The sequence below is a fragment of the Pelobates fuscus genome, unplaced genomic scaffold (assembly GCF_036172605.1).
Source record: "Pelobates fuscus isolate aPelFus1 unplaced genomic scaffold, aPelFus1.pri scaffold_31, whole genome shotgun sequence".
NCBI classification, from domain to species: Eukaryota; Metazoa; Chordata; class Amphibia; order Anura; family Pelobatidae; genus Pelobates; species Pelobates fuscus.
In genome coordinates, this window is record NW_026961930.1 from 307,441 (window position 1) to 451,619 (window position 144,179).

General features: G+C 47.5%; 1 protein-coding gene across 1 annotated transcript; it reads left to right on the top strand.

Annotated features, from left to right (window-relative positions):
* The first annotated feature begins 12,383 nt into the window (after positions 1-12,383).
* Positions 12,384-74,116, top strand: ELP5 (elongator acetyltransferase complex subunit 5). The gene is made up of 8 exons (XM_063440682.1): positions 12,384-12,437; positions 24,872-24,932; positions 25,238-25,318; positions 58,860-59,083; positions 61,198-61,367; positions 64,602-64,685; positions 73,455-73,555; positions 73,880-74,116. The coding sequence occupies exons 1-8, from the start codon at positions 12,398-12,400 to the stop codon at positions 73,986-73,988; spliced, it is 870 nt and encodes a 289-aa protein (XP_063296752.1). The 5' UTR covers positions 12,384-12,397; the 3' UTR covers positions 73,989-74,116.
* The last annotated feature ends 70,063 nt before the right edge of the window (positions 74,117-144,179 follow it).

Below are 144,179 nucleotides of genomic sequence, written 5' to 3' on the forward strand. Positions count from 1 at the left end.
ACCACGCCGGCAAGGACAGGACGCTTTAAAGACGTGTTGTTGATGGAGGACATGCGGACCTTTTTAAATCCTACGCATCGCCACAGCCCTTCGGGATCCACCCTCAGAGAACGACTCGACTGACAGGTAGCAGACTACCTCGCCTTAACTGCAGATATCGACACTCTGAGGAGCGATGAACCCCTTGACTACTGGGTGTGCAGGCTTGACCTGTGGCCTGAGCTATCCCAATTTGCGATAGAACTTCTGGCCTGCCCCGCTTCAAGTGTCCTGTCAGAAAGGACCTTCAGTGCAGGAGGAGGTATTGTCACTGAGAAGAGAAGTCGCCTAGGTCAAAAAAGTCTAGATTACCTCACCTTTATTAAGATGAATGAGGGATGGATCCCGAAGGGACTGACACTGGGCGATACATTCGATTAAAAAAGGCCTGATGAGATGAGCTGCCTTGGGCTAAAAATGGTCCACACGCTGCTGTATTTTAGCTCTGAATGCCGGTTGACTTGCGTGACTTATCCGCCACCAACTAGGGTTCAAGCCGCCATGTTTTAGGGCACTTTCTGCCTGTGAAACAAACATCAATTTTTCTGGCCGCTGCTACATGTGTACATGCCTAATTTTTAGGCCCTCTGGTGCTGCACTGTGGCTTTAAAAACCAAACCAAAAAAAAGGCACATAGTGACCCTATGTAGGGGGAACAGTCCCTATTCTGCTCTGTGTCAGTGTGTATCAGGGATTTGACTATCTTTATTCAGATTCAAAAATTACAATTCCTGGAAAATTTAGCAAACATTTACAAGAACATGTTATGCACATCATAGAAACAACGTGAACCTCTTTTGATACCGGAGAAACTGACGGAAGCCAAGCACAAAGAAGTGGACACAGGTTTCTTCAGGAAGGAAGAGATTCTTTATTCGATTCACCGACCGGGGCTCAGAGGGACTAATGTCACCAAAATACAACAAGATCTGAGCCCAGAACTGACTGTGTAAATGCATGATATAGACATATAGCTCCTCCTATAGTTAACTCTACCCACATATACTCTTTACCCAATCAGCTGAACAAAGCCTAACTTCCCTTACCTGTTAGACCACATGGCTCACCCAGAACAATGGAGGAGGGGAAGTGTTTTCAGTTTCTGCATTCCTGCACTTGCTCAGTACACTGTTGATTGTATCTTAGCTACGTGTAACTGACTAACTGATACACCAACATTTACACATATGCCACGTGGAAATCTCGGCCTACTAAATTTAATTTCTACCGAGCTTCCACCACACTTTAAAGCCACAAACGTAAGACAAAAAATACGTACACACAATGTGTAAGGGTTTGAAAGAAAATTCTGAATCCTTACATGTTTACTTTATCGTTTGTTTGATTTTTGTGAACCATATATAAACTACAAGCAGCGTGAAAACTATAAAAACTCAAGTGGCCATGCTGATCAAATTAAATAGTATGCTTTACTGCGTATAAGGGTGATGTCACAGCACAACGGGAATCTAACAGGGGAAGAGGTGAAAGTCATCCTCCTCCTCCCACGACCACGCCATATCTGCCAAGTGACCCTATGTAGGGGGAACAGTCTCTATTCTGCTCTGTGTCAGTGTGTATCATGGTCTCTGAGGACGGGGAACAGTCTCTATTCTGCTCTGTGTCAGTGTGTATCAGGGGCTTTGAGGACAGGTGTAAATCCATACCTGCCAAGTGACCCTATGTAGGGGGAACAGTCTCTATTCTGCTCTGTGTCAGTGTGTATCATGGTCTCTGAGGATGGGGAACAGTCTCTATTCTGCTCTTTGTCAGTGTGTATCAGGGGCTTTGAGGACAGGTGTCAATCCATATCTGCCAAGTGACCCTATGTAGGGGGAACAGTCCCGATTCTGCTCTGTGTGAGGAGGAGGAACGGGAAATGAGTAGCTCGGCATCCAACCTTGTGCAAATGGGGTCTTTCATGCTGTCGTGCCTGTTGAGGGACCCTCGTATAAAAAGGCTGAAGGAGAACGACCTGTGCTGGGTGTCCACGCTACTAGACCCCCGGTCTCTATTCTGCTCTGTGTCAGTGTGTATCATGGTCTCTGAGGACGGGGAACAGTCTCTATTCTGCTCTGTGTCAGTGTGTATCATGGGCTTTGAGGACAGGTGTCAATCCATACGTGCCAAGTGACCCTATGTAGGGGGAACAGTCTCTATTCTGCTCTGTGTCAGTGTGTATTATGGTCTCTGAGGACGGGGAACAGTCTCTATTCTGCTCTTTGTCAGTGTGTATCAGGGGCTTTGAGGACGGGGAACAGTCTCTATTCTGCTCTGTGTCAGTGTGTATCAGGGGCTTTGAGGACAGGTGTCAATCCATATCTGCCAAGTGACCCTATGTAGGGGGAACAGTCCCTATTCTGCTCTGTGTCAGTGTGTATCATGGTCTCTGAGGACGGGGAACAGTCTCTATTCTGCTCTGTGTCAGTGTCACTTTTGAAAAAGCTTCGGCGAAACGCGTCAAGTGAGGAAGAACTTTGGACTTTTTTGTAGGACTGGTTTTATAGTCTGTTATTCACTTTTTACTAATTGTATTAAAGTAGATATATTTTTAACATATCCAGTCATTTCTCTTGTCCTCCTTCCTATTTAATACTGCTTTTGCTGCTATACCTGGGTCCATTATATCCCAAGGTGGGGATTGTTCCACCTGAAACTCTTCAAACTAGAGCAGGTCGTTGCTCTAGTATATGTAAGTAGGATTATCCACTCTTTTATACTATTTTACAGCTACATACTATAACATGTGGTGCATTCTACTTCTGTTTTTCATATAACGAAAATTCACACCTACACATTCACCAACGGTTCTGAACCTCAAGAAATCCACAGACGGGGATTATTCCGTCCAGGCTCTTAACACCGAGCTGATATAGCTCTTTAAAGTGTGAGTGTGAATATAACACCTCTGGTTTACTGAATTATATTGTTCATACATACTGTACCATTATTGTATTCATGTTCTCTTTTTTTTCAAGCTACCCCATTGGCCAGTATCTCTACTAAACGTATGTACATTTTATAAGTTTTAGCGCTGTTCACCTTTCTATTCTATCTGTCCATTTATCACAAGGTTGAGGGAACACCTTGTTGGTGAACTGCTGCTCACCCCCAAGAAGAGAGCGCTTATTTCTTGTTCTTTTTCTATTCTGCTCTTTGTCCGTGTGTATCAGGGGCTTTGAGGACGGGCTAACAGTCTCTATTCTGCTCTGAGTCAGTGTGTATCATGGTCTCTGAGGACGGGGAACAGTCTCTATTCTGCTCTTTGTCAGTGTGTATCAGGGGCTTTGAGGACGGGGAACAGTCTCTATTCTGCTCTGTGTCAGTGTGTATCAGGGGCTTTGAGGACAGGTGTCAATCCATACCTGCCAAGTGACCCTATGTAAGGGGAACAGTCCCTATTCTGCTCTGTGTCAGTGTGTATCAGGGTCTCTGAGGACAGGTGTCAATCCATATGTCAAGGTGTCAATCCATATGTCAAGGTGTCAATATGTCAGATGTCAGGTGTCAATCCATATCCATTGCGATTTAGGTATGTTAGGTGATTTCTGCCCTTTATGGATTAAAACCAGACTCTCCATCAACTGTGTAATTTTCCATGGGAGTTTTGCCATGGATCCCCCTCCGGCATGCCTCAGTCAAGGTGTTAGTCCCCTTCAAACAACTTTTCCATCACTTTTGTGGCCAGAAACAGTCCCTGTGGGTTTTAAAATTCGCCTGCCCATTGAAGTCAATGGCGGTTCGCCCGGTTCGCGAACGTTTGCGGAAGTTTCCGTTCGCCGTTCACGAACCGAAAATTTCGTGTTAACGACATCACTAGTTGTCAGAAACAAAGCCAAGGTCAATACGAAGGAACACAACTGAACACAACAAGCGCTAAAGGGAACTGCAATTGAAATCACGATAGAGCAAGGACTAAGGGAAAAAGGTGAGTATAAGTACCTTCTATATTAATTTGATTGGCTCCTGTCATATCCACACACACAAAAGGTAAGTGTATGGGGAGTGTGGCATGACAGGGGCCAATGGGAGCCTTTTCCCAATTTAGGCTCCCACTGTTTCTTTAAGAGCGCGCCCGAGACTCGCACATAACACCCTGCCTGGTAAACCCCCAGATAACACCTGCCTGGTAATCCCCCCCCCCCCCCCCAGATAACACCCTGCCTGGTAATCCCCCCCAGATAACACCCTGTCTGGTATTCCCCCCCAGATAACACCCTGCCTGGTAATCCCCCCCAGATAACACCCTGCCTGGTAATCCCCCCCCCCTCCCAGATAACACCATGCCTGGTAATCCCCCCAGATAACACCCTGCCTGGTAATCCCCCCCAGATAACACCCTGCCTGGTAATCCCCCCCCAGATAACACCCTGCCTGGTAATCCCCCCCCCCCCCCCCCAGATAACACCCTGCCTGGTAATCCCCCCAGATAACACCCTGCCTGGTAATCCCCCCCTCCCAGATAACACCCTGCCTGGTAATCCCCCCCAGATAACACCCTGCCTGGTAATCCCCTCCCCCAGATAACACCCTGCCTGGTAATCCCCCCCCCCCCCCCGATAACACCCTGCCTGGTAATCCCCCCAGATAACACCCTGCCTGGTATTTCCCCCCAGATAACACCCTGCCTGGTAATCGCCCCCCCCCCCCCCAGATAGCACCCTGCCTGGTAATCCCCCCAGATAACACCCTGCCTGGTAATCCCCCCAGATAACACCCTGCCAGGAATTCCCCCCCAGATAACACCCTGCCTGGTAATCCCCCCCAGATAACACCCTGCCTGGTAATCCCCCCAGATAACACCCAGCCTGGTAACCCCCCCCCAGATAACACCCTGCCTGGTAATCCCCCCCAGATAACACCCTGCCTGGTAATCCCCCCAGATAACACCCTGCCTGGGAATCCCCCCAGATAACACCCTGCCTGGTAATCCCCCCCCCAGATAACACCCTGCCTGGTAATCCCCCCCCAGATAACACCCTGCCTGGTAATCCACTACCCAGATAACACCCTGCCTGGTACCCCCCCCCCCGCCCCTCAGATAACACCCTGCCTGGTAGTACCCCCAGATAACACCCTGCCTGGTAATACCCCCCCCAAAAAACACCCTGCCTGGTAATACCCCCCCAAAAAACACCCTGCCTGGTAATCCCCCCAGATAACACCCTGCCTGGTAATCCCCCCCCAGATAACACCCTGCCTGGTAATCCCCCCCAGATAACACCCTGCCTGGTAATACCCCCCCAGATAACACCCTGCCTGGTAACCCCCCCCAGATAACACCCTACCTGGTAATTCCCCCAGATAACACCCTGCCTGGTAATCCCCCCCCCAGATAACACCCCCAGATGACACCCTGCCTGGTAATACCCCCCCCCCCAGATAACAACCTGCCTGGTAATCCCCCCAGATAACACCCTGCCTGGTAATCCCCCCCCAGATAACACCCTGCCTGGTAGTACCCCATAGATAACATCCTGCCTGGTAATACCCCCCCCCCCCCAGATAACAACCTGCCTGGTAATCCCCCCAGATAACACCCTGCCTGGTAATCCCCCCCCCCAGATAACACCCTGCCTGGTAACCCCCCCCCCCCCCCCCAGATAACACCCTGCCTGGTAGTACCCCCTAGATAACATCCTGCCTGGTAATACCCCCCCAGATAACACCCTGCCTGGTAATCCCCCCAGATAACACCCTGCCTGGTAATCCCCCCCAGATATAACCCTGCCTGGTAATCCCCCCAGATAACACCCTGCCTGGTAATTCCCTCCCCCCCCCCCCCGATAACACCCTGCCTGGTAATCCCCCCCCACCGATAACACCCTGCCTGGTATTCCCCCCCAGATAACACCCTGCTTGGTAATCCCCCCCAGAAAACACCCTGCCTGGTAATCCCCCCCAGATAACACTCTGCCTGGTAATCCCCCCCCAGATAACACCCTGCCTGGTAATGCCCCCAGATAACACTCTGCCTGGTAATCCCCCCCAGATAACACCCTGCCTGGTAATCCACTACCCAGATAACACCCTGCCTGGTACCCCCCCCCCCCCCCGCCCCTCAGATAACACCCTGCCTGGTAGTACCCCCAGATAACACCCTGCCTGGTAATACCCCCCCCAAAAAACACCCTGCCTGGTAATACCCCCCCAAAAAACACCCTGCCTGGTAATCCCCCCAGATAACACCCTGCCTGGTAATCCCCCCCAGATAACACCCTGCCTGGTAATCCCCCCCAGATAACACCCTGCCTGGTAATACCCCCCCAGATAACACCCTGCCTGGTAACCCCCCCCCAGATAACACCCTACCTGGTAATTCCCCCAGATAACACCCTGCCTGGTAATCCCCCCCCCAGATAACACCCCCAGATGACACCCTGCCTGGTAATACCCCCCCCCCCCCAGATAACAACCTGCCTGGTAATCCCCCCAGATAACACCCTGCCTGGTAATCCCCCCCCAGATAACACCCTGCCTGGTAACCCCCCCCCCCCCCAGATAACACTCTGCCTGGTAGTACCCCCTAGATAACATCCTGCCTGGTAATACCCCCCCAGATAACACCCTGCCTGTTAATCCCCCCAGATAACACCCTGCCTGGTAATCCCCCCAGATAACACCCTGCCTGGTAATCCCCCCCCAGATATAACCCTGCCTGGTAATTCCCTCCCCCCCCCCCGATAACACCCTGCCTGGTAATCCCCCCCCCACCGATAACACCCTGCCTGGTATTCCCCCCCCAGATAACACCCTGCTTGGTAATCCCCCCCAGAAAACACCCTGCCTGCTAATCCCCCCCAGATAACACTCTGCCTGGTAATCCCCCCCCAGATAACACCCTGCCTGGTAATGCCCCCAGATAACACTCTGCCTGGTAATCCCCCCCAGATAACACCCTGCCTGGTAATGCCCCCAGATAACACCCTGTCTGGTAATGCCCCGAGATAACACCCTGCCTGGTAATGCCCCCAGATAACACCCTGCCTGGTAATCCCCCCCGATAACACCCTGCCTGGTAATGCCCCCAGATAACACCCTGCCTGGTAATCCCCCCCGATAACACCCTGCCTGGTAATCCCCCCCGATAACACCCTGCCTGGTAATGCCCCCAGATAACACCCTGCCTGGTAATCCCCCAGATAACACCCTGCCTGGTAATCCCCCAGATAACACCCTGCCTGGTAATCCCCCCAGATAACACCCTGCCTGGTAATGGGGGTAATTAGTAATTAGTGCCTGGCTCCCAGTAATGGGGGTAATTAGTGCCTGGCTCCCAGGAATGGGGGTAATTGGTGACTGGCTCCCAGTAATGGGGGTAATTAGTGCCTGGCTCCCAGTAATGGGGGTAATTGGTGCCTGGCTCCCAGTAATGGGGGTAATTGGTGCCTGGCTCCCAGTAATGGGGGTAATTAGTGCCTGGCTCCCAGTAATGGGGGTAATTAGTGACTGGCTCCCAGTAATGGGGGTAATTAGTGACTGGTTTCCAGTAATGGGGGTAATTAGTGCCTGGCTCCCAGTGATGGGGGTAATTAGTGCTTGGCTCCCAGTAATGGGGGTAATTAGTGCCTGGCTCCCAGTAATGGGGGTAATTGGTGCCTGGCTCCCAGTAATGGGGGTAATTGGTGCCTGGCTCCAAGTAATGGGAGTAATTAGTGCCTGGCTCCCAGTAATGGGGGTAATTAGTGACTGGCTCCCAGTAATGGGTGTAATTAGTGACTGGTTCCCAGTAATGGGGGTAATTAGTGACTGGCTCCCAGTAATGGGGGTAATTAGTGCCTGGCTCCCAGTAATGGGGGTAATTAGTGCCTGGCTCCCAGTGCCTGGTAATCCCCCCCCCCCCCCCCCCCCCCCAGATAACACCCTGCCTGGTAATCCACCCCCCAGATAACACCCTGCCTGGTAATGCCCCCAGATAACACTCTGCCTGGTAATCCCCCCCAGATAACACCCTGCCTGGTAATGCCCCCAGATAACACCCTGCCTGGTAATGCCCCCAGATAACACCCTGCCTGGTAATTCCCCCAGATAACACCCTGCCTGGTAATCCCCCCCGATAACACCCTGCCTGGTAATCCCCCCCGATAACACCCTGCCTGGTAATCCCCCCCGATAACACCCTGCCTGGTAATCCCCCAGATAACACCCTGCCTGGTAATCCCCCAGATAACACCCTGCCTGGTAATCCCCCCCAGATAACACCCTGCCTGGTAATGGGGGTAATTAGTAATTAGTGCCTGGCTCCCAGTAATGGGGGTAATTAGTGCCTGGCTCCCAGTAATGGGGGTAATTAGTTACTGGCTCCCAGTAATGGGGGTAATTAGTGCCTGGCTCCCAGGAATGGGGGTAATTGGTGACTGGCTCCCAGTAATGGGGGTAATTAGTTACTGGCTCCCAGTAATGGGGGTAATTAGTTACTGGCTCCCAGTAATGGGGGTAATTAGTGCCTGGCTCCCAATAATGGGGGTAATTAGTTACTGGCTCCCAGTAATGGGGGTAATTAGTTACTGGCTCCCAGTAATGGGGGTAATTGGTGCCTGGCTCCCAGTAATGGGGGTAATTGGTGCCTGGCTCCAAGTAATGGGAGTAATTAGTGCCTGGCTCCCAGTAATGGGGGTAATTAGTGACTGGCTCCCAGTAATGGGGGTAATTAGTTACTGGCTCCCAGTAATGGGGGTAATTAGTGCCTGGCTCCCAGTAATGGGGGTAATTAGTTACTGGCTCCCAGTAATGGGGGTAATTAGTGCCTGGCTCCCAGTAATGGGGGTAATTAGTGCCTGGCTCCCAGTAATGGGGGTAATTAGTGCCTGGCTCCCAGTAATGGGGGTAATTAGTGCCTGGCTCCCAGTAATGGGGGTAATTAGTGCCTGGCTCCCAGTAATGGGGGTAATTAGTGCCTGGCTCCCAGTAATGGGGGTAATTAGTGCCTGGCTCCCAGTAATGGGGGTAATTGGTGCCTGGCTCCCAGTAATGGGGGTAATTAGTGACTGGCTCCCAGTAATGGGGGTAATTAGTGACTGGCTCCCAGTAATGGGGGTAATTAGTTACTGGCTCCCAGTAATGGGGGTAATTAGTGCCTGGCTCCCAGTAATGGGGGTAATTAGTGCCTGGCTCCCAGTAATGGGGGTAATTAGTGCCTGGCTCCCAGTAATGGGGGTAATTGGTGCCTGGCTCCCAGTAATGGGGGTAATTAGTTACTGGCTCCCAGTAATGGGGGTAATTAGTGACTGGCTCACAGTAATGGGGGTAATTAGTGCCTGGCTCCCAGTAATGGGGGTAATTAGTTACTGGCTCCCAGTAATGGGGGTAATTAGTGCCTGGCTCCCAGTAATGGGGGTAATTAGTGCCTGGCTCCCAATAATGGGGGTAATTAGTGCCTGGCTCCCAGTAATGGGGGTAATTAGTGCCTGGCTCCCAGTAATGGGGGTAATTAGTGCCTGGCTCCCAGTAATGGGGGTAATTAGTGCCTGGCTCCCAGTAATGGGGGTAATTAGTGCCTGGCTCACAGTAATGGGGGTAATTAGTGCCTGGCTCACAGTAATGGGGGTAATTAGTGCCTGGCTCCCAGTAATGGGGGTAATTAGTGCCTGGCTCCCAGTAATGGGGGTAATTAGTGCCTGGCTCCCAGTAATGGGGGTAATTAGTGCCTGGCTTCCAGTAATGGGGGTAATTAGTGCCTGGCTCCCAGTAATGGGGGTAATTAGTGCCTGGCTCCCAGTAATGGGGGTAATTAGTGACTGGCTCCCAGTAATGGGGGTAATTAGTTACTGGCTCCCAGTAATGGGGGTAATTAGTGACTGGCTCCCAGTAATGGGGGTAATTAGTGCCTGGCTCCCAGTAATGGGGGTAATTAGTGCCTGGCTCCCAGTAATGGGGGTAATTAGTTACTGGCTCCCAGTAATGGGGGTAATTAGTGCCTGGCTCCCAGTAATGGGGGTAATTAGTGCCTGGCTCCCAGTAATGGGGGTAATTAGTGACTGGCTCCCAGTAATGGGGGTAATTAGTGCCTGGCTCCCAGTAATGGGGGTAATTAGTGACTGGCTCCCAGTAATGGGGGTAATTAGTGCCTGGCTCCCAGTAATGGGGGTAATTAGTGACTGGCTCCCAGTAATGGGGGTAATTAGTGCCTGGCTCCCAGTAATGGGGGTAATTAGTGCCTGGCTCCCAGTAATGGGGGTAATTAGTGCCTGGCTCACAGTAATGGGGGTAATTAGTGACTGGCTCCCAGTAATGGGGGTAATTAGTGCCTGGCTCCCAGTAATGGGGGTAATTAGTGCCTGGCTCCCAGTAATGGGGGTAATTAGTGCCTGGCTCCCAGTAATGGGGGTATAATGTGATTAGAATGTTTATTAATTAATAATGTTAATGATTTATTGTTTAATAGTTTGATGAGATTTCCTGATCTCCAATCATGGCCCTTCCCTGCCTGCCACACCCCCTCATAGAGCTCTGTCGTCACTTCCGGTACGGCCGCGTCTCCGGAAATGAAATGGCTGTAAACACTAGAAACAGCCGGTCGCTCACTGATGACGTGAGACGTTCGCGCTGTCACCATGGAGGTCCTTAGCAACCCCGGAACTGTCATTATCTGCGGTAACTGTACCCCCCCCCCCGGAATAATACCCAGTAACCCCCCCCCCCGGAATAATACCCAGTAACCCCCCCCCCCGGAATAATACCCAGTAACCCCCCCCCCCCCCGGAATAATACCCAGTAACCCCCCCCCCGGGAATAATACCCAGTAACCCCCCCCCGGAATAATACCCAGTAACCCCCCCCCCGGAATAATACCCAGTAACCCCCCCCCCCCCCCCCCGGAATAATACCCAGTAACCCCCCCCCCCGGAATAATACCCAGTAACCCCCCCCCGGAATAATACCCAGTAACCCCCCCCCCGGAATAATACCCAGTAACCCCCCCCCCGGGAATAATACCCAGTAACCCCCCCCCCCGGGAATAATACCCAGTAACCCCCCCCCTCCGGGAATAATACCCAGTAACCCCCCCCCCCCGGAATAATACCCAGTAACCCCCCCCCCCGGGAATAATACCCAGTAACCCCCCCCCGGGAATAATACCCAGTAACCCCCCCCCCCGGGAATAATACCCAGTAACCCCCCCCCCGGAATAATACCCAGTAACCCCCCCCCCCCCGGAATAATACCCAGTAACCCCCCCCCCCCGGAATAATACCCAGTAACCCCCCCCCCCCGGAATAATACCCAGTAACCCCCCCCCCAGGAATAATACCCAGTAACCCCCCCCCGGAATAATACCCAGTAACCCCCCCCCCCCCGGAATAATACCCAGTAACCCCCCCCCCCGGAATAATACCCAGTAACCCCCCCCCCCGGAATAATACCCAGTAACCCCCCCCCCCCCGGAATAATACCCAGTAACCCCCCCCCCCCCCGGAATAATACCCAGTAACCCCCCCCCCCCGGAATAATACCCAGTAACCCCCCCCCCCCGGAATAATACCCAGTAACCCCCCCCCGGAATAATACCCAGTAACCCCCCCCCCCCCCCGGAATAATACCCAGTAACCCCCCCCCCCCGGAATAATACCCAGTAACCCCCCCCCCCGGAATAATACCCAGTAACCCCCCCCCCCGGAATAATACCAAGTAACCCCCCCCCCCCGGAATAATACCCAGTAACCCCCCCCCCCGGAATAATACCCAGTAACCCCCCCCCCCGGGAATAATACCCAGTAACCCCCCCCCGGGAATAATACCCAGTAACCCCCCCCGGGAATAATACCCAGTAACCCCCCCCCCGGGAATGATACCCGGTAACCCCCCCCCGGAATAATACCCAGTAACACCCCCCCCCCCCGGAATAATACCCAGTAACCCCCCCCCCGGAATAATACCCAGTAACCCCCCCCCCGGAATAATACCCAGTAACCCCCCCCCCCGGAATAATACCCAGTAACCCCCCCCCCCGGGAATAATACCCAGTAACCCCCCCCGGAATAATACCCAGTAACCCCCCCCCCCCGGAATAATACCCAGTAACCCCACCCCCGGAATAATACCCAGTAACCCCCCCCCGGAATAATACCCAGTAACCCCACCCCGGAATAATACCCAGTAACCCCCCCCCCCCGGAATAATACCCAGTAACCCCCCCCCCCGGAATAATACCCAGTAACCCCCCCCCGGAATAATACCCAGTAACCCCCCCCCCCGGAATAATACCCAGTAACCCCCCCCGGAATAATACCCAGTAACCCCCCCCCCCCCGGAATAATACCCAGTAACCCCCCCCCCGGAATAATACCCAGTAACCCCCCCCCCCCCGGGAATAATACCCAGTAACCCCCCCCCCCCCGGAGACGTTCGCGCTGTCACCATGGAGGTCCTTAGCAACCCCGGAACTGTCATTATCTGCGGTAACTGTACCCCCCCCCCCCCCCCCGGGAATAATACCCAGTAACCCCCCCCCCCCCCGGAATAATACCAAGTAACCCCCCCCCCCGGGAATAATACCCAGTAACCCCCCCCCGGGAATAATACCCAGTAACCCCCCCCCGGGAATAATACCCAGTAACCCCCCCCCCCCCCGGAATAATACCCAGTAACCCCCCCCCGGAATAATACCCAGTAACCCCCCCCCCGGAATAATACCCAGTAACCCCCCCCCCGGAATAATACCCAGTAACCCCCCCCCCCCCCGGAATAATACCCAGTAACCCCCCCCCCGGAATAATACCCAGTAACCCCCCCCCGGAATAATACCCAGTAACCCCCCCCCCGGAATAATACCCAGTAACCCCCCCCCGGAATAATACCCAGTAACCCCCCCCCCCCCCCGGAATAATACCCAGTAACCCCCCCCCCCCGGGAATAATACCCAGTAACCCCCCCCCCCCGGAATAATACCAAGTAACCCCCCCCCCGGAATAATACCCAGTAACCCCCCCCCCGGGAATAATACCCAGTAACCCCCCCCCGGGAATAATACCCAGTAACCCCCCCCCCCCCCGGAATAATACCCAGTAACCCCCCCCCCGGAATAATACCCAGTAACCCCCCCCCGGAATAATACCCAGTAACCCCCCCCCCGGAATAATACCCAGTAACACCCCCCCCCCGGGAATTATACCCAGTAACCCCCCCCCCCCCGGAATAATACCCAGTAACCCCCCCCCCCGGAATAATACCCAGTAACCCCCCCCCCGGAATAATACCCAGTAACCCCCCCCCCCGGAATAATACCCAGTAACCCCCCCCCCGGAATAATACCCAGTAACCCCCCCCCCCCCCGGAATAATACCCAGTAACCCCCCCCCCCCCCGGAATAATACCCAGTAACCCCCCCGGAATAATACCCAGTAACCCCCCACCCCCCCCGGAATAATACCCAGTAATCCCACCCCCTCCGGAATAATACCCAGTAACCCCACCCCCCCCCCGGAATAATACCCAGTAACCCCACCCCCCCCCCCCCCGGAATAATACCCAGTAACCCCACCCCCTCCGGAATAATATCCAGTAACCCCCCCCCCCGGAATAATACCCAGTAACCCCCCCCCCCGGAATAATACCCAGTAACCCCACCCCCTCCGGAATAATACCCAGTAACCCCACCCCCCCGGAATAATACCCAGTAACCCCACCCCCTCCGGAATAATACCCAGTAACCCCCCCTCCCGGAATAATACCCAGTAACCCCCTCCCGGAATAATACCCAGTAACCCCACCCCCTCCGGAATAATACCCAGTAACCCCCCCCCCCGGAATAATACCCAGTAACCCCACCCCCTCCGGAATAATACCCAGTACCCCCCCCCCCCCCGGAATAATACCCAGTACCCCCCCCCCCCCGGAATAATACCCAGTAACACCCCCCCCCGGAATAATACCCAGTAACACCCCCCCCCGGAATAATACCCAGTAACACCCCCCCACCCCCGGGATTAATACCCAGTAACCCCCCCCCCCCGGAATAATACCCAGTAACCCCACCCCCTCCGGAATAATACCCAGTAGCCTCCCCCCCCGGAATAATACCCAGTACCCCCCCCCCCCGGAATAATACCCAGTACCCCCCCCCGGAATAATACCCAGTAACACCCCCCCCCCCCCGGAATAATACCCAGTAACACCCCCCCCCCCCCCCCCGGAATAATACCCAGTAACCCCACCCCCCCCGGAATAATACCCAGTGACCCCACCCCCCCCCGGAATACTACCCAGTAACCCCACCCCCCCCGGAATACTACCCAGTAACCCCACCCCCCCCGGAATAATACCCAGTAACCCCCCCCCCCGGAATAATACCCAGTAAACCCCCCCCGGAATAATACCCAGTAACCCCCCCCGGAATAATACCCAGTAACCCCCCCCGGAATAATACCCAGTAACCCCCCCGGAATAATACCCAGTAACCCCCCCCCGGAATAATACCCAGTAACCCCCCCCGAATAATACCCAGTAACCCCCCCCCCGAATAATACCCAGTAACCCCCCCCCGGAATAATACCCAGTAAACCCCCCCCCGAATAATACCCAGTAACCCCCCCCCCCGAATAATACCCAGTAACCCCCCCCCCGGAATAATACCCAGTAACCCCCCCCCCCCCGGAATAATACCCAGTAACCCCCCCCGGAATAATACCCAGTAACCCCCCCCCCCCCCCGGAATAATACCCAGTAACCCCACCCCCGGAATAATACCCAGTAACCCCCCCCGGAATAATACCCAGTAACCCCACCCCACCCCGGAATAATACCCAGTAACCCCACCCCGGAATAATGCCCAGTAACCCCCCCCCCCCCGGAATAATACCCAGTAACCCCACCCCCGGAATAATACCCAGTAACCCCACCCCCCCCCCCGGAATAATACCCAGTAACCCCCCCCCGGAATAATACCCAGTAACCCCCCCCCGGTATAATACCCAGTAACCCCCCCCCCCCCGGAATAATACCCAGTAACCCCCCCCCCCCCGGAATAATACCCAGTAACCCCCCCCCCCCGGAATAATACCCAGTAACCCCACCCCCGGAATAATACCCAGTAACCCCACCCCCGGAATAATACCCAGTAACCCCACCCCCCCCGGAATAATACCCAGTAACCCCACCCCCCCCGGAATAATACCCAGTAACCCCCCCCCGGAATAATACCCAGTAACCCCCCCCCGGAATAATACCCAGTAACCCCCCCCGGAATAATACCCAGTAAACCCACCCCCCCTGGAATAATACCCAGTAACCCCACCCACCCCCCCGGAATAATACCCAGTAACCCCACCCCCTCCGGAATAATACCCAGTAGCCTCCCCCCCCGGAATAATACCCAGTAACCCCCCCCCCGGAATAATACCCAGTACCCCCCCCCCCCCCGGAATAATACCCAGTAACACCCCCCCCCCCGGAATAATACCCAGTAACCCCCCCCCCCGGAATAATACCCAGTAACCCCCCCCCCCGGAATAATACCCAGTAACCCCACCCCCCCGGAATAATACCCAGTAACCCCACCCCCCCCGGAATAATACCCAGTAACCCCACCCCCCCGGAATAATACCCAGTAACCCCACCCCCCCCGGAATAATACCCAGTAACCCCACCCCCCCCGGAATAATACCCAGTAACCCCCCCCACCCGGAATAATACCCAGTAATCCCCCCCCCGGAATAATACCCAGTATCCCCCCCCCGGAATAATACCCAGTATCCCCCCCCCTGGAATAATACCCAGTAACCCCCCCCGGAATAATACCCAGTAACCCCCCCCCGGAATAATACCCAGTAACCCCCCCCCCCGAATAATACCCAGTAACCCCCCCCCCGAATAATACCCAGTAACCCCCCCCCCGGAATAATACCCAGTAAACCCCCCCCCCGAATAATACCCAGTAAACCCCCCCCCCGAATAATACCCAGTAACCCCCCCCCCCGAATAATACCCAGTAACCCCCCCCGGAATAATACCCAGTAACCCCCCCCCCCCAGGGAATAATACCCAGTAACCCCCCCCCACGGAATAATACCCATTAACCCCTCCCCCCCCCCCCCCGGAATAATACCCAGAAACCCCACCCCCCCAGAATAATACCCAGTAACCCCACCCCCTCCGGAATAATACCCAGTAACCCCACCCCCCCGGAATAATACCCAGTAACCCCACCCCCTCCGGAATAATATCCAGTAACCCCCCCCCCGGAATAATACCCAGTAACCCCCCCCCCCCCGGAATAATACCCAGTAACCACCCCCCCTCCCCCCGGAAATACCCAGTAACCCCCCCTGGAATAATACTCAGTAACCCCCCCCACCGGGAATAATACCCAGTAACCCCCCCCCTCCGGAATAATACCCTGCAAACCCCCCCTCCCCCGGAATACCCAGTAACCCCCCCCCCCCCCGGAATAATACCCAGTAACCTCCCCCCCCGGAATAATACCCAGTAACCCCCCCCCCCCCGGAGTAATACCCAGTAACCCCACCCCCTCCCCGGAATAATACCCAGTAACCCCCCTCCCCGGAATAATACCCAGTAACCCCCCTCCCCGGAATAATACCCAGTAACCCCCCTCCCCGGAATAATACCCAATAACCCCCCTCCCCGGAATAATACCCAGTAACCCCCCTCCCCGGAATAATACCCAGTAACCCCCCTCCCCGGAATAATACCCAGTAAACCCCGCCCCCCGGAATAATACCCAGTAACCCCCCCCGGAATAATACCCAGTAACCCCCCCCTGGAATTATACCCAGTAACCCCCCCCCCCCCGGAATAATACCCAGTAACCCCACCCCCTCCGGAATAATACCCAGTAACCCCCCCCCCCCCTGGAATAATACCCAGTAACCCCACCCCCCCCCGGAATAATACCCAGTAACCCCACCCCCTCTGGAATAATACCCATTAACCCCACCCCCTCCGGAATAATACCCAGTAACCCCCCCCCCCCGGGAATAATACCCAGTAACCCCCCCCCCCCCCCCCGGGAATAATACCCAGTAACCCCCCCCCCCCCGGAAATAATACCCAGTAACCCCCCCCCCCCCCGGAATAATACCCAGTAACCCCCCCCCGGGAATAATACCCAGTAACCCCCCCCCGGAATAATACCCAGTAACCCCCCCCCCCCGGGAATGATACCCAGTAACCCTCCCCCCGGGATAATACCAGTAAACCCCCCCCCCCCCGGGATAATACCCAGTAAACCCCCCCCCCCGAATAATACCCAGTAACCCCCCCCCCCCCCGGGAATAATACCCAGTAACCCCCCCCCCCCCCGGAATAATACCCAGTAACCCCCCCCCCCGGAATAATACCCAGTAACCCCCCCCCCCCGGAATAATACCCAGTAACCCCCCCGGATTAATACCCAGTAACCCCCCCCCCCCCGGAAATACCATAATACCCAGTACCCCCCCCCCCGGAAATAATACCCAGTAACCCCCCCCCCCGGAATAATACCCAGTAACCCCCCCCGGGAATAATACCCAGTAACCCCCCCCCCCCGGGAGTAATACCCAGTAACCCCCCTGGAATAATACCCAGTTAAACCCCCCCACACCTGGAATAATACCCAGTAACCCCCACCCCCCATCAGGAATAATACCCAGTAAAGCCCCTCCCCCCCCGGAATACCCAGTAACCTCCTCCCCCCCCCCGGAATACCCAGTATCCCCCCTTTCCCCCGGAATAATACCCAGTAAACCTGGGAATAATACCCAGTAACCCCCCCTGTAATAATACCCAGTAACCCCCCCCCCCCCCCGGAATAATACCCAGTAACCACCCCCCCCCCCCGGCAATACCCAGTAACCCCCCCTGGAATAATACCTAGTAAACCCCCCCCACCAGGAATAATACCCAGTAACCCCCCCCCCCCCCCGGAATAATACCCAGTAACCCCCCCCCCCCGGGAATGATACCCAGTAACCCTCCCCCGGGAATGATACCCAGTAACCCCCCCCCCCCCGGGATAATACCCAGTAAACCCCCCCCGGGATAATACCCAGTAAACCCCCCCCCGAATAATACCCAGTAACCCCCCCCCCCCGGGAATAATACCCAGTAACCCCCCCCCCCGGGAATAATACCCAGTAACCCCCCCCCCCCCGGAATAATACCCAGTAACCCCCCCCCCCGGAATAATACCCAGTAACCCCCCCCGGATTAATACCCAGTAACCCCCCCCCCCCCCCCCGGAAATACCATAATACCCAGTACCCCCCCCCCCCGGAAATAATACCCAGTAACCCCCCCCCCCGGAATAATACCCAGTAACCCCCCCCCCGGAATAATACCCAGTAACCCCCCCCGGGAATAATACCCAGTAACCCCCCCCCCCCCCGGGAGTAATACCCAGTAACCCCCCTGGAATAATACCCAGTTAAACCCCCCCCACACCTGGAATAATACCCAGTAACCCCCCCCCCCATCAGGAATAATACCCAGTAAAGCCCCTCCCCCCCCGGAATACCCAGTAACCTCCTCCCCCCCCCCCGGAATACCCAGTATCCCCCCTTTCCCCCGGAATAATACCCAGTAAACCTGGGAATAATACCCAGTAACCCCCCCTGTAATAATACCCAGTAACCCCCCCCCCCCCCCGGAATAATACCCAGTAACCACCCCCCCCCGGCAATACCCAGTAACCCCCCCCCCCCCGGGAATGATACCCAGTAACCCTCCCCCGGGAATGATACCCAGTAACCCCCCCCCCCCCCCCGGGATAATACCCAGTAAACCCCCCCCCCCCCCCCGGGATAATACCCAGTAAACCCCCCCCGAATAATACCCAGTAACCCCCCCCCCCCGGGAATAATACCCAGTAACCCCCCCCCCCCCCCGGAATAATACCCAGTAACCCCCCCCCCCCGGAATAATACCCAGTAACCCCCCCCCCCGGAATAATACCCAGTAACCCCCCCCAGGTTAATACCCAGTAACCCCCCCCCCCCCCGGAAATACCATAATACCCAGTACCCCCCCCCCCCCCGGAAATAATACCCAGTAACCCCCCCCCCGGAATAATACCCAGTAACCCCCCCCCCCGGAATAATACCCAGTAACCCCCCCCCCCCCCCGGGAGTAATACCAAGTAACCCCCCTGGAATAATACCCAGTTAAACCCCCCCCACACCTGGAATAATACCCAGTAACCCCCCCCCCCATCAGGAATAATACCCAGTAAAGCCCCTCCCCCCCCGGAATACCCAGTAACCTCCTCCCCCCCCCCGGAATACCCAGTATCCCCCCTTTCCCCCGGAATAATACCCAGTAAACCTGGGAATAATACCCAGTAACCCCCCCTGTAATAATACCCAGTAACCCCCCCCCCCCGGAATAATACCCAGTAACCACCCCCCCCCCGGCAATACCCAGTAACCCCCCCTGGAATAATACCTAGTAAACCCCCCCCACCAGGAATAATACCCAGTAACCCCCCCCCCCACGGAATAATACCCTGTAAACCCTCCCTCCCGCGAATACCCGGTAACCCCCCCCCTCCCAGGAATACCCAGTAACCCCCCCCCTCCCCCTCCGGGAATACCCAGTAGCCCCCCCTCCCTCTTTCGGGAATACCCAGTAACCCCGACTCCCCCGGGAATACCCAGTAACACTCCCTCCCCCTGGGAATACCCAGTAACCCTGCTGCTAGCATTCGAATGCTCTCTATTACAGTTAAAAGTAAATACAGAAACTAGTAGAATTGGACCAGCTTTCTAGGACAACCTTTAGACATAAAACCTCACAATCTAAAGTGGCTAGGTTTGCCACACCCAGTACCTCAGTCATTCCCCCCCCCCCCCGGAATACCCAGTACCTCAGTCATCCCCCCTGGGAATACCCAGTACCTCTGTCATCTCCCCCCCCCCCCCCCCCCCGGGAATACCCAGTACCTCTGTCATCCTCCCCCCCGGGAATACCCAGTACCTCTGTCATCCCCCCCCTGGGAATACCCAGTACCTCCGGTCCATGCACTCGACGACCAAACACCGCTGGGCGTTCGTGAGCAAAGATGGCCGCAGCCGCGTGTTCGTTCATACGAACGGCGACCACCTATTAAACCAATAGGGTTTTGCGGTTTCCTCAATGTTGCCAGTTGTTAATTGGAGACACACGACCTTGTGTGGTCCTCCATTCGGCAGTTTATTTGTTTTTTTGAACAGTATGTCCTTATTCTGTTCGTGTAGTTACCATACGAACGCACATGGTCATTACAGAGGGAAATAGCCGAATAAACACAGTTCTTGCATACTGAAGTGGCTGGTTTTGCCACAGTAAGTGACACTGAGTCTCACATACCGAGTACCTACAGACATTGAGCCTCACATACCGAATACCTTCCGACACGTAGCCTCTCATACCGAGTACCTACCGACACGGAGCCTCTCATACCGAGTACCTACCGACGCGCAGCCTCTCATACCGAGTACCTACCGACGCGGAGCCTCTCGTACCGAGTGCCTACCGACGCGGAGCCTCTCGTGCCGAGTGCCTACCGACGCGGAGCCTCTCGTGCCGAGTGCCTACCGACGCGGAGCCTCTCGTGCCGAGTGCCTACCGACGCGGAGCCTCTCGTGCCGAGTGCCTACCGACGCGGAGCCTCTCGTGCCGAGTGCCTACCGACGCGGAGCCTCTCGTGCCGAGTGCCTACCGACGCGGAGCCTCTCGTGCCGAGTGCCTACCGACGCGGAGCCTCTCGTGCCGAGTGCCTACCGACGCGGAGCCTCTCGTGCCGAGTGCCTACCGACGCGGAGCCTCTCGTGCCGAGTGCCTACCGACGCGGAGCCTCTCGTGCCGAGTGCCTACCGACGCGGAGCCTCTCGTGCCGAGTGCCTACCGACGCGGAGCCTCTCGTGCCGAGTGCCTACCGACGCGGAGCCTCTCGTGCCGAGTGCCTACCGACGCGGAGCCTCTCGTGCCGAGTGCCTACCGACGCGGAGCCTCTCGTGCCGAGTGCCTACCGACGCGGAGCCTCTCGTGCCGAGTGCCTACCGACGCGGAGCCTCTCGTGCCGAGTGCCTACCGACGCGGAGCCTCTCGTGCCGAGTGCCTACCGACGCGGAGCCTCTCGTGCCGAGTGCCTACCGACGCGGAGCCTCTCGTGCCGAGTGCCTACCGACGCGGAGCCTCTCGTACCGAGTGCCTACCGACGCGGAGCGTTCTGTATATACACAGAGTCCAGCCCCACGCTGAGTGTTTGTTGCGGAATGGTCCTTGATACAGAAACCTTATGCCTTCTCTGGACTGTCCATTCCAGTTTCCCCCTCGCTGGTCTGGGGCTTACAGTACATATGTGAGGCATATTCACATCTTATTGAAAATCCCTGGCTTCCCCTGTTTCGTCTGGCTGTTCGTTCAATTCCGTTCCCCTAAGTTGTCCACGGTTCTGGTCGAAAACCGAACAAACTACCGAACGGCAGACCACCTAGATGTGGAGTGTACAGCTCATTAACGCCAATAACACCGTTAACACCTCCACAAACCGAAACTACATGAACATTCCAAGTTGTCGGTTGGGTAGTTGCTGTTCATATGTCTGAACACATGGTGGCGGCCATCTTGCAACACGAACAGAGACAGCGGTGTTCAGTCGTCGAGTCCATGGAAGTAAAATCGTCCACTCATCGGCACGAACACCGCTGGGACTTCCACTCCCTGTTACCTTCGTGGAAAACCATACCAACCAAGCGCCATTCAGGGGGTGCAAACTCCCGAACTATGCATTCATATGAACAAATGCACCAACCATTGTTATGGAACTGCTTTGGGCAGGCGCCTCGTGTGCGGTCAGTCTAAACTATACCCCGGTGGCGTTTCGGCTGCGTTCGTGAGAACTGAGCGCTTTTTGGATTACTTGGGTGCACAGACCCAATCTATCCGGGGATATAGTACTTGAGGAGGTACCTCATGGGGAAATGCATATTTTGGAGTGTTAAATATATGTCCTGGACCTGAGAGGTTATATAATTATATTGTGTACTTTGCCTCAGTCTACTCTCGGGTCTAGTGGGGAATGCCTCTGGAATATGTATTTGGAAACCTCTTGCATAGGGATTCTCATAAAAGGCCAGCTGTGACTCAATTAAAACGGTTATCCCCCCCAGAGTGTCGTCCGGTTGCTGTGGAGGTGTTGGGAGATTCTTGGATTACTTTGCTGTATTTGGCTGTTCCCCTGGAGTCATTTACTTGTTCCTGAGTACATCTTGGAGAAACCAGCAGTGGAGAGTCCCTGCTAGTACACCGCCTGACACTGAGCCCTCCATACCGAGTACACCGCCTGACACTGAGTGCTCCATACCGAGTACACCGCCTGACACTGAGCGCTCCATGCCGAGTACACCGCCTGACACTGAGCGCTCCATACCGAGTACACCGCCTGACACTGAGCCCTCCATACCGAGTACACCGCCTGACACTGAGCCCTCCATACCGAGTACACCGCCTGACACTGAGCCCTCCATACCGAGTACACCGCCTGACACTGAGCCCTCCATACCGAGTACACCGCCTGACCAGGGGCGTATTAGCCGCGAGGCAAACAAGGCATTTGCCTTGGGCGGCATTTTCCAGGGGGCGGCAAAAAAAGCCGCCCCCAAATGCCCAAGGCAAATGTCTTGTTAGCCTTGCGGCTAACAGACATGCCGGCGGGCTGCTGGGCGATCGGGCGGGCGGCCGGCCGGCGAGGGAGCACTTCCCCTGAGCTGTCTGCTCAGCTCCCTCGCCAGCCGCAGAGTGAGGCTGGGAGGCGGAGCCGGAATATGACGTCATATTCCGGCTCCCAGCCTCACTCTGAGGCGCGCGAGGGAGCTGAGCAGACAGCTCAGGGGAAGTGCTCCCTCCCTCGCCGGCCGCCCGCCAGGCAGTGCCGCCCGATCGCCCAGCAGCCACTGGACCACCAGGGACGAAGAGACACCCCCCCTCCCCAGCATTCCCAAAGGTAAGGAGGCTGGGGGGGGGGGGGGGTTAATAAAAAAAAAACGTGTTAAAAATAAATATAAAAAAAATGTGTTAAAAATTAATTTAAAAAAAAAATGTGTTAAAAATAAATTAAAAAAAATGTGTTAAAAATAAATAAAACAAGTGTTAAAAAAAAATTAAAAAAAATGTGTTAAAAATAAATTTAAAAAAAATGTGTTAATGTGGGTGGGTGAGTGTGTGTCTGTGTCTGTTAGTGTGTGTGTCTGTTAGTGTGTGTGTCTGTTAGTGTGTGTGTCTGTTAGTGTGTGTGTCTGACTGTGTGTGTATGTTAGTGAGTGTGTGTGTCTGTTAGTGAGTGTGTGTGTCTGTTAGTGAGTGTGTGTGTCTGTTAGTGTGTGTCTGTTAGTGTGTGTCTGTTAGTGTTTCTGTCTGTTAGTGTTTGTGTGTGTGTCTGTTAGTGTGTGTGTCTGTGTCTGACTGTGTGTGTATGTTAGTGAGTGTGTGTCTGCTAGTGAGTGAGTGTGTGTCTGTTAGTGTGTGTCAGTGAGTGTGTTTGTCTGTTACTGAGTGTGAGTGTGTCTGTTAGTGTGTGTGTGTGTGTGTTTCTGTTAGCTAGTGTATGCGTATCTGTCAGTGAATGTGTGTGTGTGTATTTAGTATGCGGGGCGGGGGGAAAGGTTGGGTGGGGGTGGCGCGGGAGGAGGGGGGGCGCCTGAGTTTTGTCCTGCCTAGGGCAGCACAAAACCAGGATACACCACTGCGCCTGACACTGAGCCCTCCATACCGAGTACACCGCCTGACACTGAGCCCTCCATACCGAGTACACCGCCTGACACTGAGCCCTCCATACCGAGTACACCGCCTGACACTGAGCCCTCCATACCGAGTACACCGCCTGACACTGAGCCCTCCATACCGAGTACACCGCCTGACACTGAGCCCTCCATACCGAGTACACCGCCTGACACTGAGCCCTCCATACCGAGTACACCGCCTGACACTGAGCCCTCCATACCGAGTACACCGCCTGACACTGAGCCCTCCATACCGAGTACACCGCCTGACACTGAGCCCTCCATACCGAGTACACCGCCTGACACTGAGCCCTCCATACCGAGTACACCGCCTGACACTGAGCCCTCCATACCGAGTACACCGCCTGACACTGAGCGCTCCATACCGAGTACACCGCCTGACACTGAGCGCTCCATGCCGAGTACACCGCCTGACACAGAGCGCTCCATGCCGAGTACACCGCCTGACACTGAGCGCTCCATGCCGAGTACACCGCCTGACACTGAGCGCTCCATGCCGAGTACACCGCCTGACACTGAGCGCTCCATGCCGAGTACACCGCCTGACACTGAGCGCTCCATGCCGAGTACACCGCCTGACACTGAGCGCTCCATGCCGAGTACACCGCCTGACACTGAGCGCTCCATGCCGAGTACACCGCCTGACACTGAGCCCTCCATGCCGAGTACACCGCCTGACACTGAGCCCTTCATGCCGAGTACACCGCCTGACACTGAGCCCTCCATACCGAGTACACCGCCTGACACTGAGCGCTCCATACCGAGTACACCGCCTGACACTGAGCGCTCCATACCGAGTACACCGCCTGACACTGAGCGCTCCATACCGAGTACACCGCCTGACACTGAGCGCTCCATACCGAGTACACCGCCTGACACTGAGCCCTCCATACCGAGTACACCGCCTGACACTGAGCCCTCCATACCGAGTACACCGCCTGACACTGAGCCCTCCATACCGAGTACACCGCCTGACACTGAGCCCTCCATACCGAGTACACCGCCTGACACTGAGCGCTCCATTCTACACACTGGGCTCCCTCTCCATTCTACACCGAGCACAGCGTGGTATCCACTCCCTTTTGGGCTGACCATGTATATCTCTGTGTCCTTAGATACGGCGCTGTACTCCGGAAGACCGTTACTGAACAGCTTCCTTGTGGCTAACTTGCAGAGGTAACTCGCATAATGGGGCTACACAAAGAATAGTGGGGTGGGGAATTGGGGGGAGCGATTGGGAGGGGGAAATCGGTGATAGGGGGAGTTATATAGGGTTGATCGATGATGGGGGGGGTGATATGGGGGCATTTCTTCCAGGATATTTTGGGGGACAGACTGTATGGAATGCTCTATATAGAATGAAATCTGTCTGGAGAAGGAGGAACGGGGAGTGCTGATTGTGTGTCTGTGAGGTTGGGGGATTTTGCGGTCTGAGATGAAAACATCGCTTTAATATGACACCATACTGTTTAATTTTCCAGATCAGAGTGTGTTCATGTCGTTGGGTTTGAAGTTTCTCAAGAAGAGTTTTTTGTGAGTTTTACAGAGGAAGTAAAATCAAGGTATGAATAGAAAGTTATCCATCTATGGATTTATATAGTGTATAAACAGAGCGAGCCCTGCTTCTAACTATCTATGGATTTATATAGTGTATAAACAGAGCGAGTCCTGCTTCTATCTATGGATTTATATAGTGTATAAACAGAGCGAGCCCTGCTTCTATCTATCTATGGATTTATATAGTGTATAAACAGAGCAAGCCCTGCTTCTATCTATCTATGGATTTATATAGTGTATAAACAGAGCAAGCCCTGCTTCTATCTATGGATTTATATAGTGTATACACAGAGCGAGTCCTGCTTCTATCTATGGATTTATATAGTGTATAAACAGAGCGAGTCCTGCTTCTATCTATGGATTTATATAGTGTATAAACAGAGCGAGCCCTGCTTCTATCTATCTATGGATTTATATAGTGTATGAATAGAGCGAGCCCTGCTTCTATCTATGAATTTATATAGTGTATGAATAGAGCGAGCCCTGCTTCTATCTATGGATTTATATAGTGTATAAACAGAGCCAGCCCTGCTTCTATCTATCTATGGATTTATATAGTGTATAAACAGAGCGAGCCCTGCTTCTATCTATCTATGGATTTATATAGTGTATAAACAGAGCGAGCCCTGCTTCTATCTATGGATTTATATAGTGTATAAACAGAGCGAGCCCTGCTGCTATCCATCTATGGATTTATATAGTGTATAAACAGAGCGAGTCCTGCTTCTATCCATCTATGGATTTATATAGTGTATAAACAGAGCGAGTCCTGCTTCTATCCATCTATGGATTTATATAGTGTATAAACAGAGTGAGCCCTGCTTCTATCTATCTATGGATTTATATAGTGTATAAACAGAGCGAGTCCTGCTTCTATCCATCTATGGATTTATATAGTGTATAAACAGAGCAAGCCCTGCTTCTATCTATGGATTTATATAGTGTATACACAGAGCGAGTCCTGCTTCTATCTATGGATTTATATAGTGTATAAACAGAGCGAGTCCTGCTTCTATCTATGGATTTATATAGTGTATAAACAGAGCGAGCCCTGCTTCTATCTATCTATGGATTTATATAGTGTATGAATAGAGCGAGCCCTGCTTCTATCTATGAATTTATATAGTGTATGAATAGAGCGAGCCCTGCTTCTATCTATGGATTTATATAGTGTATAAACAGAGTGAGCCCTGCTTCTATCTATCTATGGATTTATATAGTGTATAAACAGAGCGAGCCCTGCTTCTATCTATCTATGGATTTATATAGTGTATAAACAGAGCGAGCCCTGCTTCTATCTATGGATTTATATAGTGTATAAACAGAGCGAGCCCTGCTTCTATCTATGGATTTATATAGTGTATAAACAGAGCGAGTCCTGCTTCTATCTATGGATTTATATAGTGTATAAACAGAGCGAGCCCTGCTGCTATCCATCTATGGATTTATATAGTGTATAAACAGAGCGAGTCCTGCTTCTATCCATCTATGGATTTATATAGTGTATAAACAGAGCGAGCCCTGCTTCTATCTATCTATGGATTTATATAGTGTATAAACAGAGCGAGCCCTGCTTCTATCCATCCATGGATTTATATAGTGTATAAACAGAGCGAGCCCTGCTTCTATCTATGGATTTATATAGTGTATAAACAGAGCGAGCCCTGCTTCTATCTATGGATTTATATAGTGTATAAACAGAGCGAGTCCTGCTTCTATCTATGGATTTATATAGTGTATAAACAGAGCGAGCCCTGCTTCCATCTATGGATTTATATAGTGTATAAACAGAGCGAGCCCTGCTTCTATCTATGGATTTATATAGTGTATAAACAGAGCGAGTCCTGCTTCTATCTATGGATTTATATAGTGTATAAACAGAGCGAGCCCTGCTTCTATCTATGGATTTATATAGTGTATAAACAGAGCGAGCCCTGCTTCTATCTATGGATTTATATAGTGTATAAACAGAGCGAGCCCTGCTTCTATCTATGGATTTATATAGTGTATAAACAGCGAGTCCTGCTTCTATCTATCTATGGATTTATATAGTGTATAAACAGAGTGAGCCCTGCTTCTATCTATGGATTTATATAGTGTATAAACAGAGCGAGCCCTGCTTCTATCTATCTATGGATTTATATAGTGTATAAACAGAGCGAGCCCTGCTTCTATCTATCTATGGATTTATATAGTGTATAAACAGAGCGAGCCCTGCTTCTATCTATCTATGGATTTATATAGTGTATAAACAGAGCGAGCCCTGCTTCTATCTATGGATTTATATAGTGTATAAACAGAGCGAGCCCTGCTTCTATCTATGGATTTATATAGTGTATAAACAGAGCGAGCCCTGCTTCTATCTATGGATTTATATAGTGTATAAACAGAGCGAGCCCTGCTTCTATCTATGGATTTATATAGTGTATAAACAGAGCGAGCCCTGCTTCTATCTATGGATTTATATAGTGTATAAACAGAGCGAGCCCTGCTTCTATCTATGGATTTATATAGTGTATAAACAGAGCGAGCCCTGCTTCTATCTATGGATTTATATAGTGTATAAACAGAGCGAGCCCTGCTATCTATGGATTTATATAGTGTATAAACAGAGCGAGCCCTGCTATCTATGGATTTATTTAGTGTATAAACAGAGCGAGCCCTGCTTCTATCTATGGATTTATATAGTGTATAAACAGAGCGAGCCCTGCTATCTATGCATTTATATAGTGTATAAACAGAGCGAGCCCTGCTATCTATGGATTTATATAGTGTATAAACAGAGCGAGTCCTGCTTCTATCCATCTATGGATTTATATAGTGTATAAACAGAGTGAGCCCTGCTTCTATCTATCTATGGATTTATATAGTGTATAAACAGAGCGAGTCCTGCTTCTATCCATCTATGGATTTATATAGTGTATAAACAGTGAGCCCTGCTTCTATCCATCTATGGATTTATATAGTGTATAAACATAGCGAGTCCTGCTTCTATCCATCTATGGATTTATATAGTGTATAAACAGAGCGAGCCCTGCTTCTATCCATCTATGGATTTATATAGTGTATAAACAGAGCGAGTCCTGCTTCTATCCATCTATGGATTTATATAGTGTATAAACAGAGCGAGTCCTGCTTCTATCTATCTATGGATTTATATAGTGTATAAACAGAGCGAGTCCTGCTTCTATCTATCTATGGATTTATATAGTGTATAAACAGAGCGAGCCCTGCTTCTATCTATGGATTTATATAGTGTATAAACAGAGCGAGCCCTGCTTCTATCTATCTCTGGATTTATATAGTGTATAAACAGAGCGAGTCCTGCTTCTATCTATCTATGGATTTATATAGTGTATAAACAGAGCGAGTCCTGCTTCTATCTATCTATGGATTTATATAGTGTATACACAGAGCGAGCCCTGCTTCTATCTATCTATCTATGGATTTCTATAGTGTATAAACAGAGCGAGTCCTGCTTCTATCTATCTATGGATTTATATAGTGTATAAACAGAGCAAGCCCTGCTTCTATCTATGGATTTATATAGTGTATAAACAGAGCGAGCCCTGCTTCTATCTATGGATTTATATAGTGTATAAACAGAGCGAGTCCTGCTTCTATCTATGGATTTATATAGTGTATAAACAGAGCGAGCCCTGCTTCTATCTATGGATTTATATAGTGTATAAACAGAGCGAGTCCTGCTTCTATCTATGGATTTATATAGTGTATAAACAGAGTGAGCCCTGCTTCTATCTATCTATGGATTTATATAGTGTATAAACAGAGCGAGCCCTGCTTCTATCTATCTATCTATCTATCTATCTATGGATTTATATAGTGTATAAACAGAGCGAGCCCTGCTTCTATCTATCTATCTATGGATTTATATAGTGTATAAACAGAGCGAGTCCTGCTTCTATCTATGGATTTATATAGTGTATAAACAGAGCGAGCCCTGCTTCTATCTATCTATCTATCTATCTATGGATTTATATAGTGTATAAACAGAGCGAGCCCTGCTTCTATCTATCTATCTATGGATTTATATAGTGTATAAACAGAGCGAGCCCTGCTTCTATCTATCTATGGATTTATATAGTGTATAAACAGAGCGAGCCCTGCTTCTATCTATCTATGGATTTATATAGTGTATAAACAGAGCGAGCCCTGCGTCTATCTATCTATGGATTTATATAGTGTATAAACAGAGCGAGTCCTGCTTCTATCTATCTATGGATTTATATAGTGTATAAACAGAGCGAGTCCTGCTTCTATCTATCTATGGATTTATATAGTGTATAAACAGAGCGAGCCCTGCTTCTATCTATGGATTTATATAGTGTATAAACAGAGCGAGCCCTGCTTCTATCCATCTATGGATTTATATAGTGTATAAACAGAGCGAGCCCTGCTTCTATCTATCTATGGATTTATATAGTGTATAAACAGAGCGAGCCCTGCTTCTATCCATCTATGGATTTATATAGTGTATAAACAGAGCGAGCCCTGCTTCTATCTATCTATGGATTTATATAGTGTATAAACAGAGCGAGCCCTGCGTCTATCTATCTATGGATTTATATAGTGTATAAACCGAGCGAGCCCTGCGTCTACCTATCTATGGATTTATATAGTGTATAAACAGAGCGAGTCCTGCTTCTATCTATGGATTTATATAGTGTATAAACAGAGCGAGTCCTGCTTCTATCTATCTATGGATTTATATAGTGTATAAACAGAGCGAGCCCTGCTTCTATCTATCTATGGATTTATATAGTGTATAAACAGAGCGAGCCCTGCTTCTATCCATCTATGGATTTATATAGTGTATAAACAGAGCGAGCCCTGCTTCTATCTATCTATGGATTTATATAGTTTATAAACATAGCGAGTCCTGCTTCTATCCATCTATGAATTTATATAGTGTATAAACAGAGCGAGCCCTGCTTCTATCCATCTATGGATTTATATAGTGTATAAACAGAGCGAGCCCTGCTTCTATCTATGGATTTATATAGTGTATAAACAGAGCGAGTCCTGCTTCTATCTATCTATGGATTTATATAGTGTATAAACAGAACGAGCCCTGCTTCTATCTATCTATGGATTTATATAGTGTATAAACAGAGCGAGTCCTGCTTCTATCTATCTATGGATTTATATAGTGTATAAACAGAGCGAGCCCTGCTTCTATCCATCTATGGATTTATATTGTGTATAAACAGAGCGAGCCCTGCTTCTATCTATGGATTTATATAGTGTATAAACAGAGCGAGTCCTGCTTCTATCTATCTATGGATTTATATAGTGTATAAACAGAGCGAGCCCTGCTTCTATCTATCTATGGATTTATATAGTGTATAAACAGAGCGAGCCCTGCTTCTATCTATCTATGGATTTATATAGTGTATAAACAGAGAAAGCCCTGCTTCTATCTATGGATTTATATAGTGTATAAACAGAGCGAGCCCTGCTTCTATCTATCTATGGATTTATATAGTGTATAAACAGAGTGAGCCCTGCTTCTATCCATCTATGGATTTATATAGTGTATAAACAGAGCGAGCCCTGCTTCTATCTATGGATTTATATAGTGTATAAACAGAGCGAGTCCTGCTTCTATCTATCTATGGATTTGTATAGTGTATAAACAGAGTGAGCCCTGCTTCTATCTATGGATTTGTATAGTGTATAAACAGAGTGAGCCCTGCTTCTATCTATCTATGGATTTATATAGTGTATAAACAGAGCGAGTCCTGCTTCTATCTCTGGATTTATATAGTGTATAAACAGAGCGAGCCCAGCTTCTATCTATCTATGGATTTATATAGTGTATAAACAGAGCGAGCCCTGCTTCTATCTATCTATGGATTTATATAGTGTATAAACAGAGCGAGCCCTGCTTCTATCTATGGATTTATATAGTGTATAAACAGAGTGAGCCCTGCTTCTATCTATGGATTTATATAGTGTATAAACAGAGCGAGCCCTGCTTCTATCTATGGATTTATATAGTGTATAAACAGAGCGAGCCCTGCTTCTATCTATCTATGGATTTATATAGTGTATGAATAGAGCGAGTCCTGCTTCTATCTATCTATGGATTTATATAGTGTATAAACAGAGTGAGCCCTGCTTCTATCTATGGATTTATATAGTGTATAAACAGAGTGAGCCCTGCTTCTATCAATCTATGGATTTATATAGTGTATAAACAGAGCGAGTCCTGCTTCTATCAATCTATGGATTTATATAGTGTATAAACAGAGCGAGTCCTGCTACTATCTATCTATGGATTTATATAGTGTATAAACAGAGCGAGCCCTGCTTCTATCAATCTATGGATTTATATAGTGTATAAACAGAGCGAGTCCTGCTTCTATCTATCTATGGATTTATATAGTGTATAAACAGAGCGAGCCCTGCTTCTATCTATGGATTTATATAGTGTATAAACAGAGCGAGCCCTGCTTCTATCTATGGATTTATATAGTGTATAAACAGCGAGTCCTGCTTCTATCTATCTATGGATTTATATAGTGTAGAAACAGAGCGAGCCCTGCTTCTATCTATCTATGGATTTATATAGTGTAGAAACAGAGCGAGCCCTGCTTCTATCTATCTATGGATTTATATAGTGTAGAAACAGAGCGAGCCCTGCTTCTATCTATCTATGGATTTATATAGTGTATAAACAGAGTGAGCCCTGCTTCTATCTATCTATGGATTTATATAGTGTATAAACAGAGCGAGCCCTGCTTCTATCTATCTATGGATTTATATAGTGTATAAACAGAGCGAGTCCTGCTTCTATCTATCTATATGGATTTATATAGTGTATAAACAGAGCGAGCCCTACTTCTATCTATGGATTTATATAGTGTATAAACAGAGTGAGCCCTGCTTCTATCCATCTATGGATTTATATAGTGTATAAACAGAGCGAGCCCTGCTTCTATCTATCTATGGATTTATATAGTGTATAAACAGAGCGAGCCCTGCTTCTATCTATCCATCTATGGATTTATATAGTGTATAAACAGAGCGAGTCCTGCTTCTATCTATGGATTTATATAGTGTATAAACAGAGCGAGCCCTGCTTCTATCTATCCATCTATGGATTTATATAGTGTATAAACAGAGCGAGCCCTGCTTCTATCTATGGATTTATATAGTGTATAAACAGAGCGAGCCCTGCTTCTATCTATCTATGGATTTATATAGTGTATAAACAGAGCGAGCCCTGCTTCTATCTATCTATGGGTTTATATAGTGTATAAACAGAGTGAGCCCTGCTTCTATCTATGGATTTATATAGTGTATAAACAGAGCGAGCCCTGCTTCTATCTATGGATTTATATCGTGTATAAACAGAGTGAGCCCTGCTTCTATCTATGGATTTATATAGTGTATAAACAGAGCGAGCTCTGCTTCTATCTATGGATTTATATAGTGTATAAACAGAGCGAGCCCTGCTTCTATCTATCTATGGATTTATATAGTGTATAAACAGAGTGAGCCCTGCTTCTATCTATGGATTTATATAGTGTATAAACAGAGCGAGCCCTGCTTCTATCTATGGATTTATATAGTGTATAAACAGAGCGAGCCCTGCTTCTATCTATCTATGGGTTTATATAGTGTATAAACAGAGTGAGCCCTGCTTCTATCATTCTATGGATTTATATAGTGTATAAACAGAGCGAGCCCTGCTTCTATCTATCTATGGATTTATATAGTGTATAAACAGAGCGAGCCTTGCTTCTATCCATCTATGGATTTATATAGTGTATAAACAGAGCGAGTCCTGCTTCTATCTATCTATGGATTTATATAGTGTATAAACAGAGCGAGCCCTGCTTCTATCTATGGATTTATATAGTGTATAAACAGAGCGAGCCCTGCTTCTATCTATGGATTTATATAGTGTATAAACAGAGCGAGCCCTGCTTCTATCTATGGATTTATATAGTGTATGAATAGAGCGAGCCCTGCTTCTATCTATGGATTTATATAGTGTATAAACAGAGCGAGCCCTCCTTCTATCTATGGATTTATATAGTGTATAAACAGAGCGAGCCCTGCTTCTATCTATCTATGGATTTATATAGTGTATAAACAGAGCGAGTCCTGCTTCTATCTATCTATGGATTTATATAGTGTATAAACAGAGCGAGCCCTGCTTCTATCTATGGATTTATATAGTGTATAAACAGAGCGAGCCCTGCTTCTATCTATCTCTGGATTTATATAGTGTATAAACAGAGCGAGTCCTGCTTCTATCTATCTATCTATGGATTTATATAGTGTATAAACAGAGCGAGTCCTGCTTCTATCTATCTATGGATTTATATAGTGTATACACAGAGCGAGCCCTGCTTCTATCTATCTATCTATGGATTTCTATAGTGTATAAACAGAGCGAGTCCTGCTTCTATCTATCTATGGATTTATATAGTGTATAAACAGAGCAAGCCCTGCTTCTATCTATGGATTTATATAGTGTATAAACAGAGCGAGCCCTGCTATCTATGGATTTATATAGTGTATAAACAGAGCGAGCCCTGCTTCTATCTATGGATTTATATAGTGTATAAACAGAGCGAGTCCTGCTTCTATCTATGGATTTATATAGTGTATAAACAGAGCGAGCCCTGCTTCTATCTATGGATTTATATAGTGTATAAACAGAGCGAGTCCTGCTTCTATCTATGGATTTATATAGTGTATAAACAGAGCGAGCCCTGCTTCTATCTATCTATCTATCTATCTATCTATCTATGGATTTATATAGTGTATAAACAGAGCGAGCCCTGCTTCTATCCATCTATGGATTTATATAGTGTATAAACAGAGCGAGCCCTGCTTCTATCCATCTATGGATTTATATAGTGTATAAACAGAGCGAGCCCTGCTTCTATCTATGGATTTATATAGTGTATAAACAGAGCGAGTCCTGCTTCTATCTATGGATTTATATAGTGTATAAACAGAGCGAGCCCTGCTTCTATCTATCTATCTATCTATCTATGGATTTATATAGTGTATAAACAGAGCGAGCCCTGCTTCTATCTATCTATGGATTTATATAGTGTATAAACAGAGCGAGCCCTGCTTCTATCTATCTATGGATTTATATAGTGTATAAACAGAGCGAGCCCTGCGTCTATCTATCTATGGATTTATATAGTGTATAAACAGAGCGAGCCCTGCTTCTATCTATCTATGGATTTATATAGTGTATAAACAGAGCGAGTCCTGCTTCTATCTATCTATGGATTTATATAGTGTATAAACAGAGCGAGCCCTGCTTCTATCCATCTATGGATTTATATAGTGTATAAACATAGCGAGTCCTGCTTCTATCCATCTATGAATTTATATAGTGTATAAACAGAGCGAGCCCTGCTTCTATCCATCTATGGATTTATATAGTGTATAAACAGAGCGAGCCCTGCTTCTATCCATCTATGGATTTATATAGTGTATAAACAGAACGAGCCCTGCTTCTATCTATCTATGGATTTATATAGTGTATAAACAGAGCGAGTCCTGCTTCTATCTATCTATGGATTTATATAGTGTATAAACAGAGCGAGTCCTGCTTCTATCTATCTATGGATTTATATAGTGTATAAACAGAGCGAGTCCTGCTTCTATCTATGGATTTATATAGTGTATAAACAGAGCGAGCCCTGCTTCTATCTATCTATGGATTTATATAGTGTATAAACAGAGCGAGTCCTGCTTCTATCTATCTATGGATTTATATAGTGTATAAACAGAGCGAGCCCTGCTTCTATCTATCTATGGATTTATATAGTGTATAAACAGAGCGAGCCCTGCTTCTATCTATCTATGGATTTATATAGTGTATAAACAGAGCAAGCCCTGCTTCTATCTATGGATTTATATAGTGTATAAACAGAGCGAGCCCTGCTTCTATCTATCTATGGATTTATATAGTGTATAAACAGAGTGAGCCCTGCTTCTATCCATCTATGGATTTATATAGTGTATAAACAGAGCGAGCCCTGCTTCTATCTATGGATTTATATAGTGTATAAACAGAGTGAGCCCTGCTTCTATCTATCTATGGATTTATATAGTGTATAAACAGAGTGAGCCCTGCTTCTATCTATGGATTTATATAGTGTATAAACAGAGCGAGCCCAGCTTCTATCTATCTATGGATTTATATAGTGTATAAACAGAGCGAGCCCTGCTTCTATCTCTGGATTTATATAGTGTATAAACAGAGTGAGCCCTGCTTCTATCTATCTATGGATTTATATAGTGTATAAACAGAGCGAGTCCTGCTTCTATCTCTGGATTTATATAGTGTATAAACAGAGCGAGCCCAGCTTCTATCTATCTATGGATTTATATAGTGTATAAACAGAGCGAGCCCTGCTTCTATCTATCTATGGATTTATATAGTGTATAAACAGAGCGAGCCCTGCTTCTATCTATCTATGGATTTATATAGTGTATAAACAGAGCGAGCCCTGCTTCTATCTATGGATTTATATAGTGTATAAACAGAGTGAGCCCTGCTTCTATCTATGGATTTATATAGTGTATAAACAGAGCGAGCCCTGCTTCTATCTATGGATTTATATAGTGTATAAACAGAGCGAGCCCTGCTTCTATCTATCTATGGATTTATATAGTGTATGAATAGAGCGAGTCCTGCTTCTATCTATCTATGGATTTATATAGTGTATAAACAGAGCGAGTCCTGCTACTATCTATCTATGGATTTATATAGTGTATAAACAGAGCGAGCCCTGCTTCTATCAATCTATGGATTTATATAGTGTATAAACAGAGCGAGTCCTGCTTCTATCTATCTATGGATTTATATAGTGTATAAACAGAGCGAGCCCTGCTTCTATCTATGGATTTATATAGTGTATAAACAGAGCGAGCCCTGCTTCTATCTATGGATTTATATAGTGTATAAACAGCGAGTCCTGCTTCTATCTATCTATGGATTTATATAGTGTAGAAACAGAGCGAGCCCTGCTTCTATCTATCTATGGATTTATATAGTGTAGAAACAGAGCGAGCCCTGCTTCTATCTATCTATGGCTTTATATAGTGTATAAACAGAGCGAGCCCTGCTTCTATCTATGGATTTATATAGTGTATAAACAGAGCGAGTCCTGCTACTATCTATCTATGGATTTATATAGTGTATAAACAGAGCGAGCCCTGCTTCTATCTATGGATTTATATAGTGTATAAACAGAGCGAGCCCTGCTTCTATCTATCTATGGATTTATATAGTGTATAAACAGAGCGAGTCCTGCTTCTATCTATCTATGGATTTATATAGTGTATAAACAGAGTGAGCCCTGCTTCTATCTATCTATGGATTTATATAGTGTATAAACAGAGCGAGCCCTGCTTCTATCTATCTATGGATTTATATAGTGTATAAACAGAGCGAGTCCTGCTTCTATCTATCTATATGGATTTATATAGTGTATAAACAGAGCGAGCCCTACTTCTATCTATGGATTTATATAGTGTATAAACAGAGTGAGCCCTGCTTCTATCCATCTATGGATTTATATAGTGTATAAACAGAGCGAGCCCTGCTTCTATCTATCTATGGATTTATATAGTGTATAAACAGAGCGAGCCCTGCTTCTATCTATCCATCTATGGATTTATATAGTGTATAAACAGAGCGAGTCCTGCTTCTATCTATGGATTTATATAGTGTATAAACAGAGCGAGCCCTGCTTCTATCTATCCATCTATGGATTTATATAGTGTATAAACAGAGCGAGCCCTGCTTCTATCTATGGATTTATATAGTGTATAAACAGAGCGAGCCCTGCTTCTATCTATCTATGGATTTATATAGTGTATAAACAGAGCGAGCCCTGCTTCTATCTATCTATGGGTTTATATAGTGTATAAACAGAGTGAGCCCTGCTTCTATCTATGGATTTATATAGTGTATAAACAGAGCGAGCCCTGCTTCTATCTATGGATTTATATCGTGTATAAACAGAGTGAGCCCTGCTTCTATCTATGGATTTATATAGTGTATAAACAGAGCGAGCTCTGCTTCTATCTATGGATTTATATAGTGTATAAACAGAGCGAGCCCTGCTTCTATCTATCTATGGATTTATATAGTGTATAAACAGAGTGAGCCCTGCTTCTATCTATGGATTTATATAGTGTATAAACAGAGCGAGCCCTGCTTCTATCTATGGATTTATATAGTGTATAAACAGAGCGAGCCCTGCTTCTATCTATCTATGGGTTTATATAGTGTATAAACAGAGTGAGCCCTGCTTCTATCATTCTATGGATTTATATAGTGTATAAACAGAGCGAGCCCTGCTTCTATCTATCTATGGATTTATATAGTGTATAAACAGAGCGAGCCTTGCTTCTATCCATCTATGGATTTATATAGTGTATAAACAGAGCGAGTCCTGCTTCTATCTATCTATGGATTTATATAGTGTATAAACAGAGCGAGCCCTGCTTCTATCTATGGATTTATATAGTGTATAAACAGAGCGAGCCCTGCTTCTATCTATGGATTTATATAGTGTATAAACAGAGCGAGCCCTGCTTCTATCTATGGATTTATATAGTGTATAAACAGAGCGAGCCCTGCTTCTATCTATGGATTTATATAGTGTATGAATAGAGCGAGCCCTGCTTCTATCTATGGATTTATATAGTGTATAAACAGAGCGAGCCCTCCTTCTATCTATGGATTTATATAGTGTATAAACAGAGCGAGCCCTGCTTCTATCTATCTATGGATTTATATAGTGTATAAACAGAGCGAGCCCTGCTTCTATCTATCTATGGATTTATATAGTGTATAAACAGAGCGAGCCCTGCTTCTATCTATCTATGGATTTATATAGTGTATAAACAGAGCAAGCCCTGCTTCTATCATTCTATGGCTTTATATAGTGTATAAACAGAGTGAGCCCTGCTTCTATCTATGGATTTATATAGTGTATAAACAGAGCGAGCCCTGCTTCTATCTATGGATTTATATAGTGTATAAACAGAGCGAGTCCTGCTTCTATCTATGGATTTATATAGTGTATAAACAGAGCGAGTCCTGCTTCTATCTATGGATTTATATAGTGTATAAACAGAGCGAGCCCTGCTTCTATCTATCTATCTATCTATCTATCTATCTATCTATCTATGGATTTATATAGTGTATAAACAGAGCGAGCCCTGCTTCTATCTATCTATCTATGGATTTATATAGTGTATAAACAGAGCGAGTCCTGCTTCTATCTATGGATTTATATAGTGTATAAACAGAGCGAGCCCTGCTTCTATCTATCTATCTATCTATCTATGGATTTATATAGTGTATAAACAGAGCGAGCCCTGCTTCTATCTATCTATGGATTTATATAGTGTATAAACAGAGCGAGCCCTGCTTCTATCTATCTATGGATTTATATAGTGTATAAACAGAGCGAGCCCTGCGTCTATCTATCTATGGATTTATATAGTGTATAAACAGAGCGAGCCCTGCTTCTATCTATCTATGGATTTATATAGTGTATAAACAGAGCGAGTCCTGCTTCTATCTATCTATGGATTTATATAGTGTATAAACAGAGCGAGCCCTGCTTCTATCCATCTATGGATTTATATAGTGTATAAACAGAGCGAGCCCTGCTTCTATCTATCTATGGATTTATATAGTTTATAAACATAGCGAGTCCTGCTTCTATCCATCTATGAATTTATATAGTGTATAAACAGAGCGAGCCCTGCTTCTATCCATCTATGGATTTATATAGTGTATAAACAGAGCGAGCCCTGCTTCTATCCATCTATGGATTTATATAGTGTATAAACAGAACGAGCCCTGCTTCTATCTATCTATGGATTTATATAGTGTATAAACAGAGCGAGTCCTGCTTCTATCTATCTATGGATTTATATAGTGTATAAACAGAACGAGCCCTGCTTCTATCTATCTATGGATTTATATAGTGTATAAACAGAGCGAGTCCTGCTTCTATCTATCTATGGATTTATATAGTGTATAAACAGAACGAGTCCTGCTTCTATCTATCTATGGATTTATATAGTGTATAAACAGAGCGAGCCCTGCTTCTATCTATGGATTTATATAGTGTATAAACAGAGCGAGTCCTGCTTCTATCTATCTATGGATTTATATAGTGTATAAACAGAGCGAGTCCTGCTTCTATCTATGGATTTATATAGTGTATAAACAGAGCGAGCCCTGCTTCTATCTATCTATGGATTTATATAGTGTATAAACAGAGCGAGTCCTGCTTCTATCTATCTATGGATTTATATAGTGTATAAACAGAGCGAGTCCTGCTTCTATCTATCTATGGATTTATATAGTGTATAAACAGAGCGAGCCCTGCTTCTATCTATCTATGGATTTATATAGTGTATAAACAGAGCGAGCCCTGCTTCTATCTATCTATGGATTTATATAGTGTATAAACAGAGTGAGCCCTGCTTCTATCTATGGATTTATATAGTGTATAAACAGAGCGAGCCCAGCTTCTATCTATCTATGGATTTATATAGTGTATAAACAGAGCGAGCCCTGCTTCTATCTCTGGATTTATATAGTGTATAAACAGAGTGAGCCCTGCTTCTATCTATCTATGGATTTATATAGTGTATAAACAGAGCGAGTCCTGCTTCTATCTCTGGATTTATATAGTGTATAAACAGAGCGAGCCCAGCTTCTATCTATCTATGGATTTATATAGTGTATAAACAGAGCGAGCCCTGCTTCTATCTATCTATGGATTTATATAGTGTATAAACAGAGCGAGCCCTGCTTCTATCTATCTATGGATTTATATAGTGTATAAACAGAGCGAGCCCTGCTTCTATCTATGGATTTATATAGTGTATAAACAGAGTGAGCCCTGCTTCTATCCATCTATGGATTTATATAGTGTATAAACAGAGCGAGTCCTGCTTCTATCAATCTATGGATTTATATAGTGTATAAACAGAGCGAGTCCTGCTACTATCTATCTATGGATTTATATAGTGTATAAACAGAGCGAGCCCTGCTTCTATCAATCTATGGATTTATATAGTGTATAAACAGAGCGAGTCCTGCTTCTATCTATCTATGGATTTATATAGTGTATAAACAGAGCGAGCCCTGCTTCTATCTATGGATTTATATAGTGTATAAACAGAGCGAGCCCTGCTTCTATCTATGGATTTATATAGTGTATAAACAGCGAGTCCTGCTTCTATCTATCTATGGATTTATATAGTGTAGAAACAGAGCGAGCCCTGCTTCTATCTATCTATGGATTTATATAGTGTAGAAACAGAGCGAGCCCTGCTTCTATCTATCTATGGCTTTATATAGTGTATAAACAGAGCGAGCCCTGCTTCTATCTATGGATTTATATAGTGTATAAACAGAGCGAGTCCTGCTACTATCTATCTATGGATTTATATAGTGTATAAACAGAGCGAGCCCTGCTTCTATCTATGGATTTATATAGTGTATAAACAGAGCGAGCCCTGCTTCTATCTATCTATGGATTTATATAGTGTATAAACAGAGCGAGCCCTGCTTCTATCTATCTATGGATTTATATAGTGTATAAACAGAGTGAGCCCTGCTTCTATCTATCTATGGATTTATATAGTGTATAAACAGAGCGAGCCCTACTTCTATCTATGGATTTATATAGTGTATAAACAGAGTGAGCCCTGCTTCTATCCATCTATGGATTTATATAGTGTATAAACAGAGCGAGCCCTGCTTCTATCTATCTATGGATTTATATAGTGTATAAACAGAGCGAGCCCTGCTTCTATCTATCCATCTATGGATTTATATAGTGTATAAACAGAGCGAGTCCTGCTTCTATCTATGGATTTATATAGTGTATAAACAGAGCGAGCCCTGCTTCTATCTATCCATCTATGGATTTATATAGTGTATAAACAGAGCGAGCCCTGCTTCTATCTATGGATTTATATAGTGTATAAACAGAGCGAGCCCTGCTTCTATCTATCTATGGATTTATATAGTGTATAAACAGAGCGAGCCCTGCTTCTATCTATCTATGGGTTTATATAGTGTATAAACAGAGTGAGCCCTGCTTCTATCTATGGATTTATATAGTGTATAAACAGAGCGAGCCCTGCTTCTATCTATGGATTTATATCGTGTATAAACAGAGTGAGCCCTGCTTCTATCTATGGATTTATATAGTGTATAAACAGAGCGAGCTCTGCTTCTATCTATGGATTTATATAGTGTATAAACAGAGCGAGCCCTGCTTCTATCTATCTATGGATTTATATAGTGTATAAACAGAGTGAGCCCTGCTTCTATCTATGGATTTATATAGTGTATAAACAGAGCGAGCCCTGCTTCTATCTATGGATTTATATAGTGTATAAACAGAGCGAGCCCTGCTTCTATCTATCTATGGGTTTATATAGTGTATAAACAGAGTGAGCCCTGCTTCTATCATTCTATGGATTTATATAGTGTATAAACAGAGCGAGCCCTGCTTCTATCTATCTATGGATTTATATAGTGTATAAACAGAGCGAGCCTTGCTTCTATCCATCTATGGATTTATATAGTGTATAAACAGAGCGAGTCCTGCTTCTATCTATCTATGGATTTATATAGTGTATAAACAGAGCGAGCCCTGCTTCTATCTATGGATTTATATAGTGTATAAACAGAGCGAGCCCTGCTTCTATCTATGGATTTATATAGTGTATAAACAGAGCGAGCCCTGCTTCTATCTATGGATTTATATAGTGTATAAACAGAGCGAGCCCTGCTTCTATCTATGGATTTATATAGTGTATGAATAGAGCGAGCCCTGCTTCTATCTATGGATTTATATAGTGTATAAACAGAGCGAGCCCTCCTTCTATCTATGGATTTATATAGTGTATAAACAGAGCGAGCCCTGCTTCTATCTATCTATGGATTTATATAGTGTATAAACAGAGCGAGCCCTGCTTCTATCTATCTATGGATTTATATAGTGTATAAACAGAGCGAGCCCTGCTTCTATCTATCTATGGATTTATATAGTGTATAAACAGAGCGAGCCCTGCTTCTATCTATCTATGGATTTATATAGTGTATAAACAGAGCGAGCCCTGCTTCTATCTATCTATGGATTTATATAGTGTATAAACAGAGTGAGCCCTGCTTCTATCTATCTATGGATTTATATAGTGTATAAACAGAGCGAGCCCTGCTTCTATCTATGGATTTATATAGTGTATAAACAGAGCGAGCCCTGCTTCTATCTATCTATGGATTTATATAGTGTATAAACAGAGCGAGTCCTGCTTCTATCTATCTATGGATTTATATAGTGTATAAACAGAGCGAGCCCTGCTTCTATCTATCTATGGATTTATATAGTGTATAAACAGAGCTTTTCCCAGGATCTTGCCTACTCTGGAACCCTAGAGGTCCAAAACATTGATAATATGGTACACCTTTCCTGGTGGTTTCTCTACAACCACATTTAGTTAATTCAACAGCAGTATCGTGCCATTTTTGTGCAACTTCTACTAAGTCATTATTTTCTAACCAACCTCTGTAATTTGCCATAAATTCACTCCATATATGTGGGTCTAGAGTGCCCTCTGAGGGCATGCCAGCTTTCTTAAAAGAAACACTATAGTCACCTAAATGACTTTAGCTAAATAAAGCAGTTTTAGTGTATAGATCATTCCCCTGCAATTTCACTGCTCAATTCACTGTCATTTAGGAGTTAAATCACTTATATGAAAACAAAAACTGGTTCACTTTCAAACAGATGTAATTTACCTTAAATAATTGTATCTCAATCTCTAAATTGAACTTTAATCACATACAGGAGGCTCTTGCAGGGTCTAGCAAGCTATTAACATAGCAGGGGATAATAAAATCTTAATTAAACAGAACTTGCAATAAAGAAAGCCTAAATAGGGCTCTCTTTACAGGAAGTGTTTATGGAAGGCTGTGCAAGTCACATGCGGGGAGGTGTGACTAGGGTACAAAAACAAAGGGATTTAACTCCTAAATGTCAGGGAATTGCGAAGTGAGGCTGTAGGGGCATGTTCTATACACCAAAACTGCTTCATTAAGCTTTAAGTTGTTCAGGTGACTATAGTGTCCCTTTAAGTAACCTCTTAACATTCTTTATTGCTCCTTGTCCTTTGTGATGCTTGACAATAGTCAAAGCCATAAATCCCCCTTTGGTACTTTCAGAGCTACCGATCTTACAACTTGTAAGGGCTAATTACTTCCTTACACAAGACAAACTGTGAAAATTCCACTGCAGTGGTCATAAGTGTCTTATACACTGTTTTTGTACGGTCTTGTCTTCGTTATTCTAAACACAGATCAGGAGATCTGCCCTTGGAGGATTCTAACTCAAATTATAAAACAAATGACAAAGCAAACAATAAAAATAACTTCCAACCCACAGTTATATTCCACTATCTCACGATTCCTTTCACAAGACGTAACACAACCTCCACCTGATTATAACCATAACACCACAGAAAACAAGTTCTTTAGATCAGACGTTTTTTTGTTTTTTTTAAATTCTTTATTTTGGCGTGCATAGTGGTGACAAACATGCCGGCACTGCCACAACAGCAGGTGCCGGCCATTAATCGGCATAGGTTACTTTTTGTTATACGTGTCATGCTTAGGTCAGGGTTAAACTGCAGCTTATGTCAGTATAACAGGCAACAGCAAACATTGAGGATCTGGACATATGCTGACATCTAGTACTGGAATGATCAGGCTAGCGTTCAGTGTTAAGATTAACAGGAATGAGTTACATGTGTAATTGGCTTAACGTAGGCTGCGCATATAGTATAAATGGTTAATACATTAGCAGGTAGAGGTGTGTTTGCAGTGGCTTTCAACATTAACATGTATGCGCTGTAATTATATGTCTATCTCTGTAACTGGATCGCCCGGCATATGTGAATTTCGGAAGAGACATTAGCTGGCAACATACTAGAGGTACATATATTGTGTATGTAGGCGGAGGACCTTCGTGTTGGGGTATACAGGCACAAATGGTGTTATATTGCAAACATGGGTGTTGCAAGCTTCCACTCACTGCTATGTGTGAGAAGGTGTATATAGATTAGTGTTTTCTAGCATGTTAACATGCAGGTAGACCAACAGCCACCTAGCGACTGGCAAGCATGCATATGATGCCACATTAGATTGAGTCAGCTAGCGCGTATAATAATGCTTGTGGTTCACATAACAAAGGGTTAATGCTCGTTTGAAGGATAATAACATAAAGGAAAATCATACTGTCAATTTTAAAGAAAAAAGTCAATGCATGGTACTTAAGACATATCGATTGAAATTAACTGGATAGCGTAAGTGTGTTAATAAGTAAGGTAACTGAGTATTGGATCGCTAGAGTCAAGTACAGTTTTAAAAAGGCATGCAAACAGGCTGATTTTAACCTATTTAGGCATATTAAGTTAGCCGTAGTGTGGTTCAGGCTAGTACTAGCCGCACATAAAACATATGTTAGTGGCTAAGCGTGTTCTGAGTTAAGTGCATGTTTGTTAGGTCATGCTAAACTAGCTACGGGCTAAGTCGGCAATACATAGCTGGTTATAGGATCACTGGCAATGATTCGGTCAAAAAATCAATGACCATGCTAGTGCGGGGTAATCATTATAAGTAAAATAAACAAGTGCCAATGGAGAGAACAATCTTATTAGACAGAACTAATAATAAGACTAATAATAATAAAGATTGTCCTCGAGGTCGTGAGTTCCTGCAGTATCTTTGGGCATGGTGAGAGGTCTCGCGGTCAGGAGAGCTAACGTCCCGGCTCACCCGATGCCTCGTTGGTGCTGCTGTTGCCCGCGATGGTGCTTCACAGCATAGCTATCGTGCGGGTCTGTGTGGAGTCGGTCGTTCAGGCCATGCCGCTTGGATAGGGTCACTCCTGCTGCTCTGGGTATCTGGGGCGGTCTGGAACTTGGCGTCGATGGGCCCTTCCACTGTGTGGACTTGCTTGGAAAGGGTGAGTGCTTTACCCTCTGCCGTCTCCTGGTTTCCGCCATTTTGGGCCTTGTGTTTCTATCCCGAACCCGTGGGGTTGGAGGGGAGCAGCTCCGATCGAGCCCTCCGGCGTGTTGTCTCACAGGAGGGGCTGTATGCATGCGGGATGGTTGATGTGGTGGTAACCCCGGGATGAGTCCCTGTGAGGGAGTTAGGCGACTCACCCTTGGTCGAGTATGGGGTTGCTTCAGATGTCGGCCCCGCTGCGTCTTGAAGGCCGCTCTGGAGTCACGAAGTGGGTTTCCTTGCAGGCTGCGCTGAGTGGCCGGTCGGAGCCATGCTGTCACCTCTCTCATAGCCATCCTGTACCGCTGTCTCTGGGTCTTGAGTCTTGCCCACAGGTAGGTACTTAAATTATGTATATATTCCATTGCGTGTTCAGGCGGTGTTATTAGTGTGTGCTTGGGCCTGGGCTGCATCCCTGCCGCCATTTTGGCTGGGCCCAGTAGATCCCGTTTGGTCGACAGTTTTTTCATCCCCTTGTGGGGCCTGCCAACTTGCCAGTCGTTTGGTCTGTCGTTTGTGCTGGGATATCCCTCACCGGCAGGGGGGGTGATCGGGGTCTTAGTCAGTGCAGTCAGTTCCCGCTGGTCCGTCGGCGGGGAGGTCGGCCGCCTCTCCCACGCCAATACGCACGTGTAGGCCGCAGTTCAGTGTCAGCTACAGAGTGCCTCTCTGAGTCCGGTGATTCGGCCCGATAAGTCCCTGGGAACCACCGCTGCTCTGCTGTGTCCGATTAAAGGGCTCAATGTGAGATAAAGGTTATAAGTCGCTTTTTCTACGGGTTTTTACCCGGAGCTCCAGTTTAGTGCGACCGGTCTGCTCAGCGGTCAGGCCCCGCCCCCTAGATCAGACGTTTTTAAGTTGTTCTTTAGCCAGACAGACTAGTAGGACGTGGATCTGAGAGCGAAATTGATAAAGGTAGAAAAAAAGTTGTTCTTACCTTGCTGTACAGCTGATTTCACTGTCAGAGGGACGTCCACCTGTATGCTAGTGTCCGAGTCTCTCGACCGTCAGATCCCGGGGTCACGGCACCAAATTGTTGTGGATCAGAATGTTGATCTTTGTTATATTCAGAGGAAACCCAAATTATTATTACAAGTGCACTTGGAGAAGCGAGAATTAGACACCAGACACCTGTTGGTATTCAAAATAAGCCTCTGACGTTTTATTGATCAGCTGGGTTTTATACATTAAAAAGTAAGTGCTTACGTGCAAATACTCGTAGAACAGTAATAGTAAGGGAGTACAGATAAGACATAGGGATGAGCGCCATGTACACATAACAAATAAGTTTCAAGGTAAGAGAGAACAAAAAGATTACAGTAGAGACATCTTAGGTGGGGGCTCTCTGCTCCCGGGACTTAGACATATATGGTCTTAAGTGCTGTTTAACCCCTTAAGGACCAAACTTCTGGAATAAAAGGGAATCATGACATGTCATGTGTCCTTTAGGGGTTAAAGGGACACTCCAGGCACCCAGACCACTTCGGCTCATTGGAGTGGTCTGGGTGCCAACTCCCACTACCCTTAACCCTGCAAGTGTAATTATTGCAGTTTTTTTTTAAACTGCAATAATTACCTTGCAGGGTTAAGTCCTCCCCTAGTGGCTGTCTATTAGACAGCCACTAGAGGACACTTCCTGCTTCATAGCACAGGTTTTCTGTGCTAGAGCGTCGCTGGACGTCCTCACGCTGTGTGAGGACCTCCAGCGTCGCTCTATTCCCCATAGGGAAGCATTGAAATTCATTTTCAATGCTTTCCTATGGGGTGTGCTAATGCGCATGCGCGGCATTGCCGCGCATGCGCATTAGGTCTCCTCGGCCGGCGGGCGAGATCAGTCTCGCCCACCGGCCGACGTATGCAGAAGGAGGAGCGACTGGGGAGGAGGAAGCAGCGACGTGGGACCTGTCGCTGCCCCTGGTAAGTCACTGAAGGGGTTTTCACCCCTTCAGCAACTGGGGATTGGGGGGTGGGAGGGAGAGGGACCCTCCAGTGCCAGGAAAACGGATCGTTTTCCTGGTACTGGAGTTTCCCTTTAAGCATCAAGCATTTCCTGAGTCCAAGTTAGCCAATTTTAATATAGGATATCATTATATGATACCTATAAGCTTGAGCCTTGGAATCAAGATAAATTCTATCACACTACCAAACTAGACCGACCGCAAGCCCTGATTCTCTGGAACTGTTTTGGGCATGGGACCATGCATGCGGTCGTTCAAATTATGACTTCCAGCATGCGCAATGCAATTTGAAATTCAGGCGCCAAAATTATATATATATTTTTTTTCATTTTGGTTTCCAGGACTTAGAGAGGCTATTTAACCAGCAGCAACTAACGGTTTGCCAAGTGCACTCAGAATCTGTTGCGAGTGTGTTCTCACCTGCCCTCCAAATTTATTCTAAAAAAGTTTCATATGGAAACTGGCTGATTTCTCTGGATCTAAAAGACGCCTATTTACACGTTCCCATCGCAGACCACAGCAAAAGATTCCTAAGGTTCCCTCTCAACTTCCAGAGTCAGACTCTTCATTACCAGTTCAGAGCTCTTCCCTTTGGTCTGTTTTCAGTCCTAAGAGTGTTCACAAATATTCTGGTAGTAATTTCAGCAGATTTAAGGGGAAAAGGCTTCAATGTCATCCCTTATTTAGACGACTGGCTTTTGATTGCAGACTTCAAAGAAAAGCTTTATCTAGACCTCGATACGGCTTTAGACACTTAAAAAAATCATGGTTGATACATTTCGTAAAGTCTGAATTGGTTCCAGTTCAAATAATTCAATTCCTGGGTCTGATTATAGACACACTCGCTATGAAGATCTTCCTTCCAGACGAAAAAAGAACGAAGATTGCTCTTGCTATTCAGAACCTCAGAGAAAGAAGTTGGTGCTCCATCAGAGATGCAATGAGTTTGCCTGGTCTTTTCACAGCCTTCATCCCAGCAGTCAATTTGGCAAAGGCTAGAATGAGACCCTTTCAAAGAATCATTTTAAGCTGCTGGAACAGGCAAACGTACAGCTTGGACAGGCCTTTGAAACTCAACAGTCAGGCGCTGAAGAGTTTTCTCTGGATGACCTCGTCTCGTTTCCTGCAAACGGGCCTCTCGTTCCAAATGAAGTTGGTCAAAGTTTTAACAGACGCCTCAAGTCGTGGCTGGGGTGCTCATTTGGGAGAAAAGAAAAAACAAAGAGTTTGGCAAGTAAGCTTTAAGAAGTTAATCGAACTACAAAAAACTGAAGGCTGTCTGACTGGCTCTCATTGCTTTTCAGAATCAGATCCAGAATCAACATGTCCATATCAAGTCAGACGATTCTACAACAGTAGCTTATATAGACAAACAAGGAGGAACAAGATCAACGAGTTTGGAAGATATGTGTTCCAGAATCATGCTGTGGTCAGAGTTCCACCTTCTGTCAATTTCAGCGGTTCACTTAAAAGGAGAATTCAACTGCAAAGGAATCAGACCTTTTTGGGAACGAGTTCAAACCATTATAACAGCAATATTACCTAACACACAACCGCTCACCCCACGGGAGTGCCTTCTGTTGCTATTCCCAAATAAGTGGAAAACAAAAGCGAAGAAAGCAATTTCAATTACCATTTTAGCAGCAAGGAATCTTCCAGCTAAACACTGTGTGGCGAAACCGACCTCGCCACGTGTCCTTGGAGGGGGCTGCTTGCCCGCCTCTTGCCTTTGGACTATGGACCCGACTTTATGTGAATGTGTTAACCCAGATAGCTATGCCATGGAGCCCATTCGTGTAGTTAAAGACTTCGGCTCCATGGCAATTGAACTGTGTGAATGGGATCTGAGCGCTATTCAGTAGTTTTGTGCGCTTAGAACCCAGCTATCTGGGGATATGTGACATGTCTGTGTTTTATGTATAAAATGTGACTTTGTGTATTTTACAGTATTTTAATGCTTTGTGCTCACCATGTGCATAATGGAGTCTTGTCTCTGTCCTGGGAGATAATTGAATTACTTCTCAATTATCTCCAGGATAGAAGACTCTGAGACCGGTCTGGGCCAGATAGCCATGTGCCAGCCAGGCCCCAAAATATACTTTTACTAACTTTTGAACCCCTGGTCTGATTCATGCCATTTTTTAATATGTTGTTCCCCTGAAAGGATTAATTGTGAATATGTAATTTTTATGTGAATGTGATGTATGGTTTTAGAGTTATGAAAGTTGGGTAAAAAGTATGTTTTAATTGTATGTGTAATTGAGTTTCCTCTCAGGATAAGGGGAGGGAATATGTGTGATGTAACTGTGATGTGATTGGTTGTTTTATACCTCCCTGTGGCCGGTCCTGTATTTGCAAAGACTGTAATAAAAACCAGGCTGGGTGTGCCAGCACCTGAGATTCTGCTTTGACCTCAAAACTAAGTGTCGTCTCGTTTTTGGGGGAATTGGATTGTATGCTGACTGCCAGGAGTGTAAGCGGATTGTATGCTTTTCCTGTTCAGCTATTCCAGTGTTCGTGTGTTTCCTGTTCGGGAGTTGGGGATTCGTTTGGGAGATTGGTGCTTGCAGTAGCTGCTGGTCTATCTGGAAGGGGATTATCGCCTAAACGGTTTTTATCCTCTTGTGGGCGAAACGGTCCATTACACACTGGAAAACGACTTATTGCCCCTCATACAAAGAACTGTCTGACAAGATCTTCCAGTTCTATTGATATGAAACGCTCTCCATAGACTCCCATGTATCAGCAAAAAAATAGAACAATTGTGGAAATCTTGGTTTACACATCTAGGCAAATTGGGACCCTGTAGTAAACCGAAGAATCAGTTAATGACCCATATAGATAGGGGTGATACAGCACAATGTGCGCGCACTTAGGCTACCTGGAGAGGGTAAAATCTAATAAGGACAAGTAATATAAAGGTCGTCCCGTCTATACCACAATTATACATCATAATCATAACACAGTGGCAACGTTCACAAGCCTACAACGACACCTACAAGAAATCCTTCAAGACTAAATAAAGTCTTCACCTCCTCTCCCCCCTCCCCTCCCCCCCCCAAATGAAGGTGAAGAACGAGATGTACACTCCCACCTAATGGAAGATAAAATGAACGAATAAAACAAAGCACTTGGAAAGTGCTGGCCTCGGAAGACGCAACTTTTGGGCGCAAGGTGTTTCAAGCTGTTGTGAAATGAGTCCCGCCCTTAGGGGATTGCTTTGATTATCCCTGTTGTTAAGCACTGCCTCTAATCTGAAGGGAAAAGCAAAAATTTGTACTTACCGTAAATTTATTTTTCCTGATTAGAGGCAGTGCTCACTCCCCCTCCACCCCCTATGTTCTAATAAACTTAATTTTGCAGTTACCCGGCTTTTGTATTTTCTGGAGCTGCTTGGGGTAAGTGGCAATTTATAGGACAAGATGGAATTGGGGGAGGTATTTAAAAAAGTTTTAGGGATTGCTTGCCTGTTTTGTTCCCTCCAGATTAGAAATACTTATTGTTAAGCACTGCCTGTAATCTTCAGGAAAAATACATTTACGGTAAGTAAAAATTTTTGCTTTTTGTGTTTGGAGATAATTGAGTTTAATACAGTGCTTGACTCAATTATCTCCGAGGAACAGAGGAGGGATTATCTGATTTTGTATGGGAGTGTCTTGGACCTGAGAGCCAATGTAATTGTGTGTGTTTTTACTGTAGTCTACTTTCATGTCCAGGAGGGAGTGCCCTTTGCATGGGGACCTGCATATATGGGCAGTTGTGACTGCCATTAAAGGTATTCCAGCTTTTACTCCCAGAACTATGTGTCGTCTGGTTACTGGGAGGGGAAAGGACTGTTCCAGTGTGGTGGATTCAACGGGGAAAGTCCTTGTAAAGACTAGAGCTCCCAAGACTGAGTTTCATCCAGTGCTTGGGGGGGGTGTCTGGAGCGAGATCCCCATTCGGCTCCAGGATTGAGCAGTTCCAGGACCCTAGTCAAGCCACGGCGACTGTGGGCAGAAGTGCTGAGATTTGTCCCCTGTTCCAGCTAGGAAGCGGTTCTTGGCGGAGGTACCCAGCCAGGGTTACAGGGAGCTCTGCTACATTGGTGGCAGCAGTGGGATCCAGAGCTTACAGAGTAACCAGTACCAGAGGAGTTAACAGTGCCAAATTGACCGTGGATGGAGATTAACTACTCCATTCTAAAACGGTCCACGTTAAAGGATCTCCTAGAGGCAAGAGGGATATCAGCGAGCAACAAGAAAAAGGCTACCCTCGTTGCTGAAGTGATGGCGGAACACTGAACGGATGGCGGTTCGGTTCTCGAACGGGAACAGTCAGAGTTCCAAAGGGAATTACAGTTTTGTCTTTTTATGGGGAAAAGCCATCTATAGATATTATTTCACAAACCACGTCGGAGGTCTAGGAGTTTGTGCTAAGGCAAAGGGATCAACAAACTCCTGAAAGAACCCAAGCAGTGACAGTGGTATAAGTGGTTAGCCCAAAATACCCTATAATGCATTTACAAACCATGTAGAGGCAGAGGAAGATATTGATGCATTCCTCCAAGATTTTGAAAGACCATGGGCCCTAAACAAAATTGATGTTGAGGACTGGGTCCCCCTGTTGGCAAGTAGACTGTCCGGAAGAGCAGCGGAAGCTTACCGGCACAGTTCCAGAAGATGAAATCAGAAATTATGGCCGAGTAAAGGAAGTAATGCTTGCCAGGTATGCCCTCACATCAGAGTCATACTGCAGGCGGTTGAGAGAACTAAAAAAGACAGATAAAGATTCCCATGCGGAATGAGCTTGCCGCTTACACCGGGCCGCTCTGGGGTTGGTGAAAGCCCACAAAGCAAGCACCATGAAGGACTTGTTACAGTTAGTGCTACTGGAGCAATTTTTTAATGGGTTGGCTCCAGACATACAGGAGTGGGTGAGAGACCATAACCCCACTGCCATCACAGAAGCCGCAAGGCGAGCCGTTGAATACTTGGATGCCCTCTGACCGCAGAGGCTTATCCAGTCCAGACCCTTTTTCAGACCAGCAGCAGCAACTCCCGGTCCGGTAGCGCCTCCCAGGCAGTATAATGACCCTACTGCCCCACAGCCTTGCTTCCACCTATAGAACCACATCCAGTGCCACATCAGTAAAAAGATGGGGCTTATGCGCAGGGATTGCCCCCAGAACCGAGACTGGCTCCATGGATCTGCCCGGGGCCACCGCTACTATCAGGCACAGTCTCCCACCCAGTATGCCGCCCCTGCACCAGCCATAGAGCACTGGAAAGCCCTGCATGAAGCGGACCCACTACAGGCCGACATGGATAACCGCCAACATCATCGGCAGACCGTAATCTTGTCAGGGAAGGAGGTCAAAGGACTCTGTTACAGGAGCTACGCTTACCTTGGTAAAGAGCCACTTGGTGCCGAGCGCTGCAAAGACCCATAATACAGTGGCACTATGGGTACTGCCTGGGTAGACTTTAGTTGGGAGCGGGGTCTGGAGTGGTGGAGCTGGGGGTTGATGCCGGAGCTGCTGGCCGAAGTACTGTTGGGGAATGACCTGGTAAGGCTTACATCCACTTTTGAGCCCCAGGCATCACCGGAGGAATTGTACCCAGTGTGACGGACTGCCTAGCACTCCGACCCGGTACCTCTGTCAATCGCTGCTTCCTAGTATTTGCGAGCACCATAAGCACTGTACGTGAACACCATAACCACCGTAGACCCCTACGAACCTCTGCAGCTTGGTTGGGGGGTCTCGCCGTCTCCACCCACCCTGGACCCAAGATCAAGATACAGCTTCCAGTGGGTAGACCTCTCCTAGTTTAGAGAGCGTAGCAGGTACAGCTCTTAGAAGAGCTAGTGATTATACTCAGGGGAATCTCCAGAGTGAATGTAGTTCTCCAGTCCCACAAATATGAGTCAAGACTTCATGAAGGGGTAAACGAATCTCCGTTTAATGGGAGCCACACTTGGCCTTTTATGACAATCCCCATGCAAGGGGTACGCCCACATGGACCTGATGGTAGACTGATTTGCAACTTCACAGACCAATAACAATAAGGTTGCAAGGCACGACACTACCACACACCGCACACAATCCATCCCCTCTGCCTGGAAAATAATTGGATCAGTAACTGTACTAATTCTAATCAAATTATCTCCAAACACAGAAAACCCCCCACTATTTTAAAACACCCCAAAAGTACCCTAAAAATACATAAAACCCCACAAATGTTACATCCCCCTGATAGCCCTGATCTAGGTGACAACATATCCAAAAATCACCAACATCAGTTCAGGAATTTCCTGGAAGTCTTATATTTGACTGACCGTGCACACGGTTCCATGCCCAAAACAGTTCCAGAGAATTAGGGCTTAACAGTCGGTCTCTCTGTCGGGCGTACAAAAGTACATACTTCACATGAACAGAGCCTTTTAAAGTGCATTGGGCAAGGTATATTGCAGGGCCCATAGTCCTTTTGTCACAGTAGGTAAGAGGGGAGACTGCCGCAAGTCTCCCCATAATTGAGGAACCATTTAGCCTTTAAGCCTTTAAAAATATATCTTGACGGTGGTGGACTACGCTACCAGGTACCCAGAGGGGATGTCCCTGACCAACATACATGCGGAGGCCCTGATGCGAATCTTCTCCCATAGAATGTGACGGCAGATAACCATTTGGCTCATCTAGTCTGCCCAATTTTCTCTCTCTGCGCCCAAGCTACAGGGAGTACAGACAGTCATTCCTGCTCCCCAGCGGCAGAGTCTACTGGGAGGCGAGAACCTTGTCCCCCCTCCCCAGCGGCAATCTTGCCCACCAAGGGGAGATGATAAGCCCCACACCGGTGCAGATGGGACATGGTCTCTGTGCCCAAACCACAGGGGGTAGGGATGGTCGGGAGGGCTGTTTATCCAAAGGGGAGACAGCCTGTCTTCCCCTCCAGCAGCAACACCAGGTCCAGAGGGAGGAGCCTACTAACCCTTCTCCTCAGCTGAGCCCCAACCAGGCTACTCCCGTGGTACCGCTGGTCTCTGCCCACGCAGCAACCCACCGATCCGGAGGGCTAGTACTCCCCAGACCCGTGGTGGAGCCCCAGGACATGTACCCCAGGTACAGTAACTTTTCATTGTAGTTGGGCTGCACTACTGACTGTTTTGTGGGTGGGTTGCTGGACTAACCAAGGCACTAACCGACAGGAGGCCAGATACCTTGTTAGTCTTTTTGGGAAAGGGGAAAAAATGTGGCAGAACCAACCTCGCCACTGGGCATTGGAGAAGCCTGTTTGCCCGCCTCCTGCCTGCTGACTATGGCCCCTGGGAGATTTGACCCTTTAAATACAGGATTTGGGCATGTTGTATTGTATTATGCTGCTACTGGCCCTTTAAGAACCATCTGGGGACATACTGTGGAGTTACTGGGTGGCCACCATTTCATGTATCAGACGCACATGGTGAGAACAATGGATGAAGCACATGGTGAGAACAATGGATGGCGGCCATTTTAACTCACAGACACTGTTTGAACTTTTCTTCACGGTGCCATCTCGCCGGTATTTGGTGCACAAAGACATCGTGCAGTAGTTTTAAACTATACAACAGGGGACACATTATACAGTAATTATTTTTCATATAATCTGTATATGTTCTGCGGAATCTGCATTAAACTCTATCTGTATCTTCTGCATTAAACTGTATCTTATATGGGGTTCTTGCATGTTTTGGGGTCCCTGTGATATGTTTTATAAAACTGTATTTCTCTGTCTGTGATAATTACATTACACCATTGTGTTCAGTAATCATATTACAGGCCGAGGGGAGGATTTTGTGTGGGAGTGTCTGTGTGTATTGTACGTATTGATTGGTTGTTCTGTAAAACCCTGTGGGCAGTACTATGTTTGTGGATTGGGAATAAAAGAGGCTGTATGTGCCAGTACAGTTAGTTCTGCTTTGACCTCAAAACTAAGTGTCGTCTCGTTATTGGGGGAATTGGATTGTATGCTGATTGCCAGGAGTGTAAGCTGATTGTATGCTTTTCCTGTTCAGCTGTTTACAGCATTCATATGCTTGAGAGCATTCGTATGCTTCTCCGGTTCGGTGGTTGTGGTGTCTGCTGCAGTGCTTGGAGTCCTCAGGAAGCGCTAGGAGCATCCTTCAACGGAGGTATCCAGTCGGGGTGCCCGTCGATCCGTTACATAGGTTAAACACTATATGAAAAAAATAAACAAGCAAAAAAAGGCGCTAAGCGTGTAAACTATGGTGTAAATATTAGAGTAATAAAGGTAGAGCAGCACCTAATAGTGTACAAGCTCACAAAACACCATACAAACAATACAAAATAGAAAAGGTGCGCTGTACCTTTAAAAATTTATATGTGCATCAGAATAGTGCAAAAAAGAGTGTGTATCCAATATAATCACACTCAAATGAACGTATGTGCAAAATTGCAAGTGAATAGTGGTAAGTAATAAAATAAGAACTTACAATAAAAAATATGTCTCCTTAGATGCTCCAATCAAGTTAAAACATATGTAAGAAAAATACAAAGAGGAAAAACATAGCATAATATTGTTTGAGAAACAAGTGTATTAAATAAACCCAAATAGGAATATTACTCACAAAGATAGAGCAGTAAAAGTCTGCTCTAACTTGTCCAACTTATAAGTCCACACATCAGGACTTGAATGATGGTATAAAATAGCAGGGTACCAGCTCGATCAGAAATAAAAACACTTTATTTTGTAAATAAAATCCAAGATCACCGTTCCCATTTGGAAGTAAGACAATCATGTATCAGTGTTGTATGAGAGATATCTACCAATCCCATACGAAACTTCAGCACTGCACTGCACTGCACTTCCTGGAACTCGGAGTTTCGTCCGATCACGTCATCATTCAAGTCCTGATGTGTGGACTTATAAGTTGGACAATTAGAGCAGACTTTTACTGCTCTATCTTTGTGAGTAATATTCCTATTTGGGTTTATTTAATACACTTGTTTCTCAAACAATATTATGCTATGTTTTTCCTCTTTGTATTTTTCTTACATATGTTTTAACTTGATTGGAGCATCTAAGGAGACATATATTTTTTATTGTAAGTTATTATTTTATTACTAAACACTATATGAGTTATGTATTTTTATGTGGTTTTCGTTATATATTCAACTCCAGAATATTTCCTGTACCTGGAGATAATTAAGTTACTGTAACCACTTAAGCTAATTATCTCCAGGATAGAGGAGAGGGTTCAGAAAGATGCACTTTATTCTGATTGGTTTATGTCCCTTGTAACACTGTGTTCCATCAAGTCCAGGGGGTGTGCCTCTGGCCTGAAAATGTGTATATAAGCAATGCCTTTCTGCTCAATAAACCAGACTTCTTACCCTCAACTCGCAGCCTCGACTCGTGTTGTAGGGAAATGCTGATCACTAGCTCTGCTCAGAGCTCCAGGAAAACTTTACACTTGCAGGAAGATCGTGAGGTGCTGCATTGGAACTTCTTACCGCTCTACAGGATCGGGGACAAGGACATCCAAGCAGTCCAACTCTCAGCTAGCCTGAGGCAACCGTAACAGTGGGGATATGTCCTTTCTTCCCCTCTCCTCTCCTCTCTTTATTGTGGGGATATGTCCTTTCTTCTCCTCTCCTCTCTTTATTGTGGGGATATGTCCTTTCTTCCCCTCTCCTCTCTTTATTGTGGGGATGTGTCATTTCTACCCCTCTCCTCTCTTTATTGTGGGGATATGTCCTTTCTACCCCTCTCTTTATTGTCCTTTCTACCCCTCTCCTCTTTATTGTGGGGATATGTCCTTTCTACCCCTCTCCTCTTTATTGTGGGGATATCTCCTTTCTACCCGTCTCCTCTCCTCTTTATTGTGGGGATATCTCCTTTCTACCCGTCTCCTCTTTATTGTGGGGATATGATCTTTCTTCCCGTCTTCTCTCCTCTTTATTGTGGGGATATGTCCTTTCTACCCCTCTCCTCTCCTCTTTCTTGTGGGGATATGTCCTTGTGACAAACTGCCATTTGCCACTGGGCATTGGAGAGGACTTATTGCTAGCCTCCTGCCCTGCGACTATGGCCCTGCAGTTCAAACCTGTTATTTTCCCTGCCGAAAGGTTTATTTGTGCCTTTCTGCGGACTGTTAAAGCCATGCTACCCCAGATAGCTATGCCATGGAGACCAGCCGTATACTGAAAGACTGTATGGAAGACACTGGCTCCATGGCGATTGAACTGTATGTATGATCTGAGCGCCATCCGGTAATAATGTGCGCTCAGATCCAAGCTATCTGGGGATAGGTAGAATGTGTATGTTCTATGTGATAAATGTAACAGTATGTATTTTTATGTCTTTTTTATTGTACTTTGTCTGCCATGTGGCTAATGGAGTTTTGCCTCTGTCCTTGGAGATAATTGGATTACTTCTCAATTATCTCCAGGACAGAAGACTCCCAAGCAGAGGGGAGGGAATATGTGGGATGTAACCGATATGTGATTGGTTAATACCTAATTGCCTGTGGGCGCCTCCCTTGCAGGGAGTCCCTGTCATTAAACCAGAGATCTTCTTGACCCACAATACGTAGCCTTGTCTCGTTATTGGAGGGAACTGCTATATCACACTGGGGATTGCTATGCTCTGCATACTACACTGAGCTTTAATCACTTGTTCTTGTTCCTGTTACGCTCTTCTTGGAGGACCGTGTGGGAAGCACTAGGAGCATCCGTCAACGGAAGGTCGTCCGTTACAGTCCTTTCTACTCCTCCCCTCTCCTCTTTATTGTGGGGATATGTCCTTTCTTCCCGTCTCCTCTCCTATCTATTGTGGGGATGGGAGGGGTGGACATATGTGTCTTCTGTTAGCTGGTGGCTTTGTTCTATATGGAATCGTAGGGGGCTCCTTTCTAACATAGGTGTCACTTTTTTCATAATAGTAGTTTTTTCTTATGTAATTATTGTACTTTTGTGTCTGGTTATTAAAACTTTCTCTAAAGTGATTCTGAGACCTATTGTTAGTGTTGAAAGATTTAGGTTTTGAAAAGGATCTTACTTCTTGTGATTCGTAGTCCTTTACATCTCTAAAATATTTATTCTTTTTGACTTCTATTACTTTTTCTAATTTGTCTAATTATCCTTTTACCTCTTGAGTCATCTCGTCAAAAGATCCTGCCTACTCTATATGGTAACTGCAAGGTTACACTGAAAAAACAAGTAGCTAATCCGTAAATAATCTCTGATCTGTAAATACTGGGAAGCTGAGCCTCGCACTACACGCACGCCGCTGTCATTTAATCCTCTGATTACAAACACCATAACGAACTGTAAACCCAGATAAGGAGAATATATGGTTAAGATCATCTGATCTTGTTGGATAAATCCTTTAGTGGAGATCTTTAGGAGAGGCTTGGTGGGGGCTATGCATTATATAAAATGTATTGATCAATGAATTTGCCATATTTTGCCCTCCTCCCTCCCAGGGTGACATTTCATGATGGTTTCTCAGACCCTCTTCACTGGAATTCAGAGTCGGGATGTTTCAGGAGGGATGATTTCACAGCTGATAACATATTGGATCGCATTGGACACTCAAAAGTTCCTGTTACCATTGTCTTGGACTCGTTGAGTTGGATCCTGTCGCGATGTTCCATGACCTCTGTCTGCCACACTCTCCTCAATCTGTCAAAAAGTCGGATTACACCAGGTGAGTTTCTAATCCATTTTATTCCAATTCTGACACCTTTTATCCCATCAGACGGGGGCATCACTGACCCTATAACTTATAGGTTTTCTCGGTGTTTGAACCGCTCTCTTATCCCATCAGAGGGGGTGTCACTAACCCTATCACTTATTGGAATCCGTGTGTGTGAGACCTTTATCCCATCAGAGGGGACGTCACTGACCCTATAACTTATAGGAATCCCTGTGTGTGAGACGCTCTCTTATACCATCAGAAGGAGCGTCACTGACCCTATTACTTGTAGGCAGGGCCGGATTAACATAGGGGCTGATGGAGCTGCAGCCCAGGTCCATGGAATAGGCCCATTTAAAAAAAAAAAAAAATTACTTCTTTTTTTTTTTTTTTTTTACACACTACTCTTGGATTTACCAGCACAGCTGTATTTGGGGCTGCCTGCTGTGCCGGTATTGCAGTAATACCGGCAATACAAATTCTGAAATTTTTCTCAGTATGAATGGAGATTACTCTGCAATACCAGCACCAGCCAATAGGGGTCACTGTGTGTGGAGAGAGACAGGGATAGTTACAGCATATCCTTCCCTGCCTCTCTCTACTCACTGATCCGCGGGGGAGCAGCTACACAGCACAGAGAGTTCAGACAGCAGCTCCCAGTCTGCAGAGAGACAACAGCTCAGGGGAGTGAAGGATGAGGGGGAAGGCAGCAGGGAAACAAGGGGACACTGAGACACAAGGGGACACCAGGACACAAGGGGACATTGGGAGACACTAGGGACAGTGTCTCCATGTCTCCCAGTGTCTTCATGTCTCCCAGCCAATGTCCCTAGTGTCTGTGTCACCACGGCTCCCAGTGTCCCCATGTCTCTGTGTCCCTAGAGTGTCATTGTCCCCATGTGTCCCCAAATGTCTCCCAGCCAGTGTGCCCATGTCTCCCAGTGTCCCCATGTCTCCCAGCCAATGTCCCTAGTGTCTCAGTGTCTCCACAGCACCCAGTATCCCCTAGTCTCCCAGTGTATGTGTCTCCATGTCTCTCAGTGTCCCCAAATATCTTTCTCTCAGTGTCCATATGTCTCCCAGCCAGTGTCCCTAGTGTCTGTGTCCCCATGTCTCCCAGTGTCCCCATGTATCCCAGTGTACACAAGTGCCCCCATGTCTCAGTGTCCCCAAGTGTCTGTGTCCCCATGCCTCCCAGCCAGTGTCCCCATGTCTTCCATTGTCTCCAGCAGTGTCCCCATGTCTGTATCCACAAGTGCCCCCAAGTGTCTGTGTCCCCATGTCTCACTGTGTCCACATGTCTCTGTGTCTCCTAGTGACAAGGGAAACACTGAGACATGGGGACACGGGGAGAAATGAGGACACTGAGACCGAGACCTTTTTGGGCATGCTCGCCCCTCTTGTCAGTTCTGGTCACATGATTCGCGTCAGTGGCCCACCCTTTTACCCCCGCTCATTGACTTCCTGCTTCACTAGTCACTGCTGTTAATCTGTATGGATTTACTTGAAAGATGAAAGCATAAATCAGAGAGAGAGATTAGCATAGAGTATGTGTTTTCTTATAGCTGCATCGTTTGAGTTTCCCTCCAACACCATCTCCATCAGATACATGACGCTTGGGAGGTATGATCGTTTTAGTGTTTTTGGTCGATAAGATTCTGTAATTAGGCCTCGTCATAATTGTCCACACCAGGCCCACTAGGCTTGTAATCTGGTCCTGTTTATTGGAATCCCTGTGTGTGAAACAATCTCTTATCCCATCAGAGGGGGCGTTACTGACCCTATAACTTATTGGAATCCGTGTGTGTGAGACGCTCTCTTATCCCATCAACTAGAGCAGGCATTGGCAATCTTCGGCACTTCAGATGTTTTGGAATACACCTCCCGTGATGCTTTGTCAGCATTATGTGTGTAAGAGCCTTATGGGGGATGATGTCCAAAACATCTAGAGTGCCGAAGGTTGCCTATCCCTGAACTGGACGATCTGTGAATTTGTGTCTGTGGTGCTTGTTCAGGGTTGTTGCTTGTCTGCACAATAATATGTGTATTTTAATTGTTTTACATATTCAGTTCGAAAGCATTTTAGCCCACTGTGACGCTGCCTTGCCTCTCCTTTGCCCCCCCAGGGTCCTGTGATATTCGCCTGCTGGCATTACTGCATGTTGATCTACATTCTCCAGGGGTGGTCAGCTCGGTATGTTCCCTCGCTGACACGGTCATTCATGTGAATGAAAGGGGGGAGCGATTTCGCACCACTGTCAAACATCGCAAGAAAACTGGAAAAATAGTTATCACTGTAAGTGCCACTTTGCCCCCTGTGGAATTGTCAGTGCAAGCTTAATTTCCCCCATGCATGCAGTGGGATTTTGCGATTATGAATGCCACTTATTGTTCTTCCTGTGGTAGAACTCTTTGTGGTGGTTGATATATTGCTGAAGAAATAGTGGACTGCAGGTCTCATTGAAAATGGCTTTGATCCGTCCTTTTGTATCTGGAAAATACAGAAGTAATTGATGTGTGGGTACAATTGAGTTGGTGTCGTGATTCTCTGGGACTATCACTGTCCAAACCAAGGAGTTTTAATTCTGAGAATTAAACAGGCGTTCAATTCTGATCTTCGACCTCAAGTGCCCAGCGGTCATTGTGTGAGACCCATATTGGTTTCCTGTGTTTGTTACCAGACTCCAGATTAAATGGACACTTCAGACTCCAAATGCACTTTATCTTGCGGAAATGAATAACTCATTATAGCTTGTCCCAAACTTCAGCCGTAGTTTGAAGGTTAAAACAGGTCTAAGTTTATTGCAAAGTGTCATGAACTGCATGCAGGGCCGGCCTTAGGGGTGTGCGAGCTGTGCGGCCGCACAGGGCGCCATGGAGCAGGGGGCGCCGTGGATTTAAAAAAAAAAAAAAAAAAAAACAATTTTTTTTTTTTTTTTTAAATTTGCAGCGGGGGCGGAGCTTACCGTGCGGCGGGGGCGGAGCTAAAAGCGCCGGAAAACTGCTGCAGGGGAAGCAGGAAGGAGTCCCTGCTTCCCCACCAAACAGTCACCAGGAGCTGCACTGCCTCCACAATGAACTCCACAGGTAACTGTGGGATTGTCAGGTGAGTGTGACTCTCTGCCTGTGTTTATTACTGTCTGTGTGTGTATGACTGTCTGCCTGTGTGTGTGTGTGTCTGTGTATGACTGTCTGCCTGTGTGTGTGTGTGTCTGTGTATGACTGTCTGCCTGTGTGTGTGTGTCTGTGTATGACTGTCTGCATGTGTGTGTGTGTCTGTGTATGACTGTCTGCATGTGTGTGTGTGTCTGTGTATGACTGTCTGCCTGTGTGTGTGTGTCTGTGTATGACTGTCTGCCTGTGTGTGTCTGTGTGTGTGTGTATGACTGTCTGCCTCTGTGTGTGTCTGTGTGTATGACTGTCTGCCTCTGTGTGTGTCTGCGTGTATTACTGTCTGCCTCTGTGTGTGTCTGTGTGTATTACTGTCTGTGTCTGTGTGTATGACTGACTGTCTGCCTGTGTGTGTCTGTGTGTGTGAGACTGTCTGCCTGTGTGTGTGTGTGTATATGACTGTCTGCCACTGTGTGTCTGTGTGTATTACTGTCTGCCTCTGTGTGTGTGTCTGTGTGTATTACTGTCTGCCTCTGTGTGTGTGTCTGTGTGTATGACTGTCTGCCTCTGTGTGTATGACTGTCTACCTCTGTGTGTGTGATTGTGTGTATGACTGCCTCTGTGTGTATGGCTGTCTGCCTCTGTGTGTATGGCTGTCTGCCTCTGTGTGTATGGCTGTCTGCCTCTGTGTGTATGGCTGTCTGCCTCTGTGTGTCTGTGTGTATGACTGTCTGCGTGTTTGTCTGTGTGTATTACTGTCTGCCTCTGTGTGTGTATTACTGTCTGTGTCTGTGTGTATGACTGACTGCCTGTGTGTGTCTGTGTGTGTGTGTGAGACTGACTGTCTGCCTGTGTGTGTGTGTGTGTGGATGTCTTCCTGTGTGTGTGTATGGCCGTCTGACTCTGTGTGTGTGTGTGTGTCACATACAACCAATACACGCATATCACACACTGTTAATACACCCATTACAAATATCACACATAGCATACATATCACACACAGTCATCACACCTACTATCACATACACAGACAACACAAACATTACAGCATACATGGATGACAGGGGGGGGAGGGGGGGGCGCTGTGAAGATTTTTCGCACAGGGCGTCAAAATGCCTAAGGCCGGCCCTGACTGCATGGAAGGGGTTGGTACTGTAAAAAAATGTTTTTTTGAATTTATAAGTCTTTTTTGAGTTTGCCGCCAGTTGTTAAGTGACAAGGAAACTGGTCACAGTGCCCTTTTTTCATTTTGCAAAAAGTGCAGATTTTATTAGAAAGTACTGCTGGATTTTGGTGTGCTGTTGGTGCCGAATGGCTTATGCCGAGTTTATGGGAAGCAACTAGGGTGATTATAGGTCCCTTTGTGTTAATGTTTGTGGTTACTTCTCACTTTTCTGTATAGACTATGCTGAGAGATGATTGCTGGAGTCACTGTTTTTTATAGTTTATGCTGAGATGATTGGTTGGATCGCTGTTATTTATAGTCTATGCTGTGATGGTTGGTTGGATTGCTGTTATTTATAGTCTATGCTGTGATGGTTGGATCGCTGTTATTTATGGTCTATGCTGAGATGATTGGTTGGATTGCTTTTATAGTCTATGCTGAGAGATGATTGGATCGCTGTTATTTATAGTCTATGCTGAGAGATGATTGGTTGAATCGCTTTTATAGTCTATGCTGAGAGATGATTGGTTGAATCGCTTTTATAGTCTATGCTGAGATCATTGGTTGGATCGCTGTTACTTGTAGTCTATGCTAAGAGATGATTGATTGGATCGCTTTTATAGTGTATGCTGAGAGATGATTGGATTGCTGTTATTTATGGATGATTGGTTGGATTGCTGTTATTTATAGTCTATGCTGAGAGATGATTTTGGAGGTCAGGAGGTAGAGCAATATCAGTGTAAAAATTTACCAGACCTTTGCACAGCTCCGATATGAGGAACAGTTCCAGAATGTTTCAGGGTATCTCCTGGTCAGGCAGTTGATGTGTAAAACAAGTCCAGGCAATCCCCAGAGATCCTTTAAATGTGGCTGGAAAGCTCAATAAGCATCCAGGGCACCCATATCCCTCCCACAATGACAATAGCCTCTTTTAGGAGCTATTGGGACCAGGCCCATATTCTGTGGGCAGGAGTCTGGCCTTCAAGCCAATCCAAAAGTCTGTTTCACTGGTGCTTCCATCTTCCATGTGCCCTTTATTATTTATCATTGTAATCGAAGAATGTGGAGTTTATCATACGTGGTTCTTTTAAACTATATAATACATCATCTATTACAATAAATGTCTGATTTATAGTCCACAATCAGTAGTTAAGACAGGGAGGTGTTCCCTGGGGATGGTGGGTCACCTTCATGCTGTGACCTGGAGGAGGTTTTGAGAGGAATTGATTTTATTAATATATGTTTGTAATCCAGGGCCTGGAGTTCAGTATCAACGATTCATTCGGTCTGGAAATATTAACTGGCCGAGAGACCGAGCCACAAAGAACCTCGGAGGAGGTGAGGTGTATTCTCTCTATGTTCTCTCTCTCTCTGTAGCAGTCTGTTCTCTCCCCTCTCCCCCTAAAATGGCTTGCACTCATAGGGATCAATTGTTTCCAGTGTCCAGTGCTCGTAACCAGCAGTTTTGTACAAATCACAGAAATGATCAGCACTCCAGGGACTTATCACTTATTTGTATTCGCTTTATCAGTGTTTCAGTTTGAAATCAGAAACTTTCTTCAGGATCTGATAAGTCCCTGGAGTCCTAACCATTTTGCAATTTAATTTCTTTATAATAATCCAATATTTATTATGAAGGAATGCCCCATCACGTTTGTCTTTCTGTTTATTTGGATTCATGTCCCAGTTTTGTTTAGTTTATTTTGTTCGGTTCCCGAACCGAGACCACCACAGAGACCCATTAGAACGTGGAACGTTATGTATATTCTACGAAAACCGCAAAGGGAATAATTAATAGAATGCTCCACTGGGTAGCCACCATTTCGTACATGCGAATGCATGGCAGCGGGACTTGGTCATCAAGTGCCTGGAACTCATTTCGTCAAGGCACTAACCCGAACACTGGTCACCATGGTTCCAGTTTACCTTATGTGGTTTTCATACAAAATCCCACAAACGGAGACCAGCTCTTGCCACAATTTCCATGGAACTATTTTGGGCTTCTACCTCGTGGCAGACTGGTCAGAACTTCCCTGCGATGGCGATCCAAAACTACCGAACAGATCAAAATTGTTTGTTTTTCTGTGCCTGGAGAGAATTGAGTTTAGTACAGTTCCTGACTCCATTATCTCACAGACACAGAGGAGGAGGTTACTGACTGTATAAACTTGAAGTCTGTACTGCCAATCCTCTCTCAGCATTAAGCCTTGGCTCATATTTGGGGGTATTATGTGATACCGGCGATATTATACCTCATGGTGTGTTATGGGAAAAGAGCATCCGTGGCAGTTATAGTTTGACAGACCGCCACATTTGGTGGCAGCGGTGGGATCATCCCTTTTTCCTGGAAGGATAATCCGACGTTGGCTGGTACTGGCGTACAGTGAATTCAAGGCTGGTACACACAGCTTACGCGCAGCCCATTGAAGGAGTTATTAGGAGTTTGTGGAGGTACCGCCAGCAAGCCAAGCGGGTCATAATCAGCAAATTAATGGAGCTGGGCCGGGAGAACTTGGTCGCATCAACCCGACCGTTCGGGAGAACGAAACTGAAATCAATCAGGAGATTAGGGAACGACTGGCACTGTTTCGAGCCAAACCCATTTCCCGAAATAATAATGCAGGTAATTGATAATGTTACCACGAATGCGAACACCAGGGAACAGCAGGAATTACAAATACGCTTAGTAGAAGTGCAAAGAATAGCAGTTACTTCCCCGAACAGCTCTAGCCGCGAAAGGTTCTCTTCAGTGCGTACAATGCCTTCAGCAAATCAGAAGGGGAAATTGACGGCTACCTGGCAGATTTTGAACGCCAGTGTGCACTACACAGGGTAACTGAAGAAGAGTGGGTCCCTATACTAGCGGGGAAATTGTCAGGCAAAGCGGCAGATGCTTTTCGGGCCATCCCAGAACACGAGTTCCACAGCTATGAGTGGGTAAAAAAGGCGCTCTTGGAGGGGCGGAGTCTAACAGCCAAAGCGGACGGTCGCACGTTTATGGAGCTCCTGGATCGCAAGAGACCTAATTAACTGATTTTTGGCACCCAAACTACACACACGGGGCTTTACCGAGCCCCCCCCCCCCCCCCCCCACCGTGCTTAAGAACCATGGGGAAAATATAAAAGCCACGGCAGGAGGCACCACGAATGGGCATGAACATTGGGGACATGTGACGACAGGCCCAGGGCGCCCACGGACACAACATGGCGGCCATCACAGGGGATTGCTCAGACCTCTCAGACGACCTCTCCTATGGCACGGAGGAAGGCTACATACCAGCTCCAGCGCCTCCACCACCGCGGCCTCCCTCGACGAAGCAGGACTCAGCTCCGGTGACAATCACAATATTAAAAGAGCTACTGGCGGATCTGCAGAAAAAACTTCAGGCAGACATGGACACGATATGCCAGGACCTGACAGGCCGCATCGGAGCGCTGGAAACTACCTCACACTCCTGCATACAGCAGATCACAACTCTGCAACAAGAGGTCAGCGATCTGAAGCAAAACCTCACCTATGAAAGCCGCTTTGCCGCACTGGAAGATGCCCGCCGAAACAACTTGGGAAAATAATGGGTATCCCTAAAACCCTACCAGACGCAGAGCTTCAACACGTGGTGAGAAGACTGTTAACAGCCATACTAACACCCAAACAAGCCAAAGAAATAGTGGCAGAGGGCATATTCCGCGTGCCCAAACCAGCAAAACCACCACCACCGACATCCAGGGACCTGATAATCCAATTCCAAAATGGAAAAGGTAAAGCAGCTGTAGGGATCTACCGATATTGATTTTTTAGAGCCGATACCGATACCGATATCCTGTGAACTTTCAGGCCGATAGCCGATATAATTTGCCGATATTCTGTACATTTACCATTTTGGAAAATAAAAAACTATTTCTAAAGGTAAATGCACAAAATATACATGCCACGTGTAGTGGATGCAGTGTGTTTAGACAGGGGAGCTGTGTATGTGTGTGTGTAGTGGATGAAGTGTTAGTGCAGTGTGTGTGTAGTGGATGCAGTGTGTGTTTGTAGTGGATGCAGTGTGTGTTTGTATAGGGTGTGTATATAATGCAGCGTGTGTTTGTATAGGGTGTGTGTATATAATGCAGCGTGTGTTTGTATAGGGTGTGTGTATATAATGCAGTGTGTGTTTGTATAGGGTGTGTGTATATAATGCAGTGTGTGTTTGTATAGTGTGTGTGTATATAATGCAGTGTGTGTTTGTATAGTGTGTGTGTATATAATGCAGTGTGTGTTTGTATAGTGTGTGTGTGTATATAATGCAGTGTGTGTGTATATAATGCAGTGTGTGTTTGTATAGTGTGTGTGTGTGTGTGTATATAATGCAGTGTGTGTTTGTATAGTGTGTGTGTGTGTATATAATGCAGTGTGTTTGTATAGTGTGTGTTTGTATAGTGTGTGTTTGTATAGTGTGTGTGTGTGTGTGTGTGTGTGTATATAATGCAGTGTGTGTATAGTGTTTGTGTATATAATACAGTGTGTTTGTGTAGTGTGCATTATATATACAAACACACTGAATTATATACACACACACTATACACACACACTGCATTATATACACAGTGTGTTTGTGTAGTGTATAATAATAGTGTGTGTGTGAGGGGGCATTTTTTATTTAAAACATTTTTTTTAATTTTTATATTAAATTATAATTTTTTTTATATATTTAATTATGATTATTATTTATTTTTTGTTGTCCCCCCTCCCTGCTTGTTGCCTTGCCAGGGAGGGGGGATATGTTAATCCCTGGTGGTCCAGTGGCATTGGCTTAGCTGGGGGAGGGGAGGGAAGTGGGGTGGGCAGCAAGCGTTTACTCACCTCCCAGCAGCTCCTCCAGCTCCCCAGTGTAAATCTCGCGAGGGTCTCGCGAGATTTACACTGGGAAGCTGGAGGAGCTGCTGGGAGGTGAGTAAACGCTTGCTGCCCGCCCCCCCAGGACCGCCGGGCTTGTAATGAGCCTGGCGGTCCTGGGAGGTATTATCGGCAATATCGGTATCCCTATTGGCCGATACCGATATTGCCGAATATCGGCCGATTATATCGGTAAAACCGATAATCGGTCGATCCCTAAGCTGTAATGAACGCGCTAAAGGGCAACTCACCATATGCTTGCGAAGACATGTCACTAACATTTTTCGCAGACCTAAGCGGCAACACTCTGGCATGGCGCAAAGAACTGAGACCGCTCACCTCTCTTCTCCAACAGCACAAGATAAGCTATCGCTGGCACCCCTCTCAATCACTGTTCATCACCCATGGGGATACAACCCATGTCGTTCGAGACCTCCAAGAAGCCGCCACGACCCTGCAGCACCTAGGAATTAGCCAACACTCCCTTAACCGCTGGAACCCAGGGACATCTACGGAATTTATGCCCAGACAGGCTACATCGGGTGCATCCACCAGAGATAAAACCAGACCTCAAACGGGACTGCCATTTACAGGCAGGGAAAGGGACTCCCGCCCTTAAGCAACCATATCCCCGCAAGACACATAAGACCACATTCTCTCAACAGCGGTACCGGAGTAATGCTGAGCAGGGACTGGGGCATCGGCTGACACTTCGGCCATGGACTTTGCACCTACCTGTGGCACAACGGAACCAAAAGGCTATACGCACATTATTTTAATTTATCGCTGGTATTATTAATCTGATGTTTATTAAGACTACGTTTTATTATAGGATAACACTATAGATCACTATTGTATCCTAGCTGGTTGCATAACTTCTTGCTAATCTAACTGTCATTAAGCATAGAGCACACTTAGTACACGAAGGCCATTGATTGTAAAGGAGGTGTAGTGCCGTCTTAAAATATACTCCCGCACATAGTCAACTTATAATAGCGAGCACTAAGTCTCTGCCTAGCACACCATACGAGCATAGACTAACCCAAGCCTGTATACGTAAATAGATGTTGAACTTTTAAACATTTAGCATGTACCACAAAAACATAGCATTAACCCACATCACAGACAGGAAAAACACGCATGTTTCTCACGTTTCATATGTTATGCCAAATCCATTGTTTTAACCTTCTCTTAACTTACTTTTAAAAAAAAAAAAAAAAAATGTGCTCTCTATTCTTATGAAAAGCCATACTTGTTATGCCTTTCACCATACTACTTGCGACTGTTATTGGGGCAGAGCAGGTATACTGTTGTTTTATGCACAACGAAAAATAAAGAATAAAAAAAAAAAGAGGCACTCTTGGCCCGGTATGCAGTCACACCCGAAACGTACCGCAGGAAATTCCGGGACTCGCTCAAAACAGACAAAGACTCTTACAGAGTGGCCCAGATCCAGTTCACCTAGACAAACCGCATTCGGGAGTTGAACTACTGAACACAGGGAGCATTCTACATGAACCAGCTTTCCTATACCTTATGTGGTTTTCATACAAAAACCCTACGAACGAAGACCGGCTCTTGCCACAATTTCCATGGAACTATTTTGGGCTTCTACCTTGTGGTAGACCAGTCAGAACTTCCCTGCAATGGCGATCCAAAACTACCAAATGGATCTGGGTGATTTTTGGATATATTGCTCACCCAGATCCAGGCTACACAGAGATGTGACTTGTGGGGTTCCCATGTATTTTGGGGGTACTTCTGGGGTGTTGTAAAAAAATGTTTTCTGTGCCTGGAGATAATTGAGTTTAGTACAGTTCCTGACTCCATTATCTCACAGGCACAGAGGAGGAGGTTACTGACTGTATAAATTTAAATGTCTGTACTGCCAATAAACAGTCTTCTCCCACCATTAAGTCTTGGCTCATGTTTGGGGGGATTATGTGATACCGGCGATATTATACCTCGTGGATTATTGGTGTGTTATTATGGGGAAAGGGCATCCTTAGAGGTGATAACTTGTCAGACCGCCATATTTATTTTATTATATTATATATATAAATTTGTATTTATTTTTTTATTTATTTTGTTAAATGTCCCTTGTCTTTCAAAGCTCCGTATAGAAACTTAGAATGCAGATAAGAACCTTCCTTTACTACTCCATAGCAGAAAGTGTATAACATGCACTTCCTCTAGATATTACGACATCACAAGTCACAAAAGAAATATAACATAATAATAACAAGAAGAACTTTGAAGTAAAATCCTAGAAAACGAAGAAAACTAGTGAGCCCAAATGGAAAAATGGGAATCTGGAACAGTCGAAGCATGACCACAAATGACACAGAATCAAGCTGACAGAGACCAGCAATGGTTTAGTGATACAGAAGTTTAATCATGAACGAGCGATTATCCAGTAACATAATGTACTATTGTATAAGTCAATAGAGATAATGACCGTATACATATAAGTATAGACTAGCTGATCGAAGCAAAGAGGGCGGGGAGGAGGAGGAGGGTTGCCACATATATACGAAATATCCTATCCTGACCCACTTATGTGCCACAGACACACACCTACAGCTTCCTATACATCGCGAAAGATAGGCCCTTCCCACAAACATCCACGACTCCGTGGTGGAATCTGTCGTTCCTTGCCCCACATATTGACCCTTCAAACCCAGCCCTTTTGTTTTTATTTCTTGATGTATTTAAATGTTGTCATTCAGGAGTACTACTGAGTAATCGAGCCAGCCCATCTCATTACCTTTAATTTTGATGTAAACGCTTTCGTAAATTGTTACTATATGTACAACTTGTGCTTTAATACATTATATATATTATACTGCTATTGGCTTTGTACTCACTGAATGCTGGTTATAAATACAGAATAAAAAAAATAAAAATGAAATCACATTGACACAAGTATTCAGACCCTTTTACTATGACACGTGAAATTTAGCTCCGATACATCCAAATTATCTGGAACTTCTGTGAGTTGTTTCTACACTTTGAATGCAGTCCATCTATGACAAATTCCGTTGATTGGGCATGATTTGGAAACCCTCACACAGGTTTATATAAGGAGTCACAGCTGTAAATGTAGATCAGCGCAGAAATGAAACTATGAGGTCAAAGGAACAGAGCTTAGACAGTTTGGGGTTGAGGCACAGATCTGGGGAAGGCTAAAAAACGACTGCATTGGATGTTACAGAGCTCAGCAGCCGCCATAATTATTAAATGGTAAAATTTTGGAACAAAATGGAACTGCCGCCCAAACAAACTGAGCAATCAGTGGTGAAGGTAAAACCAAAAACCTGAAGATCATTCTGGGTGAACTCCAGAGATCATGTGTGGAGATGGGACAATCTTGCAGAAGGACAACCATCACTCCAACACTCCTCCAATCTGACCTTTAGGGCAGATGGAAACCCCCCTTACTGAAAGTCTACTTAGAATTTGCTAAAAGAAAAGCACCTAAAGGACTATCTGTGTGAAACAAGCTTCTCTGGTGTGATGAAATGAAGACTGAACTTATTGTTTTCATTGTCGTTTTGTTTTTTTGTTTGTTTTCTGGAGGAAACCTGCATATTACTATCCCAATGGTGAAGTGTGGTGACTGTGTGACGGAGCTCCGGACTGGGTACTGGGTACCTCTGCCAAGGACCGCTTCCTAGCTGGAACAGGGGACAAACCGCAGCACTTCTGCCCACAGTCACCATGGTTTGACTGGGGCCTTGGAACCGCTCCTTCCTGGAGTCGAATGGGGAATTAGCTCTAGTCCTTAAAAGCACTTTCCCTGTTGAATCCCCTGCGAGATGGAACAGCAGACACGGGGGTAAATCTTCTTTCCCTCCAATAACATGGTCACACAGTTTTGGAATGTAAGCTGGAATCTATTTTAATGGAGCCACACTTGGCCTTATATGACAATCCCCATGCAAGGGGTACGCCCACATCGACCTTGTTGGGGACAGCGACACAAACTTGGAAACCAATAATAACACATTTACAATGTAAGGCACTCCCACACATGACGCACAATACCTCTTCTCTGCTTGGGAGATAATTGGATCAGTAACTGTACTAATTCTAATCCAATTATCTCCAAGCACAGAAAAAACATACATTTCTAAAAAGTCCCAAAAGTATCCCAAAACACATGGTGTCTCCACAATTACATCCCCTGATAGCCCTGATCTGGGTGACCAACATACCCAAAAATCACCCAGATCGGTTCAGGGGTTCAGAAATTCTATGGAAGTCATAATTTTGACCGACCGTGCACATGGTCTTATGCCCAAAACAGTTCCATGAAATCAGTGCTAACGGTCGGTCGAGTTCAGTAGTCTTTTACAGGTTTCCCTGCAGGGCCCATAGTCTGTGGGCAGGAGGCTGGCAAGTAGGCTCCTCCAGGAGCTCGTGGCAAACTCTGGTAAAAAGGGGAATTTGTCACAGACTGCATTATGCTTTGGAGCGTTTTTCAGCAGCAAAGACTACGAGACCGATCAGGCTTGAGGGAAAGCTGAACATCACAAAATACAGAGATTTCCTTAATGAAAATCTAGTCCAGAGCACTCAGGACCTCAGACTGGGCGGAAGGTTACCTTCCAACAGGACGACAACACACAAGTAACTTAGGGACAACCCAATCGAACATCTCTGGACAGACCTGAAAATAGCTGTCCACCGATAGTCCCCATACAACATGAGAGAATCTGCAGAGATGATGATCCAGCTGTGCAAAAGCTTCATGAAACCCTAAAAGACTTGAGGCTTTAATTGCTGCCATAAGTAGGCAATGCATTAAGGGAGTGAATACTTATGTCAGTGTGACCTTTCAGCCTTTTCTGATTAAGATGTTTGCAGTATAGTTAAAACTCTGTCATTATGGGGTATGAGTGTAGGTTGATGTAAACCATTGGAGCATAGGCTAAAACATGAAGAATACTTTCAGAACACACTCTATGTTCTTCTCATCCAGATCTTTTTTAAGTTGTATTTGAGTGTACAGGCTCTCTACTTAATGTCCTCAATCAACAGTCAATTTTATTTTATTCCCTTGAAAGCCCCTTTCTACTTAAAACAATTGTGATAATTTCTTGATAAACTGTACTGTCCATATTTTTCTTTTCAGTAATCTGGCTCCTTGTAACAAACTACCTTTGATTACTCCAGTTGCTCCTCTGCCCCCCATCCCCAGTGTAATTATATCCATCTGCCAACAGGTGGATCCAACCATGAACCTAACCTTTAACCTCCATCTATCGGATGCTGAGCGTCAACTCAAGGAGTCTGCGGCTCTTCCATACGTGTTTAGTGCAAAAAAGTGAGAGGAATGATAATTGTGCGGACTGGTTCCCCGGCCTGTGACTATTCATGGTGTATGATGTTAATATTATACGGACTGGTTCCCCGGCCTGTGACTATTCATGGTGTATGATGTTAATATTATACGGACTGGTTCCCCGGCCTGTGACTATTCCCTGTGTATTCAGTGCATGATGTGAATGATATATTATATGGACTGGTTCCCCCAAGTGTGACTTTTCTCTGCATGACATGAATATTATATGGACTGACTTGTTGTAAGTGAAGGCATTATCATATATTGTTCATATAAAGTACTTGTTCTCCAAATGTTCTTTCTCAGAAAGATCTCCCTCCTTGACGCCTCTAGCAGCTCTGCAAAAATATTTTATGACCTAGAACCTGGTGACAATATGGATGAAGAGGATCCAGATGATGACCTCGATGTGTGATGCCTCCTGTGGAGGAGACTTTGTATGAGATCCAGTTGGAGATCGGCTGAGAATCCTGATTAAGTGCTAATGTAGAAAGAATTTGTGTTGAATTTTTGATTTTTCCATTAAAATTATTTATAAGTGAATGCCTCTCAATACTCTACTCCAGCTTGACCTCGACGGGTCGATACAGCTTTATGAGATGTTCTGTAATCACGTCTAGCAGAAGAACAGGTAGGTTTCTGGGTATCGAGAGATAAGTTATTGACTAGAAGGTAATAAAAACTGGCGAGCCTTTGGGTTTAGAGCTGAGCGACACCTCACAGAATACCACCTCACCTTTTTCACAAACACATGGCTTTGTGCGATCCTGACAAAGACGTGGGAGATCTTTTGGTTTCTACAAATTGGGATTCTCATCTGACAAATAGAACCTTTAAGGTACGTCTGCAACAAAATATAATGTTTAACCCATTGAACAAGATTAAGAATAAGATTGTCTTAACGTGAAAGATTCATCCTTGGTCTCCACTGCCATAGAACATATCATAACAGAGAACTACAACCAGATAGTAGCACACTACAACAAGCCATATACAGATCTGTATATCGTCTAAACAAAACAAGCCCTGCTTCTATCTATCTATGGATTTATATAGCGTATAAACAGAGCGAGCCCTGTGTAGTGGGATCTGGGTAACAAGGCTGGTTATTCCCTTTATTAATAATAGGTCAGATCCATTTACCCCAGTAACTGGATGACACACAGTTCCAGGGATACAACCTTTGACAATCTTTATGGTGGGCACACAGCCCCAGGCAGGAGGGGGCTGGGCTGCAGGTAACCATCTCCCGCTCTGGGAGATACCAACAGGACACAGGGACACATATGAAAACACAATACATACTTTGGCGCTCGGGGCCCTGGGACAGAAAGGGGTTACAGGGTTAACACTTATATTTATAAATAGCCCCGGGTCCCATCTGGGATCCCTGCAAAAAGCAGGGCAATCGGATGTACAGAGACCGAGCTATCAGCCTTCAAATTCTGGGTCTCGAGGCATCCCTGAAAGTAGTTCCATGGAGTTGCTTGGTTTAGTCCGGTGAATCAATCAGATGAAAGGGCGTGAAACCTTGTTTCAACGGGTGTTTCTGCTCTGATTTGTCACTGGCGCCCCACAGCAACCAATTAGCGCTTACTCGTGCCAACCAGGAAAATGGCTCAAACCCAGTTTGAATGGGCGTGCCTTCTGCCATTGGTCAGCACTAGTGTTGTCGCGAACCCGAAATTTTCGGTTCGCGAGCGGCGAACGCGAACTTCCGCAAATGTTCGCGAACCGCCATTGACTTCAATGGGCAGGCGAATTTTAAAAACAACAGGGACTCTTTCTGGCCACAATAGTGATGGAAAAGTTGTTTCAAGGGGACTAACACCTGGACTGTGGCATGCCAGAGGGGGATCCATGGCAAAACTCCCATGGTAAATTGCACAGTTGATGCAGAGTCTGCTTTTAATCCATAAAGGGCAGAAATCACCTAACATTGACACCTGTCCTCAAAGCCCAGCCCTGATACACACTGACACAGAGCAGAATAGAGACTGTTCCCCCTACATAGGGTCACTTGGCAGATATGGATTGACACCTATCCTAATGATCCCTGATACACACTGACACAGAGCAGAATAGAGACTGTTCCCCCTACATAGGGTCACTTGGCAGATATGGATTGACACCTGTCCTCAAAACCCCTGATACACACTGACACAGAGCAGAATAGGGACTGTTCCCCCTACATAGGGTCACTTGGCAGATATGGATTGACACCTATCCTAATGATCCCTGATACACACTGACACAGAGCAGAATAGAGACTGTTCCCCCTACATAGGGTCACTTGGCAGATATGGATTGACACCTGTCCTCAAAACCCCTGATACACACTGACACAGAGCAGAATAGAGACTGTTCCCCCTACATAGGGTCACTTGGCAGATATGGATTGACACCTGTCCTCAAAACCCCTGATACACACTGACACAGAGCAGAATAGGGACTGTTCCCCCTACATAGGGTCACTTGGCAGATATGGATTGACACCTGTCCTCAAAACCCCTGATACACACTGACACAGAGCAGAATAGAGACTGTTCCCCCTACATAGGGTCACTTGGCAGATATGGATTGACACCTGTCCTCAAAACCCCTGATACACACTGACACAGAGCAGAATAGAGACTGTTCCCCCTACATAGGGTCACTTGGCAGATATGGATTGACACCTGTCCTCAGAGACCATGATACACACTGACACAGAGCAGAATAGAGACTGTTCACCGTCCACAGAGACCATGATACACACTGACACAGAGCAGAATAGAGACTGTTCCCTGTCCACAGTGTCCATGATACACACTGACACAGAGCAGAATAGGGACTGTTCCCCCTACATAGGGTCACTTGGCAGATATGGATTGACACCTATCCCAATGATCCCTGATACACACTGACACAGAGCAGAATAGAGACTGTTCCCCCTACATAGGGTCACTTGGCAGATATGAATTGACACCTGTCCTCAAAACCCCTGATACACACTGACACAGAGCAGAATAGAGACTGTTCCCCCTACATAGGGTCACTTGGCAGATATGGATTGACACCTGTCCTCAAAACCCCTGATACACACTGACACAGAGCAGAATAGAGACTGTTCCCCCTACATAGGGTCACTTGGCAGATATGGATTGACACCTGTCCTCAAAACCCCTGATACACACTGACACAGAGCAGAATAGAGACTGTTCCCCCTACATAGGGTCACTTGGCAGATATGGATTGACACCTGTCCTCAAAACCCCTGATACACACTGACACAGAGCAGAATAGGGACTGTTCCCCCTACATAGGGTCACTTGGCAGATATGGATTGACACCTATCCTAATGATCCCTGATACACACTGACACAGAGCAGAATAGAGACTGTTCCCCCTACATAGGGTCACTTGGCAGATATGGATTGACACCTGTCCTCAAAACCCCTGATACACACTGACACAGAGCAGAATAGAGACTGTTCACCGTCCACAGAGACCATGATACACACTGACACAGAGCAGAATAGAGACTGTTCACCGTCCACAGAGACCATGATACACACTGACACAGAGCAGAATAGAGACTGTTCCCTGTCCACAGACACCATGATACACACTGACACAGAGTGTCCGCGTGAAATAGGGCCGTGAGTAATGAAGTCACGGGTAGCCTGCCCATAGAATCGCATAGGGTGGAAGAGCTGATAGGACATCTGAAACGTATTGGGATGGAGATGCTTAATTGTTCTCCAAAATGCTTGACACCACCCCATAGTGAATCTCTGCAAACTTTAATACCATCAGAGGAGGAAGAATGTGACAGCCCACTGGGATTATTCGAAAAATTTCAAATTGATGATTTTCCAGACCCTGGGGTTGACATTAGTCCAGATTTACATCTTGTGACCCATGAGGATGTTCCAGGCACTACTTGTGAAATAAAGACAGATAATAAAGTGAATGATCCTTCTCCTTGGGACTTGCACCCTGTCGTTGAAGGTGGAGTAGGCAATGGCAAGAGCATGCTGTGGGTAGTCAGTGCAAACACTCTCTTCCCGGTGAATAATGAGGAGACTAACTATGATGACGTTATTTGCGTTGAAAGTAATGATGCCAGAGATCTTTTGAAACCATATGGAAGGAACGAATTGGTTAAAAGAAAGGCAAGAGACCACCTGCATATAGACAAGAATACGCATAAGAGAAAGAAGAGAACAGGTGAAAAAGAGAAGCTGCAGACTGACTATCTGCAAATAGTTGAGTTATGTCCTGAAGATGTCCGTGTTACCACAGTGCAGACTCTGTTTGATACACTACTGAGGAGAGTCAGAGAAACCCCAGATCTTCACGTATTGGATGAGTCGGTGCGTGGAGTTGCAGAGAACGTAGAACAAGAAATATTTAAACTTTTCCTGTGTACTGACAGCAGATATACATAGGGTCACTTGGCAGATATGGATTGACACCTGCCCTCAAAGCCCCTGATACACACTGACACAGAGCAGAATAGGGACTGTTCCCCCTACATAGGGTCACTTGGCAGATATGGATTGACACCTGTCCTCAAAACCCCTGATACACAATGACACAGAGCAGAATAGAGACTGTTCCCTGTCTACAGAGACCATGATACACACTGACACAGAGCAGAATAGAGACTGTTCACCGTCCACAGAGACCATGATACACACTGACACAGCAGAATAGGGACTGTTCCCCCTACATAGGGTCACTTGGCAGATATGGATTGACACCTGTCCTCAAAACCCCTGATACACACTGACACAGAGCAGAATAGAGACTGTTCCCTGTCCACAGAGACCATGATACACACTGACACAGAGCAGAATAGGGACTGTTACCCCTACATAGGGTCACTTGGCAGATATGGATTGACAAATCCCTGACAAACAGCTACCACATGCAAGGAAGGCAGCAGGGGCGCAAATGACCCACTCCCGACGCGGGAAGGTAGTGACGACAAATAACACTACAGGACTCTTTAGAGGCCCTGTAATTGTAATCAGTCCACTTGAAATCCTTTAACTTTGATCAATTGGAGGGAAGTCTGGTGCAGAGCCACTGACCCATGCGCAGGGCCAGCCTTAGGCCTTTGGGTGCCCTGTGCAAGAAATCTTCACCCTGTCACACCCATGTGCAAGAAATCTTCACCCTGTCACACACACACACACACAGGCAGACAGCCATACACACGCACACACACAACTGCGACTGACTAGGTTTGTCACCTCCTCAAAAGGACGCATGAGCCTACAGGCATTGCGCATGAGCGTCCAGTAACGTGGCAAAAAAATTCCCAGCTCCCCAGAGGCTGTCCTAGCACCCCGGTCATACAAATATTCATTAACAGTTTTTTCTTGTTGGAGCAGGCGGTCGAACATTAGGAGTGTTGAATTCCAACGTGTAGGGATGTCGCAAATCAAGCGCCTCACTGGTATGTTGTTTCGCCGCTGGATATCGGCAAAGTGAGCCATGGCCGTGTAGGAACGCCTGAAATGGCCACACACCTTCCTGGCCTGCTTCAGGACGTCCTGTAAGCCTGTGTACTTATGCACAAAGCGTTGTACGATCAGATTACACACGTGCCATGCACGGCACATGTGTCAACTTGCCCAACTTCAATGCCGCTATCAAATTTTTTCCGTTGTCACACACCACTTTGCCGATATCCAGTTGCTGCGGAGTCAGCCACTTTTCCACCTGTGCGTTCAGGGCGGACAGGAGTGCTTGTCCGGTGTGACTCTCTGCTTTCAAGCAAGTTAAACCCAAGACGGCGTGACACTGCCGTATCCGGGATGTGGAATAGTACCTGGGGAGCTGGAGCCGTTGATGTGGAGCAAGAAGCAGCGGCACAAGAGGACTCAGCCGAGGAGGTTATGGAAGAGGATGGAGTAGGAGGAGTAGAGGAGGTGGCAGCAGGACTGCCTGCAATTCGTGGCGGTGTCACCAACTCCTCTGCAATGCCACGCATTCCTTGCTTGTCAGCCGTCAGCAGGTTTACCCAATGCGCAGTGTAGGTGATATACCTGCCCTGACCATGCTTTGCAGACCAGGTATCAGTGGTCAGATGGACCCTTGCCCCAACACTGTGTGCCAGACATGCCATGACTTCCTTTTGCACAATCGAGTACAAGTTGGGGATTGCCTTTTGTGAAAAGAAATTCCGGCCGGGTACCTTCCACTGCGGTGTCCCAATAGCTACAAATTTTTTGAACGCCTCAGACTCAACCAGATTGTATGGTAAAAGCTGGCGGCTAATAGTTCGGACAAGCCAGCTGTCAGACGCTGGGCAAGGGGGTGACTTGGTGACATTGGCTTCTTACGCTCAAACATGTCCTTGACAGACACATGACTGTGGGCAGATGAGCGGGAACTGCTCAAGGCGGGAGACGGAGTGGCGGATGGTTGAGAGGGGGCAAGAAGGACAGCAGTGGTTGACGTGGCTGAAGATGCTGGACCAGGAGGAGGATGGCGGCTTAGAGTAGGCGTGCTGCTTGTACTCATGTGTTGATCCCATAGGCGTTTGTGATGTGAGATCATGTGCCTACGCAAAGCAGTTGTACCTAGGTGGGTGTTGGACCTCCCACGACTCAGTTTCCTTTGGCACAGGTTGCAAATGGCATCGCTGTTGTCAGAGGCAGACACACAAAAAAAATGCCACACTGCTGAGCTCTGCAATGACGGCATTCTGGTGGTGGACACAGCATGCGTTGATTGGCGTGCTGTCGGGCTGACCCCGGGTGCCGATGCATGCTGTCTGACTGTGCCACTAGCTCCTTGCGACGACCCCCCCCTGCTTCCAACTCGTCTCCTCCTCCTCTCTGTCTCCCCATCTGAACTTTCGCCCTGTTCTTCTTCTTGCCGAGCGGGCACCCACGTGACATCCATGGACGCATCGTCATCATCAACCGCTTCGCTTGTATCTGACAACTCAGAAAAGGAAGCAGCAGCGGGTACAACATCATCATCATCACACCGTACCTCCATGTGTTTAATGCTGCCTGCCTGAGACATATCCCTGTTATCTACATCCTCTAGCAATAATGGTTGCGCATCACTCATTTCTTCAAACGGGTGTGTGAATAACTCCTCTGACATACCAAGTAAAGCGGCTGTGGTGCTAGTTTTGGTGGTGGCGGCAGGCGGGTGAGTGCTATCTTGAGAGGTGCCTGAAGCTAAGCTGGAGGAGGATGGTGCGTCAAGGTTCCGAGCGGAGGCTGTACAAGATTGGGTGTCCTGTGTTAGCCAGTCAACTAAGTCCTCAGAACTTTTCAAGTTCAGGGTACGTGGCTTCTGAAAACTGGGCATTATTCTAGGGCAAAAGGGAATCACAGCACCACGACCACGACGGCCCCTGCGGGGTGGCCTGCCTCTGCCTGTCATTTTTTGGGGGATTAGTGGTACTATGCGTGCAAGCTACTGTGAGACCAGATATGATTGGCAATGTGCACTGGAACAGTTCTGCAGAGCACACGCTGAAGGAAGGACTGACAGAGCCGCTTGAAGACAAGTAACTGCTATTCAATCTATAACAGTGAAAAACAAATTTTGGTTTTAAAAGCACGCTATAGAGACACCAGATATGATTGGCAATGTGCACTGGAACAGTTCTGCAGAGCACACACTGTAGGCCTGAGACACCCGCTTGAAGACAAGTAACTGCTATTCAATCTATAACAGTGAAAAACAAATTTTGGTATTAAAAGCACGCTATAGAGACACCAAATATGATTGGCAACTGTCAAAGCACGCTGGAACAGGTCTACAAAGCACACGCTGAAGTAGGCCTGACACCCAGACGCTTGCTGACAACTAACTGATCTTCTATTACAGTGAAAAAAAATGATTTCTTTAAAATCTAAAGCTTAAGCTATTGTTAAAACAGATATGAGTGGTGGCACTGACTGTGCAAATGGGCAAGGCATCCAACCTGACACAGAAGCTGGCAGGCAGGCAACTGCTCTTCTATTACAGTGAAAACAAATTATTTATTTTAAATGTAAAGCTTAACCAATTGTTAAAACAGATATGAGTGGTGGCACTGGGCAAGTAGGCACAGTATCCAATGTGAACCTCACACAGAAGCTGGCAGGCAGGCAACTGCTCTTCTATTACAGTGGAAACAAAATTTTGGTTGTAAAAGCACGCTATAGAGACACAAGATATGATTGGCAACTGTCAAAGCACGCTGGCACAGGTCTGCAGAGCACACGCTGAAGTAGGCCTGACACCCAGATGCTTGCAGACAACTAACTGATCTTCTATTACAGTGAAAAAAAATGATTTCTTTAAAATCTAAAGCTTAACCAATTGTTAAAACAGATATGAGTGGTGGCACTGGGCAAGTAGGCACAGTATCCAATGTGAACCTCACACAGAAGCTGGCAGGCAGGCAACTGCTCTTCTATTACAGTGGAAACAAAATTTTGGTTGTAAAAGCACGCTATTGAGACACAAGATATGAGTGGCAACTGTCAAAGTACTCTGGCAGGGTTGTGCAGGGCACACGCTGAAGGAAGGCCTGACAGAGCCGCTTGAAGGACACTGACTGTCTGCTATTAGCTTACACTGGAAACCTTTTTTCTTTGTAAAAGCACGCTAAAGAGACACCAGATATGATTGGCAACTGTCAAAGCACGCTGGCACAGGTCTGCAGAGCACACGCTGAAGTAGGCCTGACACCCAGACGCTTGCAGACAACTAACTGCTCTTCTATTACAGTGAAAAAAAAATATTTATTTTAAATGTAAAGCTTAACCAATTGTTAAAACAGATATGAGTGGTGGCACTGGGCAAGTAGGCACAGTATCCAATGTGAACCTCACACAGAAGCTGGCAGGCAGGCAACTGCTCTTCTATTACAGTGGAAACAAAATGTTGGTTGTAAAAGCACGCTATAGAGACACAAGATATGAGTGGCAACTGTCAAAGCACGCTGGCACAGGTCTGCAGAGCACACGCTGAAGTAGGCCTGACACCCAGACGCTTGCAGACAACTAACTGCTCTTCTATTACAGTGAAAAAAAAATATTTATTTTAAATGTAAAGCTTAACCAATTGTTAAAACAGATATGAGTGGTGGCACTGGGCAAGTAGGCACAGTATCCAATGTGAACCTCACACAGAAGCTGGCTGGCAGGCAGGCAACTGCTCTTCTATTACAGTGGAAACAAAATTTGGGTTGTAAAAGCACGCTATAGAGACACAAGATATGAGTGGCAACTGTCAAAGCACGCTGGCAGGGTTGTGCAGGGCACACGCTGAAGGAAGGCCTGACAGAGCCGCTTGAAGGACACTGACTGTCTGCTATTAGCTTACACTGGAAACCTTTTTTCTTTGTAAAAGCACGCTAAAGAGACACCAGATATGATTGGCAACTGTCAAAGCACGCTGGCACAGGTCTGCAGAGCACACGCTGAAGTAGGCCTGACACCCAGATGCTTGCAGACAACTAACTGATCTTCTATTACAGTGAAAAAAAATGATTTCTTTAAAATCTAAAGCTTAACCAATTGTTAAAACAGATATGAGTGGTGGCACTGGGCAAGTAGGCACAGTATCCAATGTGAACCTCACACAGAAGCTGGCAGGCAGGCAACTGCTCTTCTATTACAGTGGAAACAAAATTTTGGTTGTAAAAGCACGCTATAGAGACACAAGATATGAGTGGCAACTGTCAAAGCACGCTGGCACAGGTCTGCAGAGCACACGCTGAAGTAGGCCTGACACCCAGATGCTTGCAGACAACTAACTGATCTTCTATTACAGTGAAAAAAAATGATTTCTTTAAAATCTAAAGCTTAAGCTATTGTTAAAACAGATATGAGTGGTGGCACTGACTGTGCAAATGGGCAAGGCATCCAACCTGACACAGAAGCTGGCAGGCAGGCAACTGCTCTTCTATTACAGTGAAATTTTTTTATTTATTTTAAATCTAAAGCTTAACCAATTGTTAAAACAGATATGAGTGGTGGCACTGGGCAAGTGGGCACAGTATCCAATGTGAACCTCACACAGAAGCTGGCAGGCAGGCAACTGCTCTTCTATTACAGTGAAAAAAAAATATTTATTTTAAATGTAAAGCTTAACCTATTGTTAAAACAGATATGAGTGGTGGCACTGAGCAAGTAGGCACAGTATCCAATGTGAACCTCACACAGAAGCTGGCAGGCAGGCACCTGCAATTACATTACACAGGAAAAAAAAAAAAAAAAAAAGCAGCCTGATGTTATAGCCCTAAAAAGGGCTTTTTGGGGTGCTGTCCTTACAGCAGAGATCAGATGAGTCCTTCAGGATTGTAGTGGACACTGAATACCCTAGCCTAGCTATCAATTTCCCTATCTAATCAGCAGCAGCTAAACTTTCCCTCCTCTCACTAAGCATGCATCTTCCGAATGAATCGAAAATGGATGCTGGGAGGGAGGTTGGAGGGTGTGGAAGGGAGGGAGTGCTGCTGATTGGCTGGAATGTGTCTGCTGACCGAGAGGCACAGGGTCAAAGATTGCCCAATGATGACGAATAGGGGGCGGATCGAACTGCGCATCTGTCCGCCCGCCGCGGCGAACGCGAACACGCTAATTTCGCCAGGAACTGTTCGCCGGCGGACAGTTCGGTACATCACTAGTCAGCACGGACTTACACACAGCCAGCAGGTCACTGCAGCTGTGAGACTGACTCACAGCTCCAGAGATTCCTTGCTGGCGCCCGTCCCTCTCCCCAGTGGATACCACCATGCAGTTATCTACCGGAGAGAGCGTTCTCCTGGGCAGCCACAAGCTGCCAGGTAGGGGAGGTTAAAAAAGTGATTAAAGCTCCGTTGGGGAGCGGGTAGGATGATTTGGGAGAGCGCTGGGTGGGGCCCTATATAAGAATGGTGGGGGGGGGCTACTGTCCTGGCCCCTACCCCTGAGCGGTGAGTGGGGGCCCTAAAAAACAATAAGGGGGGGACCTACTGTTCTCCCCCTCTGGCCCCCACCCCTGAGCGGTGGGTGGGGGCCCTATATAAGAATAGTGGGGGGGACCTACTGTCCTCCCCCCTGGCCCCCACCCCTGAGCGGTGGGTGGGGGCCCTAAAAAACAATAAGGGGGTCCTACTGTCCTCCCCCCGGCCCCCACCCCTGAGCGGTGTGTGGGGGCCCTAAAAAACAAAAAGAGGGGGAGGACCTACTGTCCTCCCCCCGGCCCCCACCCCTGAGCGGTGGGTCGGTGCCCTATATAAGAATGGTGGGGGGGACCTACTGTCCTGGCCCCCACCCCGAGCGGTGTGTGGGGGCCCTAAAAAACAAAAAGAGGGGGAAGACCTACTGTCCTCCCCCCGGCCCCCACCCCTGAGCGGTGGGTCGGTGCCCTATATAAGAATGGTGGGGAGGACCTACTGTCCCGGCCCCCACCCCTGAGCGCTGGGTGGGGCCCTATATAAGAATGGTGGGGGGGGGCTACTGTCCTGGCCCCTACCCCTGAGCGGTGAGTGGGGGCCCTAAAAAACAATAAGGAGGGATCCTACTGTCCTCCCCCGGCCCCCACCCCTGAGCGGTGGGTGGGGGCCCTATATAAGAATAGTGGGGGGGACCTACTGTCCTCCCCCCCGGCCCCCACCCCTGAGCGGTGGGTGGGGGCCCTAAAAAACAATAAGGGGGTCCTACTGTCCTCCCCCTGGCCCCCACCCCTGAACGGTGTGTGGGGGCCCTAAAAAACAAAAAGAGGGGGAGGACCTACTGTCCTCCCCCCGGCCCCCACCCCTGAGCGGTGGGTCGGTGCCCTATATAAGAATGGTGGGGGGGGACCTACTGTCCTGGCCCCCACCCCGAGCGGTGTGTGGGGGCCCTAAAAAACAAAAAGAGGGGGAGGACCTACTGTCCTCCCCCTGGCCCCCACCCCTGAGCGGTGGGTCGGTGCCCTATATAAGAATGGTGGGGGGGACCTACTGCCCCGGCACCCACCCCTGAGCGCTGGGTGGGGCCCTATATAAGAATGGTGGGGGGGGCTACTGTCCTGGCCCCTACCCCTGAGCGGTGAGTGGGGGCCCTAAAAAACAATAAGGAGGGATCCTACTGTCCTCCCCCGGCCCCCATCCCTGAGCAGTGGGTGGGGGCCCTAAAAACAATAAGAGGGTGAGGACCTACTGTCCTCCCCCCGGCCCCCACCCCTGAGCGCTGGGTGGGGCCCTATATAAGAATGGTGGGGGGGGCTACTGTCCTGGCCCCTACCCCTGAGCGGTGAGTGGGGGCCCTAAAAAACAATAAGGGGGGGACCTACTGTTCTCCCCCTCTGGCCCCCACCCCTGAGCGGTGGGTGGGGGCCCTATATAAGAATAGTGGGGGGGACCTACTGTCCTCCCCCCCGGCCCCCACCCCTGAGCGGTGGGTGGGGGCCCTAAAAAACAATAAGGGGGTCCTACTGTCCTCCCCCCGGCCCCCACCCCTGAGCGGTGTGTGGGGGCCCTAAAAAACAAAAAGAGGGGGAGGACCTACTGTCCTCCCCCCGGCCCCCACCCCTGAGCGGTGGGTCGTGCCCTATATAAGAATGGTGGGGGGGACCTACTGTCCTGGCCCCCACCCCTGAGCGGTGTGTGGGGGCCCTAAAAAACAAAAAGAGGGGGAGGACCTACTGTCCTCCCCCCGGCCCCCACCCCTGAGCGGTGGGTCGGTGCCCTATATAAGAATGGTGGGGGGGACCTACTGTCCTGGCCCCCACCCCTGAGCGGTGGGTGGGGGCCCTAAAAAAAAATAAGAGGGGGAGGACCTACTGTCTGGCCCCCACCCCTGAGCGGTGGGTGGGGGCACTATATAAGAATGGTGGGGGGGACCTACTGTTCTCCCCCCTGGCCCCCACCCCTGAGTGGTGGGTGGGGGCCCTAAAAAACAATAAGGGGGGCCTACTATTCTCCCCCTCTGGCCCCCACCCCTGAGTGGTGGGTGGGGACCCTATATAAGAATAGTGGGGGGGGCCTACTGTCCTCCCCCCTGGCCCCCACCCCTGAGCGGTGGGTGGAGGCCCTAAAAAACAATAAGGTGGGTCCTACTGTCCTCCCCCTGGGCCCCACCCCTGAGCGGTGGGTGGGGGCCCTATATAAGAATGGTGGGGGGGACCTACTGTCCTCCCCCCGGCCCCCACCCCTGAGCGGTGGGTCGGTGCCCTATATAAGAATGGTGGGGGGACCTACTGTCCTGGCCCCCACCCCTGAGCGGTGGGTGGGGGCCCTAAAAAACAATAAGGGGAGGGGACCTACTGTCCTCCCACACCCGGCCCCCACCCCTGAGCAGTGGGTGGGGGCCCTAAAAAACAATTAGGGGGGACCTACTGTCCTCCCCACCCCGGCCCCCACACAGTGTGGGAAAATTCCAAAGAACTTTCCCACGCTGTGTATAATGACAAAGAGCACTCTGATTGGTGGGCTTGAAATCTATCCAATCACAGTGCTCTGTGTCATTTTACACAGCGTGGGAAAGTTCTTTTGAATTTTCCCACGCTGTGTTAAATGACAAAGAGCACTCTCATTGGTGGGCTTGAAATCCATCCAATCACAGTGCTCTGTGTCATTTTACACGGCGTGGGAAAGTTCTTTGGAATTTTCCCACGCTGTGTAAAATGACAAAGAGCACTCTGATTGGCTTAAACCAGCCAATCAGAGTGTTCTTAGCCTAATTGCAGGGCGGGGCAAGGCTTTATAAGCCTTGCCCCGCCCTGCAGAGCTCAGTCTGCGCGGAGCCCTCCATGGGTGAAGATGGATAAATTTTTTTAGCGTCGGGTTTTTTTTTTTTTTGCGCTCTGGTATTTTATTTTAAGTTCGAGTATGATGGTTTTTTATTTGACCTTTTTTGGGGCTGAAAAATTAAGATTTTAGAAAAAAGAAGACGTCAAATGGTAAGTTGAATTTTCCTTTACAGGTTAGTTATTTTATTCCCCCCTCACTATTTTTTAGGGTGAGGGGGGTATGTAGGGGGTAACTTTTTTTGGGGTGGGGGGGTGGGTGACTAAGGGCTTGGAGACCCCTAGTCACCTTTGATTGGGGGGGAGGTTTGTTTTAGGGCCCCCACCCACCGCCCAGGGGTGGGTGTCGGGGGGGAGAACAGTAGGTTTCCCCCTCATTATTTTTATGGCCCCCACCCAACGCTCGCGGGGGGAGGACAGTAGGTCTCCCCCCATTGTGATTTATGGCCCCCACCCACCGCGCAGGGGTGGGGGCCGGTGGTGGAGGACAGTAGGTCCTCCCCTCTCATCTTTAGGGCCCCCACCCACCGCTCAAGGGTGGGGGCGGGGGGGATGACAGGTGGTCCCCCACTCCCCATTGTAATTTATGGCCCCCACCCACCGTGCAGGGTTGGGGGCCGGATAGTAGTTTTTTTTAGTGGAGTAGGGGCATTGGGGAGATTCTAATCTCCCTTATGCTATTATGGGGGTCATATTGACCCCCATAGAATGAGGGGGGAGGACATGGGGGGCTTTGGAAGTGGTGGGGAGCACAGCTCCCTGCTGCTTCTATCTGTACATATTACAAGGAGGGAGCTGCGCGCAGGTAGCTCCCTCCTTGTAATAAACTGAACGAACACTGGTATTCGGTATTTGTTTGTTCGTCTGATTTTTTCTATTCATTCATTCGGCTTTCTGATGAATGAATGAATAGATTAAATTCCCGTTCGCATGTCCAGGTGTTTCACTGGGCATGTGCGGGAATCTCAAAGTCTGTCTAGTGTGGGCAGATGACGTGTCTCACAGGGACTTCACCTACCCACACAAAGATGCCGGCGCCCTGAATATAGATCGGGGCAGAAAATAAAGATTAAAAATAGGTAATATGGGGGGCTTAGGGGCATTTGGAGGTGACTAGGGGGTCAATTGGATGTAGTGGAGGCAGGAGGGGTGTTAAAAAAAAAAAACAGGATTCGGCATGACAGTGCCGCTTTAATGCTAGGAACTTTTAGTTTAACGTTGCACAATGCTAACCATACCCTCTCACCCACATGGTAATTATCAGCATAAAACTTGAAACAATCAGCCGTTGTTTTGAGAGCGGAGTGAACTTTGGTCCAAGTATCACGAATAGAAGGTGATCATCCAAGGCAGGGATGGCTGTGTCAGAGAAGACAGCTGGCAGGACAGTAGGATGACCGTTATTAACAAACAATGGGCTATGTCCAGAAGAGTCATGATTAGCATTGTTCCTAGCGAACTCGGCCCAGGGTAGTAATTCGGACCAATTATTTTGAGTGCTATTAACAAAACAACGCAGATACAATTCCAATGGCTGATTAGCCCTCTCAGCCATGCCATTGGTTTCGGGATGGTAAAAGGACGTTCGGTAGTTGGAAAGGTGACCGGGGTTCAGAAGCGGCACACGCCAGGGACCGGGAGGTCCGTTATTCGTTTCACGAATCGGTGCAAGTAATCCATTCGTGAGTTGAGTACGGGATTCAAGTACCAAAGCAATATTATAGCAAAGAACAACAAAATGCTTGTCTGTAACAGTTTTGTAACACATACGAATGCTCTCAAGCATATGAATGCTGTAAAGAGCGGAACAGGGAAAGCGTACAATCAGCTTACACTCCTGGCAATCAGCATACAATCCAATTCCCCCAATAACGAGACGACACGTTTTGAGGTCAAGCAGAACTGATTTACTGGGGCTACCTGCCCGGCTTTTATGCAGGTCTCCCACCTGGTGGACACTCCCCTAGGGGACCAGATGGAAGACTGGGAAACATATTGGACATTGACCAATCACAAGCTTACAATTCCACAATGCATCACAATCCTTCCTCTCTGTCCTGGAGATAATTGGGAAGTAATCCAATTATCTCCAAGGACAGAGGCAAAACTCCATTAACCACATGGCAGACAAAGGACAATAAAAGACATAAAAATACATACTGTTATATTTATCACATAAAACATATACATTCAACATATCCACAGATAGCTTAGATCTGAGCGCACATTATTACCGGATGGCGCTCAGATCACATACATACAGTTCAATCGCCATGGAGCCAAAGTCTTTCATACAGTCTTTCAGTATACGGCTGGGCTCCATGGCATAGCTATCTGGGGTAGCATGGCTTTAACAGTCCGCAGAAAGGCACGAACCAGCCTTTCTGCAGGGAAAAAGAACAGTGTTAAACATGGGGCCATAGTCCAGTGGCAGGAGGCGGGCGACCAGGCTCCTCCAGTGGCCAGTGGCGAGGTTGGTTCCGCCACAATTATCATCACTCTCTTCATTAGCATTGTGATGACTTATTAATGTAATACATCTCAACATAAAAGTAGGATTGTCAAAATGTTACCTAAACATTTGTTCTGACCAATCCGTATTCCTTAGTGCACTTCAACTGACTAAAATAAAATAAAATAAACATTGGGTCATACTGCCCAGAAACTCTTATTCCTAGTCTGTGTCTTACAAACTTATTTATTGGATACCGTCATATCCAGAAACCTATTCTCACTAGTCCATACCTTTACAAACTTGGGTCAAATATAATTGTGTACTATACTCTTAACTAGACATGTGCAAATCGTTTCGGTCCGAATATGAATTTCGATGAATTTCAGGCAATTCGGACATTCTGGTACTTCAGAATGTCCGAATAGATGAATTGCCGAATTGTCGAAGTTCCGAAATTACTGAATTTCCGAAGTGACGAATTGTCAAAGTGCCGAAGTTCTGAAGCACAGTATTGCCTAAGAACTAATATACTTACCCAGTGGAAGAATGAAGAATGTTACACTGTATACAATTTTAAATAAAAAGTATACAAACATAGCCAGGATTCAGCTGTAAGCATTTGCAACACTTACAACAATCAAGTACCATACATTCATATAAAATGTAAGTTACTTAGCCAGTCAATGTTATAACAGGAATGAATAAGTAGATAACTCCCTAATTCCCACGGTATAAGGGAGCTATCTACTAAAAGGTTAAAATACCTAAATTGGTCTTTCAGACAAATTTACTAATACTAAGTAAAGATGACTTAGTATTAGTAAATTATGCCCCTACTCGCTATACTGTGAGTAGGGGCATGTCTATTAAACAGTGAGCACCCTGTGGCTGCTCACTGTTAAAAAAAAAAAAGGTCCCCCATCTCGAGCCTCACCCGCGACGCATGCTGCTCACTGTTTACTAGACATGCCCATACTCGCGGTATAGCGAGTAGGGGCAAAATTTACTAATACTAAGTCATTTTTACTTAATATTAGTAAATTTGGCTGAAAGACCAATTTAGGTCTTTCAGCTTTTTGGTAGATAACTCCCTAATACCGTGGGAATTAGGGAGTTATCTACTAAGTGGCTGGAAGAGAAGTCTCGAAATTCCGAAGGTTGCGAAGTTCTGAAGTGTCGTAGTGTTGAAGTGCCGAAGCGTCAAAGTGCCTAAGTGCTGAAGTTCCGAATTGCCGAAGTCCCGAATCGCGGAAGTCCCGAATTTCGGAATGCCGAACCGAACCGAAAACTTTCCCCATGCACATGCCTACTCTTAACTAAACTTCAATTCAATTTCTTTTGGATCTCTGAACTCTTATATCCAAGGCATTCTTAATGTATATTGCAGCGGAGCTGTAATATGAAATCCCAATATCTCCGCTGGTAGAGAAAGTGTTATGGTACTTTTTAGCAGTAAACAAAGATGTTTAAATGTCTATCTGTTCCTGTCCAAATTAAAGAAAATTGAATTGTGTATATACGCTGAAGTAATTCAGACTGACACACGGAGTTCAGGTTAAAATAACTTCGAGGAAATTTATTGGCAAGTGAAGCAAGAGCGGGCTCGCAGGCCCTTTTAAGAGGCATTTTGCGTCATCATTGATTATCAAGATATCAGTAAATAAACATCATTAATTGGATTAATTGTTAAGTGTCTGGGTTAGTGTCCACCTATCAATATAATTAATTGGCTCAAAAACTAAGTGGTTAGCTAGGTGTCCACCCACCGAGAGGTGGTATTGTTTTGGACACGGGTGGGGACAAGGGGCTCAAGCGCCATCTTCCCTAGCATGAGGTTTACTCGGTGGAAAGGGGGGCTTGAGCGTCATTTTACACAGTCAGTGATGTCAGATCTCGTGGTCAGGTGCAAGGTCTCTTATGAATAGAACATTTCATTACTACTGTGTTCTCATGGCCTTCAAATTATACTATGTTGCGAGTTAGGGGAAATTCAGCAGTTTCTGAGTTAGTCATGTCTTTATTAGAAAACACAGTCTTTGTCCATTGTGTTAGATGTGCTGGGAAATTCTGTCATGTAAAGTAGTTTTAAAATGGAGAAGTCAGGTTATGAGGACAAAATGGAGGATTTGTCACATGACATGCGCACAGTCGATTATTCGGCAGGTGCGCTGTTTACCCCAACCCCCCAATAACTTACAGACACCGTATTTCTGTTGGAATAAAAAAGTCCACAGCTTTATTTATTATTATAAACAAGGTAACAAATTGGGGTCATTGCCACAAAAGTAAATATACCTCCACCCCCCACCGTACATAAATTACCCCCGGCAATGACCCCGCCAATAACAGTAAATAACATTATAAATAACAAATAACACATAACACATGGCCTACCAAAGAGGCCCCATATCCATAACTTTTTAAACTGTAGGGGTGTACCGAGACCCCCCTACACCACCTGGTTCGGAGCCACCGATGAGCTCGAACCCACAAACCATTTCACACTCCAGTTTAATCCAGCCTAACCAATTTATACTCCTCCTACCTTCCAATTACCCAAGCCCTATCCCGCCGCTGTGACCAAACGGGAACTCCAAAACAACAGGGAGGGTGGGAGGGACAATTACCAGGTAAGTTTCAGTTTAGTTAAAATGTCCCTTAGTCATAAAATGGCCGCTTAATATACTCCTATAGTCCAACCCCCATTTACCAATAACCACACCCCTTTAACTGGTTACTCCCCTGCCTACTCCTGGCTCTGTCAAGGCCCACTCCCCTGACTGCGCTGTTCCATGGGCTACATGACATGCGCACAGTCGATTATTCGGCAGATGCGCTGTTTACCCCAACCCCCCAATAACTTACAGACACCGTATTTCTGTTGGAATAAAAAAGTCCACAGCTTTATTTATTATTATAAACAAGGTAACAAATTGTGGTCATTGCCACAAAAGTAAATATACCTCCACCCCCCACCGTACATAAATTACCCCCGGCAATGACCCCGCCAATAACAGTAAATAACATTATAAATAACAAATAACACATAACACATGGCCTACCAAAGAGGCCCCATATCCATAACTTTTTAAACTGTAGGGGTGTACCGAGACCCCCCTACACCACCTGGTTCGGAGCCACCGATGAGCTCGAACCCACAAACCATTTCACACTCCAGTTTAATCCAGCCTAACCAATTTATACTCCTCCTACCTTCCAATTACCCAAGCCCTATCCCGCCATAGCAAGAGACTTGAACCCTTAATGTCTCGAGCGACCCCCACCACACATAAATAGGGCTTTGGAAATACCCTCCTGGAAACCTAAATTTAATAGATCGCACCCCACATCAGACAGGTGCACACCATCCCGCCTAAAATAACCGGGCAACCCGCCCTCCAATTCAAAGTGCCTCACTGGGACCCCCCCTATTCTCCTAATAAAGACAGACATGGCCTTATTTACTTTACCACGGCAACGTGCCACAGCCGCCGGGTCCCTGGCATGCCTCCAGTTCAACCGCGGCACCATTTCAGACCACACTATTGTAACTCCTGGGACCAGAGCCCTCACCCTATCCAGGTCCCTCTTCATTCTCCTGACCAACACCTTCTGGGGGACCAAACCTAAGTCATTGCCCCCACCGTGAATCAACAGTATATCTGGGGCAAACCCCCTGGACAACATCCCAAAAATTTCACCACTTATACTCTGCCAGCTGAAACCCCGAAAACCAAACCACCGAAGGTCCACTGTGTCCAGAAGAAAACCCAGTTGTGTGCCTTGTCTCCGAACTGCGGCCCTCTTCTCCGCCCAGTAGACAAACGAGTGACCCACCAGCCAAGCGACCAAGCCTGAAAGGAAACAAATTCAGTTAACCGGCAGAGCACCCTTTTCCCACATCCACAACATTCCCTTCACACCAACCTTTCCGGCCTTACATATGCACGGAACCTGATGGATTCCCATCTCCCAATCTGCTTTATCCGCTCCTCCCCCAGCCCGAGACGCGCCGCCTCAGTCGCAGCCCCAATACGGAAGGAGTGCGTACCAAATTGTCCGGGCTGCAAGCCCAATCTCGTCAACCCCATGCGGAAGACTCGCAAGAACTGAAAGCGCGACAGCGCCTTCCCATCCTCGTGAATCAGGAAGCAACCACCAACCTTCGGGCGAACCCGTAAAAACACGTCCCCACACGCTACCGGGCACACCGGGGACCCTGGTAGCGAGGACAGGACAACATTCTTACCCTTTCCGAAGACGTCCGTCTTCGAGCGCCGGAGCCAAATCACGACCTTGTCCTGTTCTATAGCCACATCCTCATACCGGAGGCCCGATGCCCCCGACCTATAGGCGCTCACCAATTCGCCAATACGAAAAGCCCCAAAGAAAGCCCACACGAAAGCCACAGTGAACAAAGTTACTTCAAATGCCGAACTACACACTTCGTTCAACAACCCCACCAACCCTTGAAGGGTGGCAAAGGACACAGGCCTCCTCGTATCCACAGACCTCCTGCCCTTCTTGAAACCCTTTAAAGTTTGCTTCACCAAGAAATGTTTCGTCAAGTCTTCCCACCCGTTAAACTTGAACAGGAAGGCTAACGCAGACATGTAGCGCTCCACCCTAGAAGGGGACGACCCACCTGCCACCAACCTGCAAAGAAGCCACAACAGCGTGTCCAACCTACCGGCTGTGGAATCACCTGCTCCCGCCTGGGACAACATTTCCTCCCATTCACACCAAACCTTAGTATAAGCGGTCCAAGTCCCCGGCGCCAGTGAGCTCCTTATGTATCGCCCAAGCACAACGTCCCGAGCCGCCACATCTCCTCCGGGCACGCCTGCCCTGTCGCTTGTGCGTCCGGCGCTGCTTCCCGGAACCGCACCCACTGTGAACGAGACAGAGCGTCAGCGACCACATTCAGCAGGCCCGGCACGTGCCGTGCCCGGAAGACAATGTTCCAAGACATACACAAGAGCACTAGCTGCCGCAACAACCTAACCACTGGCAGGGACGAAGCCGATAGACTGTTAATTACCTGTACCACTGCCATATTATCAGAGTGGAAGATAACTTTCTTGTCCCTGAGCTCCTCGCCCCATAGTGACACCGCTACCACAACTGGAAAAAGCTCCAAAAAGGCGAGGTTCCGAATCAAGGGGCTCTCGGACCAAGCCTCAGGCCAAACCTCGGCACACCACTTGCCCCCAAGGTAAGCCCCAAAGCCAACGCTCCCCGAGGCGTCCGTAAACAGCCCGGCGTCGCCAGATGCCTTCATCGCATCCCTGAAAAACACCCGTCCATTAAACTCAGTGAGGAAGCGGTCCCATATGTCCAAGTCCTCTCTCATACCAACCGACACCCTGATGTAATGACTCGGCAGACGGACACCACAGGTAGCCCTAGCCAGCAATCTACAAAAAAACTCTACCCATAGGGATCACCTTACAAGCGAAATTAAGGCTGCCGAGCAAGGACTGCAGTCCCCGAAGCGTAACTTTCCTAGCGCCCTTTATCGCGTGCACCTGCTGGCGGAGCACCCTCAACTTCTCCTCCGGCAGCCTACATTCCCCCACGACCGAGTCGATTTCCAGCCCTAAAAAACTCAGACACTCGGTCGGGCCCACTGTCTTGTCCTCAGCCAGAGGAATCCCAAACTGTTGGGCTAACCTCTGGAACACCCGCAGTATTTGGGCACATCTGTCGGACCCAGCCGGGCCCACACACAGAAAGTCGTCCAGGTAATGGACCACCGTACCCCCGCCCGTTTCCCTGCGCACTACCCACTCCAAGAACGTGCTAAACTTTTCGAAATACGCACATGAAATGGAGCAACCCATGGGTAGGCACAGGTCCACGAAAAACTGACCCTCGAAAAGGCACCCTAACAAATGGTGACAGTCTGGGTGGATAGGAAGGAGCCGGAATGCTGCCTCCACATCCACCTTCGCCATCAAGGCCCCTCGCCCTGCCCTCCGAACCAACTCGACAGCATGGTCGAATGATGCATACGATACGGAGCACAGGGCCTCATCGATGTCATCATTTACTGACGCCCCTTTTGGGAATGATAAATGATGAATCAACCTAAACTTACCCGCCTCCTTCTTGGGGACTACCCCTAGCGGGGATACCCTCAAGTCAGGCAACGGCGGAGCCTCGAACGGCCCAGCCATCCTACCCAGTTGCACCTCCTTCAGCAACTTGTCCCGCACAACTCCCGGGTGTTCACCCACCGACTTGAGGTTACTGCATAACCTCCCCACATCCCTACTCTGAAACGGTATTGAAAAACCCTCCGTAAAGCCTTGCCATAAGAATTCGGCGTCCTGACGGTTACCGTACTGTTTTAGCCACGGCAGCATCTCGCCTACTTTCACCGGAGTTGCCCCCCGCGGCAGCGGAGGGGGCCGCCGCTCCATTGGCTCCCCCTCCTGGCGCAGACTTACCTCGCTTAAAACACCGACTGGCTCCATGTGCGCCCCCACAACCTGAGCACTCGTGCTTAAACCGGCACGACGTACCCCACTTGCATTGGCCCTCGTTAAAGAGCCAACAGAAGCCTTTCTTTTGTCCGGCCGATGCAGGTCCCCCAGGGGCCGCACCGGCCGTCCCGTGAAAGGGCGCAGCCTTTTGCGCCATCATGAGCCGCATCCAGAGGGGAAGGTCCATTTGATCCCACCGCATGCTGGGATTCGCCGCTAACCTCTGGCGAAACTGTTCATCGTACCTCCACCAGGCGACTCCGCCATAAGTCCGGTACGCTTCCCCAATCCCATCTAGGTAGCAAAACAATTGGGAGCATTTATCCGGCGACTTTTCCCCTATCACGCTGGCCAGGATGCAAAAGGCCCTTAGCCAGTTCCCAAATGTTTTAGGAATCTTCCGATACCTACGCTTTTTCTCCTCCTCCTCCTTCTTCGCGTCTTTCTTGTCCTCCTCTTTCATGTCTAAGAACTCCTCCAGCGGGAGTAAGGAAAAAACCTCAACAAACTCACCCTTCCAAATTTTCTCCTTGATGTCCATTTTTAGATGACAACCTAATGGGCCCGAGAAAGACACGTGCACGTTTTGCCGTGCAGCGTCGGTAATTTCGCCCCCAATACCAACCTTCTCCCCCGACTCCTTACTAGTTTCGGACACAGATAACCCCACTTCGCTATCCTGCGTTGGGCCCACGGCCCTACCTTGTAACCCTTGGCCCTTCTCACACGTCCACACTCTCCCAAACTGAGGTGAAGCCATTTCCCCACCCGCCCATGAATCTAAGAAAGATTTTAAACAAGTCAATAGTGTTCCTGCGTGTGGTGTAACATTTGACTCACCGCCTGAGCCCGAAGCCGCAGAAGGCCGTGGGTTCGTTTCCCTTCCGTCCGCCATGCTTGGCTCCGGAGCATCCAATTGGCGCCGACTCCTGTCAGCCTGGCCCTGCCTCAGGACCGCGGGTGTATTGCTGCGAGACCTGCAAGGAGAACGACACCTGGGTAGTGTGTCCACATGATCACATACCCGCCCAACCTCCTTATGCTCCTGCCTGTAGTTCCGCACCATATCCCGTTTCCCTGCCTGGCCCTCCCGGCCGTAATCGCTGCGCCGCTGACCTGGCGAGCTCCTGCCTGATGACCCAGACGCACTGCGCCGCTGCCTCCACCTCCGTTCCCCTGAGGCCGATCTCCTCCTGCTAAGCCTGCTCGCTGACCTGCTCCTCTCTCTACCCCTCCACCCGTCAGCCTGCCTCCTGTCATGCCTGGCACTGACGCCGCGCTGCTCCCTGCTGCGATGCGGCCTAGGGCTCCGCGAGGGACCCCTCGGTCCCCGGGAGCCGCCCTTGCGGCCCTCCCGCTCTCTCCCAGCCCGTCCTGTCTCCATGCCCTGGGCTGATTCCTGGGAGCTATCCCGACCCGCTGAACCTGGCCCCTTTTGGGCCGCCTTGCGAACTGGGGATTCCGCCTGACTGTCCTGGCGCCTCCGGTCCGCTAAAGCCGCGGGCCCTGCCGGCCCCAATGTACCTGGCTGAGCGGACCCGCCGTCTGAGTCCCTTGTGCTGCACCTGGCCCCACTAGAGGCCGCCCCCGATGTGTCCCCTTGCACAGGGGCTCCCCCTGCCATCAGGGGTACCGCCTGATCACTAGAGGCCTCCGCTCTGCCCCCCGCCCGCTGCCCAGCCCCAGCGCCATTCCCTGACTCACCGGGCCGCATCCGTTCACTGCTTCCACCATCCGATCTGCTCTGGGTCCTGGCTCCAGCCGCAACCGTCCCGCCTGCCGCCTCCCGGCGGGGCGCACACCGTGTGGTAGGCCTCGGCCTAGCTGCTGCCCGCGCCCGGCCAGCACCGCGTCGGACCGACGGACCGACGGACCGCGGTACATCCACTCCGCTGGGGCCCGCTACCTCATCCAGGGCCCCAACAGACTCCGCTGACGGGCTCCTCCGTCTGCCGACTTCGGGCTCCATGCCCGGGCTCAGCCGCTGGGGCGGTCTCGCCCTCCTCATGGAACGCCGTGCAGCCGCCGCAGGGGTTGTAGGGGGGGACCCTGAGCCCCCAGTTGCTCGTGAAGCCAGGCCAGTCCTCTATCCCGCACAGCAGCTCTCACTCCCTCCAGGATTTCTTCCATTGATGCCATGATCTGCAAGACAAAAGAAAAAACCAACACAGACCTGCCAAAAACAATTACCAGGTAAGTGTCAGTTTAGTTAAAATGTCCCTTAGTCATAAAATGGCCGCTTAATATACTCCTATAGTCCAACCCCCATTTACCAATAACCACACCCCTTTAACTGGTTACTCCCCTGCCTACTCCTGGCTCTGTCAAGGCCCACTCCCCTGACTGCGCTGTTCCATGGGCTACAGTATGAGGTTAAAATGGAGTTAGTGCAATAATTCAATACAAGTTCAATAAAGATTTTTAATAATTCTACATCAGTCCCCCCTATGAAATGTTAGATTCTAAGAGATAAACTTTATTTGTTAATACCAGAAGACGTGTTAGCCCAAAGGCACAGAAACCCCGTGGCCGCTAGCTAGGTGTTAATGCAAAGTGCAAATCTGTCCCTAATTCTGACCCTAATAGGCTAACTCATCGTCAGTATGGCTCTCGAACACTTCACACCCATTGGTGGCCCATGGTGGCTTGCCCACCACTTCTCCACACGGGGCTTTTACCATTCACTGACAGATGCTGTCCCTAAGCTGGTCCCTTCCTAGAACTCTCGCACTTTATCAACAAAAGGGATAGTTTGCAGCGGCAAGCAGGGTGAGTTGAGATCCTGGAAATCTTGGTCATCAACTTCAAGATGGGTGAAAGTGGGTGCCGCTTGGTCAACAGTCTTCATGAGGGATTTTCTCAGACAAGGGAAGACACAACAAAAGAGAAGAGCAAAGATAAAAAGAAAAATTAGTATTGCCATACCAATATGCATTAAAGCCTTTTGCCAACCTGTCATCCAACCAAACCATCTGTCCCAGGGATCTTTTATCCCAGAATTCCTTTTCAACTCTTCTGAGAGCTCATTTAATTTTGCAATGGCTAATGTAACTTTACCATTAGGGCCTGTGTTTTCTGGGATGTAAGTACAACATGTCATGGTGTCGGGCAAAATTTTACATACTCCTCCTTTTTCGGCTAGGATCATATCTAGGGCCATTCTATTCTGGAAGGCCATTTGGGATGTGGCCTGCAACTGTTCGGCTAATCCCTGGAGGGCATCCCTGGTGTAATTAACAAAACGCTGTTGGTTGTAATAAATGTAATTTATCCAATTTAAATTCTTGTTTGCGGTAACTATGGTAAAAAGTAATTCAAATCCTGCAGCAACTTCATCTCTTGCTTTAAATTCATTGGGCACCCCCCTAGGCACTCCAATGGCATCAATATAAATGTGAGGATCAAAACTTCCTTTTACTGGGGCTTCACGCTTAACCTTAGTGTGGCTGGGCTCGTGGGTGTTGAGGTGTGTGTCAGAGATAATGTGTATGGGCATAATGGCCTTAGCCAAGGTACACTCCCCCCACCAGTCCGTGTCCATTCTGGATCTTAGCTGTAAATCCCCACACAACCAGTAAATATCTCCTAGTGACCTAGTGTGGTGTTGTAGCAGGTGTACAGGAACAGATCTGTAGGTAGCACAATAACCTTTGGAAAAGTTACCCATAAATTTACCGATCCCATCATACTGTCAGGGTACCTGTAGTCTCTACCCCTGAGACGGGTAGAGACTTAGACGTTTTTCCATCCAGACGGCATGATTCTCCCGTTCCTCGCGGTCCCCTCGCGCATGTAAACGCCGGCCGCGAGAGAACTATGCCTTTTTGTAACGTGACGCTCAATAGTCGACGTCATGACGCTATTCTAGCCCGACCTGTCAGTCAAATCCCGGACACGAATCAGGTCTCGGCGGAGGCGTGATTAGTCTCTAGAACCAGGGTATTTAAGGGAGCTCTCAGCATTTGCTCATTGCCCTGTCGTGGTTCTAGCCAGCCTAGTCACACAGTGCTCTTGTATTCTCCTGTCTTTTGGTTCTGACCCGGCTTTGTTATTACTTACCTGTCTTCTCTGTTATCCTTGACCCGGCTTGTCTCTCGCTTACCTGTCTTCTCGTTTCCTCGACCTCGGCTTGTCCCTGACCATTCTATACGTAGTATTACGTTAAGTCCGGCCATTCTAAGGTCCGGTATACGTATCTGCTACTCTTTGTACTCTGAGTGTTGGATCCCTGTCCCGATCCTGACATTACGACAGGGCCAATGGATCCTGCAGGTACAAACTGTCAGCTTGGTTCTCCTGATCCTAGGTTTGACGCCATGGATCATAGAATCGATCAGATGGCACTAGTACTACAGGCGCTACTATCACGTCCTAATAATTCACCTGAGGAGATGCGTAACACTTCTATTCCTCCTGTGAGTTCAGGGCTAGAGGTAGCCACTGTAGGTGCTTCTTCCCGAGTTACCCCACCTGTACGTTGTTACACCTGTACTTCTTCCCGAGTTACCCCACCTGTGCTGGTTCTCCTGAAAGGTGTCGTGGCTTTTTGAACCAGATCAGTATCCATTTCGAGCTACAACCCCGTTCCTACCCTACTGATAGGGCAAAGGTGGGATTTATTATCACCTTACTCATTGAGAAGGCTCTGAGATGGGCTAATCCGTTGTGGGAGAATGATAATCCGTTAGTCTATAACTATAATGCCTTTGTAGCTGCTTTTAGAAGAACTTTTGACCCCCCTGGCAGAAAGGTCAATGCAGCTAGATTACTGTTGCGCCTTAGACAAGAGAAGCGAACACTTGTGGATTACGCACTAGAGTTCAGGTCTTTGGCGGCAGAGGTTAAGTGGAATGAACAGGCTTATATAGACGTATTTTTAAACGGATTATCCGATGTAATACTTGACGAGGTAGCGACGAGAGAGCTTCCCGAGAATTTGGAGGACTTAATTTCCTTTATCTCTCGCATTGACGAACGTCTAAGAGAGAGGCAGAACACTTGAGATAGAACCGGTAGACCTTCCTTTAGACTAGCTCCTTCATTTCAAAGTCCTGAAACCAAAACTCCACAGTTTCCAGAACCTATGCAGATAGGCCTTACTCGCCTCTCAGAAGAGGAGAGACAGTACAGGAGAAGGGAGGGACTGTGTATGTATTGTGGAGTCAGAGGTCACTTACGTTTGAATTGTCCCAATCGCCCGGGAAACGCTCGCACCTAAGTTTCTCTAGAGGACAGGCCTTGGGTGTTTCTATTTTGTCCTCTACTCATAACTACAAAGAACACAGGCTTCTATTACCCGTCTCTTTAACTTGGGAGAAGGGAACTTTAGAGACTGTGGCATTGATAGACTCCGGAGCTGCTGAGAGCTTTATCGACCAAGTTTTTCTCACCAAACACGCTATTCCATCCCAGTTAAGGAAGACACCTTTGGCTGTTGAGGCCATAGATGGTAGACCTTTAGTTGAGCCTGTGATTTTCCGGGAGACTACACCTCTTAACTTAACTACTGGTATTCTACACAAGGAGGAGATATCTCTACTACTCATTTCATCTCCTTCTGTTCCCATAGTCCTGGGATACTCCTGGCTGAAGAGACATAACCCCATTATAGATTGGAAATCAGGGGAAATAGTGTTGTGGGGTCAGGGTTGTCAAGAGAGATGTTTAAAGAGAGTCTCACCCCTTTGTATTGTACACACACTTAATGACTCTACCGACTCTACCAAAGTACAGATACCGTCCTTGTATCTAGATTTAAAGGCGGTATTTGACAAAGGAAAGGCTGATACCTTACCACCACACAGGCCTTTTGATTGCAAAATTTATTTACTTCCTGATACTATGCCTCCCAGGGGCCATGTATACCCTTTGTCTACGAATGAGAACTTAGTCTTAGAGGAGTATATTCGTGAAAACCTAGACAAAGGGTTCATTAGGAGATCCTCCTCCCCTGCTGGGGCTGGATTTTTTTTGTTAAAAAGAAGGATGGTTCTTTAAGACCTTGCATTGACTACCGAGGTTTGAACAAGATAACCATTAGAAATGCCTATCCGATCCCCTTGATCACCGAGCTTTTTGATCGATTAAAGGGTTCCAAGATTTTCACTAAGTTAGACCTCAGAGGTGCTTATAACTTGGTGAGAATTCAGCAGGGACACGAGTGGAAGACTGCGTTCAATACTCGTTATGGGCACTATGAGTATACTGTAATGCCTTTTGGTCTCTGTAATGCCCCGGCGGTATTTCAGGATCTAATTAATGAAGTTCTTAGGGAGTTTCAACATGACTGCGTTATTGTATACCTCGATGATATACTTATACATTCCAGGGATATTGAGACTCACCACGGACAGGTCAGAAGGGTTTTGCACAAACTTCTTCAACATGGCTTGTACGGCAAATTAGAGAAATGTAGCATTGACCAATCCCAGACTACCTTTCTTGGTTACGTGATTTCTGGAGAGGGGTTTGAAATGGATCCGGAGAAACTCCAATCCATTTTAGATTGGCCTTTACCTAAGGGTCTCAAGGCCATTCAAAGATTTATTGGTTTCTCTAATTATTACAGACGTTTCATTAAGGGTTACTCCTCTATTATTGCTCCTATCACCAATATGACCAGACAAGGGGCTGACACTAAGAATTGGTCTACTGAAGCACTTCTGGCTTTTAAGACTCTCAAGGAGCTGTTTGCTTCCGCACCAATTTTAGTTCACCCTGATACTACTCTGCCTTTCCTACTCGAAGTTGACGCTTCTGAGACGGGTATAGGTGCCATCCTGTCCCAAAGGTTGGGTGTGGATAAACCATTACATCCATGTGGGTATTTTTCCAAAAAATTATCGGGTACTGAGAGCAGATATGACATTGGTGACAGGGAACTCCTAGCGGTTATCATGGCTTTAAAGGAGTGGAGACATCTATTGGAGGGGACTTTGCATCCTGTTACCATTTTGACGGATCATAAAAACTTATCCTATATTGGGGAGGCTAAACGATTATCATCGAGACAGGCCCGTTGGTCTATATTCCTCACTCACTTCAATTACATACTCACATATAGGCCTGGTTCTAAGAATTCTAAAGCTAATGCCTTGTCTCGCCAACATGAACCTTCTGCCATATCTGAGCCGGTTTTATCCTCTATAGTACCTAAGTGTAACATCATCGCTAACACAACTCTCAAAATCCATTCTCCGCTTCTGGATCAGATCAGGAGCTTGCAGCATCTGGCACCTAGACTGACTCCTGCGTCTAGACACTTCGTTCCTCCTGAACTCCAACTGGAGCTCTTACAGTGTCTTCACGAGAGTAAGGTGGCTGGTCATCCGGGCGTTCGCAAAACATATTCCTTGATCTCTAAGGATTTCTGGTGGCCTTCTTTACGGAGGGATATTAAGGATTTTATCGGAGCCTGTGAGGTCTGTACTAAGACTAAACTACCTCATTCGCTTCCTTGTGGTCTCTTACATCCCCTGGAAGTTCCAGAAAAACCTTGGTCCTGTTTGGCGATGGATTTTATTGTGGATTTGCCTGTTTCGAAAAAGCACACTGTTATTCTCACAGTGGTGGATAGGTTTACCAAGATGGCTCATTTTGTGCCTTTACCTAAACTTCCGACTTCACCTGAATTAGCGGAGATTTTTGCTAAAGAGATCTTTCGCTTACATGGGATACCTTCCGAGATTACTTCTGATAGAGGTTCCCAGTTTGTTTCACGTTTCTGGAGATCATTCTGTGCTCAACTAGGCATTAAATTGAATTTTTCTTCTGCTTATCACCCTCAGTCTAACGGAGCCGCTGAACGTACCAATCAAAAGATTGAACAATATCTGCGTTGTTTTGTTTCTGAACACCAGGACGATTGGGTCGGTCTGATTCCTTGGGCAGAGTTCGCACACAATAATCTTGTTTGCGATTCAACTCGCTCTAGCCCCTTTTTCATGAATTATGGTTTTCATCCTTCCATTCTTCCGTCGGTTCCTTCTTCCCAGGGGGTACCGTCGGTTGATACTCATGTTGCCAATCTGAAGAAGTTGTGGGATCAGACTCGACAAATTCTCCTACATAATTCTATACTGTATAAAAAACACGCTGACAAACGCAGAAGGCCGGCTCCTAGTTTTGTCCCTGGTGATAGGGTATGGTTGAGTACTAGAAACATTCGTTTGAAAGTACCATCTATGAAATTCGCTCCTCGCTACATTGGACCCTATAGGATCCTGAATCGAATTAATCCTGTTGCGTATCGCCTAGCGCTCCCCTCTGCCTTACGTATTCCTAATTCCTTTCATGTTTCCTTGCTAAAACCCCTGATCTGTAACAGATTCTCCTCCAAGATCTCCTCTCCTCACTCTGTTCAGGTTGAGGGTCAGGAGGAGTACGAAATCAACTCCATCATCGATTCTCGAATCTCCCGGGGGAAAATTCAATACCTGGTTGAATGGAAGGGATATGGTCCAGAAGAGAAGACCTGGGTACCACAGGAGGATGTCCATGCTCCTCGTCTTCGCAGGGCTTTTCATTCCCGCTTTCCATCTCGTCCCGGTTCCTTCCGCCCGGTGGGCGTTTCTGAGAGGGGGGGGTACTGTCAGGGTACCTGTAGTCTCTACCCCTGAGACGGGTAGAGACTTAGACGTTTTTCCATCCAGACAGCATGATTCTCCCGTTCCTCGCGGTCCCCTCGCGCATGTAAACGCCGGCCGCGAGAGAACTATGCCTTTTTGTAACGTGACGCTCAATAGTCGACGTCATGACGCTATTCTAGCCCGACCTGTCAGTCAAATCCCGGACACGAATCAGGTCTCGGCGGAGGCGTGATTAGTCTCTAGAACCAGGGTATTTAAGGGAGCTCTCAGCATTTGCTCATTGCCCTGTCGTGGTTCTAGCCAGCCTAGTCACACAGTGCTCTTGTATTCTCCTGTCTTTTGGTTCTGACCCGGCTTTGTTATTACTTACCTGTCTTCTCTGTTATCCTTGACCCGGCTTGTCTCTCGCTTACCTGTCTTCTCGTTTCCTCGACCTCGGCTTGTCCCTGACCATTCTATACGTATTATTACGTTAAGTCCGGCCATTCTAAGGTCCGGTATACGTATCTGCTACTCTTTGTACTCTGCGTGTTGGATCCCTGTCCCGATCCTGACACATACATGGTGTAGCAAGTGTAATTACCTTTATATATGGTAATACCATCTGGGGGTTTGACATCCTTGGTTAGCAGAGGATACTCTGCTGTCCATGCTTGACATATGGACCTGTTGAAATTGTAGTGATAGGCAAAAAGACTCAAAACACATTCTTCTATATCTACTGGCAGGATTAAAGGCACAGTGCCCAGATGAGACCGGGCACCGCCACACACATAGCATGCTGTTTTGTTATGCTTGTTGGCATTATATTTCATCCATTCTAACCATAGGTTAACATCATTAAAACCTGTTTCAGCGGCCATGGTATCTTCAAAGGTGGGGTTAGCAATGGCCATCATGTCCTTAAAGGACTGGATGTGTGGTTTTAATGGGTTTGTGACCATATGAGTAGCTCCTTGCCACTCAGAAGAATTACACATATCTTTAAGGTGGAAATGCCCTAATTTATAATAGGAACCCTTTTTCCAATACATTCCCATTACATACTGATCTGCATCTGTTGGGCTTGGATGCTCAATATTTAGGATTAATTTCATTGGTGTGCCTCCTCCAGGCTTTCTCAGGGTCATTCTTTGAAGGAGGGATCTACCATGGTCATCTACTTAAGATAAGGCACTTTTTGGTTTGTAACCCCAGGCAGGCCCGGCATTCCATCCCGCCGCCCCCCAATGGTCACAATTGTGCCCCCATTGTCTGTCAACTACACAAACATATGGGTCTTTTACATGAGGGATATCTCTATAGATATTCTGGATTTGTGATGTAGGGAATGGGCATTCTACGATGTCACAATAATCAAAGGTATAGGTAGCCACGTGGGTACATGATGAATTATACCAGAAGGTGTACCCACTAACATCTTTAGTAATGGCTACTTGCTGGGCCTTAATTAGACTAATTAAGGAGACAATGTACCAGAGGTACATGGTTGTGCGGTATCTGCTTCCTCTGGGGCAGGAGACTTCTTGCAGTGGGAAGCGTGGATCCAATGTGGCCTACCGGCCAATTTGACGGAGGTTGCGGTAATCAGGAGAACTTGGAATGGTCCGTCAAATCTTGGTTCCAGGGTGTTTTTCCGCACAAACTTCTTGACCAGAACCCAATCTCCGGGAAGCAGGTTATGGGTACCTGTGTCCAAATCAGGATCTGGAATTGAAGAGAAAACTTGGGCATGTATTTTGTTCAAGGCACTTGCAAGTTCAGTTACATAGTCTACTAAAACATCAGATTGAAGCTGTAACTGCTGCGGATAATAACAACCTAGTCTGGGTGCTGTCCCAAATAGAATTTCATATGGGGATAACGAGTGCTTCCCTCTAGGTGTGTGCCTAACGCTGAATAAAGCTATTGGCAGGCTTTCTGGCCAGGGCATCTTTGTTTCTTGTGACATTTTTAACATTCTGGCCTTTAGAGTGCCGTTCATGCGCTCTACTTTACCACTACTTTGTGGGTGGTAAGGGGTGTGAAAGGCTAGGGTCACCCCCAGAGCAGTCCAAATTTCTTTAGTCACTGTTGCTGTAAAGGCTGGGCCCTGATCACTTTCAATGACTTCTGGAAGTCCAAATCTACACACAATATCTGCAAGTAGACGTTTAGCCGTTGTTTTGGCAGTGATATTGGCCACTGGGTAGGCTTCTGGCCAGCCTGAGAACATATCCACTATTACTAGTGCATATTCATGAGGCCCACTCTTGGGCATTTGGATGTGGTCAATTTGAATTCTCTGGAATGGGTACATGGGTTTTGCTAGGTGTTTTGCAGGCACCTTGATTGGTCTTCCTGGATTGCATTTTGCACAAATGACACAGGCCCTACAGAAGCTGTTGATCAATGTTGTGATTCCAGGTGCTTCATAATACTTTTGAATGAGGGCGGCCATTAGGTCTTTTGACAGATGTGCAGGCCCATGTGCCCATTGGACAACTGCTGGATATAAATTTTTTGGAAGGCAAAATTTAGAGTTGTTGTAATATATTCCGTCCTTTAGGACAGCTCCTTTCTTCTTCCATTTCTGGATTTCTTCAGGGGTAATTGTAGCTTGCTGTTCTCGCAAAATTCTTAGATCAGTAGGAAGAGTTTGCAAAGTAAAGATAGGAACTTCTTCTTCTTGTCCGGACACTTCTTCATCCACTTCCTGCAAATCTCTGGCCGCTTGCTTAGCAGCCTGATCAGCCTGATCAGCCAAATGGTTGCCCTTTGCTTCATCTGTATCCAACTTCCCATGTGCCTTGACTTTCAAAACGGCCACTTCTTCAGGGAGTAGGAGGGCATCCATTACTTCCTTGATTGCAGAGCTGTGTTTGACTGGTGTACCGGCAGTGGTAAGAAATCCTCTTGTCTTCCAAATGAGGCCGAAGTCATGTGCCACACCCAGAGCATATCTTGAATCCGTATAGATGTTGGCACGCTTTCCTTCTGCAATTTTGCATGCTGAGGTCAGGGCTTGTAATTCAGCTTCTTGCGCAGACATTGCTGGCGGTAAAGATGATGACTTGATAACTTCATCTGTTGTGGTTACAGCATATCCTGTATGATTTTCCTTCTTCATCAGCATACCTTGAGCCGTCCACAAACAGGGTAAAATCCGGATCTGGTAATGGATTCTCATGCACAGTCGGTAGGTGCACTGTCTCCATTTTCATCTGTTCAAAACAGTCATGAGGTGTTTCTGGGTCATAATCATTCACTATGACCAGGTCTTGAAATTCCTTTTCCAGGAAATGGCGTGGCCATGCTTCAAGAAGATCAGTTGTTGGGTATTTGGCAATACCATTTTCCTGTAACTGTGATTCAACCATGGTGGCCCATAATTTTGCCATGGGCCCAAGATCATTCCATGATTTTGTTTTCAACTTGGTAACAGGGATATGTGGAATAGCAGTGTCCCAATGGCGGTACAGGTAATTGAGTTCTGGGGGCAGTTGGATCAGGACCATGCTATTGCCTTCAGAGTCACAGTAGAAATCTTGAGCAGTGAGTTTCACCTCTATCCAGTGATAAAGCTCATCTTCATAGCAAGGTTCAGGAGTGATGTTTGGCTTGTACCACATGGTACAGAAGGCATAGTCCGGGCCTTCACAGAGAGGTGTCTTTTCTTTATAAAATGTTAAATCTGGATGCATTCTCTTGATACACCCGCAGAGAAGGTAGATGTAGGTTTCATCCACGATAAACCCGTAGTAGATACCCCCCTCAGGGAGTGGAAGAAGAGTGGATGGATTAAGAACTTGGCATCTTTGAATGGAAATGTTGTCAGGCAGAAGAAGATGACATTGTAGACGCAGGTGTCTGGCAGGAGACACGTGCTTGAGCTGGACTTGGTTGATAATGGCAGAGATGTCATGAGGGGCCAAGACAACCAAAGGGTGGCCAAGGACCAGGTCTGAGGTTCTTTCAATGAGTTCTCTTGCAGCAAAAACGGCCCTAAGGCAGGAAGGGGTCCCTCTGGCCACAATGTCCAATTGACATGAGAAATATCCACTAGGCCTCTGGCGGCCTCTTAAGTCATTAGTTTGGGTAAGAACTCCTGTAGCATGGCCTTGTCTTTCAGAGACAAATAATTTGAAAGGTTTAGTATAGTCTGGTAGGCCCAAGGCAGGAGCAGAAGCAATGGCACGTTTAAGATATTTGAAGTTATCCAGAGCTTCATTGGTCAGGCAGAATGGGTCTGACTTGAGTGCATCATAGAGAGGTTGCATAAGCAGAGAGGCTTCTGGGATCCATGCTCTGCAGTAGGAAATGAGGCCTAAGAAGGCATGAAGAGTTTTTGAAGGTTGGCAGAACTGCAGCTTGAGAAGTGAAGCTTTGCATCCTTGTTCTGCCAAATAGCAAAGCAGACTAATTGAACACTTTTCAGTAGTGGGTATATCATCTCCACAGAGCAGTAAATCATCCACATACTGGAGCAAAACAACTTCTGGGTGTTCAGCTTGCCATGGGTCAAGGATGGTACACATGGCCTTTGCAAATTGACTTGGAGAATTTTGTGCCCCTTGGGGCATGACAGTCCATGTATACTGTTGCATTTCATGGGTGAAAGCAAACAGGTATTGACAGGATGGATCCAGTGGAACACTGAAAAAGGCATTAGCCAGGTCAATGACTGTGAAATACTTTGCAGATGGAGGGACTCCAGAGAGCAGAGTGTGAGGGTTGGGTACAAGAGGGGTGTCCAGGACAGTTGCTTCATTGACAGCACGGAGATCCTGAACCATCCTGTACTTTTCTGGCTCACCTTTTGGAGTTTTCTTCTTCACAGGAAACAATGGAGTATTACATTCTGATTTACATTTTACTAGAGCACCCTTCTCCAAGAGTGCTTTGATTTGAATGGAAATGGCTGCAGCCTGTGCTGGTTTTAGAGGATATTGTGGTTTTCTTGGTAACTTAGCTCCTGGAATAAGCTTTACCACCACAGGTGGGACATTTAAGTGACCTATGTCCTCTGGGCCTGAGGACCACAACTTAGCAGGCACCTGTGTTTTTAACACATCTGGGAAATTGGACCTTGGTTCTGCTGCTTCCCTACGGGGTTCTTCTAATTGCAGCATCAGAGGTAGGGAGCACAAGGCTGAGGTGTCTGAATCAGATAGAGGTGTAGACATTTCTACTTGTCCATCTGGAGTGAAGGTGATGGATGCCTGCAGGCGTGAGAGGACATCAGCGCCTAACAGGTTAATTGGGCATGTGGAGGATACCACAAAATGAGCAAGCAGGCTAGTGCCAACTCGTAGTGGGGTTGTTAAAGGACTGTGTCTCGGTTGGCCATCCACTCCAACACAGGAGACATCAATATTTGACAGGAAAGATGGGTCTGGCAGGTCTTGTTCTCGTAGAACACTTCGGGCTGCACCTGTGTCAACAAGAAATGTTGTTGGTTGGCCTTCAATGGGTAAAGTCACTGTGGCAAGTGGCCCCCCCTTATCCCCTGTAGACACTGCCATGACAGGGGTTAATGACACAGGCTTGCCAATTTCCTAATCATCTGGTTCCTCAACTATTGGAACCGTTTTCTCAGCCTTAGGGGCCGGGGTAGGCTTGGACGGCTTTCTGGGTTCTCCTGGTTCTCTTCTAGGTTCTGGGCAATCACTTCTGAAATGTCCTTTAGCCTTGCAATTAAAACAAAATCCATCCTCTGGTTTAGTGCCCCTGGGAACAGGGGTAGTGCGGGACACCATGAGAGGAGCTGAACTGGGCCTCTTGGGGGTCTGGGCTGATTCCAGACCTCTTGCAACTAGGAGTAAAGTATCCAGGGGAACAACCTTATATTCAGGGCGAGCAGCAATGATTCCCTTGCGTATGGAGTCTTTAACACCTTGGACAAACGCACCTGACAGCATTTGTGAATGAATTTTGTCAGTAAGATCAAATCCCAAATCTGTAAACATTTGATACAGTCTTGCATGAAACCTTTCCACTGATTCTCCTTTGTCTTGCACAACATCAGTAAGGCCAGCAGCCTGATCTGCAAGTTTGTCCTTAGCGCAGTCTTTCAATTGGTTGCAAAAAGTAACTCCGGAGGGATAATCAACATCAGTTGTGAGCAGATCTGTACTGAGGTGGCGGGCCATGCTGGGCCAATATGCATCCCCTGCTTTAATAGCACAAATGCTCAGTAAGTCACGCCATGCGGCGGAATAAGTCTTTTGAATCTGAACTATCCCTCGGTAAAAAGGCATAGGCTGCTTTTCTGGGTCAGGGAGAGATTTCATTAAAGCACTAGCTTGTGTGGGGTTAAAGGCAACATATTTAGGAGGGGCCCGTTCTCCCCGACCCTTATGGCCGAAGGGATCGTCAATAGAACGGTGGGCCGAGGCTCCCGCAGCCTCCAATGAGTCCTGGGATACCCTGTCATCCTCTTCCTCCTCTATTTCTACGATCTGGGCCCTTCTACGTGAGGGGCCCGCTTGAGGTGACAGAACCGGGGGACCGGGAAGCACAGGCATCAGGGGTGCTGAATGACTGGGGGCCGCCATATTGGAGGCGGGGAAGGAAGTTGCATTGGGGTTAAGGGAAGAAGCGGCGGCCATGTTGGATGTGGGCACATCCGGGGCAGACTGTGTCGGACTGGGCATGACCGGAACCTGGGGAGTGGCTTGGGGAAAGGGGTATGGATAATTTGGATAGGGCAGGGACATGGGGTATGGGAAGGGGTATGGCCAAGCCATCTGGGTGGGGGTTGGGGCGGAACCTGGAGAGGGCAGGAGAGTTGGGTAGGGATTAGGGAAGGAGGTGGGAACTTGGGCTGTGGTAGGGGCGGGCAAGGGAGAGGACGGAGAGGGATCAGTAGAGGCAGGTGTAGAAGGAGGAGCCGGAGTGGGTGCAGCAAGATTGACGGTAGCAAGGGAGGAGGGGTTAGCAAACTGGACGGATGCAGATGGGAGGGTAGGATTATCAACGGAGAAAGAGTGTAGGGAAGGAATGGCAGATGAAATGTTAGGATTAGACACAGAAGGTGGCACAGGGATGGATGAGGATGATGGGGGTGTTAGGGATGGGGAAGGGGAAAAGAAAGATCCATCAGAATTCAGGACCGGGCAAACGGGGGAGGTGACGGGATGGGTGCTGGGAGGATTGGGAGTGGGGAACATAGTCAGCTGGCTATCACCGATTGCTGACTGAACCTTGGGGATAGACATCCCCTGGGCGCCATTTTGGGGCGCTGGCTGAGGGAATGCCCCAGCAACACAGTTATTATGATACACAAACAATTTCACACCTTTGTGATTTATTTCTTCCTCAACCCAACCTTCTTGCTGAATAGCCTTCGCTACTCTGTACCATGCTTCAGCTGTCTTTAATAAATCATTATTTGCAAGCTTGCCTTTCTTCTCTGTCAGTAACCTACGCCAGCTTTCTGGCTGCAATCTACCACATGACGGCACAGCAATTTTACATACTTTAGCAATCTTTTCAACACCTTTAACCATCTCCTCACCCTCTCTGTCTTCAACTAAATCACATGCAAGCCAGCCCTTACTGGGCTTACTCAATTCCTGCCCCATATTCCCCCTCCCCCTACACCAGCGTCCTAGATATAGGGAAAGAAAAGGAAAATGAACAAGAACGTCTACAATGCTCGACTGCCACTCGAGGAAGGGTGGGTCCCTCTCAAGTGCGTCTTCCCAAAACGTAGACTAGTCACTGAATCCGCCTACCCGGGGTGGTAGACACGGATTGGAGCGAGGTGAGAAGTGTGTGACCAATCACTTCTCTATCAAGAGGAATGGGAGTGGATGGATAGTGTAATAGTACAGGAAGTGTAGAAAAGGTAAAAAAGGTAAGGAGAAATCCTTAGAGACAGACACAGGAGTTTGAATGACTCCTAATTAAACAAACAAGACAACAATACAGTTGAAATACAGTGCATGCATCACAGTTCAAATAAAATCAACAGTAATTCCTTTCCTTTACTCGTGTGACCGAAGTCACCTCCCTCAATCTCGTAGTGTCTCCGCTCGGAGAACGACTTTCGTAAGTCTCACTACCAGCGGCCAAGGATAACAGCTAACACCGGTCCGAAATCCATATGCCTCCCTCGTTACAGCAGTCCACTAATAGTGGCCACCTCTATCCTCACCCTTGTAGTGCCCCTATGAAACCCACTCATAAGTCCCACTACCCCGTGGTGATGAAGACAGCAATGCCTGCCCGAATTCACGCACCACAAATAAAACCGGAATGACTCCAACTCAGCGCTCAAAGCTGGAGGGTACCACCTCTCTGCAAGCAGAGCTATGTGCACAATGAGGCTAGCTAGGCTATCAAAGTGACACAAGAAGGATCACAGGAAACTATGAGTCTACACAGTCTCCACAGTTCCAACACACCTCTTTTTCCATACAGCCACAGCCACGAGGCTCCTAAAAGAGGTAAACAGGCAAAGAAGACCCCCAGGAAAACTTCCACAGGTCAACCCCCCTTTTTCCTTACAGCCACAGCCACGTGGCTCCTAAAAGGAGTAAACAGGCAACAGGACTCCAGGCAAATCCCCCGGGTCCACCCCCCTTTTATCCCAAAAGGGGCAACAGACAAACACAGGACCCCCAGGCAAACTACCACGGGTCCACCCCCCTTTATCCCAAAAGGGGAAACAGATAAACACTCAGTCCGGGCACTCACGCTACAATATGCCAATTCAAACACACCCAGGCAACAGATAGACTAAATGCAGGTAAACAAGTGAGTAACGAGACCCCGGGCAAGATATTACCTGTCTTTGATGTCCTCCCGGGAAGCAGTCACAGACACGTGGACGGGTCAATCAAAGGAGCCGGCACATACCGGTGGCTCTGCAGAAGTCTCTACCGTGTACCTGGAGGTGATCAGTCTCCTTTCCTTCCCCCCGGATTCCTCCGTCCAACAGCGTCTTCCTTAGGACGGCTCACCGGCCAGACATAGCCCGGGGCCCCACGTTGGGCGCCAAAGTTGTTATGGTACTTTTTTTCAAATTAAAGAAAATTGAATTGTGTATATACGCTGAAGTAATTCAGACTGACACACAGAGTTCAGGTTAAAATAACTTCGAGGAAATTTATTGGCAAGTGAAGCAAGAGCGGGCTCGCAGGCCCTTTTAAGAGGCATTTTGCGTCATCATTGATTATCAAGATATCAGTAAATAAACATCATTAATTGGATTAATTGTTAAGTGTCTGGGTTAGTGTCCACCTATCAATATAATTAATTGGCTCAAAAACTAAGTGGTTAGCTAAGTGTCCACCCACCGAGAGGTGGTATTGTTTTGGACACGGGTGGGGACAAGGGGCTCAAGCGCCATCTTCCCTAGCATGAGGTTTACTCGGTGGAAAGGGGGGCTTGAGCGTCATTTTACACAGTCAGTGATGTCAGGTCTTGTGGTCAGGTGCAAGGTCTCTTATGAATAGAACATTTCATTACTACTGTGTTCTCATGGCCTTCAAATTATACTATGTTGCGAGTTAGGGGAAATTCAGCAGTTTCTGAGTTAGTCATGTCTTTATAGAAAATACAGTCTTTGTCCATTGTGTTAGATGTGCTGGGAAATTCTGTCATGTAATGTAGTTTTAAAATGGAGAAGTCAGGTTATGAGGACAAAATGGAGGATTTGTCACAGTATGAGGTTAAAATGGAGTTAGTGCAATAATTCAATACAAGTTCAATAAAGATTTTTAATAATTCTACATCAAAAGTAATCCAAGTGAAGCGCTAGAAATGAAGGCAATATCCCAAATCCCCCAGTAACCGGACGAAACACAGTTCTGGGAGTCAACTGACGATTTTATTCACAAGCTCCAGTATTTATTTGGTTCCCCATGCAAGGGCTTTCCTTAATCACTTTACAGGGGTTATACAGTAGAGGACTACATGGGGAACTGAATATACAGGACATTTCTCCCACCATGCACTGCTGTACGAGAGGGATACTCCCACTAGAATATCCTGTTAAGTGGATTATCCCTCCGTACAGCAGAACAGGCTTTTTACACAAAAATCCATAACTTTAATATTATTCGTGTGATTATAGCGAATGACTGTTCGGTAGATAGCTGGGGTCTGAGCGCACACTTTGTGAAAGTACCGCTCAGATCCCAGCATAAATAACCGAACGCCACACGAAACATACTTTAATATACATTCGTCTTAAAAATACCGAATACATTATGGAGAATAAAATACCGAAAGACCGGCGTTCCCGAATGGCCTGGAAGTCCAGCGGACGACCAAACAAAAATATATACATACATAATGGGTGGATTATCTTGGTTCAAGGTAAAAGATACTCCACCCATTATGTATGTATATATTTCTGTTTGATTTTAGTGTGGATAGAGAGGTTATCACACGGGTGTTTTTGAGTTACTTGGTATTCTTTGGTTTACACACTCAGACTCTGAGTACTGTACTTGTATTTTAAACTCGACGACCAAACACCGCTGGGCAAAAGGAAAATCCAAGATGCCTGCCGCCGCCTCATGGTCGGTAGCCGAACGACGGCCACCCGGGAAATCAGTTAGCAGCCGATTGCTACAATGTTGCAATCGGTTAATGGGAGCCACACGACCCCCTGTGTGTGGGCTCCCATTCGGTACTTTATTCGTTTCACGAACATTGTGGAAAGTCACTGTTCGTGAAACTACCATATGAATGCTTGCGGCTTTCGGCTGCTAGCATACGAATGCTTTTTACAGTTACCAATGCATACAGAAAATAATTAGACCAGCTTTCTGGGACAACCTTTAAACATAAAACAGCACAGTCTGAAGTGGCTAGGTTTGCCACATGTATAATTACTTCATATTAATCAATATAAATTATCCTTCCTTAGTTTTCTTCCTTATGTTACCATTGTTTGTTTTACTTCACCTCGATATTAACACATTATTTATTCTAGTAAATCTATGAAATACTATTGAACTCAGTCTTTGTAGTATTAAGTAACCAAGATCCTTATTTTATCGACTTCATATTGTATCTACCTCTGATACTTCTCATCCCATGTATAGGTAATAATTTAATAGCGTCTTCGTTAATATTTAGGAATTGATATGTATGTTAATGTCAATCTTTTATTTCTTTGTAAGTCTGTTAGTCTTCTGTATCGAATGAACTCTGTAGAATCTTCCATCACAGTCTGCAGATCAGATGAAAAGTCTCTTTCCAATAGTGGATGTCCAGTTGTCTGAAGGAATGCTTTCCTGATTTATTGCCACGAGGATCTGTCACGCTTTACCTACATTAAAACAAAAAACATGTGCAGCATCAATACAATTGCTTACAATGTTTATATCTCATTATTATTATACAGTTTAACATTGAATTACATGGACTCCAAAACATTCTCATTTCTTCTCATGAGATCTACCATCTAGTGGTCATTGCATTTGTGCCATGTGATGCTGTATAAGCTTCAAGCTTCCTTCCTATCAGAATATCTTTCTGAAGATTTAAAGTTTTCAAACTTTTTATTAATCATACCCCCCTTTTAAACTGTTTAATAATCTGGAGGTATAACCTTGTCATATGTCAGATGTTATCGACAAACATTGTTTCACACTGTACTTTAGCAATAGTAGCTATCTTGTCTACACACTGGCACCATTTTGTCACACTAAACAAACTACAAAAGACATATATAATCAATAGAAACATAGAATATGCAATATTCTACATAAACTCTACAGGAGATGTTTTTGGCCCGAGGACGATCAGCCGGCACCCGACCTAAGACTGATTTGATTGCCCCCCTCATGGAGGATGATTGACAGAGCGGTGGGGCCGCGACACCACAACTGGAGGTCGAGAAGGATGTCTTCGATAAGGTGATGGCCCGCCACCTGGCATACTATGTAGAAAGCCCATCCCAGGAGATCCTGGCCAAGACCATCTCAGAGGTCCAGACCTACATCTTGGCACAGCCAGGCCGGGCAGCGGAGGTGGCCCCAGTGAGCGCAGCACCTGCCGAACCGAAGCCCAAGGTGCGTTCAAAATGTTCACCGAGGGGGCGTGGCCGGACCACTGATGGAGTAAGTCGCACTACACCCTAGCTCCTAGGCCTCAACCTGCCAAGCCTCTAAAAATCAGCGCAAAAGCAATATATTTACACGGCAAATGGGGAAAATGAAGCGCCAGACGATCACGGGCCAGCCTGGCACTGCTGCAGCGAGACACCCTCCCGGTCCGATGGACGGGTTCCTGTCGACACCGCATGGCCTCCGCGGCACCGACGACGCAAGCATGCCTGAACCGGCCTCCCCGGGATCAAGCATCGCGGACTCGAACAGGGACACACCCGAGGCAAACTCCCTGACCCAAATAGCGGCGGACTTGGCTGCGATTTCGGCAAGCGTGCTCACACGACAAGACAAAACGGACATGGTGGCTGAGCTGCGATCCGTTATAAAGGAGGAGATCGCGGCGGTGCGGAGTGATCTCACCTCCCTAGAGCAACGGGTAGACGGGCTGGAAGCCGACCGTCTACAAGCCGACCAGCGCCAACAAGCCACGGACCTGGCGACCACGAGGCAAGGTAACATCCTCCTTGACCTGCGCCGACAGATTAAAGACCTTGATAACCGAGGCCGTCGCAATAACATCAGGGTCCGGGGCCTACCAGAGGCAGAGGGAAAATCGCCACAAGAAATACTCACGGGCCTGTTCACCCACCTCCTAAGGGATAATGCACTGGGCGACTTCGGTCTGGAGAGAGCACACAGGGCACTGAGAGCCCCCAGAAGAGATGGACTGCCGAGAGACATGATCTGTGCACTTGCTTCCTTCCAGCTAAAGGAAACTATAATGCAAGAGGCCAGGGCACAACAACGCATAACTTTTATGGGCGCCCAGATATCCTTATATCAGGATCTATCCACAATCACTCTCGACGCACGCAGAGCCCTGAGGCCACTCACACGTCTGTTACAGGAACGACGGATCCCATACAAGTGGGGGTTTCCCTTTAGTCTTCAGGCCAGAGTGAACAACATCTGGCATATCATTAGATGGCCGAACGACGTACCACGCTTCCTCCGGGCCACCAACCTACCTGCCAGTGCCGAATTGGATCCTGGAGGGCCGCCGGCACGAGCAACGGGCCCGACCGAGGCCGCACATAACCTCCACGTGCCACCTGGACCGCAACGACGCAGAGGAGGCCCAGAGGGCCCAGAAGAATAACCGACTGGGAAATGGCGCCCCCGCACTGAGAAGCCGTTCCCTGACGCCTACCCACACCCGTGCTGAACGGGTCATTGAACGTGAAATTGCCACCAGTGCCGAATTGGATCCTGGAGGGCCGCCGGCACAAGCAACGGGCCCGACCGAGGCCGCACATAACCTCCACGTGCCACCTGGACCGCAACGACGCAGAGGAGGCCCAGAGGGCCCAGAAGAATAACCGACTGGGAAATGGCGCCCCCGCACTGAGAAGCCGTTCCCTGACGCCTAACCACACCCGTGCTGAACGGGTCATTGAACGTGAAATTGCCACCCCTGAGGATTCTGTCCCCAGACCTGGCCTGTCGATCCACTGGGATGCGGTATGTACTTTTGCTGACAATTTTGGGGGTAACGTAGCTAGTGGGGCACCCGCCGGGCATTAGTAGGTTGGGAGGGATAGGGGGGGGACCTATTACAGTTACACCTGACCCAGAATATCGAGCTGAGGAAGGGGAAAAGCACCGGGATCCGGAGAGGTTGGGAGGCGGGTAACAGCATTGGATCCAGGCGGTGGGGTATAATGGAACTCGGCGGGAGGCTACATGACAGGAACCCCCATACATTGCCCCTAAAGAACATTCTGCAGGACAGTGCATGCCGGTCTGGGGCTGGAACTCTAAAGCTACACTGATTGGGGGGGGTGATGGGGGGTGATGGGTGAGGGAGTTGGGGCATGCCAGGCGGGAGGCGGTGGGTACTGTACATAGTTCATAGCTTATTGCGGTTACACAGCCCCTAACGAACAATCAACAGAAGAAGGTATGCCGGAATGGAGATGGAACTCTAAAGCTACACCCATTAGGGGGGTGATGGGTGGTGATGGGCGAGGGAGACGGGGTGGGCCGGGCGGCAGGCGGTGGGTAATGTACATAGTTCATTGCTTTACTGTGGTCACACAGCCCCTAACGAACATTCTACAGCACAGGGTATGCCGGACTGGGGATGGAACTCTAAAGCTATGCTGACCGGGAGAGGTGATGGGGGAGGGAGACGGGGTATACCAGGCGGGTGGGTAATGTGCATAGTGCATAGCTTTATTGTGGTTACACAAACATGGAGCACCCTACCAAATCCTGAACCCGAGTCATATGCACCCCAGGGCGCCCACGTTCATAGAACCATACACAATAGAGACCCCACTACGATGACAAATAGGGCGCAAGAGCTAGTACACTCGGCTGCACCACTGATCGAGCTCTGTGCTTCCAACAGGACCAACGCCTAGCCTAGGCCAGCTGTTACCCCTGTGGCAGCCCCCCCCCCCCCTGTGACAGACACCTCACCGCCATAGGACAGGGCCCTGGGTGGAGGGGACGACCCACACACACGCGAGGGGATACCTGGCCGCATGAGTGGGACACACGACGAACGCTTAACAGAGGCTCGAACATACGTGACGCTAACAACAGTTAGACGTACACGTCTCGGTGTAGGCTCTGGGTAGCCACGCCGGGACCAGCGTTGCTAAGAGAGGAGCAACTCAGAGATGGGTTGGAGGCAGATATAACCGCGTTACTCATAGGGACCCCCGGGGGTGGAGCAGTAGCAGCAAGGGCACGGTGGCTGGGTGCGGACGCGGGGGGATGGGCCACTACGGACTGTGGTGGAGCAGCAGTGACCAGGAGACTGGTGGTGATACTTTAACCACACACACCCGAGGACACTATCCCCCCCCCCCCAAAAAAATGACTAGAACACGACTTTAAACACCCACTGCAGGTTGAGCGCCGACGGAAAGGGACAGATTACACACCACAAACCAACCAAACGATTACACTCACACGGTGAAGTCACAAACCTCACTGTAACTGACCCCACTTGTAGATTATACCGGGGTTCATAGGGACGAACAAGTGACGTAACCCTTGAACGACATAACTCGGTACAGGGTCAAAGTTACACCAATACCTAACGCATCTTAACATCCGCACTACTAGTTGGACGGATACACTATCCGTGACCTTAACCTACCCAAATTCACCCCCCCCTCCCCCCCTCTATTCTTTTCTCTTTCTATCCCCACTTTCGCCTGGGCCATGGCGGGCCGTGATCCCCCACCCGGGACGAGGGCGAATGGAAGGGGCTTTGCCCCGGCGCGATTAACCTACTGGTCCAACAACGTCCGAGGCCTTAACATTCCGGAACGGAGAGCACAACTAATGAGGAGGCTATGGACAGCGAGAGCATCTGTGGCATTTCTGCAGGAGACACACTTCAGGAACAGAGACGCACCGAAACTAGAAAACCGTCGCTTCCCGGTCGGTTTCTACGCCAACCACCCAGATGCCAAAAAAGCAGTAGTGGCGATCCTGTTCACACACACGAGGCAGTTCCACTGCACGGCGACACTAGCAGACCCGAATGGACGGTACCTGTTCCTTAAAGGCACCATCGCGGACCGCGCCTATACCTTCGCTTGCTTGTACAGTCCCAATAGAAAGCAGCATACCTTTCTTAGCCGCACATTGGCCAAATTGGGGCGCTTCAGAGAAGGCCTTCTGGTGGTCGCTGGGGACCTGAACCTACCGCTAGACCCCCACACAGACACCTCCAGGGGCCACAGCACGGTTCCCTCACACTGCCTACGGGCGGCGCTACGATCCATACACAAATTGGGGTTGGTGGACTGTTGGAGAGCGAGCCATCCGGAGGGACGAGATTACACTTATTACTCTGCCGTTCATGCACACTATAGCCGAATAGACTACATATTCCTTACACAGGAATATCTGACATTGCTGCATGGCGCAGAGATAGGGTCGATGGAACAATCAGACCACGCACCGATGCTGGCTCACACGAGCTCTCCACTTTTCAAACCCACAGAACGGCAATGGAAACTCAATGAGACCCTCCTGGACGACCTCGAACTCACTACCACGGCGGCTCATACATTAGCCCAATACTTCACAACGAACGCCACCCCAGACATCGCACCACTCACGCTCTGGGAGGCACATAAGTGTGTCATACGGGGGCACCTCATAGCAGTTAGCACTCAACGCAAGAAAGACCGATCTGCACGCACGGTCCAACTAACTACACGGGTTGCCGAACTGGAACAGGAACATAAACGCACCCTAGACGACGAGACCTATCTTCTCCTCACTGAAGCCCGTAGAGAACTACGAACCATACTCTCCCAGGGCCTACTGAACACTGCGCGAAAATCGGGCAGGTTCTTCTACGAACACTCTAATAAATTACTCGCAAAGATGCTGCAGGAGAAGCGGAGGATGCAGCACATTCACAAGATCTGCCCAAAGGGACAGAAAATCACACAACTCCCCGAAGGTATCCTGAACGCTTTTCACACCTACTTTGCGGCACTGTATGACCAGACGCAATCCCGGACGGATGCGGCGGCGCGACGCCACCAGGAGCGTATTGCTACCTATCTAGGCAATCACATCTCCCGCAAGCTCACCCCGGAACAGGAAGCCAATTTGGAACAACCCCTGACAATCAACGAGCTAGCTGGCGCACTAAAAGCAGCTAAGTCACACAGAGCCCCCGGACCGGACGGTCTACCCGTTTCGTACCTGCGCACTTTCAAAGAGGTCTTGCTGCCGAGACTTTTGGATGGATTCAACTCGATCAGGGAGGGCGGTCGGTTCCCAGCAGACACGCTGAGGGCAACGGTCACAATCAGCCCGAAAGAGGGAAAAGACCCCACAAACTGTGCCAGTTACAGGCCAATTTCACTACTGAACGCTGACCTGAAGGTCTTCGCCAAGGCTTTGGCGCTCAGGGTAGCCCAGGTGTTACCTGAACTCATACACCCGGACCAGGTTGGCTTTATACCCGGAAGAGAGGCTCGAGACAATACAATCCGGGCCCTCAATGTGATCCACGCGGCCACAGCTAACAAACGTGAATTGGTGCTTCTATCCACCGACGCCGAAAAGGCGTTCGACCGCGTTGACTGGACGTTCCTCGCTGAATCCTTACGGCACATGGGGTTCGGACCACATCTACGCACCTGGGTGGCAGCATTATACACAATACCAACAGCACGTATACGGGTCAGTGGCGCACTCACTGGACCGTTTAACATCCGCAATGGCACACGGCATTTGCCCTCACTCTAGAACCCTTTCTGGAGGCGGTCAGATGGAACGGGGGCATCACAGGGTTCCGCATGGGCCGGGGAGAACACCGGGTTGCGGCCTACGCGGACGATATGCTTTTCTTCTTAGACCAACCTTGGATCTCACTCCCGAACCTACTGAAAGCATTCGAAGAGTACAAGGCGGTCTCCAACCTCACACTCAACCTGGATAAATCGGAAGCCATGCCGCTGACCCGGGATACCGCCTTGGCACAGCACCTTCACACGCATTTTCCGTTCAGGATCTGCGCAACGAAACTCCTGTATCTCGGAATCTGGCCAGCTTCTTCTACGAACACTCTAATAAATGTGGACGTTTACTCGCAAAAATGCGGCAGGAGAAGCGGAGGATGAAGCACAATCACAAGATCTGCCCGAAGGGACAGAAAATCACACAACTCCCCGAAGGTATCCTGAACGCTTTTCACACCTACTATGCGGCACTGTATGACCAGATGCAATCCCGGACGGAAGCCATGCCGCTGACCCGGGATACCGCCTTGGCACAGCACCTTCACACGCATTTTTCATTCAGGATCTGCGCAACGAAACTCCTGTATCTCTACAACAGGATCTGAAAAAATGGACTGCCCTGTACATCTCGTGGTTCGGTCGGATCAACGCAATTAAGATGAATGTGATGCCCCGAATTCTATACTTGTTCCCAACACTGCCCACGACCATCCCGCGATTGTTCTTCCAGACACTGACAACCATCATACGACAGTTCGTCTGGAACCAGCAACCCACGCGCGTCCGCAGAGCGATCCTAGAAAGGCCAAAGAGCGCAGGAGGTACGGGACTACCATCAGTACTCGCCTACTACCAAGCGACCCACCTGCACCAACTGGTTGACTGGCACGCCAACCCATCCACCAAGCAATGGGTTGGAATGGAGACGCAGCAGGCGCAGGGTAAGATCCCCTCCCTACTGTGGCTAGGAGGAGCTACCCTGGGGGACATGAGCACTGGAAACCCTGTGATTGATTCAGGATAAGGTATATGGTGCAGGATAAGGTATGCCAAACGACTTACCACATCACCTAATCCCCTCACTCCCATCACCAACAACCCAAGACTAGCAGATGGACTCAAACCTGCAGCCCTTAGGAACTTCCAGGCGTCAGACTGGTCTTATCTACGCCAGTGGTGCTCCAATTCGAACTTTAAAACACTGGCAGAATTAATGCCAGAACGTAGGCCGACGGGTCTGGATGAATACCATTTCCACCTGATGAGAACTTACTACTCCGCCCTAACAGGTAAAGATCATATCCACCGATCGCTATTACCACTGGAACAACTATGCACAGAGCGACGACATCTCATGCGTGGTGTATCAACGCTATACGCATTGCTCCAGCAATGCGGAGATGGGAGACCGCTAGGCTTCACCGGGCACTGGGAGAAAGAGACCGGAATAACACTCACGGACCCTGAATGGGACAAGATCTTCCAGCTGACACATAGAGGAATGCAATTATAAAATACCAGGAATGCAATTATAAAATACTGACGCACTGGTATAGGACCCCAGACGTCCTCCGGCACATACACGACACCATACCCGGAGAATGCTGGAGATGCGGCACGGAGACGGGCACGGGTCTCCACATATGGTGGACGTGTTCACTTATCGCACCATACTGGCAGATGATCCACCAAACCATCAAAGAAATTACCGACACAGACCTCCCACTACAGCCCCTGCCGATGTTGCTCAACCACACGCAAATACCGCTGACAAGGTACAAAAAGGGACTCGTCATACACCTGCTCACAGCAGCAAAAACGCTCATCCCGACACACTGGAAACGCACAACGGTACCCTCCTTCCAACAATGGGTCAACAGGGTGGAACACATCTACGGAATGGAAATGATGACAGCGTCCCTACGACCTGGTTCCCGTGGATGGACTTCATGGCCAAGAGGACGGTTCGAGCCGGCGCCCGGGGCGGGGATGCAGGGCTCGACTTGGGGCAAGCTGTCCCAATCGGTGACCAGGGCTACGACGGCCCGGGCACACCCTCCGCCTCTTCCCCTGACCCTCCTGCCCTTCCCCCCTCTACATAAGACAGCAGACTACCTGGGGTACCATGGGACTATGGGGTACCATAGACTGCACACAATAATGACAATACAAATCATCCCTAGCCCACACACCCTGACAAAAAAAAAATAAAAAGGAAAAAACAAAAAAAAAAGAGACCGACAGACAACAATGGTAGCCCTCTCAGAATCGACAGAGGCCACAAATATGGTGAGATAACTTCGGCCACACGACATGGGAAATAGATTAGGGGGGATCCGGGACAACAGGGGGCCGAAGGTAGACACGACAAACCTGACGTACCCACTAGGGAGACCGGACTAGCCGCAGCTGCATGAAAAGAACAGGACATAGCCTGATAACGAAAGCTTCCAGTACCCCAGGCGACATTCCCAACTAGATAAATCCCTGACAGCTAAGACCCAGACACCGCTACCAGGGTATACATAAGCCACCCGACCGCACACCAGCAGTCGCCGGGGGAAAGACACAGAATCTCTGTCAACCCGCCACACTTCAGTTGGGTAACAACACCGCTCAGTTTAGGATAGAAACCACGTAGCAATACGCCCCTACTCCCCGTAGAGTCTGGCACCTCAACCTAATACTCAATTTGGCTCTTCTTGCCACAATCACGATACGGGACATGAAACCGACTTCCCAGTTAACTGATGATACAACAATGGAGGGGAGCTGTTAGATAATGCAGTATACTCATGTCAGAACTTTGTCGAACCGTATTCCACACGCAGGACAGGTCAGAATATACAAAACGACAAACCTGCTCCGCAACACTACAACGTACACACACCTAGATACTGAGTTTTGACAATCCGGTACTCACTACATAAGACTAGTCTGTTCTCCTTAACCGTAACCTTCACGTATAGCCAAGTTCACGTACACTTGTTTGATACCTGTCCAATTAAAACGAGTCATAGCCTTGCCCTATGTGGTGTGCAATGTCAGTTAGCAAGCAACCTGTATCTAATAACCCAGAACTGCCCATTGTATTTAATGCTGTATGTATGATACCATTGTTAACACGTGTAATATAACTTCATACTTCAATAAAATATGATTGACAAAAAAAAAAAAATGTTCACCGAAGCAGAGGAGGACATTGATGAGGTCCTCCAAGATTTCAAAAGACCCTGCATCCTGCACGAAATTGCTCCCTCTGCTTGGCTACCCCTGCTCGCTGGGAAGTTAACCGGTAAGGCTGCTGACACCTATAGAGCTTCCATGCCGAGTGGGCTTCTCGCCTGACCCGGGCAGCCCTAAATTGGATGAACTCCCAGGACTAGTGATGTACCGAACTGTTCGCTGGCGAATAGTTCCTGGCGAACATAGCGTGTTCGCGTTCGCCACGGCGGGCGAACACATGCGCGGTTCGATCCGCCCCCTATTAATCATCATTGAGTAAACTTTGACCCTGTGCCTCACGGTCAGCAGACACATTCCAGCAAATTAGCAGCAGACCCTCCCTTCCAGACCCTCCCACCTCCTGTACAGCATCCATTTTAGATTCATTTTGAAGCTGCATTCTTAGATAGAGGAGGGAAAGTGTAGCTGCTGCTCATTTGATAGGGAAATTGATAGCTAGGCTAGGGTATTCAGTGTCCACTACAGTCCTGAAGGACTCATCTGACCTCTGCTGTAAGGACAGCACCCCAAAAAGCCCTTTTTAGGGCTAGAACATCAGTCTGCTTTTTTTTTTTTTTTTTGTGTAATGTAATTGCAGTTGCCTGCCTGCCAGCTTCTGTGCCAGGCTCACAGTGGATACTGTCAGGGCTGGCCTTAGGCATTTAGACGCCCTGTGTGAAAAATCTTCACAGAGATCCCCCCCCCCCCGCCACCCATGTATGCTACAATGTTTGTGTTGTCTGTGTATGTGATAGTAGGTGTGATGACCGTGTGTGATATGTATGCTATGTGTGATATTTGTAATGGGTGTATTAACAGTGTGTGATATGCGTGTATTGGTTGTATGTGACACACACACACAGAGTCAGATGGCCATACACACACACAGGAAGACATCCACACACACACAGGCAGACAGTCATACACACACACACACACAGACACACAAAGGCAGACAGTCTCACACACACAGGCAGACAGTCAGTCATACACACAGACACAGACAGTAATACACACAGACACACACAGAGGCAGACAGTAATACACGCAGACACACACAGTCATACACACAGACACACACAGAGGCAGACAGTCATACACACAGACAAACACGCAGTCATACACACAGACACACACAGGCAGACAGTCATACACACAGACACACAGAGGCAGACAGCCATACACACAGAGGCAGACAGCCATACACACAGAGGCAGTCATACACACAGAAGCAGTCATACACACAGACACACACACAGAGGCAGACAGTAATACACACACACACACAGACACACACATGCAGATAGTCATACACACAGACACACACAGGCAGACAGTCAGTCATACACACAGAAACAGACAGTAATACACACAGACACACACAGAGGCAGACAGTAATACACACAGACACACACAGTCATACACAAAGACACACACAGAGGCAGACAGGCATACACACACACAGACACACACAGGCCGACAGTAATACACACAGACACACACAGTCATACACAAAGACACACACAGAGGCAGACAGTCATACACACAGACACACACAGGCAGACAGTTATACACAAAGACACACACAGAGGCAGACAGTCATACACACACACACAGACACACACAGGCAGACAGTCATACACACACACACACACACACACACACAGGCAGACAGTCATACACACACACAGGCAGACAGTCATACACACACACACAGGCAGACAGTCATACACACAGACACACACAGAGGCAGACAGTCATACACACACACACACACACGCACACACAGGCAGACAGTCATACACACAGACACACACAGAGGCAGACAGTCATACACACAGACACACACAGGCAGACAGTCATACACACACACACACACAGGCAGACAGTCATACACACACACACAGGCAGACAGTCTTACACACAGACACACAGAGGCAGACAGTCATGCACACAGACACACACAGGCAGACAGTCATACACACACACACAGACACACACAGGCAGACAGTCATACACACAAACACAGAGGCAGACAGTCATACACACAGACACACACAGCCAGACAGTCATACACACACACACAGACACACACAGGCAGACAGTCATACACACACACACAGTCACACACAGGCAGACAGTCATACACACACACAGACACACACAGGCAGACAGTCATACACACACACACACAGACACACACAGGCAGACAGTCATACACACACACACACACAGGCAGACAGTCATACACACACACACACACACAGAGGCAGACAGTCATACACACACACACACACACACACACAGGCAGACAGTCATACACACAGACAGTAATACACACAGGCAGAGAGTCACACTCACATGACAAGCACACAGTTACCTGTGGAGTTCATTGTGGAGGAAGTGCAGCTCCTGGTGACTGTTTGGTGGGGAAGCAGGGACTCCTTCCTGCTTCCCCTGCAGCAGTTTTCCGGCGCTTTTAGCTCCGCCCCCGCCGCACGGTAAGCTCCGCCCCCGCTGCAAATGTAAAAAAAAAAAAAATTTTTTTTTTTAAATCCCAGCCGGCTGTGCGGCCGCACGGCGCCCCCTGCTCCATGGCGCCCTGTGCGGCCGCACAGCTCGCACACCCCTAAGGCCGGCCCTGGATACTGTGCCCACTTGCCCAATGCCACCACTCATATCTGGTGTCACAACTGCTTAAGCTTGACATTTAAAAATAAAAAGTTTTCACTGTAATAGATTGAATAGCAGTTAGTTGTATGCAAGCGTCTAGGTGTCAGGCCTTCAGCGTGTACTCTGCCAAGCTCTGCAAGTGCCCTTTGCCACTCATATCTGGTGTGACTATAGCGTGCCTTTAAAAAAAAAAAAAGTTTTTCACTGTAAGCTAATAGCAGTCAGTGTCCTTCAAGCTGGTGTGTCAGGCCTTCAGCGTGTACTCTGCCAACCTCTGCCAGTCCACTTTGCCACTCATATCTGGTGTGACAATAGCATGCCTTTAAAAAGAAAAAATGTTTTTCACTGTAAGCTAATAGCAGTCAGTGTCCTTCAAGTGAGTGTCAGGCCTTCAGCGTGTACTCTGCCAACCTCTGCCAGTCCACTTTGCCACTCATATCTGGTGTGACTATAGCATGCCTTTAAAAAGAAAAAAAGTTTTTCACTGTAAGCTAATAGCAGTCAGTGTCCTTCAAGCTGGTGTGTCAGGCCTTCAGCGTGTACTCTGCCAACCTCTGCCAGTCCACTTTGCCACTCATATCTGGTGTGACAATAGCATGCCTTTAAAAAGAAAAAATGTTTTTCACTGTAAGCTAATAGCAGTCAGTGTCCTTCAAGTGAGTGTCAGGCCTTCAGCGTGTACTCTGCCAACCTCTGCCAGTCCACTTTGCCACTCATATCTGGTGTGACTATAGCATGCCTTTAAAAAGAAAAAAAGTTTTTCACTGTAAGCTAATAGCAGTCAGCATCATTCAAGCGAGTGTCAGGCCTTCAGCGTGTACTCTGCAAACCTCTGCCAGTCCACTTTGCCACTCATATCTGGTGTGACAATAGCGTGCCTTTAAAAAGAAAAAAAAGTTTTTCACTGTAAGCTAATAGCAGTCAGCATCATTCAAGCGAGTGTCAGGCCTTCAGCGTGTACTCTGCCAACCTCTGCCAGTCCACTTTGCCACTCATATCTGGTGTGACAATAGCGTGCCTTTAAAAAGCAAAAAAGTTTTTCACTGTAAGCTAATAGCAGTCAGTGTCCTTCAAGCTGGTGTGTCAGGCCTTTAGCGTGTACTCTGCCAACCTCTGCCAGTCCCCTTTGCCACTCATATCTGGTGTGACAATAGCGTGCCTTTAAAAAGAAAAATGTTTTTCACTGTAAGCTAATAGCAGTCAGTGTCCTTAAAGCGGGTGTGTCAGGCCTTCAGCGTGTACTCTGCCAACCTCTGCCAGTCCACTTTGCCACTCATATCTGGTGTGACAATAGCGTGCATTTAAAAACTAAAAACTTTTTTCACTGTTATAGATTGAATAGCAGTTACTTGTCTTCGAGTGGGTGTGTCAGGCTAACAACGTGTACTCTGCCAACCTCTGCCAGTGCACATTGCCACTCATATCTGGTGTCACAATAGCGTGCATTTAAAACAAAAAACTTGTTTCACTGTTATAGATTGAATAGCAGTTACTTGTCTTCAAGTGGGTGTGTCAGGCTAACAACATGTACTCTGCCAACCTCTGCCAGTGCACATTGCCACTCATATCTGGTGTCACAATAGCGTGCATTTAAAAACAAAAAACTTTTTTCACTGTTATAGATTGAATAGCAGTTACTTGTCTTCAAGCGGGTGTGTCAGGCCAACAGCGTGTACTCTGCTAACATCTGCAAGTGCACTTTGCCACTCATATCTGGTGTGACTATAGCGTGCCTTTAAAAAGAAAAAAGTTTTTCACTGTAAGCTAATAGCAGTCAGTGTCCTTCAAGCTGGTGTGTCAGGCCTTCAACGTGTACTCTGCCAACCTCTGCCAGTCCACTTTGCCACTCATATCTGGTGTGACAATAGCGTGCCTTTAAAAAGCAAAAAAGTTTTTCACTGTAAGCTAATAGCAGTCAGCGTCCTTCAAGCGAGTGTCAGGCCTTCAGCGTGTACTCTGCCAACCTCTGCCAGTCCACTTTGCCACTTATATCTGGTGAGACAATAGCGTGCCTTTTAAAAGAAAAAAAGTTTTCACTGTAAGCTAATAGCAGTCAGTGTCCTTCAAGTGAGTGTCAGGCCTTCAGCGTGTACTCTGCTAACCTCTGCCAGTCCACTTTGCCACTCATATCTGGTGTGACTATAGCGTGCCTTTAAAAAGAAAAAAGTTTTTCACTGTAAGCTAATAGCAGTCAGTGTCCTTCAAGCGAGTGTGTCAGGCCTTCAGCGTGCACTCTGCCAACCTCTGCCAGTCCACTTTGCCACTCATATCTGGTGTCACAATAGCGTGCCTTTGAAAAGAAAAACAGTTTTTCACTGTAAGCTAATAGCAGTCAGTGTCCTTCAAGCGAGTGTCAGGCCTTCAGCGTGTACTCTGCCAACCTCTGCCAGTCCACTTTGCCACTCATATCTGGTGTGACAATAGCGTGCATTTAAAAACAAAAAACTTTTTTCACTGTTATAGATTGAATAGCAGTTACTTGTCTTCGAGTGGGTGTGTCAGGCTAACAACGTGTACTCTGCCAACCTCTGCCAGTGCACATTGCCACTCATATCTGGTGTCACAATAGCGTGCATTTAAAAACAAAAAACTTGTTTCACTGTTATAGATTGAATAGCAGTTACTTGTCTTCAAGTGGGTGTGTCAGGCTAACAACGTGTACTCTGCCAACCTCTGCCAGTGCACATTGCCACTCATATCTGGTGTCACAATAGCGTGGATTTAAAAACAAAAAACTTTTTTCACTGTTATAGATTGAATAGCAGTTACTTGTCTTCAAGCGGGTGTGTCAGGCCAACAGCGTGTACTCTGCTAACCTCTGCAAGTGCACTTTGCCACTCATATCTGGTGTGACTATAGCGTGCCTTTAAAAAGAAAAACGTTTTTCACTGTAAGCTAATAGCAGTCAGTGTCCTTCAAGCTGGTGTGTCAGGCCTTCAACGTGTACTCTGCCAACCTCTGCCAGTCCACTTTGCCACTCATATCTGGTGTGACAATAGCGTGCCTTTAAAAAGCAAAAATGTTTTTCACTGTAAGCTAATAGCAGTCAGCGTCCTTCAAGCGAGTGTCAGGCCTTCAGCGTGTACTCTGCCAACCTCTGCCAGTCCACTTTGCCACTCATATCTGGTGTGACAATAGCGTGCCTTTTAAAAGAAAAAAAGTTTTCACTGTAAGCTAATAGCAGTCAGTGTCCTTCAAGCTGGTGTGTTAGGCCTTCAGCGTGTACTCTGCCAACCTCTGCCAGTCCACTTTGCCACTCATATCTGGTGTGACAATAGTGTGCCTTTAAAAAGAAAAAAAAGTTTTTCACTGTAAGCTAATAGCAGTCAGTGTCCTTCAAGTGAGTGTCAGGCCTTCAGCGTGTACTCTGCTAACCTCTGCCAGTCCACTTTGCCACTCATATCTGGTGTGACTATAGCGTGCCTTTAAAAAGAAAAAAAGTTTTTCACTGTAAGCTAATAGCAGTCAGTGTCCTTCAAGCGAGTGTTTCTCATTCATGGAATTTTGGTCACAGCGGCAGCACCTTTCATGCAAAATTCAGGTCTCGGGAGTGCCCCCTATCCTTTCTCTGTTTATACTATATTTGGAGTCCAGACCAGATTCCTTAGGGGTTAAGCACCCCGCCCAGGCCCCCCCAGCTTCAGAGTCTCCTTTAGAGGTGGCCACAGGTGTGTATATTAAGGAGGAGTTTGTCATTAGTCAAGTCACTTTTATTATTTTTTCCAGTGAACACAGTCATCTGCATTAGTGAGTATACTCACTTTCAGCACTAACACATTAATTATTTCGTTTTAACACTGCTTTTAATTGCTTTCATCACTTTTGTTTGTATACTCACTATGCTCTTACTAGTATTTAACACTATTTTATTTATGACACTATTACTATTTATTTGTCTCCCACATTGTAGTGTAGGACCCACCGATAATGGGGTACTTTGAAAGTAGTGGTGGGCTTAACAACATATGGCCATATGGTGGAACCAAATCCCCATATTTATACTTAGTTAGGCATTTTAGTAGCCTTCTTTGTTTTTTGTATTTTTGTAGTCTGAGTGCGCTGCACTATTTTCTCACTCATATCTGGTGTGACAATAGCGTGCCTTTAAAAAGAAAAACGTTTTTCACTGTAAGCTAATAGCAGTCAGTGTCCTTAAAGCGGGTGTGTCAGGCCTTCAGCGTGTACTCTGCTAACCTCTGCCAGTCCACTTTGCCACTCATATCTCGTGTGACAATAGCGTGCCTTTAAAAAGAAAAAAAGTTTTTCACTGTAAGCTAATAGCAGTCAGTGTCCTTAAAGCTGGTGTGTCCGGCCTTCAGCGTGTACTCTGCCAACCTCTGCCAGTCCCCCTTGCCACTCATATCTGGTGTGACAATAGCGTGCCTTTAAAAAGAAAAAAAAAATTCACTGTAAGCTAATAGCAGTCAGTGTCCTTAAAGCGGGTGTGTCAGGCCTTCAGCGTGTACTCTGCCAACCTCGGCCAGTCCACTTTGCCACTCATATCTGGTGTGACAATAGCGTGCCTTTAAAAAGAAAAAAGTTTTTCCCTGTAAGCTAATAGCAGTCAGAGTCCTTCAAGCTGGTGTGTCAGGCCTTCAGCGTGTACTCTGCTAACCTCTGCCAGTCCACTTTGCCACTCATATCTGGTGTGACAATAGCGTGCCTTTAAAAAGAAAAAAAGTTTTTCACTGTAAGCTAATAGCAGTCAGTGTCCTTAAAGCGGGTGTGTCAGGCCTTCAGCGTGTACTCTGCCAACCTCTGCCAGTCCACTTTTCCACTCATATCTGGTGTGACAATAGCGTGCCTTTAAAAAGAAAAAAAAGTTTTTCACTGTAAGCTAATAGCAGTCAGTGTCCTTCAAGCTGGTGTGTCAGGCCTTCAGCGTGTACTCTGCCAACCTCTGCCAGTCCACTTTGCCACTCATATCTGGTGTGACAATAGCGTGCCTTTTAAAAGAAAAAAAGTTTCACTGTAAGCTAATAGCAGTCAGTGTCCTTCAAGCTGGTGTGTTAGGCCTTCAGCATGTACTCTGCCAACCTCTGCCAGTCCACTTTGCCACTCATATCTGGTGTGACAATAGTGTGCCTTTAAAAAGAAAAAAAGTTTTTCACTGTAAGCTAATAGCAGTCAGTGTTCTTCAAGCTAGGCTGTCAGGCCTTCAGCGTGTACTCTGCCAACCTCTGGCAGTCCACTTTGCCACTCATATCTGGTGTGACAATAGCGTGTCTTTAAAAAGAAAAAAAGTTTTTCACTGTAAGCTAATAGCAGTCAGTGTCCTTCAAGCTGGTGTGTCAGGCCTTCAGCGTGTACTCTGCCAACCTCTGCCAGTCCACTTTGCCACTCATATATGGTGTGACAATACCGTATCTTTAAAAAGAAAAAAAGTTTTTCACTGTAAGCTAATAGCAGTCAGTGTCCTTAAAGCGGGTGTGTCAGGCCTTCAGCGTGTACTCTGCCAACCTCTGCCAGTCCACTTTGTCACTCATATCTCATGTGACAATAGCGTGCCTTTAAAAAGAAAAAAAGTTTTTCACTGTAAGCTAATAGCAGTCAGTGTCCTTCAAGCTGGTGTGTCAGGCCTTCAGCGTGTACTCTGCCAACCTCTGCCAGTCCACTTTGCCACTCATATATGGTGTGACAATAGTGTGTCTTTAAAAAGAAAAAAAGTTTTTCACTGTAAGCTAATAGCAGTCAGTGTCCTTAAAGCGGGTGTGTCAGGCCTTCAGCGTGTACTCTGCCAACCTCTGCCAGTCCACTTTGTCACTCATATCTCGTGTGACAATAGCGTGCCTTTAAAAAGAAAAAAAGTTTTTCACTGTAAGCTAATAGCAGTCAGTGTCCTTAAAGCGGGTGTGTCAGGCCTTCAGCGTGTACTCTGCCAACCTCTGCCAGTCCACTTTGCCACTCATATCTGGTGTCACAATAGCGTGCATTTAAAAACAAAAAACTTTTTTCACTGTTATAGATTGAATAGCAGTTACTTGTCTTCAAGCGGGTGTGTCAGGCCTACAGCGTGTACTCTGCCAACCTCTGCCACTGCACATTGCCACTCATATCTGGTCTCACTGTAGCTTGCACGCATAGTACCACTAATCCCCCCAAAAATTACAGGCAGAGGCAGGCAACCCCGCAGGGGCCATCGTGGTCGTGGTGCTGTGATTCCCTTTGGCCCTAGAATAATGCCCAGTTTTCAGAGGCCACGTACCCTGAACTTGAAAAGTTCTGAGGACATAGTTGACTGGCTAACACAGGACACCCAATCTTCGACAGCTTCCGCTCGGAACCTTGACGCACCATCCTCCTCCAGCTTAGCTTCGGGCACCTCTCAAGATACCACTCACCCGCCTGCCGCCACCACCAACACTAGCACCACAGCCGCTTCACTTGGTATGTCAGAGGAGTTATTCACACATCTGTTTGAAGAAATGAGTGATGCGCAACCATTATTGCCAGGGGATGTAGATAACAGGGTTATGTCTCAGGCAGGCAGCATTACACACATGGACGTACGGTGTGAGGATGATGATGTTGTACCCCCTGCGGCTTCCTTTGCTGAGTTGTCAGATACAAGTGAAGTGGTTGATGATGACGATGCGTCCATGGATGTCACGTGGGTGCCCGCTCGGCAAGAAGAAGAACAGGACGAAAGTTCAGATGGGGAGACAGAGAGAAGGAGGAGGAGACGAGTTGGAAGCAGGGGGAGGTCGTCGCAAGGAGCTAGTGGCACAGTCAGACAGAAAGCATCGGCACCCGGGGTCAGCCGAACAGCACGCCAATAAACGCATGCTGTGTCCACCACCAGAATGCCGTCATTGCAGAGCTCAGCAGTGTGGCATTTTTTTTGTGTGTCTGCGTCTGACAACAGTGATGCCATTTGCAACCTGTGCCAAAAGAAACTGAGTCGTGGGAAGTCCAACACCCACCTAGGTACAACTGCTTTGCGTAGGCACATGATCGCACATCACAAACGCCTAAGGGATCAACACATAAGTACAAGCAGCACACAAACTCAAAGCCGCCATCCTCCTCCTGATCCAGCATCTTCAGCCACGTCAACCACTGCTGTCCTCCTTGCCCCCTCTCAACCATCCGCCACTCCGTCTCTCGCCTTGAGCAGTTCCCGCTCATCTGCCCAGAGTCAGGTGTCTGTCAAGGACATGTTTGAGCGTAAGAAGCCAATGTCAGAAAGTCACCCCCTTGCCCAGCGTCTGACAGCTGGCTTGTCTGAACTATTAGCCCGCCAGCTTTTACCTTACAAGCTGGTGGAGTCTGAGGCGTTCAAAAAATTTGTAGCTATTGGGACACCGCAGTGGAAGGTACCCGGACGAAATTTCTTTTCACAAAAGGCAATCCCCAACCTGTACTCGATTGTGCAAAAGGAAGTAATGGCATGTCTGGCACACATTGTTGGGGCAAGGGTCCATCTGACCACTGATACCTGGTCTGCAAAGCATGGTCAGGGCAGGTATATCACCTACAATGCGCATTGGGTAAACCTGCTGACGGCTGCCAAGCATGGAATGCGTGGCTCTGCAGAGGAGTTGGTGACACCGCCACGACTTGCAGGCAGGCCTGCTGCCACCTCCTCTACTCCTCCTACTCCATCCTCTTCCATAACCTCCTCGGCTGAGTCCTCTTCTGCTGCTGCGTCTTGCTCAACATCAACGGCACCCCCCCCCCCAGCTCCCAGGTACTATTACACATCCCGGATACGGCAGTGTCACGCCGTCTTGGGTTTGACTTGCTTGAAAGCAAGAGTCACACCGGACAAGCACTCCTGTCCGCCCTGAACGCACAGGTGGAAAAGTGGCTGACTCCGCAGCAACTGGATATCGGCAAAGTGGTTTGTGACAACGGAACAAATTTGTTGGCGGCATTGAAGTTGGGCAAGTTGACACACGTGCCGTGCATGGCACATGTGTGTAATCTGATCGTACAACGCTTTGTGCATAAGTACACAGGCTTACAGGACGTCCTGAAGCAGGCCAGGAAGGTGTGTTGCCATTTCAGGCGTTCCTACACGGCAATGGCGCACTTTGCAGATATCCAGCGGCGAAACAACATGCCAGTGAGGCGCTTGATTTGCGACAGCCCGACACGTTGGAATTCAACACTCCTAATGTTCGACCGCGTGCTCCAACAAGAAAAAGCCGTTAATGAATATTTGTATGACCGGGGTGCTAGGACAGCCTCTGGGGAGCTGGGAATTTTTTTGCCACGTTTCTGGATGCTCATGCGCAATGCCTGTAGGCTCATGCGTCCTTTTGAGGAGGTGACAAACCTAGTCAGTCGCACCGAAGGCACCATCAGCGACATCATACCATTTGTTTTCTTCCTGGAGCGTGCCCTGCGAAGAGTGCTGGATCAGGCCGTAGATGAGCGTGAAGAGGAAGAGTTGTGGTCACCATCACCACCAGAAACAGCCTTATCAGCATCGCTTGCTGGACCTGCGGCAACGCTGGAAGAGGATTGTGAGGAAGAGGAGTCAGAGGAGGAATGTGGCTTTGAGGAGGAGGAGGAAGACCAACCACAACAGGCATCCCAGGGTGCTCGTTGTCACCTATCTGGTACCCGTGGTGTTGTACGTGGCTGGGGGGAAGAACATACCTTCATTGAGATCACTGAGGAGGAGGAACGGGAAATGAGTAGCTCGGCATCCAACCTTGTGCAAATGGGGTCTTTCATGCTGTCGTGCCTGTTGAGGGACCCTCGTATAAAAAGGCTGAAGGAGAACGACCTGTACTGGGTGTCCACGCTACTAGATAAGCAGAAAGTGGCGGAAATGTTACCGAATTACAACAAGTCGGAAAGGATGCAGCATTTGCAAAATAAATTAAAAGTATGCTTTACACAGCGTATAAGGGTGATGTCACAGCACAACGGGAATCTAACAGGGGAAGAGGTGAAAGTCATCCTCCTCCTCCCATGACCACGCCAGCAAGGACAGGATGCTTTAAAAACGTCTTGTTGATGGAGGACATGCGGAGCTTTTTAAGTCCTACGCATCGCCACAGCCCTTCGGGATCCACCCTCAGAGAACGACTCGACTGACAGGTAGCAGACTACCTCGCCTTAACTGCAGATATCGACACTCTGAGGAGCGATGAACCCCTTGACTACTGGGTGTGCAGGCTTGACCTGTGGCCTGAGCTATCCCAATTTGCGATAGAACTTCTGGCCTGCCCCGCTTCAAGTGTCCTGTCAGAAAGGACCTTCAGTGCAGCAGGAGGTATTGTCACTGAGAAGAGAAGTCGCCTAGGTCAAAAAAGTCTAGATTACCTCACCTTTATTAAGATGAATGAGTGATGGATCCCGAAGGGACTGACAGTTTGCGATACATTCGACTAAAAAAGGCCTGATGAGATGAGCTGCCTTGGGCTAAAAATGGTCCACACGCTGCTGTATTTTAGCTCTGAATGCCGGTTGACTTGCGTGACTTATCCGCCACCAACTAGGGTTCAAGCCGTAATGTTTTAGGGCACTTTCTGCCTGGGAAACAAACATCAATTTTTATGGCCGCTGCTACAGCAGCGGCTGCAACAATACCAAATTTTTCAGGCATATGTACATGCCTAATTTTTCGGCCCTCTGGTGCTGCACTGTGGCTTCAAAAGCCAAACCAAAAAAAAGGCACATAACAGGGATTAAACTGATAGGAATAGTACTACTTAACACACCACTCCTATCTGGTGGCACATTAGATTGCACGCGCAGTGCCCCAAATTCGAAGTAGGTGGACCGACCAAGCATTTTTTTCCATCTCCCGGTTCCTAAAATCGATGCCATATACACGTCCCCTGATAGGGCGCCAGCTCGTTATTCTCTTGGGCGCCAGCTCGTTATTCTCTTTTTCACTTCACTAGGGACACTTTACTGCACTATGGGCACTTAGACCCACTCTTTGTCTTGCACACTGTTATTCCTAGCCAGCATCTGTGATGGTAAATCAGGCAGTCATCTAAACGTTTAGATTGAGCTTTAGCTTAGAACACCCTTGAAGGTGTTTAAGGAGATTAGGGCTAGTTTAGAGGATTCATCTTAGACCTCTCTAGGTCTTTATAGCCCTTCTACCTCCAGCATTTCTGGAAACTAGCTAAGCGAAAGGGTGGCTGTGTGTCTGTGATACATTTAACTTTATATCACCTTATTGACACTTTATCACTCCGGTCTCCATACTCTCTGCCTATACCCATCTATTTAGAGGGAATTTCCTTGCCCCTGCCAATATTATATAATAGGTAATAGTATTACCATTATTACACAATTAGGTCTCTGAGGACAGGTGTCAATCCATATCTGCCAAGTGACCCTATGTAGGGGGAACAGTCCCTATTCTGCTCTGTGTCAGTGTGTATCAGGGTCTCTGAGGACAGGTGTCAATCCATATGTGAAGGTGTCAATATGTCATATGTCAGGTGTCAATCCATATCCATTGTGATTTAGGAATGTTAGGTGATTTCTGCCCTTTATGGATTAAAACCAGACTCTGCATCAACTGTGTAATTTTCCATGGGAGTTTTGCCATGGATCCCCCTCCGGCATGCCACAGTCCAGGTGTTAGTCCCCTTGAAACAACTTTTCCATCACTTTTGTGGCCAGAAAGAGTCCCTGTGGGTTTTAAAATTCGCCTGCCTATTGAAGTCAATGGCGGTTCGCCGGTTCGCGAACGTTTGCGGAAGTTCCCGTTCGCCATTCGCGAACCGAAAATGTCATGTTCGCGACATCACTACCCAGGACGCCAAGTCCCCCAGGCAGTCCTCCAGTTGTTCCTGCTTGAACAATTTTACAACAGTCTCTCCACCGAAGTGCAAGAATGGGTTTGCCCAGTGGGTTTGCCCCATAGCCCCTCCTGCCCTGCGAGCAGCCACCCTCTGTTACCAGCCTGCTGCCACGCACACTCAGACCAACCACGAAGAGGCCTGGACATTCCTACATGAGGTGGACTTCATCCAAGCCGCCACCGACAACCGGGACCACCACAGGCAGTCGGTCCGGTTGAAAGGGGCTACCGTCCAGGGTCTGCGAAACACCGGAGCCACACTGACTCAACACCGGCACATTACAGAAGCAGAGAAGACCGGGGGAACAGTCGCTGTGCGGGTAGCCGGGGGAGCCGTCTACCGCCTACCCATTGCCCACATTCGCCTCGACTGGGGTGCTGGAGACAAGAGAGTGGAAGTCATGCTCATGAACGATCTACCAGCAGAAGTGCTACTCGGCAACGACCTGGGCCACCTTACCTCCACCTATGTGCACCTCCATGCCCTGAAGAAACCTATCCGGTGATGACCCGACCGCAAGCCTGCACCATCCAGAACGGCTCAAAAGCTCAGGTAGGCACACGTGCCTATCCCCTTGCCCCGGGTCCTCGTTGTCGCCCCTGTAAGCAGCCCCCCGCTCGTCCCCTTACCTCAGTCCCACATGGACCACCCCGTACCCCGGTTCCCTTGCCCTGGGATACCCCACCGAGTTTGGGAGGGCAGTGGTTTCTGATCCTACCCTTCAGACCTATAGGGATAGGGTGGCCACGAGTCAGGCAGGGTTGGGGGGTAAAAGTTTCTTCGGGAGCAGGGACTGTTATATCGCATAGCAAAGATAGTAGGTACAGGGACCGCTCCTACTACCACCAAGCAGCTGGTGGTACCCAGGAAATATCACCGGGAGCTATTGAAGATAGCTCACGATATTCCCCTGGCAGGGCATTTGGGAGTGAGTCGTACTAAGCATCGACTCACCCAAAGCTTCTTCTGGCCAGGCATCTCCAAGGACCTGAGGCAGTACTGCCAGTCCTGTGATGTCTACCAGAAAGTGGGGAAGCAGGGTGACCGGCGCAAGGCTAAGCTCCAGCCCCTACCCATCACTGAAGACCCCTTTGGCAGGGTAGATGTCGACATCATAGGCTCCCTGGCTAAGTCTAGTCCCTCTGGGAAGAAATATATTCTAACCATCGTGGATTACGCGACTCGGTACCCCAAGGCAGTTGTCCTGAGAAATATTCAGGCAGAGACTGTAGCCGAAGCCCTGATGTGAGTGTTCTCCCGGATGGGTTTTCCCCAGGAAATCGTCTCAGATCAGAGCACCCAGTTTACTGCCAAGATGACTCACCAACTGTGGAAGTTATGCAGCATTAAAACGATCCTGAGCTCCCCATACCACCTACAGACTAATGGCCTGTACGAGCAGATGCTCCGTACCTTTGCAGAGACTCGGAGGGATTGGGAATGATTCCTGACGCATCTGTTTGCATATCGGGAGGTGCCCCAGGAATCTACTGGTTTCTCTCCTTTTGAATTGATATTCGGACAGAGGGTTAGGGAACCCCTAAACCTGGTCCAAGAGCATTAGGAAGGGGAGGGGGAGCAGGAAGGGACCCCCATCGTGTGCTGAAGTTTAGGGACTGACTGAAGGAACTCACCCACCTGGTATGATTGGGGAGCCAAGAGCCATAGCTTTCAGGTTGGTCAAAAAGTGCTGGTTTTGAAACCTTTGTGACAGTACAGGCTGCTTGGCAGGGCCCATACTGGGTAGTGGAACGGATGTGTGATGGCCTTGCTCGGGTGACGGTGTTTTAGATCAAAGAAAACTTTGATTATTTGTCTATCTACTCCTTCCAAATTGATTGATTAATGCGTGCACGCTTTCCCTAGAAGTAATTCACACTGGAGACAAAGTTTCTGATCAGTGAAAAACCTGAGGAATGCCTTTATTCCCTGGAGTGGGAGCTCCTTTTAAAGCAGAAATACGTCATGTACAGAGTCACAGTTAAACATACAGTATTCTTTCAACAATTGGTTAACAGTCTAAGGGGTCTTGTCTAAACCCACCCTACAGGATGTGATGTCATCATTACAGAGTTCTCCCACCCATATTCCAGCTCCATCTTGGTTACACGATGGGAGGGGAAGTGAGTGAGTAGTTTCTTTAAGTTACTTTAACAGTGATTCTCCATTTTGTTACACGTGGCATATAGCTGTTAACTGGCACAAAGGAAGTGGGGGAGGAATTTCTTACACAAGGCTTGCTCGATGGGAAGGGGGGAAGGTTGGAGGATTTTACAAAGGAAATAGCTACTGAGCACACATGTGTAAGTCATTATGACCCTCTTACAAGGATATTAGGGAATGTGTGACAAACAAGACACAAATGTATAATAGTAAAAAATACATTTTAGTATTTTTTCCATAACAGTCCCCCTTTAAAATGACTATTTTACTAACAACTACTCTATCTAACTCTAATACTGTCCCTATAGAAAAATAACAAAAAAGCTATCTTGCACATCTGTCTGAACAGGCCTCGAATGCTTCACTGTGTGGGCGACCCATAGCAGCTTGTCCACTACTTCTCCCGCGACAGACTTCTGCCCGTAGAGACAGACGCTATCCCTGAATGTCCTTAAGAGGAAGTAGCTGTTGATTTAGTGCGGTGGCACTGTAAGGGTGTATGTGGTGTATCACGGTCTATGTCGTCAATCTCTTGGTGAAGGAAGGTCGGGGTGGTCTGGTCGATTGTCTGATCAACTGTCTTTTGTAGGCATTTCTTAAGACACAACAAACAAGAAGAGTGAGGATGATTATCGTTATTAAAATGGCAACACCTATTTGGGCCAGAGCACCTTGCCATCCAGACATCCATCCAAACCATCTTTCCTATGGATCTGTGGCCCCAGAATTCCGTTTCAGTTCATTGGACAAACTCTTTAACTTTTCTATTGCCAACGTTACCTTACCATTAGGGCCTGTATTATCTGGGATATAGGTACAGCATGTCATGGTGTCTGGGAGTATTTTACATACTCCCCCTTTCTCCGCCAGAATCATGTCTAAGGCCATTCTATTCTGGAAGGTCATCTGGGAAGTTGCTTGTAATTGTTCCGCCAAACCCTGGAGGGCATCTCTTGTATAATTTACAAAATGTTGTTGGTTATAATAGATGTAATTAATCCAATTTAAATTTTTATTGGCCGTGATGAATGGAAAAATAGATTCAAACCCTGCGGACACTTCATCTCTTGCTTTAAATTCATTGGCACTCCTATGGCATCTATATAAATATGGGGATCAAAACTGCCTTTTACAGGAGTATCTCTCTTTATTCTAGAGTATTGGTGTGACGTACCTGGGGTATCTTGGTGTCCGTCAGAGATTATGTGTATAGGCATAATTACGTTAGCTAGAGCACATTCTCCCCACCATACGCCTTCCAATCTGGTTCTTATCTGCATATCCCCACTAATCCAATATATGTCTCCAAGGGATCTTATGTGTTGCTGGATAAAGGCGGCTGGAATTGGGCTATATGTGGCACAGTACTTACCAGTGAAATTACCAAAGAATTGGCCTACCCCATCATATATACCGTAACAAGTGTAGTTCCCTGGATATATGGTGATACCTTTATCTGGCTTAACATCTTTAAGGATAATTGGGTATTCCTTTATCCATGATTCACATTCCGTCCAGTCAGTTTTAAGTATAGTATAGAGACTTAGGAAACACATCTCTATCGCCGGAGGTATGTTCAAAGGGACAGTACCTAAGTGAGGCCTCGCTCCTCCACAGACATAGCAGTTAGATCTGTTGTGTTTGTTAGCGTTATATTTCATCCACTCAAGCCATAAGTTAGTGTCAGAGAAACCCGTCTCTACAGCCATAGTGTCCTCCTACGTGGGGTTAGCTATAGCTATCATCTCTGCAGGGTGACAGTGTCCTGCACAGAATTAGTCTATTACAGGGAGAAGTGGGATATTGCAGGGAGAGTCTCAGGGAACCAGGGCACCATTTGACACCAGAGCCTTAACCTGTTAGGGAATAGCAAGAGCTTGGACAGGCTTCGGGGGGGGGGGGGGGGGGGGACATGGAGGTGTACAAAATCTTTGGGGCCTGTATAATTCAGGTAAAGGTTTTGGGGGAACTAGCTAGGACCCTTGCCTTCTGGTCAGGTTTCACTATGTGGAGCAGAAGAAATAATAAGCAGAGGGCTATTTTGTCAGCAGCAGAGAGTGGTTCAGACATATGAATTTGGCCATCAGGCAGAAAGGTGATAGAGGCCTGCAAGTGGGGGAAGGACATCTGCACCTAGCAGATTGATTGGACAGGTAGAGGTAACCACAAAGCAAGGCTTAGTTAACAGGCTACTCCAAGGAGAGCCATCTACACTTATGCAGGAGAGAACAATATTAGACAGGAATGAGGAGTCAGGCAGGCCTTGCTTGCTACAAATAGATTCCATGTGGCCTGCTATACAAGGCCACATATAGCCGATGGGTACGGGCCTTATTATGTACTAAAATCTAAGTCAGAGGAAAATTTGGGACAACCTGAAGTGATACTTTCCACAGATGCTAACTCATCGTGGATGACATTGGTAATACAGGTAGCCTAATCAGCCAATTTATCTTAGGCTTAAACAAGTCACTCCATGTAGTGGAATGGGTCATTAGGATTCGGGCAATTCTACAGTAAAAGGGCATAGTAAGAGTGGAAGTGATGTTACGTTAGGAGTAGGCGTGGCTGTGGATAGTAGTAAATCTGCCTTATCCATTCCCATATATTATTCCTTTGTCTTCTGTATATCCAAAACACGTGTATGTCCAGGCGTTGCAATATACAGTAATCCATTATCGGTCATGATATTAAAATCTCATTCTCATGAATTAAATCAAAGATTTTAATTAATCCCAGAAGTAACAAGGTTTTCCTTCCGTAAAAAGGAATGGAGTTTACTGTATAATCGCATACACACAATATAACATACATAAAAACAATGAAAAAAAACAGTACAGACTAACAACGTAGTCAAACAAACAAACAAACAAACATAGATCTCTATTCTTGTGCTGGTTTTAACTCTGGAATCAAATATCTGCAAGATCTTAAATAATGTTGGTTATTGCACCAAACACAAATAACTGTAGTAGTTATAGTCTACCTTTGAGTGTTAACTCTGCAGTTTATAGTTGAGGCAATTGGGAGTGGCTGAGTCCTATAGGGGGAAAAAAGGAGGGGGTCAAATCTGCACTCCTCTCTGCCTCTCACAAGTTAGTGTAACCCCTTCATTTCTGGATATCTAAGAATGAAGCAACTTCCTTCAAAGTACTTTTTTCTCTAGCAAT

Bases quoted from the DNA above. Each gene is read 5' to 3' on its own strand.
- ELP5 (XM_063440682.1), top strand. From the start codon at position 12,398: ATGGAGGTCCTTAGCAACCCCGGAACTGTCATTATCTGCG. The intron at 12,438-24,871 runs GTAACTGTACCC...CTGTGTCCTTAG, and splicing joins CGGAACTGTCATTATCTGCG to ATACGGCGCTGTACTCCGGA. The intron at 64,686-73,454 runs GTGAGGTGTATT...ATCTGCCAACAG, and splicing joins CACAAAGAACCTCGGAGGAG to GTGGATCCAACCATGAACCT.